Below are 144179 nucleotides of genomic sequence, written 5' to 3'. Positions count from 1 at the left end.
AGATTCCTAAACATTTTGTCAGCATGGATCATCGCCATTTTAGAAATATTGTAGCAATCAATTTTCTTGGCCTGGGGGGCAAACCCAAATCAGCGCTCATAGAGTGTTTGGATAGATAGGTCTAAGGAATATGGCACCTCTTCAAATTCTTCGTCGCATGTAAATTCAACAGACGAGGGAATCATTCATTCAATGATAGGAGAGGCACCATGGGAAGATTACCATCATCGCTCCCGTCTTCCAAATTACCACGAAGATTATTCCAGCAACCTTAATCATCCTTCAGTTTTTGATTCTCTATCGAATACTGTAAATACGGTGGATTCCGAAGACGGTTCTTATCTCGTGTCAACCTCATTAAAAAATGAAACAAGGAGTCATGAGGATAGTTATTTTACTGTGTCAACCTCATTAAAAAATGAAACAAATCCCTTTTCCAAATCTCACAGGTAAACCTTCATTCCAACCACCGAGTTGAATGCAATGAAGCTTGGGGGGCAGCACCTCGATTTGCGTTATTATGCTGGGGGCATGCAAACTTATCACGAGCAGTGTTACTGTAGGGTTGAAGCTCGTTAAAAAATAAACCCGCATCGAGCAGTTTTAGCACATAGTTCAAGCTCGTTAAAAAATAAACATAAGACATGAGCAAATGTTTCGACCCGCGTTTAAGCTCATTAAAAAATGAACTATCCCATGGTAAATAACCACCGTGAATGTATCACTTCAGCCATTAAAGCCTTCGTCGTGTTTGCACCGTCACCTCCACTTTTCCATTGGCCGATCATTCACCTCCATTTGATTGTTTACCCATTTTGAGGAACAACTGCGAAGAGTGATTTCACTAGCCATCCTTGTGACACTGCCGTGATTGGAAAATTCCAAACCTTACCTGGAATCGGCTGCTACCCATTTTATCACTCGTTCCTCAAAAGACGAGTCTTCTTTAAGCTCTTTTCAACTGAATCGTAGAATATGAAAAGATTGCCGAGTCCTTGGCCTTCCAGCTCGTTAAAGGGACAGGAAGTGCTATCCCTCCTCTAGATTTTAATATTTTTGGACCTGAGGGATTATTGCACAAAAATATCGAGCGCTTGTTTTGTTCGGCTCGTTAAAGCGATCGAAAATTCATCCCTTCTGTATTGTTTTATACTTTTTCGGACTTAAGGGATTAGATGACGAAAAAGGAATTTTGGAGTTACCTTTACGTACCTTTTCAGACTCTCTAAAAATGAAAAGGATCGAGTTATCTTTGTCGTTAGACTCGTTAAAAAGATTAATAGCGACAAACTTGTCTTTAGACGAGAACGAGTTTCACTATCGCTAGGCTCGTTAAAACATAGCGATGTGTTTGCCCGAAGGGAAAATTATAGAACAAGCATATGTTATTGTCCTCAAGCTCGAAAAAAATAAAGAGGTACTGGTCAGCAATGACTGGGGAAAATTGGGAATAAAACTCAAAGAATCTTTATTGGTAGCAAGTCGCTCTTGAACATGACACTTCCACTCCGTGCCCGAGTCGGGTTGGGTTGTTTCATTCACCGGGCACATCGCCATGGTCTCGCCATACCATCCACATTTGGGGTTAATGCTACCAATCCATCACATAAGTGTCGCCGACATGTTCAAGAGAAGTCATCCAGAAAGGCCACCTGTGTCCCACCCACTACCATACATTATACTCCATTCTTTCACGACCGCCACCCTGAACCATATATCATCAGATCGTTTTCACCTCCATCAAAATAATTTGCTCCGTTCCGTGTCATTGATGTGGGATTCATTAAGGCCCTCCTATGACGGATCACTTCTTGTCAACATCAGCTCATTATCCAAGAAGTTGATCTAGGAACACCCCATTCAGTACTTTGAAGCTTGCATGCCTCAATGGCAACTTTCTGACTTCCGCCGACAGGTTTACGTCAATGACCTTCGACCGAAAGATTTTGCGTGGTGTTCGACGCCAAGTCCTTTATTCACACCACGTGAATTGTACTGCAGTACCTTGAGGGTCATTATCATTATCAGTGATTCCTCTCGCGCTTGTTAACAGTTTACATCATTGACTGGTAATCAAGCGATGTCTTTCCATGTTCAACTTCAAAACATTTCTCACATGGATCGACGAGATTGAAGACCCCGGATCTAGTTTCATCCATCCGGGCTGCGATATATATTCAGGAAAATAAAGACGTTGAAATGTACAACATTGCAGCACAGATAATCATCCTACCAAAAGGATGATGGCTCTATCAGAATCATCAGTCTACCATCAGACGGTTGTCTGTCCTATGTACATGAAAATGAATTTATAAAGCTAAGCATGGGAATGCCCGCCTCAGCTAGATCATGAAAACAGTATGAAGATAATGTATTGTATTGTATCTTATTACAGATACCCTCCTAGCATTGAAAGAACTTCAGATCCTCCTGATAAAGCATTTCACCCGATAAACGGCCTCATACTTTAGGGGGCAACTGTTATAGACATTTTTGTGCCTTGTAGCTCTAAGCATGAAATGTCCATAAACCAAGGGCTCCTAAGTCCCTAAAAGTGTTGTTCCAACCCCTAAAGGAACAAGGTCAACAAATTACAGCTTCTCCCAGAAGTTCTCCACCAGAAACTGCTCAGAATAAGTCAAATCAGGATCATTTCAGCTGCTCCACTAGCCAAGTGTGTTTCATAGCACCTAAATCCACTAGCTAGGTGCGTTGCAACCCACCTAAATGCACTACCAGGGTGCATTGAGTGGGAAATGACAAATGGCAGTGTCATTCCGCGAGGTGGAGAGACAATGGAAGCTTCCAGAATCTTCTCCAATGACACTTGCCTCACTGAATTCGACCAAGGATGAGTAAGAGGCTTTCAGTCTCCAAGCGGAAGCAAGAACTGACAGAGAGAAGCCACTAATCAAATCATGAGCTGACTCATCCTCCTTGCATACATCTATATATGGATCCCTCATCCCAGAGATCTAGAGGCTGGAATTTTGCACATTGTAAGGAATTGCTGTTGGTTTTGAGATACATATCAGAGAATTGGGTGATCTATGCTTTGTTGGGGGTGAAGAAGGGACTTCTTTGCTGGGAGGTTGATGCTGGGTCAGGAATCATCGGTTGTAACGCCTCCTGGATCTTCTTGTATATCAATAAAACTGTTTGAGTTTCTTCTCCATGCTTTTGTATCATTGATGCTTGTTACGTTTGTATGGTTAACTTAAATCTGATCCTAAGTTATTTATGAATATAAATCCATGTATTTGTATATTTTCCTTCTTCTGTGATCTTACAGGTACTTGGTGAAGCTGGGAAAGTAAAGGAGCAGGTAGCTGGAAGATGTCAAAGAGAAGAGAGATTGGATCAAAGGAGTAGCGCAAGACACAGGTTTGTTCATCCTATTCCTCTTTGTTTATAGTTCATAAAGAAGAATACAAAAGTAGTTTTCTCTGTTTGTTTCTAAGGTAGCTGTCACACCTTAGTGGGATAGAGTAGTTCTAAATAGACACTTTTCCCGATAACACTCAGGGAGGGTGTTGAATCTATATTTCATGACCTTTGACAAACTCTCACTTATTTCATCAAGAAACCGAATTCACATCATGTAATCAATCATCCACAATGTATGAACATAGAGATTAAAGTTCAAATCAAAATTTGAAGAATAAATACTTGAAAAAAGTCTTTGATTTATTACAGTCTCTTATGAGGACACCAATACTCTATAACCACCAACTTACAAAAATTGCAGGCTCCGACCTATCAAGAAGATGAGAAAACCAATCCTCAAAAATCACCAACTTATAATAATTGCAGGTTGTTGGGCAGCGGATCCCCCCATAGCAGGTTTTTGGGGCTTGAAGCCTAGATTTTGGTCAAGTGTAATGTAAAGACCCCGCGAAATGCGGGCACGAAGCGTGAGAGTCTAGGGTTGTTTGCCCTAAGAAAATATAAATTAATGTATGGTATGTCGGCTTACCCATGGTCTGCAGACCATGGGATTGTATAAATAGAGCGAGGTTCTAAGTGTAAAGTTAGTCTTAAGTCATATGGTGTTCTTGGATGATGAATTAGCTCTGAGTCTGTAAGTCCGAGTCTTGGGTTTTAGTAGTAGGAAGAGGCTCTACAGCTGTGTGCGCAAAGTCCTGATAGAGTCCACAGTTGTGTGCACGGACCCCTGCAACTGAGTGCACAGGGTGGTTTTGGGATTGTACTTGGACGGAGAATTAATAAAGATAAGTTTGATTTTGAATATTGTGCTTCTATTCGTAGATTGGATTGTCTATGCTTATGTTATATTTATGCATCTCTTTATAGTTTTATGATTGCGTGCACTTGTTATGAATGTTGAATGATTAATGAGAATGTTGGGTACACACAATTAAGTTAAGATCTATAATAATAGCACAGTAAGGATAAAGTTGCGCTCTTTACAGAGCTGCGCGGAAGTAGTCACACAAGTTGCGAAGGACTGACAGCTGCGCGGAGGAGAGCAAGCATGTAGGTTCGGTTCGCGAACTTCCTAGACTTCATCAAAACATCCCTATGGTGCGGAAACCTGGTTCCAACACCCTCCCTACTACCTCGGGTGAGACCTCAGTCTGAGTACCATGGACTATTGCCGAAAGGGCTGGTAGTTTCATGATTTGTTTGGATAAATCACTTCTGAGCTTGGGTCAGGCCCCATCAAGCCAACAAATCGTTTCGTTGCCAGGACCGGGATCTACCTAAGGGATGTCTGATGTCGTGCCATTGGAACCCAACAAAGAAGGAAATAAAAGAGTGGTTGGACAAGAAGCTTCACGAGTTCGTGACACAGGAAAACAGAACTTTGCAGATATCTAAGAAAAGGTGGTTGGATCACTACGTATATACAAAAATCCACGAGATCTTCTTTGCATCCTTTCCTTCTGAACTTTATGAGTCGATCGCGAGGTTAGTCGATAGCCAGGGAAGGTATAAACTCAACCAACCGATCGTGTGGACTCCGGAATCAGTGCACAGGCTAGAGGCATTAGAAGATAAGGTCGTGCAAGCTATGGACCATTGGCTCGACTGGATAATCGGGGTATTTATCACTGAGTTCACAATAGACATGACCGTAAGCTACAACAAATCATAAAGATGTTTCCTCAAGGGACCGCGAGGTAAGTACATTAAATCTTTGAATACCTAGATTAAGATGTTGTTATGTGAAAAACGGGTGATGCAAATACATTAATGTTTGGAACGACGTGGAGCGGAAAGATCTATAGAGGTAGTGAGGAATTAGGGAACACTCCCTTAATTTCACCTTCGCGAAAGAGCGACGAAGAGCTTTCTTGGGTCTCTCCGAGAACTGTGGTTAGTTTGATAAGGCATCGCATTGTACAATTACCACCTCCACTTATGCCACCACCCACTTCACCTCCTTCACCTCCATCTTCACCCACCCCACCTCCACCAAACCCGCAGTTCAGCATGGCAAGCATGATCAAGCTACCCATATTTGGAGGAGTAAGGAATGAGGATCCAGATCAGTTCTGGTTCGTGGTAAGAGTAGTGTGGGAAGCACAAGGGGTCACGGAGGACAAAATTAAGAAGGTTACATTGGTGAGCGCATAGGATCGCACATTGACATGGTATATCAAGCACTCTAATGATCACCCAAATGCAGGGATAACGAAGATCCAAAATGCACTGAACTGAGAGTTTAGCCGACTAAAATTAGAGACAGAGTCAATCATTGGGTTCAAAGAGATCGCGATGGTTCCAGGTGAGACCCCCTGGGATCTGGATGGGTAGCTGAAGAGTACGATCCGCAAGGCTAATATGATGCTAACAGATGCGCAACACCGCGCATGGTTTGTGGTGTCTTTGACACCACACCTGAGGATGACGTTGTCACAACAGAACCTTTCAACCCAGGCCGAAGCATTGGAAATGGCGATGAGGTTTCATGAGACACCAATACAGGATTTCGGGGCTGGGAGTTCAGCAAATCCACGCGCAACTAAAAAATCTCTGCTTGGAAATGCGGAGCTTGAAGCAGGATAGGGCACCGCGGCCAGAGGCGCGCAAGGAAGTGTTGTGCCTAAAATGCAAAGGTCAAGGCCATGACAAGGATCATTGTCCAGTATTCATGAATTACTTGGTAGGAGGGAGGCCAATGCCATTGAGACTAGAGGCACAGGAAGGGTCGAGTGCAACACCCGCGTTATGGTGCGCGAACTCTCAGATAGGAGGAAAGCAGATGATGGATAGCTGTCATTTGTTGTAGAAGTATACATAAACTCCTCAATAGTTGTTTTGTAATTTTTGTAGGTCAGTAGGCCACGAAGAGCATACTTGTCACAGCTACGAGTTAACGATGGATCAGACCCCAGCCTATAGAATGAAGACAGAAACGTGAGGCCTCGACCCAGCTGCGGGGATGGCGCACGCTGGATTTCAGGGGTGAGGTTGAGGACGAGGAGGAATGCGGCCAGGAAGGGGTCGGGGACAATTAGTTTGCTACAATTGCAGAGGACCGGGGCACTACGCTTGCGATTGTACCAACTTGATGAGAGTATCTTGTTCATACTATGCCTAGTTTGATCATGAAATGGTAGATTTTCCTACGTTGATAGCACAAATGTGCGAGAAAGGGGTACTCCAGCCTACTCTAACTCAGAATATCCAAATGATGAGGTCTGAACTGCACGAAGAAGACCCAAATGTGAATATGGTGCTCAGAAGTGGTGCGGCCATAGGGGAGGATAAGGGGAAGCAGCCCGAGGAAGATACATGGGTTCGCAAGGCTCCTACAAAGGATCCTGAGTTTGACCTAGAACGCGCAAAGGAGACATTTATGGAAGCTAAGAAGAGCTTCGCGAAAGCATCTACTTCAGGTAGTAAGGATCAACCAGAGCCAGGGGTGGATCCTTCTATGCTTACTACCCTTTTAGAAACCAACATGAAACTACTACGTGACAATAAGGCAGTTAAGGGACGATAGGAGTTGATCACCAGGTGCGCGGGATCAGGGGAGTTGTGCGTAGTCCAGAAACTGGGAAAGCATGCATTGTGCATCGGGAGGGAAATTAAACTAACGGCATAGATTGGCGAATATGAAATGGATCAGGTAATCCTAGACTTGGGTTCAGTCGCGAATGTATTACCGAAACAGGCATGGGAACGTATGGGCAGGCCCGCTCTACAGTGGTCCCCTATTCAATTACGAATAGCGAACCTGTTATGCCCCTATACCAATAGGTGTTATATATCATGATTGACTTAGTTTAGCTTTGTAATATGTTCATACCTTTACTTGTTGCAAAGGTTTTCCATATTTGTAAAACGTCAAAAAATTAAAAAAATGTAAAGAGGGTATACCCTAAAAGAAAAATCAATGGGTGAAAAAAAATAAAAAGAGGTCAAAAAATGAAATAAAATTAACCCCAGGAAAAAGAAAAGACCAAGAAAGTGTGCAAGTCTAAATGCCATTGCTTTTTACTTTTGTATAATAAAATTGTGTGCAGCTTGTCACTTATGCCACAATACATGAATAGTCAAACAATTTAAGCTTGGTTAGTTCATATTTTCAATTTCATGTTATAGAAATAGAGAATAAGATCTAACCAAACCGTATAATCTTGGCATATAAGTAGATAGGTAGAGTGATAAAAGGAGCTCAACAATTTAATCTGAGCCCTTGGATGTAATAAGTGTAGACTTGGATAGGCATCACCACGTAAAAGAAAACAAAATTTGAAAAGGGTTTGCCAGTCTATGTGTACCCTAATAAAGAAGTGAAAATGCTAGGTTAAAGTAGGTAGGGTAAGTAGATGATGGTTGCAGAATAATATGTGGTGAATGATAAATTTAAATGTGTAAATATTTTACTTTCATCACAAGGAAAAGGCATGTATCACATGGAAGGCACATCAAGGAAGCAAAGTAAAAGATAATTAACTTCCCTACTCATTTCCCCTAAATTTTCACCAATTTCCCCTAAGTGCCAAGGTATTTGTCAAATTAGAGGGATAAAGAAGTGAAAATGCTAGGTTAAAGTAGGTAGGGTAAGTAGATGATGGTTGCAGAATAATATGTGGTGAATGATAAATTTAAATGTGTCAATCTTTTACTTTCATCACAAGGCAAAGGCATGTATCACATGGAAGGCACATCAAGGAAGCAAAGTAAAAGATAATTAACTTCCCTACTCATTTCCCCTAAATTTTCACTAATTTCCCCTAAGTGCCAAGGTATTTGTCAAATTAGAGGGGCTCAGAGCATTTCTCTGACTTTTGGAGGGACCGGACCCTCGGCCCAATAATTTATAATGCCTAAGCACTTAAGCCCCTTCATCAATAATTTCACCCCTTCATAACTTATTCATTTCCCTAACAAACCTTTTCCTAAGTAAAATCATATTTTACTTAGGGAAAATGAAACACTTTCCATAAAAAACCTCATATTCGATTAGCCTAAGTAATGTTATATGATGAAATGCTTTTGGAAACATGTACTTAACACACTTCGCATTCCATAGTCATATTAAATACTAATGTTATTATTATATAATTCCCAAATATAAAAGTTACCCACTCCCGTATTATTATAAATACAACAAAATCCCTAAATTTCTATATATCCCGCCCCTTGGTTAAATATAATCATAATACAGTCAATAAATGGGATTAATTAACTAATCCATAGTTAATTAAGGGCTCGACCCTCGCCATACTAAATAAAGGATTAATTAACCCCCTCGGTTAATTAATGACTTCTTTGACCAATCACATCGCCCCCGATGTAATTAAAAACCTTTAATTATGTTGGGCCCACCCTCCATTAACCTTCCGCCACCTCACCTCCCCAATAGTCGTTCGATTGGATCCCGCAGATCTGACAGTTGTCACGCATATCGCACGGCCCTCCGTGGTCGACCTTTAGCGCGCGATGGCGAGCGGTTTTCTGAACAGTGCCATCACTATGTGTCACTCATCATGTGGAATTGTGTGGTTGTGCCCAAATACCACCTCCCCTCCACTAGCAATGCGATGAAAACCGCTTATCGCCTCCCACTACCGACAAAACGTCAAATCATTTTCCCACTGACGCCATTTGTCCAAATCCCGAACCCGCCAAAAGTTGACTTTGCATAAAAAACAAAGATAATCAGTTTTTCGTCCTTATTTCCGAAAAGCGCATGCATGTAGCAACCTAAATGTTGAAGTCGACCAGCTCGTACACCCAACCATCAACCACCCTCAAACTTGCAGTTCGACGTTGTTCCAAGTCCGCCATTCGCACCCAGTGAACCTGCATTCCATTGCCCGTCACTAAAAACAGGTATTTACCAGTTTCCATCCAGAAACCCTGTAAATACTTGCTTTCCTCTGTAATTAATTGGAAAAACCCAAATTTCATCATAATTCAATTGCTGCATTTAGAATTCAAGTTCCCAAGACCCTCTGTTGTCACCAATTTCACATAAAAACCCCAGTTTCCTATATGAATGTACAAGAACCAGAATGGAAACCCCCGTGGCTCTCAGTGTAGCACCTATCAGTACCCCTCATCGTGATTTGGATTATCTTCCGCTAGCAGATAAAGATTTTCAAATAAAATGCCGGGATACTGATAAAGACCACTTGAAAGTATATTCCCAATTCCGGGACAATTACTTAAATGGCTATGATACCATAGGACTTTGGTAATCAAACCTCCCAATGTACTTTCTCCCCTCTGTGCGCATTTTCCTTGACATTATCCATCAGTGTCACACCAATTATGATCCCAAACTCAGAGCAGTAATGTCCCCCAATCAAACTATTCTCTTTACAATTACTGCAGACTCAATCAATGAGATGCTTCAGTTTCAGCCTAGTCAAGACCTCGCACCCATTCCCTTGGAGATTTTCTAGAAAAATCATCTAAATTGTCCCAGTCTGAACTCAATCGCCTTTGCCAAACTTTTGTGGATAAGCGACATCAACCCAAAAATCGCCCTCCCTATTTGTCGGTTTTATTCACAGATATAGGCAAAACTATAATTGATATGATAGATGTAGTCATGGGTTTCAATACTAGTGAGTATGTGGATGAATTGACCCTAGTTTTAATGTCCATTTTTACCCCTGGTTAGTCTCCTGTTGTCGAGTATAACTATGCTGCATTCATTGCTAATAAAATCCATGACCAGTTATGAGGTTGGAAAATGAAAAAGTATTCAAGTATTCCACATTCATATATCACCTTATCCTTTACTATCAGTCTGACAAGTTCCCATTCTCTGTAAATAAAATTGATACAAAGGGTAATCCTAGATCAGTCATTTTTTGGACTTCTATCTTCCACCATTCATTTTCTTGTCCTTATTCATACAATGAATTCATTGACCAGTTTGTCCACCTAGTGACCACCATGCTGACAGGAAATCCTCCTCCTAGGATTAGTGATGAAATCAAAAGAATCCTTCAGCTATCCAAGCAGTACAAAATAAGTGACTGGTACTTGTACCTGAATCACACAGAGATCAGAATATATGGTTGTGAACTTCCTCCATTCAAACTACCAAAATATGTTCCTATGAGATTGGTTACATTGGAGTATTATAGGCAAATGATAAACTCTGAACATATTCACTTTAACAAGGCCAAGAAGAAAGCACAGTTGAGAATTAAAGATCACTTAGGCGCATTTGTCTGCAACAATAGAGAAGCAGGCAAAGAAGTAGAAGAAATCCTAGAACACTTGAAATTAAATAAAAGTTTTGGTTGGAGATATGACCGACACAATTTCATTTGTGACAGGAGAATGAAACATAGGTTGTCACCATATTTTCATCACAGAATCCCTGAAATAGAGCAATATGCAAATATGGATGAATGGAAGGAAGGAACTCTAGTTGAGAGGGATAGTGATCAGGTCAATGTAGAGAATGTAATGAGAGACCTATAAAAGAGACTTGACCTGAACTCTTGTGAACATTTACCAGTGGAAACTTCTTAGAAGCCAACACTAGGAACTAGTGCCTCTATAGTAGTGACCTCTCAAAGGCACTCCTAGGAAACTAGTGCACCCCTTGCCGAAGCACCACAGGGAAAAGAACAGGGGACCAGTACTCCATCGTCAGGACAATCAAACATGTCAAAGCAGCCTGAAATCTCTAGTGAATAGGCTCCACCACAGTCCCGTCCAACTCAGGTTGAAATGGGAGATCCCTCCAGTTTTGTAGACTCCTTTGAATGAGGAAAAGAGCCTAAAATGAGACAGGGAAGTAGCTAACCCTGCCAGTGGTCCTTCAGACCAGCCTAGTGCTAAGAGGCACAGGCTAAATCCACATTTAGAAGAAGAATTTTTTGGAGAAACAACAGTGAGTTTGAGAAAAGAAGGTGGAGACAGTCTGCATACTTTCCCAGTAGGTGGGACACTTTCTATTTCACAAAGACAACGAAGTACTAAAGTTTCATCTTTCAGGGCTTCATCTGACAAGACCTTAGACATTAAAGAAAAATTCAAGGAAATAAAAGCCAAAAATGAACAGCTAAAGGCCCAAGATTACACTCAATACTTGAAGATGGCTCCTACCAATCAAGCCAGGTTGATGTCAACTTATGACATCAAAGAAGGCAAAATGAAGATGAGTTTTCTAAAGCTTACAGTTTAGCAACCCAAATCAATTGCAGACTACCTCAAAACTAATTTTGAAGTCTTGGCCAAAGATATTCACCCCATAGATCAAATAGAATTGCATAAGCAAACATGGGAAATGGTTTATTCCACATTGACAAGCAAGGCCATGATGGCACACAGATTAGAGAATTCACTGAACAATACCACTGCTCAATTGCAGTTAGAAAGAGCCTCCTCATAAGCGAAGGACAATAAAATCAAATCATTTGAGGATTTGATTATTGGATTGGGCCATAACCCAAAGGATGTCAAAGCTGTAGAGGCCCTAATAAAGAAGAAAAATGAAGATATAGCTGCCCTGAGAAAATAGTTGAAATTTACACCCCTTATGCATCCACAGACTGCTGAAGTAATTGAAAAGAAGACTGAAGAAGAGCTTATGGACTTGGTCCTCAAGCTAAATGAACAATTAAAGGAGACAGAGCAGGAATTAGAAAAAAAACTACAAAGCAAGCAGAGTGAGTCAACCTCTTAGCCTCAAAATGTAGTACTAGTGGTTTCTACAACAATCCCTTCCACGTTGGCAACTGCTCTAGCACCAAATGTCCCTTTGGTAACAATTGAAACTATTGGAGTTACAAGTATAGGTACAGGTACAACACAGGTAGGAACTTCAAGCCAGAGCACTGAAGAATTAATCAAGTCCATGGAGGAAATGAAACTCCAAGTTTCTAAATTGAAAAAGGTAAAGGAGAAATTCGTTACTTTAGAGCAGAAGTATGATGTGTCAAAAATCAATTTTGCTGAAGAAGTGAGGAAAAACAAAGGCTTGGCTCAACAAGTAAAAACACTAGAAAAGGATCTCACATTTGAAAAGCCTTTAATAGATATCAAGAAAATATTATGGACCAACATCACTCAATCAATCAATGATGTTTGGTCATCAATTCAAATCATTTTTTAACAGATTGACTTAGTCAAAGTTGCTCTTCAAGAGATTGAAAAAACCAAGGAAGAGCTAGGAGGGAAGCCTGAAGAAGCTATCAGGTTAATAAACTTTCTAAATAGCAGAAACAGGCATTAATTGGAACAACTGAATATTGAAGACAGGACTGGAACCATCCTAGAAATCAAGAAAGTCTTAACCAAAAGGATTGTGATGTAGAACTTGGAAAGAAAATGTCAGAATATACATTAAGACAGATGAATTTATGGAAAAATTTGGCATTTTATAGAGTAAACGACTTCCAAGTCCTTTAGTCATCAATGATAAGTTGATGAGGTAGGATGACTATATCGACAAATTGGATCAGTATGCAAACATCCTAGTCGGTTCATCTGCACCCAAAGAATTACCTACAGGGAGAGTTCTCTATGATAGTTTGGAGAACCCTTTTTATGTTGAGCATGAATTGAAACATTCGTTTCCAGTACAACCAAATTTTGTAAAATACACAGAAGTTGATGAAATCTTCATGAAGTTAACAAGGACCAGGATACCAAGAGATGATTGGTGGACCGATATGACAGACATCTTATGATTTACCTTGGTAAAAAGTAAATTGAAATAGTTACCATAGTCAATGGTAAAAGAAGGTGAATGACGATAAAGCAGGTAAAGAGTATTAGTCACAGGTAAAAGAGTATCAGCGAAAGTATGAAAACAATTAGCTAGCACAGAATTATGAGCAAGACAGCAAGATGCACAATCATAGGGCCTACCTCCAACTCCTTCAACAAAAATAGGGACATCAAGCCAACAACTCACTTTCAGTTTCTATCTTTGAGACCATCTATCTCTGTATTCATGTAAAATATAGTTAGTTTTCCTAGAATATATCTCTCTCAGTTAGGAGATATTTTATTGTAAATTTTGTATAAGTACTTCCTCATTTGAAGTACTGTGGGTGGATTCTTAGACATTTCTGTAGACTCTTTATTTTGGAATAGAAGTGATGTTGAACAACTATTGTATGGCTGGCTGGAAAAGTAATAAAGCAAAGGAATTTTACGGGATTGATGAGTCAAATAAGAGACAAATAAGTATTCTATATCTTATTTTTTACTATTTTCCTATTTAAATATTTCACATGTGTTCCATATCTGAATGATAAACGAAAAAGTATATTTCAAAAAGAGCTTTACTGCATTCTGTCTTTAAAATCGTTTACATTCTTAATGTTTTCTTCTAAGCTATCATAGGTAGGGAATTCTTAATTGCTCCTTGCTTCTTAGTTTATCATTGTGGCCATTTAACAAGAAATTCTTAATTTCTTTTTGTTAATGATCACCCACTTTCCCTCATCTTGAACTTTGTTGAAGGATTCTTAATTGCCCTTCCTCCCTTTCAAGACCATTTCACCCTTTTAAGCTATCATTTGTCTATTGTTTAACTATCTTGCCCTGTGAAACCCTCCTTTGTGAAATCAACCTGATCCAGTTAAGCCATCCTCAATTGACTCCATAGCCCAATGGCCTGAAATACCTTGTTCTATCCATCCACTCCTGAATTCCACCACCAAGCAAAATCAAAACCCCCCAAGCTTTCATAACTAGCCTAATATCCTATAAATAAAGCTAGATCATAAAGAGAGAGCCCTCTTTGAGTATATATTGGCTAGATTTTGTACTTAAAAGTTGGTTTGTGGTTACCTCGGACCCCTTTCCTTCTTCTGACAACTTCAAGGAAAATCTGAGTGATAACATAGTGGCGACCATACTGGGGAGACCAAATCCTCAGTCAAAACAAATCTTTAAGAAAGTTTAAACCCTAAATGTAAAGCATCTTAAAGAAATCATAGAAGTTGTTTTGATATCAGTTAAGAAAATAAAAAAACAAAACCCAAAAATCTGGCTTTAGAAAGGACTCGTTACACTAGAGCTAATCCTGATCCCAATCCGCCACAAGTATTTGAGAACCCTAATCTGATCCCCAGAATTCTTAGGAGACAAGAAAGTTCTGTTAGTCCTCGACCCACCTTTAGATCCTCATCTTGTCCTGTTAGGTGGATTTACCTTGAAGACCAACCCTTTGACGAATACTTTGAAACCTCTTTGTTTAGGACTTCAACTAAATCTAAATTAGTTGACCTAGTCCAAGACCTAGAGTTCATTCGATAATTAGAGCTCCAAGCAGCCAATTTGTCAATTGATAGATATTTTCAGAACTCCCCACAATTTGATCTTACCACTGAAGGAACACCTAATCCCTCTGTAATCACTACTATTTCTGCAAACTCGTCATCATTTCCATCTCAACCTCAAACTACTCCACATTAGACCATCACCTCTAGCTCTCCATCCGCAACTCAAACATCCACTGTTATTCCAACCAAAGCTTTTGTTTCACCATTACCTACAACAATGGCAAACAGATATGCCCCCCTGGTACTACCAAAAAACTTAGGTGCCATGCCCCAGGATTACCAAAGTATGATCACTACTTTTGATGGCACTGGTACCTATACAGCCCAACAACACACCAAGAAGATGACTGATTATTTTGAAATTTATGAAATAGATATTGATGATGTGCAAATGAGAATATTCGTTCAGAGTTTATCTGGGGAAGTTAGAACCTGGTTCAAAGGTTTAGCAGCAAAAAATATAGATAGTGTAGCAACTCTCTATTGACAACTCCTGAACAGATGGGAGAAAAAGAAAGACCTTCTTCAGATTCTATCTGAATACGAAAACCTAAAGAGAGGAACACAAGAAACTATGTAGGATTATTGCACTAGATTCAACAGTGTCTATAATGCCATTCCTCAAAATATTAGACCCCCACCAGGTTTAGCCTTAATCAAATTCCCAGATGGATTTGATTCTGATATGGCTTTCCAGTTGAGAGAACGAGCTCCCCCTACTTTGGAAGATATGCAAAGTATAACAGTCAGTGTTGAAGCCAACCTGATATCTAAAAGAGCCAAGGCTAGGAGTGAAAGGAGGATACCATTAAAAGAAGAAATCTCACTCTTTGAACAAAAGCTACATGCCATAATTAAATGGATGGATAGACTAGGTGACAGAGTAGAAACAACTGAAAGGAAAGCTCCTCGGGATGGTCAGCAAACCAACATAGGGAGAAATCCTAATTTCAGGAAAAATCAAAACCCGAACACTGGGAAGAGTGGTCCTGACCAAAACATTAGACCCCCTTTCCAAGAGAATAATGCAAAAGCTTCCAACTAAGAAGAACCAGAAGAAGATACTCAAATTAATCTGATGGGACTTAGTAATGAAAGAGAAGTTTTCTTGACCCAAGAGGATCAAGAGGCTCATATACTTAAACAATTTCAAACACAATCAAGGGAACCATTCGACTTTAGGGAAGGATATGACACAGCGATCTTTGAAGTGCAAAAGCAATACAACCTAAGAATTAGGAGAATTGATGTCCCTGGAGCAAACAAGCAAAAGATTCCAAATCAGCCCAAAAAAGGTAAAACAGTCACCACACCTGTACATATTCTTTTTAGATCAAACACTAATCCTTCTAACCCCATAATTGAATGTCTCTGATAATCAAACAAACAATAAACAACCCTCCACTTCCCTTCCTTCCAAGGGAACTGTGGAAGAACCTCCAAAAGTTGATCTAGGAGAATTAGCAAATCATGATTCCACTCCTCAAAAAGGAAAAAAACATAGAAACACAGAAAACATAGAAAATACTGTTGCTCGAAATCCAAAAGCCCAAATAGAAAAACCCTTTAATCTGGAAGCTGAAGTAGGTAAGCTCAAAATTGTTGTCCCACTATCTTAATTAGCTAAACATAATGCCTATCGAACTCAAATCTATAGATCACCGAAAATTACTGGAACTGAAGATTCAATTAATCCTTTTGATGACCAGCCCGAATTAATCTTTGGCCCAGAAGTGAATGGAAAACCATTGGAAGGAGGAATTCCTCCCTTCTATGTGAGCTTAAACATACATGATAAGATTCTTCACAATGCCATGTTTGACTTTGGGGCATCTCATAATCTCATGCCCAAGTCTGTAATGGAAAAGCTAGACCTAGACATCACTAGACCATACAAAGATTTGTTTTCTTTTGATTCTAGTCAGGTGAGATGTTTAGGATTGATAAAAGACTTGTGTGTCTCATTGGTTCAATACCCTGCAAAAACAATTTTAATGGATATAGTGGTAGCAGATATACCACCCAAATATGGCATGTTATTATCTAGATCCTGGGGTGCTAAACTTCAGGGGTCTCTTCAATTAGATATGTCATATGCTACTATATCAATTTTTGGACAACCAAAGAAACTATACAGAGAAACATTGATGAAATACGTAGTCAGTAGTCAAGAAAGACCCCAAAATTTCCCCATCTACTCAGTACACTCTGATATGGACTCGTTCATTCTTTACAATGTAGAAACCAATCCTTCCAATACTTTAGAATTTTTAGCAGCAGAACCAAAAGAAATTAAAAAAGAAAAATCAAGTGTTCATATTTAGGAAATATCAGATAACAAAGAAAAATCAGATGAGAATGAAAAACCAGATCCCACTGTTAAACAAGTTCCTACTACCCCAGACACCAATTATGAGCATGAAATCCTTTGGCATTTAGAATTTGATGGCTCAGTCAATAAACTAGGGGTAGGAGCAGGAGTTTGGGTGTACAATTTAGAAAATGATCATGCTGAAGGCCATGCCTACAGATTAAATTTTAAGTGCACCAATAACATAGTAGAATATGAGGCTCTCTTGTTGGGTCTTAAACTTGTCAAAAGATTAGGAGCAATCAGAGTGTCTGTCATAGGGGATTCAAAATTAATAATCAAACAAATTAAAGGAACTTACTCAACTAGGGATCCTAGACTAGGATATTATAGAGGAACAATCATAGAAATTCTCAATACTTTTTTGGAAACTCAGCTTGCAACTATTCCTAGAAAACACAACATGTAAGCCCACAGCCTGGACATGTTTACCAGCACCTGCAAAATAGATTTTCAACTTAATCATTAGTATACTGTTGAAATTAGGCACAGACCAACCATCCCTGATAATCTGAAGAACTGACAGGTTTTTTATAGTGATGAGCAGATCAATAAATTTTTAACTTTAGATGAAGAGTTTTCTAATAGTAACGTAGATGTTGATACATTTTTTAATTCTAATCTAATAGATGAGGTAGAAACAAACATTTTCAAAGAAAGTTCAATAAATATGCTTCATCCCACAAAATTCACCCAAAAAGAAGTTCAAGATCTGAAACAAATGGACCTAGATGAGATAATTGAAGAAGAAACAGAGGTTATCAACCTAAAAGACAATCATCTGCCCAAAGGATTGACTCCTCTAGAAGATTTGTTTGATTCCAATGACATTCCCAAGAAACCTAAAATGGAACCATTAAAAGCAGATATTGAAGAATACAATTTAGGAACTGAGGACAATCCAAAAATGATAAAATTGTCAAAATATTTACCTCCTGACCAGAAGCTAAAGTATGTTGAACTTATGAGGGAATTCCAGGATGTCTTTTCCTGGAGTTACGAGGATTTAAAGTCCTATGACACCTCTATTATTCAGCATACTATACCTCTGAAAGAAAACCAAAAACCCTTTAAGCAAAAACTCAGAAGAATTAACCTTGTGCTATTACCATTGATTGAGAAATAAATTAAACGCATGTATGAAGCAGGGATTATTGCCCCTATTAGATTTTCAGAGTGGGTGTCTAACTTGGTACCTACTAGGAAGAAGACTGGGGAAATAAGGTTATGTGTTGATCTGAGAAATGTAAATAAGGTCTCTCTTAAAGATAACAATCCTTTACCCAAAATGGATCATATTTTGCAAAGGATAGTGGGTTCTTCTAGAATTTCGCTTTTAGATGGGTTTTCAGGATATAACCAAATCTTGGTTCATTCTGATGACGAAGAGAAAACTACTTTTACAACACTATGGGGCACTTTTATGTACATCAAAATGTTATTTTGACTAAAAAATTCAGGAGCAACCTTCCAAAGGGAAACGAACATTTCCTTTGCCAAAGAAATTCATGATTTTCTTGTTATATATCTGGATGATCTAATTGTTTTTTCTAAATCAGATCAACAACACTTGGACCATCTCAGGAAAGTCTTTTTAAAATGCAGAAAATATGGTATTTATTTGAATCCAAAGAAGTCCTTATTCGGTTTGGAGGAGGGTAAACTTTTAGGTCACATCATTTCCAAAGATGGCATTCGAATTGACCCTTCTAGGATCGAAGCTATTCTACAGATACCTCATCCAAGAAGTATTAAAGAACTTCAAGCTTTCCTAGGGAAGATAATTTTTTTAAGAAGATTCATTTCTAACTTAGCAGAACTCATTAGATTACTAAATAACATGCTAAAAAAGGATTCAAGTATCAAATGGACAATAGAGGCCAAGCAATCATTTGAAGAAATTAAAATGGCCTTAACCAGAACACCAGTCCTCACCAGTCCACAATTTGATAGAGACTTCATCATTTTTTCTTTTGCATCAAAACACACCATAGCTGCAGTTTTATTACAAAAGGATGATCAAGGATGTGAAAAACCTATAGCCTTTTTTAGTAAAGCACTCAGAGATGCATCATTAAAATACAAAATAATGGAGAAACAAGCTTTTGCATTGGTAAAAGCCATTAAAGACTTCAAAGTCTACATATTATACTCTCATGTGATAGCTTATGTTCTTAATGCAATTGTCAAAAACATCCTAACTCAGGATGGAATTGATGGAAAAAGGGGTAAATGGATAGCCACCATCTTAGAGTATGATATAGAGATAAAAGCTAAAAAACTAATAAAAGGTTAGGGATTGGCCAAACTCATGGCAGAAACTAATTGTCAAGCCCTAGACATAAATGAACTGGATAATGAGCAGGAGATGGTGACTCCACAAATCAGCCAGGCCTTTTCAGACTCACCTTGGTATGCTGATGTAATTTATGTTTTACAAAACCTGCAGGCTCCTCCAGGGTTATCCAGAACCAAGAATAGGTTTTTAAAAATGAAAGCTTCAAAGTTTTGTATCTTAGATAATACTCTTTTTTGGAAAAATCATGAAGGAATATTGTTAAATTGTTTATTAAAAGATGAAGTTGACAAGGCTCTCCAAGAATTTCATGTAGGAGACTGTGGTGGACATCTCTATTGGAAGTCAACTGCAGATAAGATCCTAAGGGCTGGATTCTATTGGCCAACCTTGTTTGCAGATGTGAAAAGATTTGTAACTTCTTGCCATAAATGTCAAATCTTTGAAGGAAAGAGAAAATTATTACCTTTACCCCTAAAACCTATTTCCACCGAGAAACCTTTTCAACAATGGGGTCTTGACTTCATTGGAGAAATCCATCCACCCTCTTCAGGCCAACACAAATGGATACTCACTGCCACTGACTATTTTACTAAATGGATAGAGGCCATTCCTTCTAGACAGGCCAATGACACTGTGATCATAGGTTTCCTAGAGACCAATATATTGTCCAGGTTTGGTTGCCCCACTAAAATCATTACTGATAATGCTACAACTTTCAAGTCAAAGAAAATGATTAGTTTCTGTAACAAGTATCATATTACACTGGGCCATTCCACAGCCTACTACCCTCAAGGGAATGGATTGGCCAAATCTTCCAACAAGAGTCTAATTAATATCATCAAAAAACTGTTGGAAGAAAACAAGAAAACTTGGAACAAAAAACTGATCAATTCTTTGTGGGCAGACAGGCTTACAACCAAAAAATCCATTGGAACCAGTCCTTATGAGTTAGTATATGGCATGGAGGTCATCTTTCCTTCATCATTAGGAGTTCCTGTCATGAAAATACTCCAAGAAGCTCTAGTGGAACCTAATGATATTGAAAGAAGGATAAACCAGACTATCAATTTGCAGCAGACCATGGAGGAGGTGTACCAAAGATCCCAAGTGTTACAAGAGAAGCTTAAGAAGATATTTGACAGAAGAACCAAGGCAGAATATTTCTACCTTGGAGATAAAGTGTTAAGATGGGATTCCAGAATAGAGGACAAGGGGAAACATGGGAAGTTTGACTTCTTATGGAAAGGACCATACATCATCTATGCTTTCAAAGGAAATAATGCATATTTTATTAAAGAGTTAGATGGTAAGAAGGACCAATCAATGGTCAGATGTTAAAGCATTACTTTGATCCTACTTACTAATGTTACCATGTCCTTCACAGTACATATTATATTCTTTGTAATGCCATAGTGTTGATTGGACAGTAAGGTTTTGGAGTTGAAGCCTGAAGAGAAGGCCCTAAGCTTCAGAAGTATCACTGTCATACATACAATAAAGCAGCAAGCAAAAGAAGATTGCAGAGCACAGTCAAAGTCATTAAGAGGCCACTGATCTACTGTTCTTGACTTTCCACCAGGAAAAGCCATCCCCAAGTGGAGCCATTGTTATGCCCCTATACCAATAGGTGTCATATATCATGATTGACTTAGTTTAGCTTTGTAATATGTTCATACCTTTACTTGTTGCAAAGGTTTTCCATATTTGTAAAAAATAAAAAAATTTAAAAAATGTAAAGAGGGTATACCCTAAAAGAAAAATCAAAGGGTGAAAAGAATAAAAAGAGGTCAAAAAAATGAAAGAAAATGAACCCCAACAAAAAGAAAAGACCAAGAAAGTGTGCAAGTCTAAATGCCACTACTTTTTACTTTTGTATAATAAAATTGTGTGCAGCTTGTCACTTATGCCACAATGCATGAATAGTCAAACAGTTTAAGCTTGGCTAGTTCATATTTTCAATTTCATGTTGTAGAAATAGAGAATAAGATCTGACCAAATAGTGTAATCTTGGTAGATAAGTAGATAGGTAGAGTGAAAAAAGGAGCTCAACAATTTAATCTAAGCCCTTGGATGTAATAAGTGTAGACTTGGATAGGCATCACCATGTAAAAGAAAAGAAAATTTGAAAAGGGTTTGCCAGTCTAAGTGCACCCTAATAAAGAAGTGAAAATGCTAGGTTAAAGTAGGTAGGGTAAGTAGATGATGGTTGCAGAATAATATGTAGTGAATGATAAATTTAAATGTGTAAATATTTTACTTTCATCACAAGGCAAAGACATGTATCACATGGAAGGCACATCAAGCAAGAAAAGTAAAAAATAATTAACTTCCCTACTCATTTCCCCTAGATTTTCACTAATTTCCCCTAAGTGCCAAGGTATCTGTCAAGTTAGAGGGGCTCAGAGCATTTCTCTAATTTTTGGAGAGACTGGACCCTCAGCCCAATAATTTATAATGCCTAAGCACTTAAGCACCTTCATTAATAATTTCACCCCTTCATAACTTATTCATTTCCCTAACAAACCTTTTCCTAAGTAAAATCCTATTTTACTTAGGGAAAATAAAACACTTTCCATAAAAACCCTCATATTCGATTAGCCTAAGTAATGTTATATGATGAAATGCTTTTGGAAACATGTACTTAGCGCACTTCGCATTCCATAGTCATATTAACTACTAATGTTATTATTATATAATTCCCCTATATAAAAGTTACCCACTCCCGTATTATTATAAATACAACAAAATCCCTAAATTTCTATATATCCCACCCCTCAGTTAAATATAACCATAATACAGTCAATAAACGGGATTAATTAACTAATCTGTAGTTAATTAAGAGCCCGACCCCCGCCATACTAATAAAAGGATTAATTAACCCCCACGGTTAATTAATAACTTCTTCGACCAATCACATCGCCCCCGATGTAATTAAAAACCTTTAATTATGTTGGGCCCGCCCTCCATTAACCTTCTGCCACCTCACCTCCCTGATAGCCGTCCGATCAGATCCCGCAGATCCGACGGTTGTCATGCATATCGCACGACCCTCCACGATCAACCTTTAACACGTGATGGCGAGTGGTTTTTTGAATAGTGCCATTGCTATGTGTCACTCATCGTGTGGAATCGCGCGGTCGCACCCAAATACCACCTCCCCTCCACTAGCGGTGCGATGAAAACCACTTACCGCCTCCCGCTACCAAAAAAACGTCAAATCATTTTCCTGTTGACGCCATCTATCCAAATCCTGAACTCGCCAAAAGTTGAATTTGCATAAAAAACAAAGATAATCAATTTTTCATCCTTATTTCCGAAAAACGCATGCATGGAGCAACCTGAACATTGAAGTCGACTAGCTTGTACACCCAACTGTCAACCACCCACAAACTTGCAATTTGACGTCATTCCAAGTTTGCCATTTTCACCTAGTGAACCTACATTCCATTGCCCATCACTAAAAAGAGGTATTTACTAGTTTCTGTATAGAAACCCTGTAAATGCTCGCTTTCCTCTGTAATTAATTGGAAAACCCCAAATTTCATCATAATTTAGTTGCCGCATTTAGAATTGAAGTTCCCAAGACCTTCTGTTTTCACCAATTTCACATAAAAACCCCAGTTTCCTATCTGAATCCACAAGAACTAGAATGGAAACCCCCGTGGCCCTCAATGTAGCACCTATCACTACCCCTCACCGTGATTTGGATTATCTACCCCTAGCAGATAAAGATTTTCAAATAAAAGACCTGGATACTGATAAAGACCACTTGAAAGTATTTTTCCAATGCTGGGACAATTACATAAATGGCTATGATACCATAGGACTTTGGGAATCAAATCTCCCAATGTACATTCTCCCTCTGTACGCATTTTCCCTGACATTATCCATCTGTGTCACGCCAATTGTGATCCCAACCTCAGAGCATTAATGTTCCCTAATCAAACTATTCTCTTTACAATTACTACAGACTCAATTAATGAGATGCTTCAGTTTCAGCCCAGTCAAGACCTCACACCCATTTCCCTTGGAGATTTGCTAGAAAAATCATCTAAATTGTCCCAATCTGAACTCAGTCACCTTTGCCAGACTTTTGTGGATAAGCAACATCAACCCAAAAATCCCCCTCCCTATTTGTCAGTTTTCTTCACAGAGACAGGTAAAACTATAATTGATATGATAGCTGCAGTCATGGGTTTCAATACTAGTGAGTATGTGGATGAATTGACCCTAGTTTTAATGTCCATTTTTACCCTTGGTCAGCCTCCTGCTGTCAAGTACAACTATGCTGCATTCATTGCTGAGAAAATCCATGACCAGTTCATGAGGCTGGAAAATGAAAAAGTATTCAAGTATTCCACATTCATATATCACCTTATCCTTTACTATCAGTCTGACAAGTTCCCATTCTCTGTAAATAAACTTGATACAAAGGGTAATCCCAAATCAGTCATTTTTTGGACTTCTATCTTCCACCATTCATTTTCTTGTCCTTATTCATACAATGAATTCATTAACTAGTTTGTCCACCCAGTGACCACCATGCTAACAGGAAATCCTCATCCTAGGATTAGTGATGAAATCAAAATAATCCTTTAGCTATCCAAGTAGTACAAAATAGGTGACTGGTACTTGTACCTGAATCACACAGAGATCAGAATATATGGTTGTGAACTTCCTCCATTCAAACTACCAAAATATGTTCCTATGAGGTTGTTTGCATTGGAGTATTATAGAAAAATGATAAACTCTGATCAGATTGACTTTACCAGGGCCAAGAAGAAAGCACAATTGAGAATTAAAAATCACTTAGGCATATTTGTCTGCAACAATAGAGAAGCAGGCAAAGAAGCAGAAGAAATCCTAGAACACTTGAAATTAAATAAAAGTTTTGGTTGGAGATATGACCCACACAGTTTCATTTGTGACAGGAGAATGAAACATAGGTTGTCTACCATATTTTCATCACAGAATCCATGAAATAGAGCAATATGAAAATATGGATGAATGGAGGGAAAGAACTCTAGTTGAGAGGGACAATGATCAGGTTAATGTAGAGAATGTAATGAGAGACCTAGAAAAGAGACCTGACCTAGACTCTTGTGAACAGGTACCAGTGGGAACTGCTCAGAAGCCAACACCAGGAACTAGTGCCTCTACAGCAAAGAACTCTCAAAGGCACTCCCAGGAAACTAGTGCACCCCTTGCAGAACCACCACAGGGAAAAGAACAGGGGACCAGTACTCCAACATCAGGACAATCGGACATGTCAAAGCAGCCTGAAATATTTGGTGAACATGCTCCACCATAGTCCCATCCAACTCAGGTTAAAATGGGAGACCCCCCAGTTTTACAGACTCCTCTGAATGAGGAAAAGAGCTTAAAAAGAGACAGGGAAGTAGCTACCCCTACCAGTGGTCCTTCAGACCAGCCTGGTGCTAAGAGGCACAGGCTAAATCCACATTCAGAAGAAGAATTTTTTGAAGAAACAATAGGGAGTTTGAGAAAAGAAGGTGGAGACAGTCTACATACTTTCCCAGTAGGTGGGACACCTTCTAGTTCACAAAGACAGGAGCTTGAAAGACAACAAAGTACTGAAGTTTCATCTTTCAGGTCTTCATCTGACAAGACCTTAGACATCAAAGAAAAATTCAAGGAAATAAAGGCCAAAAATGAACAGCTAAAGGCCCAAGCTTACACTCAATACTTGAAGATGGCTCCTACCAATCAAACCAGGTTGATGTCAGCTTATGACATCAAAGAAGGAAAAATGAAGATGAGTTTTCTAAAGCCTACAATACAGCAGCCCAAATCAATTGCAGACTACCTCAAAACTAATTTTGAGGTCTTGGCCAAAGATATTCACCCCATAGATCAAATAGAATTGCATAAGAAAACAGGGGAAATGGTTTATTCCACATTGACAAGAAAGGCCATGATGGCACACAGATTGGAGAATTCACTGAACAATACCACTACTCAATTGCAGTTAGAAAGAGCCTCCTCACAGGCAAAGGACAACATAATCAAATCATTGGAGGATTTGATTATTGGATTGGGCCATAACCCAAAGGATGTCAAAGCTGCAGAGGCCCTAATAAAGAAGAAAAATGAAGATATAGCTTCCCTAAGAAAACAATTGAAATTGCCACCCCTTATGCATCCACAGACTGCTGAAGTAATTGAAAAGAAGATTGAAGAAGAGCTTATGGAATTGGTCCTCAAGCTAAATAAAAAATTAAAGGAGATAAAGCATGAATTAGAAAAACACTACAAAGCAGGCAGAGTGAGTCGACCTCTCAGCCTCAAAATGTAGTACCAGTGGTTTCTACAATAGTCCCTTCCACGTTGGCAACTGCTCTAGCACCAAATGTCCCTTTGGAAACAACTGAAACTATTGGAGTTACAGGTATAGGTACAAGTACAACATAGGTAGGAACTTCAAGCCAGAGCATTGAAGAATTAATCAAGTCCATGGAGGAAATGAAACTCCAAGCTTCTGAATTGCAAAAGGTAAAGTTGAAATTCGTTACTTTAGAGCAGAAGTATGATGTGTCAAAAATCAATTTTTTCTGAAGAAGTGAGGAAAAACAAAGGCTTGGCTCAACAGGTAAAAACACTAGAAAAGGATCTCACATTTGAAAAGCCTTTAACATATATCAAGAAAATATTATGGACCAACATCACTCAATCAATCAATGATGTGGTCATCAATTCAAATTTTTTGAATAGATTGACTTAGTCAAATTTTCTCTTCAAGAGATTGAAAAAACCAAGGAAGAGCTAGGAGGGAAGCCTGAAGAAGCTATTAGTTTAATAAACTTTCTAAACAGCAGAAACATGCATCAATTGGAATAGCTGAATATTGAAGACCGGACTAGAACCATCTTAGAAATCAAGAAAGTCTTAACCAAGAGGACTCTGATGCAGAACCTGGAAAGAAAATGTCAAAATATGCAGGAAGACATAAATGAATTTATGGAAAAATTTGGCATCTTACAGTCTAAAGGACTTCCAAGTCCTTTAGTAATCAATGATAAATTGATGATTCAGGATGATTATATCGACAAATTGGATCAGTATGCAAAAAACCAAGCCCTTTCATCTGCCAGTTCATCTGCACCCAAAACATTACCTACAGGGATAGTTCTCTATGATTTTTATGTTGAGCATGAATTGAAACATTTGTTTCCAGTACAACCAAATTTTGTAAAATACACAGAATTTGATGAAATATTCAGGAAGCTAACAAGGACCAGGATACCAAGAGATGATTGGTGGACCGACATGACAGAAATATTATGATTTACCTTGGTAAAAAGTAAATTGAAATAGTTACCATAGTCAATTTTGGTAAAAGACGGTGAATGATGATAAAGCAGGTAAAGAGTATATGTCACAGGTAAAAGAGTATCAGTGAAATTATGAAAACAATCAGCCAACATAGAACTATGAGCAAGATAGCAAGATGAACAATCATAGGGCCTGCCTCCAACTCCTTCAACAAAAACAGGGACAACAAGCTAACAGCTTACTTTCAGTTTCTATCTTCGATACCATCTATCTCTATATTCATGTAAAATATAGTTAGTTTTCCTAGAATATATCTCTCTCAGTTAGGAGATATTTTATTGTAAATTTTGTATAAGTACTTCCTCATTTGAAGTACTGTGGGTGGATTCTTAGACATTTCTGTAGACTCTTTATTTTGGAATAGAAGTGCTGTTGAACAATTATTGTATGGTTGGCTGGACAAAGTAATAAAGCAAAGGACTTTTACAAGATTCATGAGTCAAACGAGAGACAAATAAGTATTCTATATCTTATGTTTTACTGTTTGAATATTTCACATGTGTTCCATTTCTGAATGATAAACTAAAAAGTATATTTCAGAAAGAGCTTTACTGCATTTTGTCTTTAAAATCGTTTACATTCTTAATGCTTTCTTCTAAGCTATCATAGGTAGGGAATTCTTAATTGCTCCCTACTTCTTAGTTTATCATTGTGGCCATTTAACAAGAAATTCTTAATTGCTTTTTGTTAATGATCGCCCATTTTCCCTCATCTTGAACTTTGTTGAAGGATTCTTAATTTCCCTTCCTCCCTTTCAAAACCATTTCACCCTTTTAATCTATCATTTGTCTATTGTTTAACTATCTTGCCCCGTGAAACCCTTCTTTGTGAAATCAACCTGATCCAGTTAAGCCATCCTCAGTTGACTCCATAGCCTAATGGCCTGAAATACCTTGTTCTATCCATTTGCTCCTGAATTCCACCACCAAGCAAAATCAAAAGCCCCCAAGCTTTCATAACTAGCCTAATATCCTATAAACAAAGCTAAATCATAAAGAGAGAGCCCTCTCTGAGTACAGATTGGCTAGATTTTGTACTTAAAATTTGGTTTGTGGTTACCTCGGACCCCTTTTCTTATTTTGACAACTTCAAGGAAAATCTAAGTGATAACAGAACCAATAGAAGATTTTTCCCATGGGGAGGTTTCCAAGGGTAACTATTGATATCGAAGGCGCGAGCACGCAAACGGACTTTGAAGTAATAGAGATTGTTGATGACAACAATTCTTATCCCGCGTTTCTAGGAATAGACTGGGCCACTAATATGAATGGAGTCATCAACCTAAAGAAGTGGAACATCATATTCGAGAAAAATTCCCTACGCGTAGTAGTTCCGCTAGAACCAGCCGAAGGAGCACGCTACATTGAACTTGTGTGCAACGATGGAAGTGACGATGAATTGGACTATATCCACAAGATAACTGCGCAATATCAGGATTGGGTGAATCCGACTATAGATGGAAGGATCTCGTGGGAGCGCGCAAGTTCCTGCACTGCGGATTCAGACAAAGAAGACAAGCGCTGGCACAATCAGTTGAACGAAGCGACAACGCTGAATCGCAACATGATGATTAGATCATTGCGTTGTGTAACAACCTAGGTTTGAGATTTTCCAACATATGATGGACTGACAACAACGGTGGATGAATTCTTGAGCAAGTTCGAAATCGTAGTACCAAAGTAACAACGGTTCAATGCATTGAAGTGGGCGCTGCGTGCGACACTTGCACGCTGGTGGGGAACACATCAAGGAAATTTTGAAAACTGGCACAGATGTAGAAGGATGATGTGCCTACGATTTGGGAAACCGTAACTACGGATAGAGGATAAATACAATGGGTGAGATGACCCATGCATGTACCTCGCTAAATGGACCAAAGCCTATGGAGAAGAACCTCAGCCTGAATGGGTACACTTATTCTACCATACCCTAGATGTCATACCCATGAACTGGTATACTGAGACGGAACTCTGACATGGTACGGGCGAATGGGATGTCTTGCGCGAGGGATTTTTGTTAACATTCACATTTGAAGACCGATGGTCGGATACTGTTGATGACGCGCTACAAGCCGTAAAAGCTGCCATCTTCAAAATACCACAGGAACCATGGCAAGTAGTTCAACCAGCATGGGCAACCCAGTTAAGCAGTGCCCTAGAATGTTATAATGTGCAAGTAGAGGAGGATGATGACGACCCCCGAAATATTAATATTCCAGAAACTGAAGGGTGTCACGAAGTTCAAGGACCATCAATTGAGGATCTCGACATCACTGCGCCGCTAAAAACAAAGTAGGTAAACATTGGTACAGATGTAGAGCTGAAGTACATGACACTTGGGGAATATTGGGACGATGCTATGGTGGATAAGGTCGCCAAGTTACTTCGTGAATATTAAGATTTGTTCTCGACCAAAATCACGGACTTAAAGGGGATCATTGGCGACTTAGGGATGATGAAGATCACTCTGAAACCAGACATGAAGCCCGTTAAGCAACGAACTTACCATTTGAATCCGAAGTATAAAGAAAATGTCCGCAAAGAACTAGACAAACTGCTTAGAGCCGGAATTATTGAAACAGTGGAAGAATCCGACTGGGTGAGTCCTATGGTAGTACAGGAGAAAAAAAAAAGGGTGAAATTAGAATATGTGTGGACCTTCGGAAGCTTAACGACGTCTGTGTTCACGACCCATTCCCAACACCATTTGCAGATGAAGTATTGGATAATGTTGGCGGTCAGGAAGCTTACTCATTCACGAATGGCTTCTCATGGTACCATCAGATCAAGATCGCTCCGGAAGATAGGAGCAAGACAACCTTCACAACCGAATGGCGTTGTTTTCAATACACCATTGTGCCGTTTGGACTGAAGAATGCGCCAACAATATTTTCAAGCGTAGTGGTGGCCTTGTTCAAGGAATACATCCACAAGTTCTTGGAGGTCTATCTAGATGATTGGACTGTATTTGGGTTAATCAAACACCACATTGCAAGCTTACGGTTGATGCTGGATACTTTCCGACGACACTAGATTGCGTTGAATCTTAAAAAGTGCACCTTCCTTGTCCCCTTTGGAAACTTGCTCTGCCATGTGGTATGAAAACAAGATCTGATGGTGGATCCTGTGAATATTCCTATTATTCTCAATCTGGAAGTGTCGTGAAGTGTCAAACAAGTACGCACTATGTTGGGCCACACTGGGTACTTTAGAAAGTTTATCAATAGCTATGCACAAATCACAGCGCCAATGCAAAAAATATTGAAAAAGGACGCTAGATATTGTTGGAATGATGATTGTAGGAAAAGATTGGATGTTCTCAAGGAGAAAATGGCATCCGCTCCCATCCTGGTCTTCCCAAAATGGGACATAGAATTTCATGTACATGTTGATGCGTCGTGTATTACGCTAGGAGTTGTAGTTATGTAGGAAGGCGTGGAAGGAGTGGATCACCCAATCGTATTTGTGAGTCGACAACTATCCAAAGCTGAAAAGAACTACTCTACTATTGAGCGTGAGGGGTTGGCAATGGTATACGCACTCTAGAAATACTGACACTATTTACTTGGCAGGTACTTCAAGATGTATACCGATCATTCCGCGTTGAAATACCCGGTGAACAAGATTGTGTTGGGGGGCGCATATGTAGATGGTTGTTACTGTTTCAAGAATATGACTTTGAGGTTATCGTAACGCTGGGATGCTTAAATGCAGGACCAGATCACTTACCATGAATTGAGACAGGCAAGGAGCCAACAAATTTGGAAGAAGGACTACCTGATGCACAACTCTTTGCAGTACGTGTCATGGATGGCCAATTCGAAGATATAATCCATTTTTTAACCATAGGGATTGCACCAAAGAAATATTCATTTCTACAGAAGAAGGAATTGGTGGTGCGTGTGGCGAAATTTTCTGTCATCGTAGGAAACCTCTACAAAATGGGAAACGATGAGTTATTGCGAAGATATGTACTTGAATTTGAACGAGGACAGATCCTCATGGAAGCACATGGGGGGGCTGCAGGAGGACACTATGCAGGACGTGCGACAACACAGAAGATTCTTCACTCTAGGCTATGGTGGCCAACCCTACATCAAGATTCGAAAGCACACTGTCGGGCCTGTGACGTATGTCAAAGGACTAGGAAACCATCACGAAGGGATGAGATGCCACTCAATCCACAAATGATGTTGTAGCCATTCAAAATATGGGCAATCGACTTTATGGGACCAATCAAACCATAGGGAAAGACGGGTGCGCGCTACATCATCACCGCGACAGAGTACCTGACTTGATGGGCGAAAGCACAGCTGTTAAGGACTGCACGACTGCTACAATTGTGAAATATTTGTTCGACAACATGTTGACATAGTTTGGTTGCCTAAAAAATTTAATGAGTGATCGCAGGACGCACTTCCTGAATGAGACCATCAACGCACTCATCGAGGAATTCCTAGTGTATAATCAACAAAGTACACCATACCATCCGCAAGCTAATGGGACAGTAGAAGAATTCAAAAAAAATTTGGAGACTGCACTGACCAAAGTATGTAACACATAGCAAAACGACTGGGACATGCGCATACCTGCTTTATTATGGGCATACAGAACCACATGTAAGAAGTTGATGGGCCAAACACCTTTCTGGTTAGTCTATGGCACGGAAGCAGTCATGCAAATGGAATACATCGTACCCAGTTTGCGAATAGCAACAATTACAGGCATGTCAGACCACGAAGCCTTGGAAGAGAGACTTGCGCAATTAGAAGAACTCGAGGAAGAACGGTTTCTAGTGGGATTCCATCAGCAGGTACAAAAATAGTGCGAGAAAGCCTGACACGATCGCCATATCAAGTCACGCACATTCAAGGTAAACGATTTAGTGTTGCTATATGACAGCAAGTTCAAAAAATTTCCGGGGAAACTCAGAATGCATTGGTTAGGACCATATGTGGTAAAAGAAGTCACAGACGGGGGCGCAGTCCAACTAGTCAAACTTAATGGAGAATCCTTCCCAGGAAAAGTAAACAACAGTCGCCTGAAGCCCTACACGGGTGGGTCGGCTATCTAACTATCGATCGAAGCACAGTCTTTGGACCTGAGAAGCTGGACAGGGGTGCGGGACTATAAACAAAAGCAGGAGAAGCCGGTACCAAAGAAGAGAATCGAGTCAAACACAGATGATTCGGAAGCAGAAATGGAGAAGATCGAGACGACGACAACATGGTGAGTTGCAGACCTTAGCGCAGCACATGCAAAGTTGGATGGACTTTGTACAAAGATCGCCACACCAAGTGACTCGAGGACGAGTCACGATGATTGTGTTGGCGACCCATTGGGAAGTGGATTCCCCCCATAGCAGGTTTTTGGGGCTTGAAGCCCAAATTTTAGTCAAGTGTAATGTAAATACCTCGCGAAATGTGCGCACAGAGCGCGAGAGTCTAGGGTTGTCCGCCCTAAGAAAATATAAATTAATGTATGATATGTCGGCCTACCCATGGTACGCAAACCATGGGATTGTATAAATAGAGCAAGGCTCTAAGTGTAAAGTTAGTCTTAAGTCATATGATGTTCTTGGATGATGAATTAGCTTTGAGTCTATAAGTCCGAGTCTTGGGTTGTAGTAGTAGGAAGAGGCTTTGCAGCTGTGTTTGCAGAGTCCTGATAGAGTCCACAGCTGTGTGCACAGACCCCTGCAGCTGAGTGCGCAGGTGGAGTTGGGATTGTACTTGGATAGAGAATTAATAAAGATAAGTTTGATTTTGAATATTGTGCTTCTGTTCGTAGATCAGAGTGTCTATGCTTCTATTATATTTATGCATCTCTTTATAGTTTTATGATTGCATGCACTTGTTATGAATGTTGAATGATTAATGATAATGCTGGGTACACACAATGAAGTTAAGATCTATAATAATAACATAGTAAGGATAAATTCGCGCTCTTTACAGAGCTGCGTAGAAGCAATCGCACAAGTTACGAAGCACAAACAGCTACGCAGAGCAGAGCAAGCGTGCGGGTTCAGGTTGCGAACATCCTAGACTTCATCAAGACATCCCTAGGGTGTGGAAACCTGGTTCCAGCACCCTCCCATACTACCTTAGGTGAGACCTCACTCCATGCACCATGGACTATTGCCGAAAGGGCCGATAGTTTTGGGATTTGTTTGGCTAAATCACTTCTAAACCTGGGTCAGGCCCCATCAAGCCAACACAGGCTCTAACTTGAACTCAACCTTTAATGCACCAAAATTTGGACTTCAAATGAAGATTTAACATGGCCTTCAAGACACTAGGATTTGGCATTCAAACCAAGCCTAAACTAGATCTTCAAATGTTAAAACTTGGCCTTCAAACAATGGAACCAAGCCTTGAAACTTGGCCTTCAAACAACAAAACTCATCTCCTGAAACTTGGCCTTAAAATAACAGAACTACAACTTGGCCCTAAAGCAAGCCTAAACATTGGTATTCTCATCACCATAACTTGGTCTCCAAATACACCTGTACTCGACCCTCAAAAACGGACCTCAAACAAACTAGAAACCCTTCCCAAGAACAATGCAAAAAACCCTTCAAAATATTTGCCAAAACCCTTCCATAGAAAGTTGCTTCATCTTGGCTTCACTTTACTTCTTCTTGGTTCATGAGGTATGAACTTTTGTTAAATTTAGATAAAAATGGTATGTTCTATGCTTAACACAATTTACTTCAGTGTTCCTTTAGCAACCCAATTCCAAATATTTCTAGTAGCAATCAATTTAACTTAATCACATTGATAGTAAATGCATATAGAACATAAAAACATATGTAGAAAACAAGCCAAGGCAAGAGGACACCAGATTTGGCGGATGCCAGGGACAAACCCCAATGTGGGGAAACACTTTGATCGAATCTTCTTATTATTATTCAATAGTTCAGACAGAGAGAGAGATTACAAATATCAAATTTACTTTCCCTAAACAACGCTGACAAAAATCAGCAGTCAACAACAGTCAACTGCAACCCTAACCAGAAAGTCAACGTTGGTCAAATCATCATCAAAATGTCCTCCAAGAAGGTCGGCCAACAATTGTCTGATTCGGCCTTCCAGGAGAGTCAAAATCAGCCAAAAGAAGTTTGGTCAAACCTAGTCAAAGGATAGAGAAAATATGCTATAATTTGTGCGGTCAAATATAAAGTCAACTTGCCCAAAACACCTCGAAATTTGTGCCAATAAATGCGGCCTCAAAATATTTAAATTATTCCCTAAAAATTGAAGTCAAACTTGGTCAAATAATCTCTGTTCAACGTTGTTCTGTCCCAGAAAAATTCGGCCTGTTCTGTCCTAGAAACATTCGACCTCCTTCCACACGTGCGAAGAAGAGAGAGGTTGTCTCCAAGCTATACAGACCAATCAAGAGAGGAGAGAGAGATGTGTGATGTGATGAGTGATATCTAAATGAGGAGAGAGGTCACTCCTATTTATACAATTCCTTGAGGGTGTTGACACACATCTATTGGGCTTCTTGAACCTACATTTGACTAAGGCCGACCTTGATAATTTGTGCATGAGAGAGAATAAATTCAAAATTCCACTTATGCTTGTCAGAATGAGATGATATTTATATCAAAATTGGACCTCTCGAAGAGAGGAATCCAATGCAATAATCATCTCCATAATATGAGTTGTCCTAAGGTGGAATTTGGCCCTAGTTTCCAATTTTAACACTCCCTCTCAACTAGGGATAATTCCACCTGCCAATCTATCTACCATCCTATCATCACTGCTCTGATCTACTCTGCTCTACTGAAACATGAATTTATAATGAAGAAGTGATTAAGTGTGAGTCATAAGATCATACCACTCTCTACTGACAAAATTCAGTCCTTGATCCCAAATCAAGTTGTTGAACACCATGCATCTTAGTCATAGGGAGTACTAAAGTACAAGATGCATCCATCAATAGTGCTATGGTCCCTAACCATATTTTCCCAACTCATTGGCTAGATGAGAGGTACTTCCCGTGAGTCCCAGACTCCATGGGTAGGATTTGTGTTGGTGCATTGGCGGGAGAAGGTGAACCACTCATCCTATGAATATGACAATCATAGGGGAAAGTGAACCACTCACCCTACATACATGTTTCCATAATCATAGGGGAAGGTGAACCACTCACCCTACACACATGTCAACCATCATGGGGTATCACAGGGGAAGGTGAACCACTCACCCTGTATCTAGTGCACCACTAGGGGAAGGTGAACTACTCACCCTATGGTCGCTCATAGCTCCAAGAAGTACCCCAAACCCCAGGATCTCCCAGATCTCAGTGTCCAAATCATACGGGAACCTCATAGGAGGGTCATTCCATGACTCCAAGTATCTCTCGGAAGGTTAAGAATTTGAACTTCCCCAAAGGCTTCGTGAGAATGTTTGCGACTTGCTCATTTGTTCCAATGTCTTGGAGCCTTATTTCTCCCTATTGTACCATATCCCAGATAAAGTGATAACTGATATCAATGTGCTTGGAGTGGTCATGGAACACGTGATTCTCTGATAGGCGAATCCCACTCTGATGGTCACAGAAGATCACTGTGGTATCCAACACATGCTCAAATAGCTCACTGAAGAGCTTCCTCAACCAAACGGATTCACAATAGGCTGTACTCACAACAATCCATTTGTCCTCGACTATACTTAAAGAAACCAATTTCTACTTCCTGCTCATCCAAGATATTGAAGCAGACCCCAAAGAGAAGCAACACCCAAATGTACTCTTATGACCCACCACGCTACTAGCCCAATTAGAGATATCTCAAGAGATTGTTAGCAACAATCCAATGAATTTGATGAGGCACAACCATAAATTGACTCAATGTGTTCACATCGAAGCATATGTCAGGATGGGAGTTGACCAAGAACATCAAGGCCCCCATAATTTGAAGAGATATCTCAAGAGATTGTTAGCAACAATCCAATGAATTTGATGAGGCTCAACCATAAATTGACTCAACGTGTTCACAACGAAGCATATGTCAGGATGGGAGTTGACCAAGAACAGGCCCCCATAAGTTGACGATACTTGGAAGGGTTTTTTAATTTGATCCCAACAACATGTCCACATATCTTTTTGAAGTTGATCTCCATCTGAGTAGATACAGACTTGCAGTCCACCATCCCACATCTCTCAAGTAGCTTCACAATGTATTTTCCTTGAGAAAGGAAAATCTCACCTGCCTTTTGCCAGACCTCTTGTTCTAGGAAGTAGTGCATCAGTCCTAAGTCCTTCATCTCAAATTTGGAAGTCAAATCCCTCTTGCATTGATGAATGATAGGGTCATCACCTGTCAGAAATAAATCATCCACATAAAGGACTAGAATGAGAGGCATGTCATTTTCAACCTTGAAGTATAGGTTCGTGTCAGCATCACTTGTAAATCCCAGCTTCATAAGATAGCTATAAATTCTCTCATACCAAGCCTTAGGGGCTTACTTCAACCCATAGAGGGCTTTCTTCAACCTGCATACATGTGTCTTACGATCTTGAACTTCGAACCCCTCAGGTTGTTCTACATAGACTTCCTCCTTAAGAGAACCATGCAAGAAGGCAGTTTTAACATCCATTTGGTGAAGGCTCCATCCTTGCGAGGTGGCAAGGGCTATGACTGAATGGATGGTGGTATATCGAGAAACTGGTGCAAATATTTCATAATAATCTACTCCTTCCTTTTGAGAGAAACCTCGAGCAACAAATATGACCTTGAACTTTTCATCACTCCCATCAGCGCCTTGTTTGATCTTGTAGAGCCATTTTGAAGTGACCACTGACTTGTCCTTGGGTCTAGGAACTACATCCCAGAAATCATTCTTCATAATCGACTCATACTCTTCGTTCATCGCATCGTTCCAAACTTGGTGTTTCAAGACTTCTTCGAATGTGCAAGGCTCAAATTGTATAATGGTACTCATAGTAGCTAAGTACCCTTGGTACCTATTCTGCTTCTTGCTTTCACGAAATGTCCCCCTCATAGAAATATGTCTCTCGACATATTCAAGAGTATCTTTGAGCCACAAAGGTATTTATCTTGATGTTGAGGGCTCACCAGGAGGTCGATCAATGGGATCCATTGGACCTTCCACATCAGGCATCAGGTCATCAGACAGAGGCTCGTCCTTCTTTCATTCATCATCATCATCATTGTCCTTCCTAGGGATAGGAAGATCTCGAACTTTACTAAGGGAAAAATCTTCATTGAAAGTGACATCATGACTTATTTCCACTTCCCTTTGACCAGGCACATAGATTCTATATGCCTTCAAATTTTCACTTTGGCCCACAAACATTCCTTTCTTCCCAGATGCATCAAGTTTGTTTCTTTTCTCTTTCGACACATGAAAATATACAGGACAACCAAAAATTCTAAAATGAGAAACATCAGGTTTCTTACAAGTGAATACTTCTTTGGGTGTCTTGAAGTCCAATGCTTGATGTGGGCATCTATTTTGAACATACACAACAGTGTTGGTCGATTCTCCCCATAAGAACTTCGGTAGACCTTGGTCATGAAGCATGGCACAGGTGGCTTTTATGATAGTTCGATTATTTCTTTCGGAAACATCATTTTTTTTAGGAGTATATGCATTATTGGTCTCCCTCTTAATGCCAACTTTTGTACAATAGTCATTGAATTCATTTGAATCATATTCGGTCCTCAATATTTTGATCTTCTTCCATGTTTGATTCTCGACCAAGGCTTTAAAAGAGTAGAACCATTTGAACACTTCATCCTTCTTCTTTAAGAAATAGATCCATGTTTTGCGAGAGAATTCATCCACAAAAATTGCATAGTACAAATATCCACCCAAAGATGCCATGGGAAACATACTTGATAGATCATAATGGACCAATTGAAGAATATCGTTAATTTGAGTTTCACTTGAGGGGAATGGTCCCCTTGTATCTTTTCCAGCTTCACAACCCTGACAAACACCTTCATAATCTAAGTTAAATTTGGGCATACTTGTGACCATATTCCTTACATCAGGTAAGGCTTTGAAATGAAGGTAAGCAAATCTTCGGTGCCATAATTCGGATTGAAGAGAAGTATCGCAAGTAATTTATCCCAACAGAATTCCTCCAACCTAATAGAGACCTTCAACCCTGAATCCAAGAGTGAATGCATCTCTTGGGTTCCTTTTCCAAACATGAACCTTACATCAATGAAAGTCACCTTGAAACCTTTATCTTCCATTGCAGAAATAGAGACCAGGTTCTTTTTCAGATCAGGCACATACAACACTTCTTGTAAATGAAGGGTTTGACCTAGATTTAAGTGAAAAGTAACAGTCCCAATTCCTTTCACGGGATAAGTGGCATTATCCCCAAGTATAATATCCATATTTTTTTTCTTTTCAATCAAATTTGAGAGAGCCTCTTTGTACCCATTGAAGTGCCTTGAGGCACCACTATCAATCAACCAATTATCTAATGTATCCAGAGGAGAGGTGGTGGTGAGGGCAGAAATAAGATAAAATTATTTTTTCTTTTCACTAACATTAACTTCTTTATACCTAGAGTTTCTCGACTTCTTGGGAGGACGACCATTCCCATTTAGAACAGCGGGAGCATTCCTCTTTCCTTTGTTGCTGAACCTGTTGTTCCTTTGATTATCATTGCCCTTGTAGTTGTTGTTATGGTTGTGTTGTAGTGGCTACAACACCCTCCAAAATTTTGGCTTGCACTCAAATTTCAGAGCCCTCCTTGGTCTTTTCCTTGATTGTTGCAAACATTTAAGCTCATTTCACGAGATTTCTACAAGTTCTATGGACCATTTTTCTTGTTGGATTAATTGTCATCATTTTTCATGTTTGACTGATATGTCATGTTTGCAAACCTTTTCTGGTGGTTTCAAATGCTGGTATTTGTGTATACAAGTTACCCCACTCATGTAAACACCTGTCGCAATCATACACAAAGTCTTGAGCATTGTCACACAAGTGTCTCCATGGTCGTCCAAAGGTTTATCTCAAGTGTTGCACTTGTCGCTTCTTGTCACGAGACAGTCACACAGAGGGTAATTCTTTTTCTTATTGTTCTGGTGGTCTATGTTGTCGTGTCATCGAAGTATGCTAAGTTCGTGATCACAGTTCAAGTTTATCATGATTCTATCTCCCTGCTGCACTTAGCCATTTTCAGAAGATCTTCTCATCCAAGCAACTCAGCTTCACCAGGCCCCAACTGAGCTGCGCACTGCACAGTCTCAACCCTCATTTATGTGACCTTGCTACCTGGAACTGCATAGTGCGTAGTCACTATCTTCTAGGGTTGTTGTATTTCATAACCCCAGAGCCCAACATCCCTCCTTGACCCCCAGAATCACACAGATGTGCCTCTCAGTCCTATTATATTGGTTGCAACAACCCTCCAAAAATTTTCCTTAGCCTTGTTTTGGAGCCTCCCTTCCAACCTTCACAGTAGCTTGCCTTGCTTCGTCAAGTTCACAAGCTTCAGTGTCTTTCTTGCACAAAGGCAGCATGTCAGTCACCGCTTGATCCATTCCCCTCATAGATTGTTCACCCGGATTTGGTCCAGCTGCAGGTTGAGCAACTTCTCCTTGAAAATTGCGCATTTCTGGAGGGCAACCATCCTTCCCTCCAGAAATTGCGCAATCCTCTCTGGAATCCTATTGGGCTCCAGGATTGCGCAATACTGCCTGCCAACACTCCCGACAGGATTTGCACAAATTTCCCCAGTAAGGCTACTCAACCCAGAATTTGTGCAAATCTGGGCAGCGGTCAACTGCTCTACAAAAATTTTGTGCAAATCTCCTCAGCAGTCAGCCCAGCTCCCAGCCAGAAATGTGCATTTCCTTCAAGTAGTCGAATAACCTCTTGCATGTGCAACTGAGTTGACCGGTTCCCTCAAGAACTGAGCAAAGCATACGTGCATGCATAGGTTGCTTCTCGTAAGGCAACATTCAAAGGAATCCCTTGTCTCAGGGATCTATGTTTAGTAGTTGGAGGTTACATGCAAGGAGAAACTCAGAAACCTCCCACCAACTGTCGCTTCCCCTAGATTTGTGGCATGCGCGTCACAACCTTGATCTTATCAAAACTCTTCAACCACACACTGCAGAGCTCATTCTTCACATCAACCTTGCATCTCTGGCATCCCACATCACATCTAGGAGCAGTGGGCACATTCAACTCAGTTGTTTTGGGGTAAAACCGCTTCCCATGCCTTGTGCTGCATTTCTGTCGCTTTTTGTGTTTTTTCTTGTGAGAGTACTGTTTGTTTGATTTCTTTGAACGCTTGTTGTCATTTACATGTATACTAGCTTGTCCTAGCTCTGTTTCAGTTTTTGTTGCTATCTCACTACTGTTGAATGCATGAAACTGTTTTGCACGGATGTTAGCCCAACTGACGAACTACCTCACCCACATGCATGTTGATCTGTTTGATGAATCTTTCATTCATGTTTTGCATGCACTATCAATCACTTCTGATATCACTTAGTGTCGCCATGCATTTACTGTCTTAGTTTCTTTCAGTTTCCCGTCGGCGAGTCGGGCCAACCTTGGCTTGGACTCTGCCTTCACCAAGGCTGCATTACGCAATCTGGGGAAGGAAGGCTCACCTTCCTCTCTATATTTGTGCATTCCTACCCAACATTGGCCTCCAGGACTATTTTGTGCATTTCTGGAGGACAACGGTTGCTTGGCCCAAGAAATTGCTTAAATATGTCCCTAGGCTATTAGTCCTTCCCAACTGGAAATGCGCATTATGCAATCCAAGCAATCACTAGCCAGACTAGATTGTGCATTGCAAAGTTCCAGTAGTCAGGAACCAGACTGGACTGTGCATTGCGAAGTTCTAGTAGTCAGTTAGTCTCCCAAGAGCCCAGATTATGCCTTGTGCAGTCTTGACAATCGGTCTCCCGACCTCCCGACTGAAATTGCACAACCTTCATGATCAGTCACACAGGTATGTTGCAAGTCAGCACTCAAAGTTCATTTTGGTTTTTGATTGACAAATTGCTTGCCATGAGTGTTTCCATGTCCCCAGGTATTGCAGGTGCTCATATGCCTCTCAACAGTTCCGGTACAATGGTTTCCAAGAGAGCAGAGTCAAAGACACCGTTCAGAGCATACCTGGAGATGTAGTCGATCAAGTGTCTATGAGCTTGCCTACTCATGAAGAAATCAAGTGTCTATGAGCTTGCCTACTCACGAAGAAATCAAGTGTCTATGAGCTTGCCTACTCACGAAGATACTTGGCTACACAAGAACAGGCCATCTCCCATTTTGAGAACATTTTAAGATTGATGTGGAGTGAAAGCCAACAAGCATGCCAAAGGAGATGGAGAAACCTGCCACACTATCTATGGATCAGAGAGTACCACACCCCTGAGAGATTGAGAAATGAATTGGAAAGGACCCACCTGTATAAGAGTGCCATACAAAGACTAAAGATCAATTAGATTGGACTAAAACTTAGTTCACCCTTGTTTTTGGGTTTGTTAGAAGGTAGGGAGGAAGAAGAGGAAAGAAAGGAGTGGGAAGAGATAGAGAAAACTGCAGGGTTTTATCCTCAAGAGGAAACTCCATCAACAGGGGCTTGGGATGTCAGAGAGGCCACAAGATCTATGAAAGATATGGATATAGACTAAGTTTCTCATAGGATGAGAAACACTTTTAGTAGGGGGCGATGATGAGGCTCATCAATAGGTAAAATATATGGGTCACAATGCCACTCTCCAGCTTATTAAAATGGAATTTTCTCACATTTATTTACATATTTTTTATATTTTTCTTAGTGAGAAGGGTGAAGGTGAGTTATTATATCATGTGGCCTAATATGTATTAAAAGTGGGAATTGGAGCAGTTTTGGGTTGACTTAAGTGCAGGACCTCGAAGTGGGCAAGAAAGAGAGATTTTAGGAGATTGGTCTCCTCCTTAACTCCTCAAATCATTCGAATATTCCACCACCATATCTCATCAGCCTGGAGTTACTAGCAGCCAAGTAAGCCAAGTCCATTGGTAGCCAAGCTAGTGACAGTTAAGAAAGAGTCATTCTCGAGTTAGGGTGACAAGTCTCCCTATTTTCTAGGGAACTATTGGGAGCTCCAGTTTTGTATAAATAAGAGAGCTAAGGGACTCATTAGGATTCAATTTTTTGATGTAGCCAAGAGGCAATTTGAATTGAAGCATTGTGACTGTTATTGTATTGTTGTATTTGACATTTTGATGATAATGAGAAATTTTACCTTGATCCAGCACTAAGTTGACTTATAGGGCTGAAGCACTTGGGTTAGGGCCCAACCTTAGCAACAAAAGTTCCTCTTTTTGTATCTGTGTTATTAGATTAAATTGATAGTTAGTTGTTGAAGTTATTTATGTTTTGTTTAACTTAACAAGTATTTGAATGATTTCTTAATCTTGTTTCCATTAAAATGAAGAAGTAGATTAGAGGTGAAGTAGCGAAGGAAGGTACTCCAGAAAAACTTGTGACAATGGCCTCTTCCTCGTATCCCTCATGGGATCATGATTAGAGGGTCCCATTCTCACAACCCAAAAACAGAGTTGTCGTTTGGCCATTGCATAACTTAGGGTTCATTTTTAGATAGATCACTGTTTATGATTTCTTCGAAGGAACTAAAGTTGTTTTTTTGTTTCTTGAGTTTGCTATAGCTTAAAAAGGCATTCCATTTCATAGATCTAGTCATTAGAAATAGATAGATCAACTTTCTCAAATTCAATTTATCTTTTCCATGTTGATAGGTAGTGATGCATAAATGAAGAGAAAAACAAGTTTTGTTGCAGGGATTTTTTATTTGCAGGGAGGAACTCATCCAACCATATTCACCTAAGTCTTCTCCACCTTCTACTAAGGCATACTAGCCCATAGTCCAAATCTCTGTTTTGGAGCCACCGTGAGTAGGCACCTTAGGAAAATCCAACCTCCCTGAAGTGTTGGGCTTAACCTCGGGCAATGTGCACCTTCCCTACACCTTTTGTCATTTTCATACATCTCTCCAGTACCTCACTACACCATTCTTGACCTCCTAAAGCTTTCAACTAACTTCATGTAGAAAACCAAGACATCCTGTAGCAAACTAGGGCATCCTGTAGCAACTACAGGATCTCCTGTAGCAACCTATTTGACCCTGTTCTGACTAGAAATGCTAGTATGAGAGTAGGTTATGCCCTCATCTTGGATTCCATGCCTATCATTGCCACATGAGATCAACTCTCCCATACCTTTACCCCCTTCAAGATCAAACAGAATAAGCATAACATTTACATTTCTAAATTTAGATTAAAAGACTCTTTTCTGCAAATACAAAATGAAATAGTTAGTGCATGCATATATATATATATATATATATATATATATATATATATATATATATATATATATATATATATATATATATATATATATATATCATAGAATGATAGAACAACTTCCCATGTCCAAATAGTCCAAATAGCTAGATGATCAATTGCACATTTAGCCTAGTTCTTTTCTGCAAGTAATTTGTGTTATTTCCTAGCTAGATGATTTATGGCATTTGATAGCATTTATAATTCAACAACTTTCATTTCCTAAATAGGAAAGCATTTACTTTCCTGCACTAGAACTAACTTTACATTCACTGTCAATGGTCAGACTCCTTCTAGTCAATAGAAGACTGGTCTGGGACCCTATTGGTATAGCTCCCCACTCAGGAAGTGACATGAGTAGAATGTTTCATTTGTTGTGTATACAACACTGTCACCTCCTAGTTTGTACGAAACCCCGTGTTGATAAAGTAAAGTTGGTAGCCCTAGGAGTTGCAGCATCCTTGCTGCAATACTGAGGCTCATCAGGTTTCACGGCTCGTCACCCATCTCCTTCCTAGGCTACATTTTAAGGTAATTCTCCATGTTTTGCCACTCCATCTCAGTGATAGTGCATCGGTTAATTGTAAGGAAATTTTAGGTTCTCTACTTTTCTCTTGTATCAAGTCTCTGGTGGGCCTCATTGACAAGTTCATTGACATTCAATTCCCTTGGGGTTTAGCCCAAGTTATTTGTTGGTATAGTGCCTATGTTTTCCTTCTAGTCTCAAACTTTCTTATGGCAAGGGATTTGTTCTATTGGTTGGGTGTGATCCCCCCTCACCACCGGTGTTTAGGAGGTGGTATTTATTCTTGGGCTCAATGGAAAGGGAGGGCCATTCCCAAATGGGGTTGGCCCTTTTGTATAGCCTCAACAAATATTGTGGGGTTGTAGTCAAGGAGTCGATACCCTAGGTTCCCTTTTGGGAATCACATTGTTTGGATTGTTGCTTGGGCGACAATGTTGGGACAATAGGGTCATTATTTTCACGGGGAGAACGTGGCTAGTCTGGTCAATACTGTACTGACACTCAAGCCCAAGCAGTGGTCCCTTCCTACCAAGCTGCAAACCCTCTAGATACCCAAGCTAATATTCGTTGGTTGGAACGAATTTTCCATAAGGAAAGAAAATCATTCTCATATTTTGAACTCATTGGTGATTTTTCACAATGGATCCTATATTCAGGACATACCAAGGGAAGGAGAAATTAATACATTCACTCGATCACTCTACACTAGCAATTGAAGACCTTATTAGGGCAATTTCTCAAGTAAAAATACAATGATAGAAATGAAATAATTTTCTTTCTCAATGACCTCCAAAGAAGCCAATGGAGGATGTAAGACAACCTGGCCCATTTAGACGCTCACATAGAGAAGGGCATATAGTGCAAATTCAAGTTGTCGATACCCCCTCGTTCCAAACCGGAGAATCCTGCTCCGATAACTTCTTCTGACTCCTAGATGGATATTGGTTGTGTTCTAATTTTGATGGTTTTATTGCTTCTCATGCATATTTTATTTTGTATATCACAATTATTTTTGTCTACTATAAAAATTTTCATTAATCATCTACATGCCAACAAATCTAGAAAGAGTGGCTGGATTGGAAGTGCACGCCCCTGCTAGGTCAAGCCTGCTTCCGACTGGATCGCGCCTCGCCTTCGGCTCTCTGCCATGGCCCCTCTGAAAGCTTCGCTAGAGGCGGCTACTGCTCAACAAGCAAACTCAGATCTGGTTAAGTCCTTACCTCCCCAGAGGCCTCGCCCAACAATCTCCAAGTTCATGAAGAAGCTCTATTTTTTGCAGGAAGTCAATCTCCATCGAGCTCTGCCTCATATGGCTGATATTGCTCTAGCAGATCAAGGACTCATTAGAAAATTTACTGGGCTCTGGCCATTGCCGAAAACAATTCAAAGATGGTTCGAAAGGAATTGGTCTGATAAAACTCAAGGAAAAATCTCCATTCGATTTTGTGGAAAAGGGTACTTCACCTTTCATTTTGAAACTAGAGAAGGCAAAGACTTGATATTCAAGAATGGGCCCTATTTCATGGATTCAAGAGGGCTATATCTCAATAAATGGACTCCAGATTTTGATCTTGAGTTGGATATTCCATGTGTTGTCCCTGTGTGGGTTCGTCTCCCACATCTCCCTCTCCACTGTTGGGGAGATGAATCAATCCAAGTTATTGGGACTATTGTGGGTAGATACATCGTCCACAGTGAACCAAAAGACAATATGTAGGCATGTGCCCACATATGCATAGAAGTAGATCTCAACAAAGGACTTCCAGAGGCCATCAAGCTCAAGGTGGACGATTGGACGACAATTGGACTACGAACAGATTCCCTTCAAGTGCAAGGTATGCCATGAATATGGACACTTTTCTAGCTGATGTACTAAATTAGTTGATGTAGAGAATACGCCGCAAGATGAACATTGGGAAACAGTTAAGAAAAAGAAAGCAGCCCCAACCTCCAAGTCAAACCCTGAAGCTGGCTCTGCCCGTATTCCTCCCATTCCATCCTCCTCGTCCCTCTCTAATCCCTCCCTTCCCCACTGTACTAGCCCCTTTCCCAACCTCCTCCTTCGTCTTCCAACCCTTTCCATATCCTCACTCCCCTAGAGGACAATCCCCCCCCCCCCCCCCCCCGTGGATCAAATTGATGCCCTTGAATCTCCTCTCCCTCTGATTATCTCCTCCACCCTTCCTCCTGATCCACCCTCATCTAGAATTACCAGAAGTAACTCAAAGGAGCATGGTGCAACCTTAGACACTCAAAAGAGAAATGGGCCAGGAAGGAAATCCGCCAAAAAGCAGAGAGATGAAAATACCCAGAAGGATATAGCCATGGGCACCCAGAATCCCATAGAGTCCTACATCTTGGGACAAATCGACAAAGATACAGCAAGCAAGGAGCAGGGAGGGTGAGAAACTCTCTGTAACCCCCACATGAAATGATGAAAGTCCTCTCCTGGAACAATAGGGGACTAGGGCACCCCTCCAAAATATCTGCCTTAAAAGATCTAATAAACCAAGAGAAACCAGGAGTTGTATTAGTTCAAGAAACAAAGCAAGGGTAGCAAGAAATGAAAAAAATCATAGCATACCATAGACAGTACAAAGGCAGCGTTTGTGAATCAAGAGGAGCTTCTGGGGGAATTGCAACGCTTTGGGACCAAAACACTTGGAGTCTCACAGCAGAAACAATCAATCAACACTGGATAAAGACTGCTCTGGAGAACACTTCAAATAATCAAAGGATAGTCATTTATAATGTATACACTCCAAATCATTATAGAGACAAGGAGCAATGTTGGGGCACTCTCAAAGAAAATATAGATGAAGAAGAAAATAATAACATTATTCTGGGGGGAGATCTAAATCTCATTTTGCACTCCAATGAGAAGCGAGGAGGTTGCTTCTCTTCAGATCCCTACAGAAACCAGGTGGAGACTATCATGTAGGACCGTGACCTTATTGATGTAGTCCCAAAAAACTACAGATTCACTTGGAACAATCGTAGGCTAGGGAAAAACAATATTATGGAAAGATTGGACAGAATTCTAGTGAATGTTTCACTTCTCTCAAATTTCTGTGCAGCCTACGCCTTCATCCATCCCTTCACAGCTTCAGATCACTACCCCACATCTCTAATTCTTGAAACCTACTACTCATTGGGACCTATTCCCTTTAAGTACAATCCTCTGTGGAATGATAACTCAACAATCAAAATTATTATTCAAAGTAGTTGGTAGTAGCACATAGAAGGATCGCCAGGATATATTTGCGAAAGAAAAATTAAAAGAGTCAAATATGCTCTTAAAGGATGGGGCAAAAACTGCTACATGGAGTCGGAAAAAGAGAAAAGAGAGACCAAAGCCAAACTGGAGGATCTTCATAGCACAATTGAAGGGCGCGGATTTCAACAGGAAGACAAAGATCGTGAAGATAAACTCTATTGCCAGTTGTATCGTATCAATAGAGAAGAAGAGCAGAAATGGAGAATTAAGTCTAGGTAGTTATGGCTGAAAGGAGGAGACAAAAATTCAACTTTTTTCCATAAGCAAACTACAGCCCGGAAAATTAGGAATAGCATAACATCTATTGTTGACAGAGAAGGCAACCTACAAACCAGCCAAGGTGCTATCAAGCAGGCAGCTTCAGATCATTATAGAGAACTGCTAACAGAAACCAAGGAAGAGGAAGACTATTCAGACCTGTTGCAATACCTTCCAAGTGGGATCAACAAAGAAATCAATGACAACTTGAGTAAGGAGATAGAAGAAGAAGAAATAAGAGGAGCCATCTGGGCTCTCCAACCAGACAAAGCTCCTGGACCGGACGACTTTCCAATCTGCTTCTACAGAGCTCACTGGGGTATTATTAAAAAGGATCTTATCAAAATGATGAAATGGATTCAGCGCAAAGGGAAAATTGGAGGCTATACCAACTCCACCTACCTAGCCCTCATCCCCAAAGAGAACCACCCTACGACCTTCTCCCACTTCCGGCCCATTTCTCTTTGCAACTCCTCTTACAAAATCCTCACGAAAATCTTAGCCACTCGTCTCAAACCTCTTCTTCCTTCGCTCATATCTGAAAACCAAGGTGGTTTTCTGGCCAACAGGCAAATCTCTGATTCAATCCTCCTTGTTCAAGAAGCAATCCATTCTAGTCATTCTAGAAAAGAAAAAGGGTTCATCTTGAAGCTGGATTTGGCCAACGCATTTGTCAGGGTAAGGCACTCCTTTCTTATTATTGTCCTTAAGAAAATGGGCTTCACTAAGCCCCTCCTTGATCTCATCAAAGCCTGTATCATGGGACCTTGGATCTCCCCCCTTATCAATGGTAGACTTGGACCTCCCTTTCAATCTTCGAGAGGGCTGAGACAAGGTTGCCCCCTCTCCCCTTACCTATTTATCTTGATGGCGGAATCCTTCAGCAAAGCTTTAGATTACAAGAGACAAACTGGTCTCATCACTGGCATAAAATTAGAGAACAAAGTCAAAAACATAAACCATTCCCAATTTGCGGATGACACTCTGTTAATAGGAGGGGCATCTGTCACAATAGCTCGTCGATTCAAAACTCTTCTGGACAAATATATGAGTTATTCTAGAGGCATGATCAACCACTTAAAAAGTTGCATCTATGGTTGGCATGCAATAACCCAAACCCTTCATAATATAGCCAACACTTTTGGGGTCCCTTGCAAATTGAATTGGGAATGTTTCACCTATCTGGGAATGCCTGTGAGCATTGGGTCGTTAAAAGCCGAAATCTGGGACACAATTATAAACAAGATGGAGAGGAAACTGCAGCAGTGGGGTTCTACATGGCTTAACCCGGTAGGCCACCTTATTCTCCTAAAATCAAGGCTCTCATCTCTTCCACTCTATCAATTCACTCTAATGCAGGCCCCAACCATATTCCATAATAAAATGGAAAGTATTCTCTGCCATTTTCTCTGGCAAGGGGGAAAAACGAAAAAAAGAAGTACAATCTTGTTAACTGGAAGCAAGTAATTCAAGGCTAGGATTGTGGAGGACTTGGAATCAAATCTCCCAAGCTCTCAAATTTGGCTTTTGGAGGAAAGATCGTGTGGAGATTAATCAACGAGCAACCGGCATGGTGGAAAAGAGTTCTAGAAGTTAAATATCTAAGCTGCCCAAGACAACAACTTTTGGACTGCGAAATACCTACTAGAAACAATTCAAAAATTTGGAAACTATGCAAAAAATTAATCCCTTTTTTGGCCCAAAACACCTCCCAAGTCCTCGAGGGAGGCAACAATATTAAAATTGGTGCAAACAAAATTATGGGGAATCAATCTATTAGCAGTCAACTAGGTACAGATAAAATCCTTTTCTTTCTTTACAATAAAGGAATTCATTATCTAGACCAAATATCGCAATGGGATACCCACTTGCAAATATGGATGGGATGGACTTTTCCACCCATACCCTCAGATCTTAAGGAGAGCTTTGACATCCTTCAAGCTCATCTCCACAGCATCGCCCCCATAATTAAAAATGACATCGACAATTTTCGATGGGATCCTACAGGCTCCAACTATACAATTCAAGCTGGCCACCAATACTTATGCAACAAAGAATATCCTGCTCCTGCTTGGACTCATTGGAAAACTATCTGGAAATCTGAGGCCATCCCCAAAATCAAATTCTTCATCTGGACCCTCTTGAAAGGGAAAATTCTCACTACTTATAATCTGCAAAAGAGAGGTATAACAGGACCTTCGCGATGCCCAAATTGTAAAGAAGCATAAGAAACCATCCAACATCTCTTTATCACCTGTCCTTTTGCAATCTCTTGCTGGAAAGGAATTTTTCCCAACGATCATCTTCCATGGAATTCCAAAAACTCCATTGGCGAGGTTTTGAATCTATGGAAGAAGAGTTACCCTTGGCAGCATAAGAAGAACAATATAGCCAAACGGGTTTGGGATGCCCTCCCCTATGCCCTTCTGTGGAAAATCTGGTTGGCAAGGAACCGTATGATCTTCCAAAACAAGGAAACCATCATAAGGAATCTCTGCAGCAAGGCAAAAGGTTTATCGTTAGAAACCATTTCTGCCAAAAATCTGAAGAAAATTGATGTCGCTGGCCTCTGTGTTGAGGAAAGGGATTTTATTGGCTATTTGTTAGATAAAAGCAATAGCAATCAGATTGAAAGTAATTCCAACATCCAGTCCAACATCCCCAATCATAGTTGGAAAATAAGAAACAAAGAAGAAGAATTTTCAAGTTGGCTCCGAGGCAACAATCTCCACCATCTCTTCTTCGATGGAGCTTCTAAATCCAACCCAGGAACAACAGGTGCAGGCGGAGTCATCTACAATCCCAGTGGTAGCATTATAGCCACTTATGAATGGGGACTGGGCTCCTTATCCAACAACAAGGTAGAAGCTCTTGCCCTCTATCAAGGTCTAAATCAACTCCAAAAATTTGGAATTAAAAAAGCGCTGATTTTTGGAGACTCTGCCACAATCATCAGCCTCATGGTTAGCAATCAAAAGGCATCCAATATCTTCCTTCAGCAAACGATTAACAGGTGTCAAGCTCTAACCCGCCAAAACATGGAACTTAGATTTTTCCATGTGCTCCGCTCTCTCAACAAAGAAGCTGACATTTGTGCCAACAGAGCTTGTGGCAAACCCAAAGGCAATCTTCTTTGCAATAATACTGAATCCCATCATCATCTCCCGTAATCCTCTCCCTCTTCATGATTTGTGGTAATACATCTGATCCTGCCCTCCGCAGTATCTTCATGGGATTCTCTAACAGACATCTGCATCTCCCTTCCACCGTCAAATCTCTGTTTAAGATCTTCTCTCCTCCCAACAGTCCCGTCGCCCCTTCTGCTCTGCCTCGATTGTCTCGATTCCTTCAATCTCGTGACTCCCTCCTTCCCTCTCTCGTGATCCCATGCCTCCTCTTCCGTGGTCTTCATCCTTTAAATTCGAGCATTCCCCTTCATTCCTGTGCTTAGTTTTATTCTCCTGGTTTTTTCGCGATCCTTTGCTTTTGTTCCTCGATTCCCAGCTTGGCTGGGACCTCGGTCTCTGCTGCCTCCCCAGCTCGCTGTCACTCTCTGCTTCTCCCTCGCCTGCAATTCCCCCTATTCGCGCACTTTGTCCCCATCCCTTGTCCATGACGCCTTCCCTTTTTTACCCTTCTTCGCCTCAGAAGGGTTATCCCCTCAGTTCTTCTACTCACCAGAATGTTCTCTTTCTTAGTCCATCCTCTTCTTTATCTTCATCGGCTAGACAGAACTCCTTAATCGTTCCAGGTCTTTCTCATACCACGCAGAGCACTAAGACAGCTCCCAGCATCCACAATATGGCACTTAGATTGATAAATTGATTTATTAAAAATAAAAATAAAAATAAAGAAAAAGATATTTGTGGTGAAGAAATTTTAAATCAATTCCAAATTTAATCTATTAAAAAATAATAAGGTAATTTATTTGAATTTTCCCTTTGATAAAAATATTAATGTACTAAAAATATTTTAAATCATAACATAGCAATGATCATAATATTTTTCTAAAAAAATTGAAAAATATATATTAATTATAAATTATCAAATAAAGCTCACAAATAAATTACATCAAAATAGGAAAGTAATAAGATGCCAAAATTTTAGTTTATAATAGTCCAGATCTAATACTAAATATAATATTAACATAATGCTCATAAGGATTAGAGGGGCTTCCTTAATGTAGTATATAGCTTATGAGAGACTTTATATTCTACACACTTTACAAAACATGCTTGAATGAATGTTTATAGTAACTTGGGTGAATTTTACATTTTAGCTAGAGTTTGGCACATTTAAATTAGGAATGTCATTCCAAAAGGGGAAGAATGATCTTTCTATATATTTGTATCTAAATTTCCTAATGACTATCAAACATTGGCACACGAATGTGTCTACTTGGTGACATGTAGTGTTCCTCTAAACTTCACCTTTATGTAGAAGATGTTGTTGTCGAATAAGAATGTTGAGCATGGACACAAGTTAAGAAAGGCATCGTTAATACAAATCTGAAAGTAGGATAATAATTTGGTCGTCAAATCTATCCACCAGAAAATTATGTGTGTCCCCCATTGCTAATGATTTGATAAAGAATGGAGATAAGAAACGTGAACCACTAGAGTCCCTCAAATAACATATATAGGCTAGAAGAAAGGCACACCATTCTTAGATACATAGCCAAATGTGAGACATTCCAAATCTAGTTGTATGTCGACTAACCAACAAAGTTTCTTCCATAAGTACAAATTCATCTATGTCTTCCTCAACACACAATGATTCCCTTGCAACTTATACCCAATACCTTAGTTTAGGCCATATCCCACCATCATAGTAGAGATTTAATCCAGATGGGATATGTGTGGGGTTACTGCATGTCATATGGTGGAAGTGATATTTCTTTGTGCCACCCACTTGGAGCATGATAGGCTTCACATGTGTTGGCATTATGGTATCATAGGATTATGAAGAGTGGAGTTAACTAATAGCTCCCTCTCCCTAGCTAGAGAGTTGTTATATGGAATGACTTAGTAAATTTCCACTAAAGGAATGACACTCAACTTATTTCTAATTCACTTGAAGATGGCACTCAACCTATTTCTAATTCACTTGAAGATGGCACTGAGATTGGAGTCTTGAACAAAGAGCTATTAATATATGTGGAATTGTGTTTTTGGAGTGGCCAATGATAATGAGTTTCATAATTGGAAAAATGGTGACTAAACTAAACCCTTAAGTAAAGAATATGTTTTTGCTTAGTTATGAAATGCTAAGCCCAAATTCTAAAAATAATTTTTCCTTTAAAATTGAAAACCTAATACACTTACCACTCAAAATAATAATAATAATAATATAAATACGAAAATAATAATAATAATAATATTAATTATTATTATTTAATTTTAAGGTCATGGCTAACCCATACACTAAATTGGTGTATGAACCCCATTTTTTGTGGGACAAGGGACCTATCTTTACACAAGGATTTGACTATTAAGTCTACAAAGGCATACATACTCTACTTTAAAAAAAAAAACACATATACTTAATCATTAGACCTACTCAAGCTGTATCACCTACCACCAAAAATAATAATAATATTAATATTACAAAAATAAAAATAATATGAAGTATCAATTATATCACTAATTCATAATTCATATATATAATATATAGTATGTATATGTATAGTGAAATACATAATTCACATATATAGTATGTATATATATATAGTGAAATACATTGTCTTCCATATCTCTATACAGCTCTAGAATATTTATAGAGTTGAATGTGAAATGCTGGGCAGCTATATATGACATAATACAAATTCAAAAAAACTGTACGAGTGTAAGGTGAATAATCACTATCTTATCATGTTTGATGATGTAGGTTGCGATGCCTCTCCCATTAACGTAATAATGATAGGTGAAAGCCTTTTTTTTCGTCTAGATGCAATGCATTCTATACAGTTGAATGTGAAATGCTCCATCGCTAATGATATATGTTGCACTCATTATTGAAAAATGGTGAATAACTACCATTGGTTAGGTGCCATTCCAACAAACGTCATTATGACAGGTGAAGGATTTTTTTGAGTTTGCAATTCAGGGTGGGTTTTGATCTGTACTCGGTCTAGAAATGATCTAGGTGTTTCTCCCAGACCTTGAATCTACTGGAGTCCCGCAACGCAGCTTTCTTGTGCTCACCTTCGCCACGATACTCTGGAAGTTCGGTTAACGATTTAATTTAAAAAAGAAGAGTGTTGCAGGCAGAAAGAAGATATGAGTGAACTCCAGAAGGCGTGGTTCTACAACGAATATGGATCCGTGGATGTGTTGCAATTCGGTGAAGTCCCTGTGCCAAAGCCGGGGCCGAGCCAGGTTTTAATTAAAATCCGAGCGGCTGCTCTCAATCCCGTCGACTTTAAGAGGCGGCAGGGCTTATTCAGAAGGGCAGATTCTGACTTTCCGGTATTGACATGGTTCCATTCCTCCTGTGTTTTTTGCAGTAGTAAGATTTATCTTCATCGGGATCTAATAATTTCCCCAATTTGCAATTCATGTTAGAATTTCTGAATTTAACATTTTAAATCTGGAAATCCTACTGTTTATGTATTTTTTATCATGGTTTTTTGAATAATTGGTCTGTGTTACGTAGACTGTGCCGGGATGTGATGCGGCAGGAGTGGTGGTCGAAGTTGGCGATGGTGTTACCAAGTTCAAGAATGGCGATGAGGTCTACAGCGACATCCAGGATTTCGGAGCGGGCAGGCCCAAACAGTGGGGAACCCTCGCCCAGTACACCGTGGTGGAGGAGTACCTGGTGGCACCGAAGCCCAAAAATTTATCGTTCGAGGAAGCGGCGAGCCTGCCGCTTGCGCTCCTGACTGCGCAGCAGGCGTTCGATATAGCCAAATTTGAGGAGGGGAAGAGCGTGTTCATTGTGGGAGGAGCGGGCGGAGTGGGCAGTCTGGCCATTCAGCTGGCGAGGCATGTCTATGGAGCTTCCAGGATCGTTTCCACGTCTAGCACTGTGAAGCTCGAGTTCGTGAAAAGCCTGGGGGCGGATGTGGTCATCGATTATACGAAGCAGAGCTACGATCAGATCTCCGAGAAATTCGATTTCGTTTTTGACACCATAGGTCAGTCACTCACTCCCCTTGCTTTGCTTGACTTCACCTGTCAGGTGACCTAATCTATGTTTTTATCTAATTTGCAGGGGATTCAGCAAAGTCTCAGGTGGTGGCCAAAGAGGAAGCCAAAGTTCTGGACATAGCTTCGTTTCAGCCTCATGGCAGGGTTGAATTTTTTGGGGTTTCACCCCACGCCAAAAACCTGGAGAAGCTGCAGCCGTACATAGAGAGTGAGAAGCTGAAGCCCGTGATCGATCCCAACAGCCCGTACTCTTTCAGTGACGTGAAAGAGGCTTTCAAGCATCAGGAAAGTGGACGAGCAAGAGGAAAGATCGTCATTTCGCCCATCGAATAAGACGAGTTATGCAGGCGACGCTGTGCATTTGTGTTCGTGATATGAATGTTTGGATGTTCAGGAGTAGTATGAGGATGTGTCGTTTCCAGATAATTGTGCCTCTCTATAAAATAAAATAATGTATGTTTAAGAAATACAGGGGTGATAGAGTTTATGGTAATATTAAGACACTATATGTTTGATAAATACATAGGTGAGGTGATGGCGTTTATGGTAGTATTATCACATTCCTTGTGATGGAGTTTATGGCAGTGTTATTACATTCCTTGTGATAAGTAAGGACTTTAAATTTTCTGGATATCTTAAAAAAATCGATAAATTCTAAAAATATGTTCTTTCCTTTTATTTATTTTTATTATAAAAAAATATAATAGGTTTCATTTTCAATTTCAATTCACATGTGGTGGGTGGTCTATTTTGATGTATTCCATTTATTATATTGTTTTATTCATCAAATAATGTTTAGCTTTATCTTTTTTTCTCACAATTTATTGAGATGAGAGGTTTATTTTACAACTTATAATGAGGCGATGTCTAAGTTTCTCTGTTCCTTTTTGAAATAAAAATAAAAAATAAAAAATATGTTTTAAATAGAAAAATAATGTCGACTATAATAAAGAAAAAATGAATATGTTGTAAAGTAATTAGAAGTAAAAAAATTGTGTGAGTAACATGTTTAAATCTTATAGTTTTCAAAAATATTTCAACAATAAATTTAAATAAACTATTTGAAGATCTATGTTAACTAATTTATGTCAATATCAACTTCATCTATATTTATAGATAGAAAAAAAATGTTAAGATAAAATATTTTAATGTTGTATATAAAAATATATTCAATGTGGGTTATGGATAAAATATTTTAATACGAATTAATATTCACATATGCTTAAAAATATTTTAATAATAAAAAACTATTTTAGTTTACATGATAAAATGTCTCGATGTTATATAAAATATTTTAATGTCAATTACATATTATTTTAAAAGAATTATGTATATATCATAAAAAATTAGGGTTTTATGGTTAAAATGTTTATTTGGTCCCATATTTACAATATTTACCATTCACAAATACAATTTAAACAATGGAAAATAACACATTGTATTTTGCACTCTAAAGAAGTTTTCACCTGAAGAAATTTGATCCCTCTCGGTTGTCTTTGCTTAAGATGGATCTATGCTGGTTATAGTGCACCATCTAATAAGGTTAAACATTGTGGTCATAATTCGAGTGATACTCATCTATACTCAAGTTGTACAGAGAATTGAATAATGTAAAATGATCTTTACATTTTTATTAATTTATGAAAGTCTTGAGGGTGAGTTCAATTGGTCGAGTTCTTCTCGCTAAAGCACTTTGTTAATGCGAGGTCATCCAGTCAATTCTCCTCGACACCCTTGGGGGTTAGGCTATGCTAATAAGCCATCTAGATGTAATCCCTTCAGGTGGATCTACCTTGATATTTCCTCAATAAAACAAGTATTCTATAAAGTTAAGTATACTTTTTTTTGAAATTACTTAATTATTGGGCATATCTAATTTTTAAGACATGATATTCCCAAGTTGTAATGATATGATTCATTATCTCCCGTTCATAATTCTATTGTTGCTTGTTTAATTAGAATACTTCACACATTGGTGAATTATTTTTATTTATTTATAGTATTGTAGTGATATTATAAAGTTTTGTTAAGGGAACCTTTCACTTTTAGGTGTTATACATGTATTATTAGGAGTTTTTTCACACCACATAAGGGTCTTGGGTCTTTCACCATGATTGAGTAAGGACAATAAGTTCCTTAAACCCTATATGAATTATGAACGTATCATCAAACGACCACACGTGACTTTGGTAGGTGACCCTTAACCTCTCATTATGGTCATGGGTGTCATTAGCAGGCTTTCAACACTTGGAATGGGTCTCAGGACCTTTACCATGGTCATATGGGGAATTGATGGACATAGGACTCAAAAAAATATTCTTGGGTTTAGATACTATGAGCAATGATTGGAACCAACATATAGATTTGTCTCATCAAATATTTTTGTTATAGGTGGGATAAAGGTACTATTAGGATGTTTTGTGCACCAGAAATTGGTCTTAAGGATTTAACCATCTTCAAGGAAAGTATATAATTTCCTTATGCTATATGTGAACTTATTGGGATTAAGAATTATGGAGGAGTCCTCAAATTAGTGCAGAAGACATTAATAGGTAATCCTTGACATTTAATTATGAATATGGACCTCATTAATTGACTTTTCACATTTGTGCTTGGGTCTATATCTTGTTTTCAAGACGAAAAAAAGGCCTTAAGCCCCTAGCACAGCTTTATTAGCTCAATCATCATGCACACAATGTCAAACCACTGAAAAAATAATCTTTAAGGGATCATTGACCCTTTGGTGGATATGATCATCATTTACGACAATTTTCATACCATAAGTTTTTCATGAGCCTTAACTAGGGTTAGAGAAAGGTAAATAAAGTTTTGTGGTCCTTATATGAATCTTCCTTAGCTCAAACATTGTGAAGGAGATATTGAACCTCCACACATGATATTTGTAAGCAAACCTTTCATCTTGATTATGAACATGGGTACCATTGGTAGTTTTTGCACACTTAGAATAGGGTCTCAATATATGAACCTTGGTCAAGGAAAGAATATAAGGCTCTTAGGCTCTAAACATAATTTCTTAGGTTCAAGTGTCATGAGTAAGGCCTCAACTCACTATAAATTTCTCTTCAATGAATATTTTGCTTTAGGTAAGATATGGGTGTCATTAATGTGGGGATTGTAGCAATAAAATGATTCATTTGACTTGTGCCTTGGTTAAATGGAGAAATTTGTTTTGTCACATCAACGAGATTACTTGGATTGCAGTTAGTTGGAGTGACATGGATTTGTCTCCTAGTTGAATTAGTAAATTCAAGTTTGTAGGTTATAAGTAGAATTGTGCATGAGTTGATTGCTAAAATTTAGCAATCTAGTGGAGCTATTGTTAGTTAACTCAGTTATTCGAGCTCTAGTCATGAGTAGAGTTAGTAGGAGTTCAGTTGAATAGTTATAACAATTGCTAACTCATTGATCTCTTAGTTAATTGATAAATTTACTAAAAATAGACCCAATCATGCATGGAATTCAAATTGACTAATTGAGTGGAGGAAAAAGGAATCAATATATTTAAGCAAGCAAAGTGGGCTTGATTGTGGAGAAAACTCCATGAGCCAGAGGCAATTTGGGATGAGTGACCTCCTGGGAAGTCCTAGTTACCGAGTGCTGCCTCGGAAGTGATGATTGACGCTATGTGATTCATTTCACTAGTTTCAATCCCACTTCTTCACCCCTATGAGCATCACCCGATGCAATGAGTGCTAAGTGAACTATTCAAAAATCGTGAGAAATTAGTTAGTTACAACTACCTCTCATGGAAATGGTCGTACGTGAATGACTTACTCAATGCAGTTGAATCCCAAAAATTTAATATAATGCACTCCGTAAACCCCCTAATACTTAAATTGAAAAAGGGTGAAGGGATCTCTACTTGAATGGTTCATGAGGCACAATATTTGCTAAGGTTTTGCAAATGGGGTAGCAAGCTAAGTGGGCTTGATTGTGAGGACACAAGCATGGGATTGGATTCATGCATCTTTTGTGGCTTTGGATGCAACATGGAACTAGGAAATATGTTTATAAGAAAATTCGTTGGTGTTAGTAAAAAACGTCATAATTAAATTTGGGAGGGCACTGCACGTAAGCAATTTGAAACAAGTACGAGGAAGGAGTTGATGCGCTTGAGTGCATTGTTTTAGGCCTACGATATAACCGAGTATATGTGACCCTAATGTCTCAACATAAGGAAAACTTATAATGATTTAACTTCGATATGTAATATATGAGTATCCATCAATATTTTCCAGAAAATGTTATTAGGTTTCTTTTTATAATGCATTGATTTTAGTGCATTGTTGCGTCGGATATTGGATACATTCAAAGTAGAATATTGAAATCAGTTAACGTGTTTTTAATGAGACTATTTCTAATGTTGGAATTGAAAAACAAAGAAGGGTAGTGTGACAATAGGTTATCAAAATTGCATAAATAAATGAAATAACATAGAAGACAATAACATAAAGTGCAGGGAGAGGATCAATCATGACGTATGATTCGAATAGAGGGGAGGAGGAAGAAGAAAACAAAGTAAAAGAAAAAGAGTTAACAACAAAAAGAATGATATCGAATTATGAAGGATTTAATGGAAAAGAAAAAGATTGATCTCATTGCTATATTATCTATATTTATAAAAAAATGGTGCTAGGTGAAGAGGAATTTCAAAAAATAGTACTTTATGAAGAATAAGTTGTTATTGTATCAAAATTTTGTGTAAGGATTGATTAGCTAGATCATATTCAAATGTATCACTCACATGAAAAGTCTTATTTTGGCATTCATATAGTGAATGTTGATAAAGGTCATTGATAAAAAGGAGAATATATTATCATGATTTTCAAGTCCTTTACTATGCATTCAATGATGTTGATTTTTGTAGCTTAGGAGGTACTCCCACACCCTAGGGTACATGGTTGGGAGAAGGTTGAACCACATGGGCTTTGTGAGCAAGTGTACTCGAGCAACGAGTTTTGTACCCAAAGTTGTAGGTGCGAAACCAAGTGGTGTTTTGGATGGTTTGAGCATTGAGAGGTGTGGGGCACCCTTGAGGGGCTATGAGGCACCAAAGGCATCAATGAAGTGGCATTGAGTTGATGAAAATAATTTTATGTCTCATGATTATTGAGTTTTAACAATTACTTAAGGTTCAATTGGAGTGATGTAATGACCCTTGGTGGCTAAGGGAAGGTCAACATGAAATCTATAAAAAGGAGTTAAGGAAAGCTCATTCATTCACCATCCAAGTGTATCTCATCGAAGGAGAAAGAAATTCGAGGCAGTTGCAGACCTATAGGAGAAAATCCAAGTTTAAGAAAGGGATGTGTTTTCACATCATTTTTGTTTTGGATTGGGCAAACTTATGGTAGTATTGACTGAGTTGGAGAGGCAAACTTTGATCATGTGTTGAGGAGTAATTTCTCTATGAATAGGTCGAGTTTTATATTTATCTATTGCGAGAAAGCAGAGATATAATTGGGAATAGAACTGAGGTCGGTTCACCTAGGAGCAATTGTGATAATAGGGTCGAGTTACAATGCAAGTGATCATGTCTTGTAGGGGAGGATTTGTGCAGATTTTTGAGGTCTATTAGGCCGACTTGGAGCAGCCATGTAGCTAATATAGGAAGCCCTAGATAGGGTCGAAAACCTTAAAATATATTTTGCATAGGGCTGAGTATTTGAGGGCAAATGATTACATACTAGAGTTATATTGTAAGTCTTTTGACGTTGACAAGTTGATAGGGATTGGTAGCTCTGTTTTGGACATTATTAAAGCAACCTTTGTATAGTGACTTGGACTGTTATTATTGGATGTCTGGAAAGCCCTAAGTACAATTTGCAAGAGGTCTATTTGTCAATGTGTGTGGATAGTCTTGTGGATCCCTAAGGTTTGACATTTGGAGGAGCCAAAGAGAAATCAACTGGGTTGGTTATTGAACCCTAGTTCTATGATTTATAGTGGGTTGAAGCCTCCAAGCCCTAGTTCTAGCCTTCTTTGGAGCAATAGAGACACTGGGGCTTGACTCAATGAACCTATGACATAGCACGTGAATTCATGACATACTAAGAAATACCCTTAATTTGACTACATATTGGAAAATACCTTTAAAAATCACTTTATTTAACCCTCTACTAATACAAACACACTACATCTTCCCAATTAAATGAATTCCCCACTTTCACTAGATATTGTAGACCTATCCATTTTTCATTAACATTTTTTATACCCCTTTATATTTTTCATTAACTTTGAGCTCCATTTTTTATACATAGCATATAAAAACCCTTTACCCCCTATTATATGCTCAATATATTATATCATTTTTTCCTCAATATATATCCCCTAATATGGATGCATGTTTTATGGTATTTCTCCCCCAGTGAAGCCCCCATGACGAGAGAGGTAGAAGTGGGCATTGGTGAATAACCTAAGAGTTGGCACTCTTGGTGGAGCAGGAAAGTAGCTAGTGAGCAGACTTGTGTGGGTAAAATTTTAGTCACTCTTGGAGTAACAAGACGGTTGATAGTGGTAGATAGTTGAGTTGGAGATGCAATTAGTAGGAATTTTGTGATCAGTAGAAGGGAAGGGGAAGGCAAAGTACCCGTAAGAAATGTTCAAGGTACTTGGATTGAAAGGATTGTGGATGTGCACCATCAACAAGTAGGTAAAGTGTACTAATCATAGTCGTTGATATGAAGCCCTAGTTTGTTTTGTATCAATGCTAATTGTAAGGGACATGATCCCTGGTATGGGAGCCCTAAGATTCTTGTATTAAATTGTGTAATATAACAAGTGTTGGGTTAAAATTTGTCCTGTGTACTATGTTGTAACACATATTGTTTTGATAAGTTAGATGTTTATATATATATATATATATATATATATATATATATATATATATATAGATATATATATATATATATATATATATATATATATATATAGAAATGAAGAGAAAAGAAAAAATAGAAAATATAAGAAAATCCCAAAATACAGCGCGCTAGTTAAAATGCCACTTTTTCAATAATAAATCATGTTTGATTAAAGCTTAAACGTGATTAAACAAAACAAAAAAGTTTATTTTGTGAATAAGACAAATGATAAGATTCTTTGTCGTTTTTGTTAAATATAATAAAGTTTTACGTATGCGATTTGCGACACGAAGGAGATCAACGACTCTCATGCCACTCCACACCCCAAATACCATCCAAAATTTAATCAACTAGGGGGGGTGTGAAAAGTGGCCAGACCTCATACTCCCTCCGCCATGTGCCCCTCTTGCATTCACTCTGCACCCCTCTCTCCAATACTACAAACTGCCTCCTATCCCCTCCGAAATCCATTTTCTCCCATCCATAAAACCATTACACCGTTTCTGCCAGATTTTAATAAAAATCTCATTTCTGCCAACTATCAGCTCCCCATTCACCAACCATATTCTTGTTACACATTAATTCTCCTACATCCATTTAAACGGATAAACCATTTAACCTACATAATTTTTTTTTATGTTTCGTTGAAGTTATTTGTTGCTTGTATTTTCTCTTCTCGACCAAGTCATAGACTGAACCATTTGATACCAGTTACCAGGCTGAACAACTGCCAAAGTGACCAGTGGAATTCAAGAGACCATTCCAGCTATCAGTCAACAAGGGAATCGTTTTTCTCCGGGTAATTATAGTTGTTTCTCAGTCCTTTTTCTTTTAGTCATGGCTTCGAAGAAGAAATCAAAAACTTCAGAAAACCCCATGCTTCCTCCCACTATCGACTTAGACCATCAACCATTAGTTGACCAGCTCTATAAAGTTTCTGAAACCAATTGTGAGTTCAATCTTTATGAACTCCACAATTGGTTAAAATAGAAATTTTTAGACCTAAGTGATGAATTAAACCTCTGGCACTCATCTTTACCTCAATTCATCATTCCACAAACCCATCATTTCCCTGATTTTATTTCATGGTGTCATGTTAGGTATGTTCCCAGTCAAAGAGCAGTGGTTTCCCAAAACAATGAAGCTCTTTTTACAATTACTGTTGAATCAATTAATCAAATGTTACAGATTCAAAACCCTGAACCCTTGCATCCATTTTCTCTAGAATCCCTCATGGATATCTATAAAAATATTGACTTTCCCCAAAGAGCCAAGATTTTTGAAACCTTTCTACCAAAAAATGTTCAATTGCCTAAAACCAACCCACCATATCAATCATCTATGTTTCCAGAAATGACCAAGCAGATAATATCCATTGTCTCATGTCTGTTAGGTTATTATTACGATTAGTCGTTTGATGACGTCCTTATAGGTTTCTTGCCAGTATTCTCAGTTAATGAAAGGCCATATTTTATCTTTAATTACAGTGAATTATTAGAAAAATCAATTGATGATCAGTTCTTGAAATTCTCTATAAAAAGAGTGTTCAAATATGCTTCTGTATTAGTATATTTGTTCCTATTTGATCAGTCAGAGAGGTTTTATTTTCCCTTACAGAAGATGGACAACTAAGGAAATCCATAATCAATAATCCATTAGACTTCCTTGGTAAGGAAGAACACCATTGAATTCACATTCAATGACTTTGTGGATCAATTTTTATATGTTGTTTCTTGCTTATTAAACAATGATGTAGAACCAAGGATTGGGCCAGAGATCAGAAAAATCCTACATCTCAGTGAACAAACTAAAACAAGAGATTGGTATTTATACCAAAATTATACAGAGATTAGGATCTATGGATGTGAACTACCTCCATATAGATTACCTAAGTTTTTCCCTATCCGAAATTTTGAATTGGAATATATCAGACAGATGATCAACATGGATCAGCTTCATTTTGTAGCAGCAAAGAAGAAGGCTTAATTTAAAATCAAAACTCAATAACAACCTTTTATTTGTAATGCTAGATCAGTAGGGAAGGAAGGATAAACTCTTTTGAAACATATGAATTTCAAAGTTAGTTTCATCTGATCCTATGATCCTCTAGGAGTGATTTCAAAATGAAGGGTAGAGGAAAAAACAACCCCATATGATCACACTCCTAGGCATGAGATAGAACACCATATCAATCAGGATGAATGGTAGAAGAATACACTTCAGGAGGCAGAATAGCAGGTTATATCATCTACAACATCACATACTCTTGTACCATCAGAAAAGAAGGACAAAAGGCCAAGGGACAATGCCTCCCCTATGGTGACAGAAATTTCAGCCAAAGAATTCAAAATATACACTAAGAGGCAGAAGACAAATGATACAAGTGAAACACAGCAAGAAGATACTACACAGCAGCACCCAATTCTCATTACAGGCCCATTTGTGCCATCATCTCCTAGGATAGAAGGAATGACTATAGGATCTCCTATGCCTTTAGCCAATCCAGATGTATCATCATCTCAGATAGGAGAATTGTAGCAGACTCAGAAAGAACATAGCATATTTACAGTTTACAAGGAAATTAAGTAGAGGAATGAAGCTTTGAAAGCTTCCACTTATTTACAGTTCTGGAAGAAAACATAAACTTCACAACACAAGCTACTTTTTGTGTTCAACATTGAGAAGGGAAATATGAAAAACCCTTCCCTTCTCAGTGCAGATGATTACACTAAATCATTGTTTTGATTTGATGAAAAATTAATTCATCTTATTAACTAGATTGATTTACATAAACAATCTCGTAAGATGATATATTATTCTCTCACAAGTTCAACTATGACAGTATCTAAGCTTCAAGCATCATTAGAAAATATTCAGTCTCAGTTGAAGATAGAAAAAATATCTTCCTTAGCTAAAGATACATGGATCAAATCTTTAGAGGATTTAGTGGTAAAGCTGGGATATGATCCCACCAATGTCAATGCAGCAGAAGAGGTAATCATGAGCAAGAATGCAAACGTAGCTGCTTTGAGAAACAACTTAAGCTTCCTTCTACAAAATATCCATAGCCTAAAGAAACAGGACAACTAGAAAAGGAGAAGGAGAACATGTTCAAAATCATAATGGAATGGAATGCACAGATAGAAAAAATGGAAAATAAGATTGAAAAGTTTTTAAGGAAAAAGAAAAATAGGGAACCTAAGAGAAAATGTTGCTCTTTTAGCGGCTCCAGTGACAACAATGCCAATTAGAGTTACAAGAACAATAACATCTACATCAACAACCATTTCAGCAGTGGAAACTCAATCAACTGATTCAACAACAGACCTTGCAAAAGAAATGGAAGATTTATCAATTAAGGGGCAGGAAATTGAGAAGTTAAGAACTCAGCTTAATAATTTACAAGAGAAAAAACTGAAGATTGATAATGTATATTTAGTTGAGTTAAAGAACATACATAAGCTTACATAGAGAATTGAATTCTTAGAAAACCAATTTGTCATAGTTGACACCATTACACAGGCTAAGGAGAGTATCTGGATGGAAATAAATGAGGCCATCACTGATATATGGCCTTCAATTGAGATCATCTTTGAGCAAGATGAACTAGTGCAGAGAGCCAAAGAAGTAATAGGAGATGTGAAGAAGGAATTGGGTTTAAAACCAGGAAAAGAAAATACATTGATAAGGGTTTTGAATTCCAAAACCAAAGATGAACTGGAAGAATATAACATAGAGGATAGAACAAAGACTATTTTGGAAGTGAGAAGGATTCTCACTATGTTGTAGGGAAAAGTATCCAATACGGAATGACCCTATCCCACTCTAAGGGTGATAGTACCTCAGCAAAGCTATCTAAGATTTCTTCTTTATGAAAGTAAAGTATGGGAGAAAGAGATCCACTAACCGATGTCTTTCGCTAATGATTGATCCAATCTTCTCTCCTTGCTGCTTGCTCCCAGCTCCTTGCTCTTTTACTGGCCTAGCTACACAAAGATCCTGCAAAAGGGAAAGAGAAGGAAACTACAAGAAGCATACATTCATAATTGATTTAAGGATTAGAATAAATCAAATACACAAGTATAACAATACACCATTGAGACACATGCATATAGAAGAACCTCAAATGATTTATTAATGGAAGAAGTAAAGTTCAGGAAGTGTTACAACCATAAGAGGCCCAATCCAGCAACACCTCCCAGCAGAAAGAAATCTCCTCTTCACCTCCTTCAAAGCAATCACCCAATAGCTCTAAACTCAAACCAACAACACTTCCTTGCATTCACAAAATTCTAGCCTCCCTAGACCTCATGAGAGAGCTCTATATATAGGAGTTTTGGAGAAAGGATGAGTCAGCTTGAGGCTGGCATGAAGCTGACTAGTGTCCTCTCTCACTTCAGTTATTCTTCAGTTCTTGAGTCCACTTGGAGGTTCTTGCTTCCACTTGGAGATCTAGACCCTCTTACTCATCACTAGGCGAATTCCTTGATCCAAGTGTCATTTTGGAAGCTTCCTAGGCACTGACACCTTGAGGAATGAGACTTCCACATGTCAAATCTCGCTCAGTGCAGGTAGCATTTGTTGGAGTTGACATTCAACGTAGGTAGACCATGGAGCAGTTGACATTCAGCGCAGATGCTCAGTGGAGCAGTTGACATGATCCAAAATTGACTTGTTTTTGGGTAATTTTCAGTGGAGAACTGATATTCAGTGCTGTGGTTTGCTGACCTTATTCCTCTAGGGGTAGGAACAACATGTTTAGGGACTTTGGATCCCTTAGATTATGGACATTTCATGCTTCATGTTGTAAGGCACAAAAATGTCTATAACAGTTGCCCCCTAAAGTATGAGGTCGTTTATCGGGTGAAATGCTTTATCAGGAGGATCCGAAGTTCATTCAATCGCTGAGAGGTGACCTGTAATAAAATACAATACAATACATTGTTTTTCATTCTGCTTTCATGATCTAGCTGAGGCGGGCATTCCCATGATCAACTTTATAAATTCATTTTGGTACATAGAACAGACGATCGTCTGATGGTAGACTGATAATTCTCTGCTGAAATTATCATCCTTTGAGTAGGATGATCATCTGCTGCAATGATGTACATGTCAAATGTCTTTATATTTCCTGAATATATATCGCAGCCCGGATGGATGAAACTAGATCCGGGGTCTTCAAACTCGTTCGATCTTCACTCTAAGTACAAGTCGATCCATGTGAGAATTGCGCTGAAGTCGAACATGGAAAGACATCGCTTGATTACCGGTCAATGATGTAAACCGTTAACAAGCGCGAGAGGAATCACCGATAATGATGATGACCCTCAAGGTACTGCAGTACAATTCACGTGGTGTGAATAAAGGACTTGGCGTCGAACACCACGCAAAGTCTTCTGGTTGAAGGTCATTGATGTATACCTGTCGCCGAAAGTGAGAAACTTGCCATTGAGGCATGCAAACTTCAAAGTACTGAGGGGGGTGTTCCTAGATCAACTTCTTGGATAATGAGCTGAAGTCGACAAGAAGCGATCTGTCAAAGGAGGGCCTTAATGAATCCCACATCAGTGACGCGGAACAGAGCTAATGATTTTAGTGGAGGTGAAAACAATCTGTGACATATGATTCAGGGTGGCGGTCATGAATGGATGAAGGATAATGTATGGCAGTGGATGGGACACGGTTGACTCATTTTGAACGACATCTCTTGAACATATAACGACACTGATGCGATGGATCGGTAGCATTACCCCAAATGTGGATGGTTTGGCGAGACCATGGTGACGAGACCGGCGAATGAAACAACCCAACCCGATGTGGTACGGAGGAAAAGTGTCATGTTCAAGAGCGACTTGCTACCATTAAAGCTTTGAGGTTCTCCCAATTTTTCCCCAGTCATTTCTGACCAGTACCTCTTTATTTTTGTCAAGCTTGAGGAGGATAACATATGCTTGTTCTATAACCTGCCCTTCGGGCAAGCCCATTGCTATGTTTTAACGAGCCTAGCAATAGGGAAACTCGTTCTCGTCTAAAGACAAGTTTGTCGCTATTTAATCATTTTAACGAGTCTAACGACAAGGAAAACTCGGTCCTTTTCATTTTTAGAGAGTCTGAAAAGGTACAGAAAGTTAACTCCAAAATTCCTTTTTCGTCATCTAATCCCTTAAGTCCGAAAAAGTGTAAAACAATACAGAAGGGATGAGTTTTCGGTACTTTTAACGAGCCGAACAAAACAAGCGCTCGATCTTTTTGTGCAATAATCCCTCAGGTCTAAAAAGATTAAAATCTAGAGGAGGGATAGCTCTTCCGGTCACTTTAACGAGCTGGAAGGCCAAAACTCGGCAAACGTTTCATATTTTACGAGTCAGATGAAAAGATCTCAAAGAAGACTCGTCTTTTGAGGAATGAGTGATAAACAGGGATAGCAACTGATTCTAGGTACAGGTTGGAATTTTCCAATCACGGCAGTGTCACAAGGATGGCTAGGTGAAATCACTCTTCGCAGCTGTTCCTCAAAATGGGTAAACAATCATATGGAGGTAAACGATCGACCAAATGAACGGTGGAGGTGACGGTGCACAAAACACGACCAAGGCCTTTTTACGGTTGATCAGGTTACATACTCAATAGTTATTTACCGGCATGGGTTCATTTTTTAACGAGCTTGAATGCGCCAAAACACTGCTCAATCTTATGTTTATTTTTTAACGAGCATGAACTATGTGCTAAAACTGCTCGGATCTTGCGTTTATTTTTTAACGAGCATGAACTATGTGCTAAAACTGCTCGATAAATTTTGCATGCCCCCAGCATAATAATGCAAACGAGGCGCATGCCCCCTAGACTTTGGGGGGATCGTTTCATTTTTTAATGAGGTTGACACAGAAAAGAACTATCCTCTAGACTCCTTATTTCATTTTTTAACGAGGTTGACATGAGATAGGAACTATCCTCGAAGCCCACTATATTTACAGTATTTCTATTAGGGCGATGATCCACGCTGACAAAATGTTTAGGAATCTTCCGGATCCATTAGATATAGAAGATTTCATATTGTAGGTTTCCACTGTGGCCACTTCCGTCAGATTACTTGCAGGCGGTAGGGCAAAAGTACCCATTAAGGCAGGGTCTTTTAGGAGACCTACTCCAATATTTTGAAGGGAATGATTACTTCCATGGATCATTGGAATGCTTCCCGTAACTTGTGAACTATCGGGGAGGAAAGTTTGTTGGTCGATGACTGTAATTCCTCCTTGAAAGGGAAATGCAATCTTCCTGAAGTAGGTCGACACAACTGCGGCCATGGCATATATCCAGGGCCTTCCCAGTAGGATGTTGTAATCAAGGTTTCCATCGATTACTTCAACATCAACTTCTACTGTTTTGCCCCCCAGTTCAACTTGCAAGTTACTTAAAATCCCGTATGGAGTGTATGATCGTCCATCAAATGCTTTTAACGTCGTCGACGATTTCGTCAAGGGTGGTGAGCCTAAATTTTTCCAGCAACTCATTGACATTAGACATGTAGATGCCCCCTCATCAATAATTGTTCGATGAACAGTTTTGTTGAGGGCTTTCACTTGAATAAGGAAAGCTAGTTGAGCTGGTAACTGAGGGTCATATCCTTTATGATCAAACGCCACAAGATTGGAATCCCTTGGGCCAATCCCACTTATTGCTGATAATAAAGCTTGCTCTTGGGAGGGGTAATTCTGCGGTACCTCAAGTGTCGACATAGTGGACGGCGATTGGGCCAGGTGCTCTACTATATTATAATTCTGTGCTATTTTTGCACGAGGATTAAATGTCGACTTGTACACTACTCCCTTTGGCGACTTTATCATTTGTTCAGGAATGGTGGGTGGCACAACTTTGGTCAAAGTTGTTGTCGAACTACTAGGTTGTTCACTAGCCTTGTTGTTCGATAGCGTTGGATTCCTGTAATATTTATTCCTCGTCGAAGCATCATTTTGCTGCTTTGATACAGACAACATAAGCACTTGGGATCGGGAAGCATTTTGATTAGCAACCAGTTTGGTTCCCGGGCTTGGAAACGGATTAGTCAACACAGCTGAGGTTTTCGAACTCTTAAAGAATCTTTTAAGCTCAGCTTTGTATGGACAGTCTGTTGTCCAATGATCCTCATCGCATATATGACACCCCGAAGGGGGTTTCCTTTTTCTCCCTTTCTTTTTCTTCTTGCCCCCTGGTTGCTTCAGTTGTTTGCCCTTGTCGTCCGACACAACACTTACTTCCGAGGCAAGAAGTTCCTCATTTGCATTTTGAACGGAAATCTTACGGGCCTTTTCAGATATAGCCTTTGTCGATTTCATGTCTGTTGCGCCAATCATGCCATCGCGGGCATGAGAGTCACTATTTGATTTAGGAGGAGGAGGAATTGAAAATTCCGGTCTAGGGGCGTCAGGTATCTTGTCGTAGAGTGTGCCAGACTGAGTATACACTAAGTCTAGATACTGTGCACGAGCAATAACCTGCTCCTCTATTACGACTCCCCCCTTGGCCACATCTTCCGTTATAACAGGAAGTAGCGACTTTATAAACCACTCAGCTAATAGCTGATCTGGAACATAAGTCTTTACCATTCTGCGACGATGACGCCACTCATGTATATGATCGGATATATGTGTGGCCGTCGTCTGCTTGAAATTGGTTAAGATCTTTGTTCCAGTTTCATACCTTATCGGTAACTGAAAATGGGTTAAGAAAGTCGTGGCTAGGGAACTAAAATTGTCGAAAGAGGCTCTAGGTAATTCAATATACCATTTAGCCGCCGGACCTGTCAATGTCCTCTGAAAAAGGCGAAGCCTTATCAAATCATCATTCAAGGTGTTCGACGAACACCATAGATGAAAAGTCATCACATGATTCGACGGGTCTTCGCCAGGATTTCCATTGAATTTAGGAATGTCCGATAGAAGTTTATGCGGAATCGCTGGCCACCAAGGGGCATAAGCAATTGGATCATTCGTCAGCCAGTTTAGATCTGGTAATTCTAGAGTTGCCACAAAGGGCAACTGTTGATTCAGGTTAGGCGGCGCATACCCAGGATAAGATGGAATCGCCTGAGCAGTGGGTCTTTGCATACCAGCATAATGTATTTGATGCTGGCAACTTTGACAAGTTTGATGGGCATAACCGTTATTATACGGTTGCCCATTATTTACAAAGACTTGTTGCTCGGGTCCTTCATATGATTGCTGGAATTGCGGTTGTTGAGTTTGAACCAGCTCCGGTTGTTGGACCATTTGCTGTTGTCCAATACTGGATGATTGACCAAGATGAGGAGTCATAGTACTTGTTTGAGCCTGAGTCGCTCCAGATAAGGAGGCACTAACCGGAGGTTGTGATTGAGTTGTCGAGACAAGAGGCTGTTGTATGGCAACCTGACAAAACTTGGGGTTGACATACAACAGGTAGCGCTTGTACTTGCGACGCAATCAACATACCAGGTATAGTGGCAATATTCGACACAGGGTGGACTGGTTGCATTGAATATGCAACCCTTGGTTGCTGAGGCAGTATTGGTACCCATCCGCTGGATGTAATTCTAGTTTGACCTGAACTTTGTTGTAAACTCCCACATGGTTGTTCTCCGGGGGGGGGAACAATGAAAAGGCATACTGCCCTCCATATGGTGGCAATCCAGTGCTTAAAGGGTAGATTGGCCTTTGAAGACACATTGGATCAAGTTGTTGAGTTTCAACATAAGAAATACCAGATGATAATCCGGATGAAGAAATAGGAACTAACCATGTCGTTGAAACAGTCTCTGATTGGACTCCAGCTTGCTGTTGACAATTTGCCGGGATAGATGGTATGCCAGCGAACATCGTTGGAGTAGCAGCAGGAGGCTCTGCCGCTGCTGTGTCGGATGACACAGTCCTGGATGTCGATGGTTTCTCAGACATATTTAGTCTATCCAAAAGATTTCCTAGCGATTCTACAAGAACTTTGTGATGAAGGTAGACTAACTTCGAAGATCAACGCAGGAATAAAGGGTGATTGTTCCATTTAAAATAAATTGTTAACGACGCTTTAGACACAACTTTCTTTTTCAGTTTTAAAGAGTCGAGAAAAAGCTAAAGATGACTCTAGTCTCCTTCGATGTTTTAACGAGCCCGAAGTGACAAATGCTCGGTTGGACTTTTTCTGTTATAGAGTCTGAAAAAGGCCAAAAGAAACTGCTCTGGAGATCTAGGCAGAGGGTGTGCCAAACCTTTCGCAAAACCACAGAATACGTTTTACGGTACGGGTGGTCGATCTTCGTGAATGTTGTGTTCACTGCATCGCGATCAGTAGGGCGGCCGACACGGCTTCCTAAGGATAAAGGATAAATGCCTATAGGGGTCTCCCAATATATACGCGACGATACGTGGGAGCACAAGTCCGTATTAGTGCTATCGTCCCTCAGGAGGAATCACCCACCTTCGTAGAGATCGACAGTCACTACGTTTAACGACGCCGGAACACGTCTCTACCTAGACCTCTACTGTGAGCGTTATGTTGCAAAGCGTTGTTAGGTTCATTCAATATATTTTAAGTTGATCTTTTTAAAGTTTGTCTTTCAGGATCACCACGAGATGTATTGGTACAAATTCCTAAATGCAGTCTAAGATGATAAGCAAGCTTTATAATCTTTTAACTTTGAAAATCCTAACTACTGAGGGAAAAGAAAGACATCATCTTTTCACACAGATCATAGAGCACACACTGATGCACTTTTCCCTAAATCAACATGCAAGCAGTCAAATGTAGAATGCACAATGCAGGTATTTCTTTTCTCTTTCTTAATGTTGGTGTATTACAAAAAGAAAGCTGTTGTATAATTTTGAATTCAATTTCAAGTGAAAGCAAACAAGCTTGTCCAAAATCAAAAGACACCTTAATATTTACTTGTTTCGACACTAGAAATACATAAATTCAAACCATATGACGAAAGCAAAAGCTCAATCAGCTATGAACAGCAAACAAACTAACTCTTAAGATCAATACGACACTTATCACAGGTCTAGATCTAAGAGGCCACAGCAAGACTAGTTCACTTTTCGTTATGGGAAACTGCAAATGATGTAAGAAATACACAAAGAACAATCACAGTTTCTTTATACAACCGAGGCGGAATAGTGGCAAGGAAAGTTGGTTTCAGATAGGTACATTGACTGGTAACAGGCTGCAAAAACAAAGGTGAAAACAGGGCAAGAAACAGCAGGGAACCCCAGTAGCACAAGGTAAGACTGGTTCAGCGCAGGTAGTACACTGTCAGTTTGACATTCAGCGCAGGTAGCCCCTTCGGGAACTGCGCTGAAATGCAGACTGTCTTCACAGCGCCTGCACTGAAGAACGAAACTTTCGTTTCTCTTGGTTTCCGTTTCACAGATTGCTCAAAAATTCACTATTTTTGGCCAAATCAGAAGCTATTAGTCAAGTACACACTAGAGGGTAAGTAGGAGGATGAAAAACTATCACTAAGAGCTGTTCAGAGTCCTTTTGGATCAGCTCTTCAAATCATAAACATGCCCAGAAACTGAGCTAGAGTAGCTGCCCTCTACTTTGCATTTGAAAGATCCAAATGTAGTTCAATTTGGTACTCCCTGTGTTTATGAAATGAATAGAAAAAAACACAAGCAACCAACAAGATACAATCCCCAGCGGAGTCACCAATTTGTTGTAGGGAAAAGTATCCAATACGGAATGACCCTATCTCACTCTAAGGGTGATAGTACCTCAACAACAACCGAAGCAAAGCTATCTAAGATTTCTTCTTTATGAAAGTAAAGTAGGGGAGAAAGAGATCCACCAACCGATGTCTTTCGCTAATGATTGATCCAATCTTCTCTCCTTGCTGCTTGCTCCCAGCTCCTTGCTCTTTCACTGGCCCAGCTACACAAAGATCCTGCAAAAGGGCAAGAGAAGGAAACTACAAGAAGCATACATTCATAATTGATTTAAGGATTAGAATAAATCAAATACACAAGTATAACAATACACCATTGAGACACATGCATATAGAAGAACCTCAAATGCTTTATTAATGGAAGAAGTAAAGTTCAGGAAGTGTTACAACCATAAGAGGCCCAATCCAGCAACACCTCCCAGCAGAAAGAAATCTCCTCTTCACCTCCTTCAAAGCAATCACCCAATAGCTCTAAACTCAAACCAATAGCACTTCCTTGCATTCACAAAATTCCAGCCTCCCTAGACCTCATGAGAGAGCTCTATATATAGGAGTTTTGGAGAAAGGATGAGTTAGCTTGAGGCTGGCATGAAGCTGACTAGTGTCCTCTCTCACTTCAGTTATTCTTCAGTTCTTGAGTCCACTTGGAGGTTCTTGCTCAGTGGAGCAGTTGACATGATCCAGAATTGACTTGTTTTTGGGTAATTTTCAGTGGAGAACTGATATTCAGTGCTGTGGTTTGCTGACCTTGTTCCTCTAGGGGTAGGAACAACATGTTTAGGGACTTTGGATCCCTTAGATTATGGACATTTCATGCTTCATGTTGTAAGGCACAAAAATGTCTATAACACACTAAGAAAAATTTGACGCTGCAACTGGAAAACAAGTTCCATAACCCTGAATCAAGTACCCAGAGGTTTCATAAAAAAAAACTCTGCATTGCATCAAAAAGGATTGCCTGGATTAAAGGGAATTGGAGATACATTGATTGATCTAGAACAATATCAAAGGAAATTATATTCAATTACCATGATAAATCTAGATTTTCAAAGATTAAAGGTACAATCACAGGTAAATCTTTTATGGAAGGCCTCAATTATGATTTATTCATCAAGCATGAGATAAATCATTTATTTTTGGTTAAACCAACTTTCCAAAAATACATTGAGGTAGATGAAACATTCAGAAAATTGGTCAAATATACAATTCCAAATGAAGAAAGGTGGGAAGAACTATGTAAGTTACTGGGGTAAATGAGTCAGCAGTCATAAGCAGTTATCAGCAGCAGAGTAGCAGATTAATCAACACACATCAGCGCCATAAATCTTTGAAAGTAGTGACAACAACTTCAACAGTTTTATTTCCCTATGTTTTTGCACTATTTTTGTAAAAAATAGTTTTAGATATTTAAGTCTAGATATTTTGGGAAAAATTTCTATAAATATTCCCAAAATCAAATTGTAAAGGGTTGAACCCTTGGGATAAGTTTTCTTGAGCATAATTACATGTATCTGAAGTTGTTTGATATCAATGAAAGGATTCTGGATTTTCTTCAAACAACTTGTCATCTTTGTGAGTTATTCTTAAGTTATTCATTTCATTTTTTTGTTTCTGCATGTATTTATTTTTATTAAAGAAATATGGGTAAGATATAACTGAATATCAGTCTATCTTAAATCCCCTCTGAAGTTATAATATATTAGAGAGATTAGTTTGTTAGACTATTTTTCTAAGTTAACTTCTCTACATTAATTAATTATCACTTCTTCATAAACTTAAATGCATTTTGTTGGGGAGTGAACATAGTTTACTAGCATCTTTTTCTTATGATAATTTTAAATATTATGTTTGAATACTTAAAACTCATAGCTTCTTAGAATTCTTCCTTCCAAATATTTTTAAATCTAAATCACTGTTTAGACGTAAAGAATCAACCCTTTCATTGTATTAAGGTAATTTAGGATGCAGTACTTGTTTATATAAGATTAAAACATTGGTCATTCGTAAATTAAAAGCAACAAAATATTTTAGATTCTCTCGCATAATTACCTAACGTAGAATTATCTCAGAGGACCACATACTAGTTGATTCACTATTGTGTATTTTCCATTGTGAAAAGTAGTAGTGTTGTGGCATTCAAGTGTGTTTTTTACACAAGGGCTTCACTAGAGGAGCAATACGATACCTCGTGGGTTCATATTGGGGGATATATAATGAGGAAAAAATGGCATAATATATTGGGGGATATATAGGGGGCAAAGGGTTTTTTATATTGGCAGGTGTTAGCTACCTATACCAATAGGTTTCATATTTCATGATTGGCTATGAGAGGTCCAAATATGCTCTGCTTTGATCATGCAAAGATCACATATTTCCAAGGAAGTACAAGGTGTGTAAATAGATTAATGCATCCCAATTTTGATGGATGGTCCAACAGCCTAATCTGGACCATGTCATGTTTTAAATTGCAGTTGTAGATTAGAGAAAGAAGTCTGTCCAAACTGTTTAATCTTGGTAGACAAGTAGTTTAGGTAGAGAAGAAAAGGCTCCCAACAGCTTAATCTGGGACCTTGGAAGAGATAAGGGTAGAAGTAGATAGAAAAAACAAAAGAAAAAGCCAAACAAAAGAAAAGGCAAGTAAGGGTCTGCAAGTCCAAGTGCACCCTCCAAGAAGAAATAAAAAATGCTAGGCAAGTAGTTGGGGTTGCAGAAAGGTTATCTTTACCATTGCAAAGGTGTTAACTATGTTTACCAAAGCAAAGTCAATCAATTGACAAGGTGTTCTTCTTCATCAAACTCCAGCAGGAAAGCATGACTAACCTCCCTCCTTCCCCTTCCCCTCTTATTACTAACATCCCTTCATCCATGGAGATTCATGAGAAATTTCTAAAGTTTTATGATGGTTCTCGTTCATTCAAAAGCCACATTTCTTGTCTAAAATCTTTTCATTTTGATCTACTCCCTAAACCAAGTGAGTTTCAAATAAACCTAGTGTTTTCTCCCTTCATTTCCCCCCCATCCATATTAACTCTAACTTTACTATCTAAAATCCCCTATCTCCCCCTTTCCCTACTATAAATAACACTAAGGTGTATAAATCCCAGCACTATGTACATATTCTCCTCTTGGCACTATAGCCAAATAAATGGTCAAGGGAGACTCTAGTCCATCTGGGACTGTGGTCAACCCTATCTTGGAGCTGCTCTAACCCCTGGTTATGAGCAGTAACCTCTTCCCTCAGCCCTCACCGTCCCTTTGCTAAAAAAACACGAAAAACCCTTTTTCCCCTTGCTAAAAACACCCCTATAATCCCCTTTTCATCAAAACCTTGAAAAACCTTGAAAAACCTTGAAAACCCGAAAAATCCCAAAATACATGAAAAAACCCACTTTTCTATAGTCCTCCGCCCGAAATATTAAAATGAATATTATAATGGGCCGGCGGGTCCCCCCCAACCTGCACGATCCGTCGGAGGACCCGCCAGCCGTCAGATCTCCGCCGCCCAGATCTAACGGTGGGCGGTCATTTTCGCCCCCGGACCTGCCGATCTTTAGCGTCCGGGGAAAGCGGTTTTTGCCGCTCCGTACCTTGGACGCGTGTCAACCGCCGGGGTTGTTCGGAGCCCCCCTCCCCGATACCGCCTTTGCCCAAAGGTGGTGCGGGGAACCCGCTTACCGCCATCCCTATTACCACCCTCTCTCCTACGTCATGGGCACGTCATCCTGACGTCATCTCACCAATGCCCGCCCCCGCGTCCCGTGGCCCTCCACGCAGACCTGCCACCGCATCTACCCGCCACCATGTCCTGCCACCCTGGCGGACACCTCAGCAGCCACGTCACCTCCGTACCCGGGCCCCGCCATGACGTCATGCTGACGTCATCGGCGGAAAAGCGCCAAATATGTATTTTTTCCAAATTAAACGTTATAAACGACCAAATGAGCCGTTTTCGGTCATTTTCACGCGCAAAAACAAAAGGAGCCGTTGACAAGCAGCTGCCGCGAAATTCCTCCGCCAGCCATCAAATTCAATATTTCAACCAGTACAAGTTCAGAATTCGACGGCATTAAGCCTCCACAGCCCGGCCCGCGAGCTTTCAAGCCAGTTTCCAGGTATTTCACCAGTTTTCCCACTTTTGCCCATGCATTCCAATTCTCTGTAAAATTCACCATTAAAATACTGGTAAAACTCCTGAATTCAGCTCTGCCTGTTACCCAAAGTGAGCCCAAGCAACCTGCACCATCCCTGAACCATAATTTGACACTGGAGCGGTCATTCCACGGGCTGAAACCGTAAAATTGCCCCCGAGGTGCTCGGCATTGTTCCCTTTTGCCAAGTACAGGCCACCTGCATTCTTACCAAAGAAACATCACTATCTCTGCAACTTGCCATTTAGCAATTCACATCCCTGTGAATTTGCAGCAAACTACAAAAGCCAGCTTACATTTTCCACTAAAAGGAGGACACCAAACTGTGTTTACAGTTGACCTGTTGCTTAAATCTTTAAGGACTTGTCAAAACATTACCTCCACCTGTACAGATTCAGATTATATCATGGCAGCCTCTGCATCCTCTTCCCTCAGTGTTGCTCCACTAAATCAAACAAATAAGGAGCTGGAGGCCTTGCCATTTATTGACAAGGATTGTCTCATTGAAGACTTTGAAGGAAACAGGGACTTCTTGCAGATCTTCACTCAACTGAGGGAAGACTATAAGGATGGGCATGGTACACATGGGATATGGGAGTCAAACCTGCCCTATTACTGTCTCCCAGCTGTGAATGTTTTCCCTGAAATCATTCATCTATGTGCTGAACACTATGATGTGCAGCACAGAGCTGTCACTACTCCATCAGGGAGGATCCTCTTCTATATAAATGCTGAGTCCATCAACAAGATGTTGCAGTTTGATCAGACAGAGTTGCTGATCCCATTTTCCATGAGTTATTTGCTGGAAGCTGGTGACAAGATGACCAGTGAGGAGCTGCAAAAGGTCACCAGGACCTTTATGAAACATGAGTGCCAGCCTACAGGGCCACCTCCTTATCTGAGTGTACATTTCAATGATACAGGCAGGCTGTTACTAGACATGATAGCCTATGTGTTGGGATACCAAAACAGTGAGCATGTGGATAAAGCCATGCTAGTGTTGCTGTCTGATTACAGCCCACGCTAACCCCCTGCCCGGAAGTATAACTTTTCTAAGTTCATAGCCAATAAGATTCATGATCAGTTGAGCAAAGTGGACAGACAGGGGGTCTTCAGATACTCAGCTTACATCTACCACCTGTTCATGTTTCATCATTCTGAAGCCTTCCCATGCTACATCAGAAGGCTGGATCAAAGTGGGGAGAGAAGATCTGTCATCTTCTGGACCTCAGTTTATCACAAGGTCACAATTTCACCCTATACCTACTGTGAATTTGTTGACCAATTTGTGTACCCAATCTCTTGTATGCTGATGAAGTCCCCTCCTCCCAGAATATCTAATGAAATCAAGAAAGCTCTGCAGCTCTCTAAAAAATATAAAATAGGTGACTGGTACCTATATGAACACCATACTGTATTCAGAGTTTATGGTTGTGAGCTCTGTCCTTACAGGCTCCCCAAGTATGTACCTATGAGGTTGTTTGCCTTGGAGTATTATAGGCAATTAATTCAGTCAGACCTCACCCATTTCCACAGCTCCAAGAAAAAGGCCCACCTTAGTTTCAAAAATGAGTTGGGCCCCTTCATTATGAACAAGAAAGAAGGATGGGAAGCGGCAGACTTGATCCTCAAGGATAAATATAAGTTGTCCTATAGTTTTCGATGGGTCCATTATGAACCTCAAGGTTTCATTACTGCTAGGAGAAATAAGTATAGGCTCCTAGGTATTAAGCACTGCCACTACCCACACATAGAAAAATATGCCAACTTACAAGAATGGCAGCTGGACACTCTAGTTGAGAGCTTAACTGAAGAAGAAAGAATGCTTAAAAATAGGAAAGAGCTTGAAAAGACTATTGACCTGGATTATGTGCAGCAGGTACCTTTCAGACCGCCTCACTCAGTGGGAGAAGGGACCTCAGTTACAAGGACTGCACCACAGGCACCTTCTACATCAGCAGTAGCAATAGATAAAGGCAAAGGAATAATGGATGCAAAAGATGAAGCAGGAAAGGAACAGTCAGAGCAGCTAAAAGAGCAGCAAACAAGTCAGCAAACAAAGCAGCAACAAGGACAAATTGTTCTGCCACAGACTGGGCTGCCAGAGACCCCCATAATGCAAACACCGCCACCTCAAACTGAGCCATCGACTGCCCCCATTTTGCAGACCCCAGCACATGAAGAGAGGGGAATCAAAAGAGAAAGAGAAGAGTCCACTCCTCTCAGTGGATCCTCCCACCAGCCAGAAGCCAAAAGGCAAAGGGCAGACTCCCCAGAGGTGGAAGACATTACTGATGATGTCTTGAACAGCACAGTAAGAGACAAGGAGGGCAGCCAGCACACAGGGACAAGCTCCTTTCTGCAGGAGCAAACTTTACAGCTTGGCTTGGAGGTATCCTCTCCTTCACAACAAAACAAGAAGCCCAAGAGCACCAAGGCTTCTTTCAAGAAAATAAAGGCTCAGAATGAGCTATTAAGGGCTGAGGTATACAAACAGTTCATAGATGCTACACCAGCCCAGCAAGAGAGACTGATGTTTGTTTATGACATCCAAGAAGAAAAGATAATATTTAGTCATTTTAAGCCCGAAGGGCCGCAGCCTAAGACAGCTGCATATTTCATAAAAACAAGGGTGGAGGTCCTAGCTAAAGATATACATCCCATGGACCAGATTGAACTTCACAAGCAGACTGGGGAGATGGTCTATGCCACCTTGGTAGAGAAGGCCACATTGGCCCATGAGCTGAAAGAGTCCTTAAAGAACACCAACACTCAGCTAGATTTTGAGAGGATGTCCTCTAAGGCCAAGGACAATAGAATAAAGTCCCTTGAGGAGATCATTATTGATCTAGGGCATGATCCTAGTGATCCAACAGGTGTAAAGGCCCTCATGAAGAAGAAGGATGACGATCTCAATGCACTAAAGAAGAGGTTGAAGCTGCAGCCCACAGAGCACCCTTAAACAGCTGAGCTTCAAAACAAAAAACAGGCCGAAGACCAACTAGACCTCTTATTGCAGCAGGACCAGAGGATCCGGGAACTGGAGAAAGAGCTGGAAGGAATATTACAGGAAAAACAAGCAGATTCCACTTCCCAAGCTCCTCCAACTACATCAACAACAGCAGCAACCTCAGGGGCAGCAGTACCCCCTGCAGCAGGAACAGCAGCAGCCCCAGATACTAGTCCGAGTGTAGAAGAACTGACCAAGGCTGTCAAAGCGATGGAGCTACAAGCAGATGAGATAAAGAAGGCCAAGGAGAAATTGGCAGAGCTGGATTCCAAATATGACAAGTCTAAGGTAACTGTGGCAGAGCAGGGCAGAGAAATAAAGGCCCTCAAGGACAAGATAAAGGCCTTAGAAAAAGAATTAAACCTAGAAACAGCTATGGCTGAAATAAAAATGATCTTATGGGCCAAAATAGGCCAATCTATTACCCAACAGTGGAAATCAATAAAAACAATACATCAGCAGATGGAATTGTTGGGCCAAGCACACACTGAAATCAATAAGGCTAAAACAATGCTGGGAAACAGACCAGAACAGGCCAACAGAATGATATACTTCCTAAACAGGCAGGAACAGGAAGAACTGGCAGCCATAGGTATCCCTAACAGAACAGAAGCCGTTCTCACTGCCAAGAAAGTGCTCACTCTCAGGAACTATGTGCAAACTGTGGAGAGGAAATGCAATGAGATCAGTGCAGATGTGGAGGAATTCAGGATCAAGTTGGCAGAACTGCAAGCAAAAGGCCTGCCCAGCCTCCTAACCGGTACAGGAAAATTAGTCTCCCAGGATCAATTTGCCAATAGAATGGCAACATACATTGAGAACCAGATTACTGCATCTAGCAGTACATCTGAACAGACAGGGCCTCCCTCAGGATAGAGTTTATATGATAAACTGGGAGGCCTATTCTTTATTGAGAATGAAGTGAACCACCTTTTTGAGACTCCTCCTAATTTTTACAAGTATACAGAGGCCGATGAGACCTTAATAAAGATTAGGAGGCATCAGATGCCAAAGGAAGATTGGTGGCAAGCAATGCTTCAAATTCTACCACGGTAGCTCCAGCTGTTTTGTCACTGCCACCTCCAGGTCACTACAAGACAAATGACAAGACAAATATCAGCAGTCAAAACAACTTAAAAAGGTGACTTATCTCACATACATGACAGCTGTGCCAAAATCAAACAGCGCATTTTCGGCCGACTTTAGCAGCCATAAAGACCAAATATCTTCTGACTTCTGACAGCTGAAGTATTAAGGAGTCACTGCTGCATTCACTCCTTCAGCTACTAAATTTTTGAGATTAGCATATCATAAATGAGGCAATAACTCATTTTCGTTGATATTTTGATGTAAATTTTTGTATATATACTCCCCTTAGTAATGCATAAGGGGTTGGTAATTTTACTCTGAGGCATGTATACTCTGTACTTTCAAAAAAGTTTAATACAAAGAGCAAATTTCAGCTCAGTGATTTCCTGGAACTATGGTGTCTTGTTGATAATCTAAGTGCTGTTGCAGAATCCCTGTGTTGTCTGGTGGAATGATATGTTTTCTTTAAACTCTGTTCTGTTTCCCTATGTTATTTAAGTTTCACGTTTTCATCATATCTAGCAATAAAGAAAAAGAATAGTTCAGGACATGTTTCTTCACACCCTGTGCTCAATCTTATATTGCTGTAAATGTTTTCCTCAGGATTAAAACAAACATGAATTCTTAAATGCTCATGCTATATTTAATTCCATGTTGTGACTATTATCTAGAAATTCTTCAATGTTTCCAGGTAACAATTGCTTTCTCTCATATCAGTTTATAGAAAGATCCTTAAGTGCCTTTCTTATCCTGAACATATCACACCCAAGCTCAATTTCAAAGCGTCGTTCCCCAGACAATTGTCCTGCTCTGCAGTTTTCATTACAGTATCAACACAGCACACCAAACCAAAGGACCACTGACTCCATTGCCCAATGTTATATAAGATTTTGGTAAGAGCATACAAGTTTTGACTGAAACTTTTCCAACCAAACAAATAAACCAAATTTGAACTTAACAGCTAGCCTAAAACACCAACAGAACAGAGACAAATCATTAAGAGAGAGCCCTCTCTGATTACAGCTTGGCTAGAAGCTGCAATCCAAAGATTGGTTAGTGGTTACCCCGGCCGTATTCCCTTGGGAGTCAAAGGGAACAACCTGGGTGTTAACAGCAGGTATAAAAAATGGAGCTGAAAGTTAATGAAAAAAATGAAGGGTTATGAAAAATGTTAATAAAAAATTGGATACCTACAATATCTAGTGGAAGTAGGTGTTTTTTAAATTTGGAAGGTGTATTTGGTTCGTATTGGTAGGGGGTTAAATAATGTGATTTTTAGTGGTATTTTCCAGTATGTAGTCAAATTAAGGGTATTTTTCAATATGCCATGAACACATGTGATAGGTTAGAGGTTCACTAGTGAATCCCCTGTTGTTTTTTTATCATGATCTTAGACTCAAACCTGATTCTTGAGTATCATGGATAAATCAATATGGTATCAGAGCTACTTTGAAGGGACAATGAATCAGACTATGCACAACGTAAAACCCAAGAGGGAGTTGGTTCCATTGTTATTGAATCCCTAATAACATTGGAAATTATGTTGGTTGGTATGCTATATGAGGGCACACTGGATGGGTTTTTTAACAATATTCCTTGGATGGAAAGGATCAGATTAGTCTTGATGGTGAACAAGATCTATGAATTGTTTCAAAAGGGGATCAAGAAACTGAATGACCCTAAGGAGTTGGAAGTGTATGAGGAGTTGCATATGATGACGAAGTTGATCATGGTAGATGATTTTAAATATCATTTGATACCTCATATGTTTGGGAATAACACTTCCAGTGAGAAGTGGAAAGCTCTTCGGGATCTATTCCATAATAAGAACAAGAACTAATTGTTGGTATTGAAGGATAAGTTGAAGAGCACCAAGATGTTGGATGGTGAAGGAGTGGCCCGATATTTGATGAGACTTTCTTAGGTTTGTGATGAGATTTATACCACCGATGAGGCTGTTTCAGATTCTAAGATGGTGAGGGTTACTTTGAGAGGGTGTACAGAGGAATGAAATCCCTTCATTAAGGTGATTGTCGCTTGAGAGAAGCTTATAGACTGGAACAGGGTGTGGGATGACTTAATTTAGGAGGAACTGGGAGATGAATACCTTTATAAGAAGAAGAAGACTTCTGATGATAATTTGGGTCTTGCAGGGAGAATGAATGGAAAGGAAAAGAAAGAATTAGATAAGCTAAAGTGTTATAAATGTGGAAAATATGGTCATTATTTGACCAAGTTTCTGAGGAAGAAGAAGGGAGACAATGAGAGGAAAAGGGGCAAGGATATTGTTAGCACTAATAGATGCTTTGAGCTGGATGACCTCTTGAGAAGGTTGGAGGACAATGATTTTTCTCTACTTTCTCATTTTTCTGAGGGCACCATTGGTAAGACTACATGGTACATGGATAGTGGCATGTCGAAGCATATGATAGGCTCGCATGATATTTTCAATAATCTTACTGAATGGGACTCAAAGTTGCACATGATGGTTGACGACAAGAATTAGAAGGGCATCAAAGAATTAGGTTTTGTCCCATTAAGGATTGAGTTAGGTCAATTTGTGCGAGTTTAAGATGTATTTTTTACACTAAATCTCACATACAATGTGTTTTTTGTCTCAGTGATCAAGGTGAAGGGGTTTGAGATTATTTTCTAGGATGTGAAAGTGAGGCTCAAGACTAAAGGCTCTAACTCTGCTAGAGTTGTCATTGGATTTAGGGAGCATGGTCTATATCAGTCAACTAGAAAGCTTATAGATCATTAGAAGTAGAAGAATATTCTAGAGACTGAGAGTGAGTCGAGTTTGAGTGGGAGTATGTAGGTTCAAAGGGAGAAATTCCAACCCAATAATTGCGTGTGGTCAATAGGGAGTAAGTGGACTTCTATAGCTAGAAAGAAGGAACTCTGGAATGGCATGAAGGCTTATTAGGAAAGGAATGCGAACCATGAATCTTCTGGTGGCCTATATGTTATCGAGATGAGTGTGGTTCATTCTACATAGTATGTTGTAGTTGTGAACACCAAGAGTTGGGCTTGTCACTGGTGATGATGATGACGTGACACTTCTAAGCAGTGGAAGTACCTCCCTTGATAAGAGGGAGTGTTGATTTGTGTGGGTTGGGATATATTCCTACACCCTAGGGTATATGGATTGGGAGAAGGTTGACCTGTATGGGCTTTTTCGCCAACTATCCCCAAGCAACGGGTTTTTCACCCAAATTTTTTGGCATGAAACCATGTGAGGTTTTGGGAATTTTGAACATTGAGAGCATGTGGGCCACCCTTGAGGGGAAAAGGGGCACCAAAGGCATCAATGAGGTGGCATTGGGTGGATGAAAATAATTTTATTTCTCATGATTTATGGATTTTTAACAATCATTTAAGGTCTTCTTGGTTTGATGTAATGACTCTTGGTGTCTAAGGGAAACCCACCATGAACTCTATAAAAGGATGCAAGCAGAGTTAATTCACTCACCATCCAAGTGAATCTCATTATAAGGAGTGATGTAATGACCATTGGTGGCTAAGGGAAGCCCGCCATGAACTCTATAAAAGGAGGCTAGGAGATTTCATTCACTCACCATCCAAATGCATATCATCAAAGGAGAAAGACACGTGATGCAACCACAAACATTTAGGAGAAAATCCAAGTTGAATAAAGGGATGAGTTTTGGCATATATTTTGTGTTTGGGTTGGGCTGAGTTAGGGAAGTGTTGGCCGAGTTGGAAAGGAAAAATTTGTACATGTGTTGAGATGTAATTTCTTTGTGAATAAGCAGAGTTTTATGTATGTGTATCGCAGGATGGTCAAGTCATAATTGGGAGTAGAACTAAGGTTGATTAACCTTGGAACAATTGTGATAATAAGGTTGAGTTACACCACAGGAGATTAGGTCTTGTATAGGAGGATTTGTATAGATGTTTGAGGTTTGTTAGGTCAAGTTGGAGAAGTCCTGTAACTAATACAAGAATCCCTAGATATGATTGAAAACCTTAGAAGATATTATGTATATCGTCGAGTATTTGAGGGACTATGATGACATCCTAGAGGTATGTTGTATGAGTATTTTGATGTTGATGAGCTACTAGGGATTGGTATGTCTGTTTTGGACAATATCAATGTAGCCTTTGTATAGTTCGGTCACCCTTGGAACAATATGAGGGTTGATAGTGGTAGATTGTTGAGCTAGATATGCAAGTAGAAGAAGTTGTGTGATCAACATAAGGGAAGGAAAAGAACCCTCTGTAAGTGTTCAAGGTACACAAACTGAAAGGACCATGGATGTGCACCATCAATAAGTAGGTTAAGTTTACTTTGTTCAAGGAAATATTGATAATCATAGTTGTTGATACCAAGCCCTGGTTGGTCTTGTATCAGGACTAATTGTAAGGGCCATGATCTCTAGCACATGAGCCCTAAGATTTTTGTATCAAAGTTTGTAATACAACAAGTGTTGGGTTAAAATTTGTTTTGTGTACTAATTGATTCACTATTGTGTATTTTCCGATGTGAAAAGTAGTAGTGTTGTGGAATTTGAGTGTGTTTGTGATCGTGATCTTAGACTCAAACTTGATCCTTGATTGGGGTGGAAAACTCAACAAATGAGTTATGTGAATCAATATAATTCATGATTCGCAAATGATTAATAATGTTAGTTTACTAAATATAGAAATAATACAAAGTTGAAATCTTAGAAGGAATTACAAGGCTTAGATGATATTTTAAATGGTTTCCATACAATTATTTTAATTTTTGGCCTCCAAATACTCCAATAGAAATAAAACTTATCGAACATAGGAAAAAAATTCTAATAGAAAAAGAAACTAGAAATATTCATAATCAAGAGAAGTACAACCTTGTTGTTGATGTGCTTTTTCATATGATGGATAAGAAAATATGGAAAGAGGAATAAGTGTGGATAAGAGAAAAGATGAAAAAAAGAAATTTAGATGGATCATTGTGAAACTTTTATATATTTCTTTATCTTCATACTCTTTTCCTCTTAGTATTCCCATTCATTTGAAATACAACAAACCTACTTGATTCATTAAGGAAATGAAACCTTAATGGTTTCTTTATCTTGAAGTATCAAAAAACTTGATCCCTCTGTAACTCAGAAAACATACACAATACCTACAATTAAACTCCTACTCTATCCACTAGATTCGTTTGTGTCAACTCTTTGGTTGCAATTTCACCCACGGTGAAAGTGGAGTCATCAATTTTTCCCATACAAGAGTGGAGTCATTTTTTTCCTCCCCATATGAGAAGCATGACATGAAAATTAAAATCCAAACTACAAACTAAAATGACTGTTGTGCATACTTGGATTGAAAAAGAAAGACATTATTTTTATAATTTAAAAAGAGCGTTAATAATTTTTTTTTTGCTCTCGGTTTTGAACTTAGATCGAATGTCTAGTAGCGATAGATCAGGTCACATTTTCCTCAGTATGCTTGACACAAGCTATGGATAAACCCCTTTGCTATAGAGCATAGAGGGGATGAGAGATGGCATAGTAGAAAAGGCTTAGGGAATAGTTCAGACCGTTGATAGGTTAGGTAATAATCCACATTTCCGGTGGGGTAAGTGTTGGGTCGTTAATATACCATTATTATTGTCACTTTTGAACACTTATTCCACGCATTTCTACCATTCTTCATCACGTCATTTATCATAATTTATCATATAATTCTATTTTACAATGATTTATGCTCTTATGTAAAAATATTATTTATTCTCCTTTATTTCTAATAAATTAATGATTATGCATGATTTTATCAATGAAAGTTTAATAAATTGGTTATAACATTATTCACCATTTTTAGCCTTCAAGATAATTTCCAGATTGAAGATTTGATCATTAAAAGTGCCAACTCAGAAATGCGCTGGAATAAGAAGTGACAGTTTTGTGGTTGCGATTCTGAGCACATGAAGCAGAATATGGAAAATCAGGAACATGGGTTTTGTCCAGAACGGACCCAGTTAACTTTGGCAAAGAACTGCTTGCCCAAATTCAGCTTGTACTGAGAGAAACACAGGGTTCTTTGAGCACGATTTTCTCAGATTTGTTGTTGCGGTCGTCCTCCAAATCTCAGCTGCAAAGCCAAATTCGTCTTGCTCTTGTTGAAAGATGGATAGAAATATATCTTCTTGTTGATCAATTGGTTGGGAACAATCTAATTTTGTAATAGAAATTATGTTGTACTTATCTTTATTGTAACTTCTCTCTGATCTCTCTCTATTTAAATGAAAACAGAGATCAGAGATGGGGATGATTTGCGGATGGAAAAATGATGGAATTGAGGATTTAGAATTAGAGATTTAGAATTAAGAATTCATGATAGGATAGGAGGAAGAAAGGATTGTTTCAGGCTGTAAGTCTCAAGGATGCTGCTGTTGTAATGATTTTACCATTTAATGATTAATACTTGATTTGGGAGGAGTTGTTCATTCTTTTCATCTGAAGTAGCCCAGCATCATCCGCTGGCGGATAAGGGCCCAGCCTCTAGTGGAATACGCTGCTGCTGTATTATATCTTTACGATTCATGTGTGGTTTGATTTCTTTCATTTAATCTGTTTAGTAATCTGACGCCCTTTACTGTTTTACATATTAGCGCTGTTATATGCACTTGATTGGATACTATCGTTATCTGCAACAGGAATGCTATGTTATCATTTTAACTTTGTATCACATTGTTGTTCCTTTTCATAGTTGATATAACATCGTTGTTCCTTACAGATTGTCATTCGATTACAGATTAACTGCGTTGTATGTTCCTACATCGGTACAACTGTATGATGTATTCTTAAATTGTGATTGTTGTTTATTCGGGATTGTTGTTCCGTTACAATTGATGTTACTTTATAGCTGTGATTCATGCATATTGTATCAAAGCTCAGATTACTATTCCTTTTAATGAGAAGTGTGTTGCGTGCTTGATTTGGGTTGTTGTACATTCAGGTTTAATCTGCTATTCTATTTTTGTGTGCTCTCCGGTTTATTCTTAGAGTAAAGATTGCTATTAATTTGGCTGTGCTGTTGATTTCCATTAATTAGAGTTTGCTATTTAGATTCCTTTAATTATAGTTTGCCGCCCATTTAATTTGTTGTTCATTTCTGTAGATTAACTGCAATAGTTTGCTTTTAAAGAGTTTTCCTAGTTTACTTTCAATGACAGCTTTAGTTCAATTTGTATTTCCTTTTAATTGCTTTAAAGCAGGACTGTCAACTGTAGAGAACATTGGTTATTGCTTCCTCGTTCCCAGATTGATTTTCTTGTTCTAGTTTGATCTCAATTGCATCAATCTCTAGAGGAATGAGTTATTGCTACTGTATCCTCAATCGATGTTTGCCAAGTGAATAGTTGGATTTCAGAGCATTTGAGTTTATGTTGTTGTAGTTAGATTTCCTTTTCAAGCATTCATTTACTTTTGGATTTTAAGCACTATACTGCAAAACATTACTCTTGAGTAAATAGCCGCCTCAGACTGAGTACACTCTTGAAATAAAAAGTTATCCCTGGGTTGATAATTAATGTGAAGGTAATTAGGAGTTAAAAAGATACCTTTTAATTGCTCCACATTTTGGCGTCGTTGCCGGGGAGAGTGTAGCCATTTTTAAAAGAGTAGTGTGCATCCGATGAGTGTCTGTTAGGAAAGAATTGGGTATTAAAAATGGAAGGTAAGAACCTACGTACGGAGCATGTAAAAGCCCTGCTCCCATGCCCGCTTTTCAACAGAACTGTTAAAGAACTTAGAGTAGAAATAGATGTTTGAATTTTTGTGTGAATGACTAGAAAAAAGAGAGAAATTTTTAAAAACGAATCACATTATTTCACTCAAGTGGTGATGTAAGCACCACCCATTTCACTAACTAATTGACAGGAACATTTGAAGAAGGAGCCGCGAAGAAACACATGAAGAACATCTTCTATTATGGTAAGAAATGGCTCACATTTTTACTTTTGAATTTCCTATCAAAGATCCAGGAGGAGTCAAAAAATGCACATAATTCCCCTATCTTTACCAAATTTTCACGGTTTAGAAAATGAAGATCTAGATACATTTAAGTATGGGGGATTTACGCAATGCATTATATTAGATATCATTTTTGGGATTCAACTGCGTTAAGTAAGTCATTCAAACGTATGACCATTTCCATGAGAGGTAGTCGTAACTGACTAATTTCTCATGATTTTTGAGTAGTTCACTTAGCACTCATTGCATCGGGTGATGCTCACAGGGGTGAAGAAGTGGGATTGAAACTAGTGAAATGTGGAGAACGAATCGCATAGCATCAATCATCACTTCCGGGGCTTGCACCCGGTAACCAGGACTTCCCAGTACTTTGTACATTCTTATTTGAGTTCGAAGTACTTTGTAGAGGATATGATTATTGTACTAATGATCAAAGATTGAAAGTGTTTCCTCTTACTCTAAAAGAAGCAACTCTCCGATGGTTCATGAGCTTAGGTGGGAATTGCATCCAATCATGGGAGGACATGAAGAACATATTCTTGAAGAAGTACCAAGACTATTGCAAATCCAATGAAGATATTTTTGGTATGATACAAGGGGAAGATGAAAGTTTGGAGGACTATGTAGATCGATTTCAATACAACCTTCAAAAATCAAAATATAAGCATTTGGAAAAAGATATCTTAAAAACACTCCTTAAAGGAATCAAAGATAAATTTTTAGGACTCTTAAATCTGATAGGAAAAGGTGATGTTTTTTAGTTGTCATATGATGATGTTTGTGAATTGTGCATAAGGTATTCAAGAGGAATCTCCAAGGCTGGTAAGAATTCTAGAGATGTTTGTTCTTTCTTTTCTAAATCTGCTACAAGAATAGGAGACATAAGAGCTGAAATCAATGATTTAATTGAACATTTTAAAGTTGATTTTATTACCTCTCTAAGTTCAAAATTGGATGCTTTGCAGGTTCATAAAAATCAAGAATTTGATGAAGTGTTTTTCACTCATGACCGAAATGAGCATACCATAGATGGTTACTCTTCCTTATCTTGGATGGAAGTATCATATCAAAGAGGTGAGGAAGCTGCAACAAGGTCAAAGCCATGGAAATCATGGCCTACAGGTATGGTTCAAAACACTTCTTCTCCATTCTCTTACTTGCAGAATCCATTATGGAATACTCATGTTCTAGGGCAGCCATGTCAATTTCAATATAACCACCAATCTTATCTACAAGTTTGGCATGGTTCACCTTATGATTGCATGACTACTCTCCCTCATCTTGTAGCACAAACACATTCTCCATATTCTCTACCAGCTCTTCCACAACATCCTGCTTGCATATCAAATTTATCCACTCAACCCAACCAACCACATCATCACAATACTCCATTCCTTACACATTTTCCTGCTCAACTAATTCCACACCACAATAAACCAGTACAACATGCTTACAATGTTGAACTGCCAAATTTACCCACCCTTCCCACGCATTCTATCTCACATGCGCCGTTAGAGAAAACTTACAATGAAATTCAGAATGTTTCAACTTCAAAAATTGTAGAAGCTATAGAAGAAAATGAGGTTTCTTATAGTATGTATCAACAAGCTATTTTAAAAGCTCAAGAACTTCATGATCTGATGGATATGAGAAATCAAAAAAGTAATGGATACATTGAAGATTGGTTTCACTCCATCATTTGTTTGCAACATCACTCTATGCTTCAACAATTTTTGATATCATTTTTTCAAGGAAAGTTGGCTTCTCATACCCTAATTTTCATTAATATGCATTTTTCAAATTTGGGTATGTGTATACATGAAGCCTTATTTCGAAAATGGCTCCACTAGAAGTACTCATATACGTAGTCATATTCATTTTTCAAATCAAAATAGGTTGGTGTAGAAAATAAAATAAATAAGGGAATAAATAAAAGCATTTTGTTTTTTTTTTATGTAAAACTAGTGTTTTTTGTTGCAACATGCTATGCAAATCAACATTGGTGATAATTTTTTAATTCATTTGTATATGTAGATGACTTATAATGGAAATAATAGCTCTACAAACACTCATATTCACTTTTATCACCAATTTGAAAAAATGCTTGAATATCATATTTTTTTTGGCTTGTGGGCTTGATGGAATTTCTGCAAAAACAGTCGGGACAGTCATGTTTTGAGGGACCAAAAGAGAATATTTTTAAAAATTGTTTCTATCCTAAGTATCCCTTAATGTCTATTTTCCAACCCAATTCAAATCACTCAATTTGGATTTGAAACGAGAAAGTTAGAACCAAAACATTGATCGGATGTCTAGCGGGAAGCTCAGAAACATAGTTGGGACAGTCAGTTTTTGGAGGCCTAAATGAATGAATTTTTAAAACCCGTTTCTATGGTAGATTCCCCTATGAATCTAGTTTACAATGCAATTGGAATCAATCATTTTCAATATCATATGGGGAAGTTATGATCAAAATACTAACTGTCTATCGTAAATCAGCACCCTTAAAACTATGTCTTTCCGGCTGTTCCTTACAGTATTTTACCTATCAATTCTTATTTTCTTCACAACCTGTTTCTATTGGAGATAAATAAATGAATCTATTTTCATTTCCAATTTGAATCATTCGAATCTGACATCAAATGAAAAATTTACGCTTGAAATATCAACTGTTGGTCTAAGCCGGGTAATCGACAATGACTCTATTATGCAGGTTGCTCTAACTAAAATTGACATATCATATCATTGAATCTTTAAAACCTGTTTCTACTGGAGATAAAACTTTGAATTAGCTCTTATTTGGCTTTGGAATCACTCAATTTTGACGGAAAACAAAGAAGTTGTGATTAAAACACTGCAGGTTAGCATGATTGGCCACTGCTCTCCCGCAGGTAACAAATAAATTTTACTTTGTTATTTTCTTCGTGGATTTGTTCTATAGAGTAGCTACTTGTTAGGTTTTTTGCATAATTCTTGGATTAGGGGATCCCGCACACCTCTCTTTCTCCATGATTTAATGTTTTATTGCAGGTAGATACTCGTTTTTTGTAGGTCTTGGGAAAATAAAGAAGGTCAATTTATTGACGAGTGATTTTTGAAAGAAATTTTAAATGAAACAAAGGAATTTCATCCAATTCATTACCCAATGGATTCATAATAGAATAAATGAAGAATTGATTTCCATTTAAAGATTCATGTCTTGTCACTATTGCCAAAACATTTTTCAAAGAGATCATTTTTTTTTACATAACATCATAGCTGTTGTAACTTAATTTATTTATTTACATACTGTATTTTAAATAAAATGTTGTTTCTCTCCTGATTTCTCTTATATTTTGTGTTTCAGGTGTTTCTTCATTCAAACTGTAACTCATCCTCAGCATCAATACAGTGAACAGCTAATTCATTCTTTGCGTGCTTGCATTTTATGCTTGGTGTTCCTTTTCTGAAGGGACAACATTTGTGTGCACTTTTGTTGTTTCTCTGTTCCTTTTTCAAAGGGACAACATTTTCGTTTTGCTGTTCCTTTTCCAAAAGAACAACACCTTTTGGGTCAGCAGTTCATTTTGTTGTTCCTTTTCCACGGTTCATTTTGTCGTTCCTTTTCCACGGTTCATTTTGCTGTTCCTTTTCCACTGTTCATTTTGTCGTTTCTTTTCCACGGTTCATTTTGTTGTTCCTTTTTCGCGGTTCATTTTGTTGTTCCTTTTCTAAAGGAACGACACTTGCATTTTTAAGGTTCCTTTTCCAAAGGAACATCACTTGCGTTTTTGCTGTTCCTTTTCCAAAGGAACAACACTTGCGTTTTTGCTGTTCATTTTCCAAAGGAACGACACTTTTAATTTTTGTTGTTCCTTTTTCAAAGGAACGACACTTGCGTTTTTGCTGTTCCTTTTCCAAAGGAATGACACTTTTTATTTTTGTTGTTCCTTTTCCAAAGGAACAACGCTTGCGTTTTTGTTGTTCCTTTCTTAAAGGAATGACACTTTTCATTTTTGCTGTTCCTTTTCCAAAGGAACGACACTTGCGTTTTTGTTGTTCCTTTTCTAAAGGAACGACACTTTTAGTTTTTGCTATTCTTTTTTCCAAAGGAACGACATTTGCATTTTCACATTTTTTTATGTGTATTTTTGCTTTTTGGTGTGCATTTCCTTTGCTGTTCCCTACACGGAACACCACTTTTTGAGTGTTTTTGTTGTTCCTTCAAAATAACAACCCTTTGGGAGTATTTTTGAGAGAAACCTTTTATTCCTCTTGTGGGATTATTCCTAGTTCATCTCAACCACATTTTACTGATTCCCCTTCATGGCATGAAGTACACTATTTTTATGAGGGCAAGAATTATGGATTCTATTGAAGTAAGTTAATATCATTCACGTTATGATCTTTAACAAGATAGCTCCTTGATGATAGATTATTTTCAAAAGGGACACAATTATTTATATACTACTTTACTACATTGTTTTCTGTTGAACATGATATTGATTGATCATCTTCATACCATGCTGGTTCCACCCTTCTGGATTATAATCTTCTTTGTCTGTAATAAATGATATTATCGGTATATTTTTCTATTGACATGTTCAACTTCTTCCACCATCCCTGCTCTTAAGGAGTACTGATCCTCCCTCTTTTTATCATAAAAATGTGTAATAATAAAAAAAATTTGTTCGCAGATGGAGGATAGGGGGTCTCATTACGAGCCAACCTACCATGTTCATAAGGTTGTAACAAAGTGACATTCCCATTATGGCCACCACAACAGGGTTATGATCCATTGGATAGCCAAATATCCTTGTAACACGAGGTCTCATCACGAGCCAGCCTGATCAATTTTGCTACATCCCAGTGAATGGCAGTGTGGTTATCTGGTTACCACGCCAGCACATTGATCTCTTCTGTAGAACAACACTGTGACTCTCCATTTATAAATTGAGGATCCTAGCTCATATGGGTTAAAAAGCAACCATGCCAAGGCTATGGACGCCTGCTGGCAACAGAGGCTCTACTTATGGTATTGAAGTTATATCTTATCGTCAATTATTACTATAATACCCTTTTCTTATTTTTTCTTTTTACCAGAGAAGTTATTTCCTTAATTTTCCCTGTTTTGAACCTTTATGCATGAGAAATTGTTTTCAGATCAATCGCATCATTTTCAGCTAGAATGCTGTCAGTCAAGCATCTTTTTGGCATATTGCTGTCCTTTTTCTCTTTTTCATAACTTATCATCAATCCAAAGTGTCTTATCTCTTATTCATAACTATATTTACCCACTCTTCTCTCACTATAACCATAACTCCTGCTGTCCTATCATTGATATGCGTACTCTGCTTCATTTACTGTTGTATTGTTCATTCCTTTGCCTTGTCATCAACACAACACCTTTCATATGCTTTATGGTCATGGAATCCATTTTCCAATTGGAGTGGGAAATGTATGCATTATGGGATTGCATGCGATATGATTACTGCATTTCCATAACTTGTTGATTTGATAAAATATCTGATTGAAAATTTTGCATGCATCTTATCTGTTGCTATTCAAAACTAACACTATGGATTCAAGAACATTGTATGCACAAGTGTGATTTGTTTACAGGAGAACAACAAGTATGGGCAGAATTCTATTCATAGAATGACCAAACTATTGCACTTAACAGAAGAGGCTTGCGAATGTGAACAATTCTTCAAACATGATGTGCTTACCTGGATTTCACCTTTTGCATCACTTTCAACACCAACTCTGCCTACATCAGCTTCAACAAATGCCAGTCCATATATGTCATTCCACATTTTTGGAGGTAAAACTTGAGTTAAAATCGCATAATTTTATGATTTATTATGAATTTAGGATAATTTCATAAAAATCCATTTTGAGCATTATTTATCATCCTTCAGTCCACATCTGCACCACTTCCCATTTTTCAGCGACATATCATCTTTCAGTTTGGGGGAGTGTTGCTTTCATTCATTTCTTCCCTATAACCATGTTATTCATATTTTTTATCATCCATTGCTATTCTTATTCCTTCTCAACACCTCCCTTATTCCATGTTGTTTTACACCAAGCATAGAATTCAACAGCTGGTAGAAACCACCTCTATTTGTCTTCTAGCATTGCATGAGGACATGCTAATTCTTTAGAGAGGGGGAGGAATTGCTACGCATGATGGATGTTTTCTACTTTCTTCCTCATTTACGGCATACAATTTCATTTTTACACAGTGCAGAAATTGATTTCCATAATATGAACTCAATTCTTGTGATTTTTGGAAAACACAGACGTATCATTAATACAAATCCAGACAATTTCAAGATAAATTAGTTCATAAAATTTTGGAAATCATGCACTCTCACCTACAAAAATTTTGTTTATATCTCATGATCCGTGCATCAAAACGATCTGATTTTTGGATCATAGAGGCATTCATATATTGTAAATTTACTTGCAACATTTCAACAAAATCTGGTTTGTAGTTTTTGAGAAAATGGTTAATGAAGTTTGCTGTTATCTATATCATATTTTGTTGCAACTTCATACATATAGTTGAATGTCAATGTAAAAATTGTTATGCCTTCATCAAGATTGCTAAAATTGAATATTCATTAATTAAGGAAGCATTCATTTGTTCTCAAATTTTTATTGCTTGGTTAACACATGGGTTTTGCCTTTGGGTTGCATGAGGACATGCAACATATTGAGTGTGGGGGTATGTTGGGTCGTTAACATACCATTATTATTGTCATTTTTGAAAACTTATTCCACCCATTTCTACCATTCTTCATCACGTCATTTATCATAATTTATCATATAATTCTATTTTACAATTATTTATGCTCTTATGTAAAAATATTATTTATTCTCCTTTATTTCTAATAAATTGATGATTATGCATGATTTTATCAATGAAAGTTTAATAAATTGGTTATAACATTATTCACCATTTTTAGCCTTCAAGATAATTTCCAGATTGAAGATTTGATCATTAAAAGTGCCAACTCAGAAATGCGCTGGAATAAGAAGTGACAGTTTTGAGGTTGCGATTCTGAGCAAATGAAGTAGAATATGGAAAATCCGGAACATGGGTTTTGTCCAGAACGGACCCAATTAAATTTAGTAATGAATGGCTTTCCCAAATTCGACTTGTACTGAGAGAAACACATGGTTCTTTGAGCACGCTTTTCTCAGATTTGTTGTTGCGGCCGTCCTCCAAATCTCAGCTGCAAAGCCAAATTCGTCTTGCTCTTGTTGAAAGATGGATGGAAATATATCTTCTTGTTGATCAATTGGTTGGGAACAATCTAAGTTTGTAATAGATATTATGTTGTACTTATCTTTATTGTAACTTTTCTCTGATCTCTCTCTATTTAAATGAAAACAAAGATCAGAGATGGGGATGATTTGGGGATGGAAAAATGATGGAATTGAGGATTTAGAATTAGAGATTTAGAATTAAGAATTCATGATAGGACAGGAGGAAGAAAGGATTGTTTCAGGTTGTAAGTCTCAAAGCTGCTGCTGCGGTAATGATTTTACCAATTAATGATTAATACCTGATTTGGGATTAGTTGTTCATTCTTTTCATCTGAAGTAGCCCAGCAGCATCCGCTAGCAGCTAAAGGCCCAGCCTCTGGTGGAGTACGCTACTGCAGTATTATATCTTTACGATTCATGTGTGGTTTAATTTCTTTCATTTAATCTATTTAGTAATCTGACGCCCTTTACTGTTTTACATACCAGCGCTGTTATATGTACTTGATTGGATACTATCGTTATCTGCAACAGGAATGCTATGTTATCATTTTAACTTTATATCACATTGTTGTTCCTTTTGATAGTTGATATAACATTGTTTTTCCTTACAGATTGTCATTCGATTACAGATTAACCAAGCTGTATGTTCCTACATTGGTACAACTGTATGATGTATTCTTAAATTGTGACTGTTGTTTATTTGGGATTGTTGTTCTGTTACAATTGATGTTACTTTATAGCTGTGATTCATGCATATTGTATCAAAGCTTAGATTACTATTCCTTTTAATGATAAGTGTGTTGCGTGCTTGATTTGGGTTGTTGTACATTCAGGTTTAATCTGCTATTCCATTTCCTTGTGTTCTCCGGTTTATTCTTAGAGTAAAGATTGCTATTAATTTGGCTGTGCTGTTGATTTCCATTAATTAGAGTTTGCTGTTCAGATTCCTTTAATTACAGTTTGTCGCCCATTTACTTTGTTGTTCATTTCTGTAGATTAATTGCAATAGTTTGCTTTTAAAGAGTTTTCCTAGTTTACTTTCAATGGCAGTTTTAGTTCAATTTATATTTCCTTTTAATTGCTTTAAAGCAGGACTGTCTACTATAGAGAACATTGGTTATTGCTTCCTCGTTCCTAGATTGATTGTCTTGTTCTAGTTTGATTTCAATTGCATCAATCTCTAGAGGAATGAGTTATTGCTACTGTATCCTTAATCGATGTTTGCCAAGTGAATAGTTGGATGTCAGAGCATTTGAGTTTATGTTGTTGTAGTTAGATTTATTTTTCAAGCATTCATTTACTTTTGGATTTTAAGCACTATACTGCAAAACATTACTCTTGAGTAAATAGTCGCCTCAGACTGAGTACACTCTTGAAATAAAAAGTTGTCCCTGGGTTGATAATTAATGTAAAGGTAATTAGGAGTTAAAAAGACACCTTTTTATCGCTCCACAGTAAGGAAATCAACTAAATCATTGATGAGACTAGAATTGGGTCATGTGTTGATGATGAAAATTTGGTGCAAAACCGATGAGCGAAATTGCTAAGCATCGAAAGCATCGAGGGAAAAACACTTATCTGATTATTGATTGCAGATGATTCATATCAGTCACCGATAGGAAGGAAGTGGGCTAATTTCTTATAGGAGAGAATTTTTAGAATAATTAGGTCGCCCAATCCCTGTTCCCACGACGACTAGTTGGCTGCAAGTGGCAGAGTCAACATGAGTAGTTGAAAAATAATAACAGTGGTTGTAGTTTCTACGGCTAGTATAATGTATAAATTTTCATGTGTTGAATGAAATGTTCAAGCTCACTTTAGTGAATCTTCCCACTTCCATCAACTGGTATCAGAGCCATGTGAGCTACAATGGGTTGAGTTGATCCCTATGAGGAAGAAGGTTGAGTATTCATTTCTGATTTGATCGTAGAGTGTTGAGTGGCAGTGCATGGTAGTATGGTTGCAGAGTGTGTTGTGTTGAAGGAGTTTAATTTGCATGCTGAAGGTTGGGAACCATGTTATGTAGAAGAAATTTCAGGGTGATGATGTTGGTGTGCGCATCCACTCCAAGAGAAAGTTTTGGTTGTGGACAGTTGAGATAATAATTTATTTTCAATTGTAATTCCAAGATTGAGTCTCGTGGCATTGGCTCTTCGTAGCTCTATCAATGGTGACCAGGATATCTGAGCGGTGTTTGAAGCAGAAGCCTCCTTTAGCTATGGTGACTACTCATGAAGGTTGTATCGATTATGACACCTATGTGGCACAAATATTATCCATTGGAGTGTCAGTAGATAGGAGTGTCTACAACCGAGCGTCTGCTGATGAAGGTTGTGTGGACCGTAATGCCTGTGTGGCACAGATAGAGTCTAGTGGAGTGTTGACAGATAGGAGTGTCTGCAACCAAGTATCCATTGATGAATATTGTGGTGATTGTGACACCTATGTGGCATAGATAGTATCCAGTGGAGTGTTGGAAGATAAGAGTGCTTGTAACTAAGTATCTATTGAAGAATGTGTTGGGAATAATACTGATGGGGGGGGGGGGGGGGGGTGAATTAGTATTATCAGGTCAATTATTTTTCATTTCACAATCAGATTTGTATATGCTACTTCAGTTAGTAAATACCGCGTATGTACACAACTTCAGTTAAGGAAACAAGCGTATATAAGAAAACTTGTAATTTAAATTATTCTTCAGATGTTGATCATTAATCTGTGCATCAAACCATATGAACAGTAACCAGGAATAGTAAAATAGAGTAGGCAGTCACACATAAGAACACAAGATATAAGGTGGAAACCCAATGTGGGTGAAAACCACTTGCTGCAATTCGTCTCTATCTTCTTTCAATTAGAAACTTCTTTTTATAATGTTTCTGTACTGGTGCAGTCTTATACCAGTACGTAGGCTGCTACTTGTAGAAGGCTACAACCTTCTCTCATTCTCCAGCTTCTCCTGGAAGGGAGCTACAACCCCCTTAGCTCTTGTACTAGCTGAGGTACTAGTACGTAGGTGTTGACCTACAGAAGGCTACAACCTTCTCTTTTCTTCCAGGGACCACGTTTCATGAATTTTCAGACTGGATCCATGAATATCAATCAAACATCAAGTATATCTGCATTAACCAACCTCCTTTGTACACACAAATACTAAATCAACCAATAAATTCTCAGAATGATGTAACCAGAAAATAGTACCAGTAACCAAACACCAATTTTGAACCCAGAACACTGCAACAATAAACAGAAGCAGTTAAAACATATTTCATGAGATATACGCTACTTAAATATGTGGAACCTGCATACATACACTTCTGTATCAAGGGAATCCTGCGTATACGTTGTTTCAAGTTAGTGAACTAGCGTGTATATGCACCTCTGCTGTGTTGAACCTGCGTACATATCTATAAAAGATAATTTACCTGTTTTACTTATTCAGACATTAGTTATACCTAGATTATCATATTTATAGATCACGTCATGCGCCAAATATAACATATCAAAAATCACACAAAGATACTTCTCTTCAAAATGCCTTAAGATCTTGACCCATCAATAGAACTTATCCTTCTCCTTGCGCTCAGGTTCCTCCTTGATTCAGATCTAGTTATGCACCATAACCCAATGACATTATTCTAGATCTTTCTCTTCATAAGATATTCAATGCTACAGTTGATCCTTGCCAAATGATCTCCTTCCCTTTTTATAGACTTAGGCCTTACTCAAACCATGGTCCAAAACCATAGAGATCCAATACTAGGGACTCAATACCTGGGTTCAACACTTTGGATGCAATACCAACGATCAAAACCATAGGTTGAAATATGTCGAACTAAATACCATGAACCCATCATAAGCTTTCCCACATGTACGCGCTTTTATTTGCATGAAAGTGCGTGCATACGTATACGTGCCTTTTGATCGGTACACCTGTGTGTATAAGCTATGTTTTTCAGAGGAACTTGCGTATACCTCATTTTCTTTCATTCTGAGAGCCTGAACTGTGATCTGCCCTTTGAGTGAGTTGCCATCAAGTACAACACCTGTGCCATAGTTCCAAACTTGAGTCATAATGCCAACAATCTCCCCCTTTTGACTTGATGGCAACCTCAAGTCACTCAAAATCATTCTCCCCCTTTGACATCAAGGGCAAAGGGTTATGCTCCCCCTGAATACATGCTGAAATCTATGTTCTGCTGTGCTGTCCAAGCTCCCCCTGACTGTAGGCAAGGTCTGCAAGAAGATGTTTTACAAAAGAAAACATGACTTTATACATTATAAATGACCTTCCTATCACCAAAGACTCATACATACATCCATCTCCCAACCAAGTGGGGACTGACTCATCTACCCAACCAAGTGGGGATACACCAAGAATTTACACATGATAACAACAAGAACATTACTTCATCCATCCTAGGCATAGTGGGGAAACCAAGATAGGCTGTTACATGGCCTTGATAAGAAAAGAAATACATGACATAGAGACGAAATATCTACAACAAGACTAGCATCTGTCAATCATCAATCATCATAACCATCAATCATCATTTAGACCAGAAACCATGCTCTTCCTCATGCACCTGTTCCACCTAAAATTAAAACAACTATGAATGTAAACCAAGATCTTCTAAGATAATGCCAGCAATGCATTATTAGAAGAGTATATGCTCCCCCTAAGCCTGTGCCAGATGGTCTCTGCCAGACCTATATTAGACTCTTTTCATCTTGAAGCTGGCCCACTATTTTTCTTTAAACCAACGTATACACGACTGTATCTTCATAAAACTACGTATGTACGCGGATCCTCCTCATGAAACTCGCGTACAACCACTTTTCTCTGAAATAGACAAGATTCAACAGCAAGATGATGCATCAACTACCCCCAACTTTTGTCTAAGGTATTCAAATGTCTCCCTGGGTAGTAGTTTGGTGAGTATGTTAGCAACTTGTTCCTTAGAGGGAACATACTCCAATTTAACCCTTTGTTCAAGCACTTGTTCACGGAGAAAATGATACTTTATAGATATGTGCTTAGTCTTTGAATGCATGACAGGATTCTTTGAAATACTGATTGCACTTGTATTATCACAAAAAATGGAGATAGGTGGAGTACAAGTGATTTGTAGGTCTTGCAATGTTTGCATCATCCAAAGGAGTTGTGTGCAGTAATATGCAGCAGCTACATATTCTGCTTCAGCTGTAGATAATGCAATTGAACTCTGTTTCTTGTTGAACCAAGATACTAATCTAGGACCCATAAAGAATGCACCACCGCTAGTGCTTTTTCTATCATCCACGCTTCCTGCTCAATCTGCATCTGTATATGCATGAAGTGTGAGATCTGTATCTCTAGGATACCATAAGCCATAGTTTTGAGTTCCTTGAAGATACCTGAAAATTATCTTAAATGCATGAAGATGAGTTTCCTTTGGATTTTCCTGAAACCTTCCAACTATTCCCACTACATGCATAATGTCTGGTTGGGTAACTGTTAGATAGAGCAGACTACCAATCATGGATTTATAGGTTGGTTGATGTACTGCTACTGATTCATCATTTGCACTAAGGCTGCATCTTGTTACCATAGGGGTACACATTGGTTTCAAATCCTCCATCCCATATTTCTTCAAGATCTGCTTGAGATAATTGGTTTGTGATAGAAAAATGTCGTCTTTGTTTTGTTGGACTTGTAAACCAAGAAATATGTGAGCTCACCAAGCATGGATATTTCAAACTCTTTCTGCATCACCAAGGCAAGATTTTGACTCATGTCTTCTTCATTGCTACCAAAGATGATATCATCAACATACACAACAAGTATTATCAACTTATCATTGTCAATTTTTATATATAGATTGCTATCTATTGATCCTTTTATAAATCCTTGTTGATGGAGGTACTTATCCAACTGATAATACCAAGCCCTTGGAGCCTGTTTAAGGCCATAGAGAGCCTTTTTGAGTTTGCATACAAGTTTTGGATCATTTCCAAGAATAAACCCATCTGGTTTTTCAATATATACTTCTTCATCCAAGTCTCCATTCAGGAAGGCAAACTTCACATCCATTTGAAATACTTTGAACTTCTGAAAGCTAGAAAGAGCAAGGAACATTCTTATGGCCTCAAGTCTAGCAACTGGTGCAAAATTTTCTTCAAAGTCTATACCTTCTTGTTGAGCATACCCTTTACAAACAAGTCTGGCCTTGTTTCTAATCACATCTCCATTTTCATTCAGCTTATTTTTGAATATCCATTTTGTTCCTATGACATTCTTATCTTTTGGTCTAGGAACCAACTCCCAAGTGTTATTCTTTTCAATCTGCTCAAGTTCTTCCTCCATGGCCTTTACCCAACATTCATCCTTGCATGCCTCTCTTACATTTTGTGGTTTAGTGGAGGAGAGTAATGCTAGATAACTTGAAGCTTCTGAAATGGTTCTTCTTGTTTGTACACCTGCCTCCTTTTGCCCCAAAATTTGGGTTTCTGGATGATTCTTCTAAACGTACCTGGATGGAGTCTTTTCTTCTATTCTTATCTATTCTTCTGGTGCCTCATGGGTTTCTTCTTCATCATGAATCTGATTTGATGTTGAAGGATAGTCTTCATCATCTTCGAAATCTTCAGATTTTACTTGCCTAGGAGTGTTCCCTTCTTCATCAACCACTACATCAATACTTTCAACAATTTTTCCAAGTCTTTTATTGTAACACTTATATGCTTTGCTATGAGGAGAGTAACCAACGAGAATTCCTTCATCTGATTTAGGTTGAAACTTGCCAAGGTTTTCATTAGTGTTTTTGATGTAGCATTTGCTTCCAAATTTTTTGAAGTATTTAACTATGGGAGTCTTACCATACCAAATTTCATGAGGAGTCTGAGTGCTTTTTACTCGGACGTTTGTCTTGTTGAGAATAGTAACTGTAGTAAATGCAGCTTCACCCCAGAAGGTTGTTGGAGTTCCAGACTCATCAAGCATAGCACGAGCCATTTGTTGAACCGTCCTGTTCATCCTTTCCACTACTCCATTTTGCTGAGGGTCCTTGCAGTAGATAATTCCCTTCTTATTCCACGTTCGTCATGAAAATCGAACAATTCATTTGAGGTAAATTCCCCTCCTCGATCAAACCTGATGCATTTCATTCTGCGATTTGATTCGTTTTGAACCAAGGCTTTGAATGCTTTGAACTTTTTGAAGGCTTCATCTTTATGCTTCATAAGTCCTAACCAACACATACTGGAAAATTCATCAATGAAAAATATAAAGTATTCTTCTCCTCTAGGAGACCTTTTCCTAGATGGACCACATACATCTGTATGGACAAGTTCAAGTGGTATGCTAGCTGATCCTTCTTAGGGAAATTAGTTCTGGTTTGCTTACCAAACTGACATGATTTGCATATTGTATTATCTGAAATTCTAATGTCAAGGAGATCATGAACTGCCTGATATTTGCATGCTTTCCTTATCTAAGAGAAGCTTAGATGCCCCAATCTTCTGTTCCATAGCCAATGTTCATCATTCTTGCTTAGATAGCATTTTTGTTGTCCTCCCTTGAGTATGTATAAATTATTTCGAGTTCTTATGCCTTTGATCACTGTTTCTCCTGTATCAAGCTCACGAACAATGCATCCATTTGATCGAAATATTACTTCATTTCCTTGATCACACATTTGACTGACACTCAATAGATTATGCTTTAAGCCATCAACATACATAACATTTCCAGCCTTGACCTTTTCTTTCAAAAACACAAAACCTTTACCTTTTATGAGTGCAGGGGTGTCATTTCCAAATGAGACCTTCTTTTCCTTTTCTAAGGCACTATATGACTGAAGTTTTTCTTTATCACCTGTCATATGTTTCAAGCATCCACTATCGATGTACCACTGATTTTCATGTCCTTCCACATATAAGGCTATCCCACATCTTTTTGGTTGCGATTCTTTCTTTCTCCATGTTTTAGAATTCAATGAAACTTTCTCCTTCTGAGTTGTTTTTCGAAACCTACTCCTGCATTTAGAATCTTCATGACCGAACTTATTACAAATAGAACATTCTACTTCATTCTCAAGAGAAGAAAAGTTATTGTAGGTCCTTTTCATGATCCGCGTCATACTCCTTTGTTTTTGAGCTTTTCTAGTCATGATGGTCTTGTAGGCAACACATTGAGCAACTTTGTGACCAAAGTTATGACAAGAGAAACATTGGCCATTGAAGAAATTTCTGCGATTATCAAACCTACCAACCAAATGATTGTAGTTTCTATTGACATCCATTCTTGAGGCAAATTGAGAATGATTTACCTGTGGTTGGTTGAAGTTTTTGTTCATCCTTGAAGTAGATTGCCCTCGATTTACTTGGTAATCTTTGTTCATTCTTGAAGCAAATCATCCCTGATTTACTTGGGGATCTGCATTATGCTTTTGCTGTCGATTGTCAACCTGTTCACTTTTTCTTGCTGCATCAAGATAACTTTTGGAGGTGGATGGATTTTGTGCTTGCTTCTGTGCTTGAGACGCTTCTTCAGTATATCCAAGACCTATCTTGATTAGAGGAGAATGCTGCACTTTGATAATCTCATCTAAAGTTTCAGATCCCTTAGAAAATCTAAGATTAAGAGCTTTTGATTTCTCAATATCTTTTCTAAGTCCCACAATTTCACATTCTAACTTTTCATTGTGTTTTTCTCTTTCAGTAAGTTGGAATGCCAGAGTATCTATAATCATATTCTTTTCGTCTAAACAAATTCTGAGTTTAGAAATTTCTTCATCTATAGCATCCAAGAAATCATCATCTTCAAAAGCCATCAAAAGTCTATAATCATTATGTTGTTCATCTTCATCACTATTTGAATATCCATCACTGTCTTCATGTGTATAATAGCTCTTCTTACTTACATTCTGTTTTCTATTCCATCTAACTGGTTCCTTACCTTTTTCAAGTTTATCTTTATGAGGACACTTGGTAGCATAATGACCAACTCTTCCACAAGCAAATCATTTGAAAGGTAGCTTACCTCTGAATCTTCCAGTTCCCCGTTGAAGGTTCTTGACAAAATTTGATTCTTCCTCTTCTTCTGACATATGTCCTGACTCATTGTAATCTCCTTTTCCTGAGGCTTTGAATGCAGCTTCTCTCCTGTCTGATGGTCCCCCTTTTCTCATTTCGTAAGCAGTTAGAATTCCATGCAGCTGTGACATGGTAATGCTCTGTAGATTCTGTTTTTCTTCTATGGCAGAAAATTTTGAATCAAACTTGGGAGATAGAGATCTTAGAACCTTTTCAACCAACACAACTTATTTTATTTCTTCACCCAAGTTTTTCATGCAATTAACAATCTCATATATACATAGGAAGTAGTTAGCCACGCTTTCATCATTGTGCATTCTGAGATTTTCATATTGAATTCTGAGAGTTTGTAGTTTTGATCATTTTACCTATTCATCTCCTTCATAGCTCAGAATGATCTTGTACCATATTTCTTTTGCGGTTTTTAGCTGCATAACCTTGATGAATTATGATTGAGATAGGATCCTTAATAGAGTATTGACAGCCTTTTCATTTGTTTCATACTACTTCTTACCAGTTGTATCTGTAGGTGTTGCTGATGGAAAAGTGTATCCCGTTTCCACAATATCCCAAACTTATGTACCAAGAGATTGAATATAGGCAGTGATTCTTACCTTCTAATAGACGAAGTTGCTCCCATCAAAAATTGGTGGCCTGATTGATGCTTCTTTTTCGTAGTTGCTCATGATGATAGATCTTACTTCAAGTGATCAAGCTTCTTCTGAAAAACCTGCTTTGAAACCAATTGTTGGGAATAATACTGGGGGGGGGGGGGTGAATCAGTATTATAAAGTCAATTATTTTTCATTTCACAATCAGATTTGTACACGCTACTTTAGTTAGTAAATACCACATATGTACACAACTTCAGTTAATGAAACAAGCGTATATAAGCAAACTTGTAATTTAAATTATTCTTCAGATGTTGATCATTAATCTGTGCATAAAACCATATGAACAGTAACCAGGAACAGTAAAACAGAGCAGGTAGTCACACATAAGTACACAAGATATAAGGTGGAAATCCAATGTGGGTGAAAACCACCTATTGCAATTCATCTCTATCTTCTTTCAATTAGAAACTTCTTTTTATAATGTTTCTGTATTGGTGCAGTCTTATACCAGTACGCAGGCTACTACCTGTAGAAGGCTACAACCTTCTCTCGTTCTCCAGCTTCTCCTGGAAGGGAGCTACAACCCCCTTAGCTCTTGTATTAGCTGAGGTACTAGTATGTAGGTGCTGACCTACAGAAGGCTACAACCTTCTCTTTTCTTCCAGGGACCACATTTCATGAATTTTTAGACTGGATGCATGAATATCAATCAAATATCAAGTATATCTACATTAATCAACCTCCTTTGTACAAACAAATACTGAATCAACCAATAACTTCTCAGAATGCTGTAACCAGAAAACAGTACCAGTAACCAAACACCAATTCTGAACCCAGAACACTGCAACAATAAACAGAAGTAGCTAAAACATATTTCATGAGATATACGCTACTTCAATATGTGGAACTTGCGTGCATACGCTTCTGTATCAAGAGAATCCTGTGTATACGTTGTTTCAAGTTAGTGAACCAGCGTGTATACGCACCTCTGCTACGCTGAACTTGCGTACATATCTATAAAATATAATTTATTCGTTTTACTTATTCAGACATTAGTTATACCCAGATTATCATATTTATAGATCACGTCATGCGCCAAATATAACAGATCAAAAATTACACAAAGATACTTCTCTTCAAAATGCCTTAAGATCTTGACCCATCAATAGAACTTATCCTTCTCCTTGCGCTCAGGTTCCTCCTTGATTCAGATCTAGTTATGCACCATAACCCAATGACAGTATTCTAGATCTTTCTCTTCATAAGATATTCAATGCTACAGTTGATCCTTGCCAAATGATCTCCTTCCCTTTTTATAGACTTAGGCCTTACTCAAACCATGGTCCAAAACCATAGAGATCCAATACCAAGGACTTAATACCCGGGTTCAAAACTTTGGATGCAATACCAAGGATCAAAACCATAGGTTCAAATATGTCGAACTAAATACCATGGATCCATCATAAGTTTTCTCACATGTATGTGCTTTTCTTTGCATGAAAGTGTGTGCATATGTATACGCGCCTTTTGATCGGTACACCAGCGTGTATACATGATTTTGTTCAAATGAACTTGCGTATACCTCATTTTCTTTCATTTTGAGAGCTTGAACTGTGATCTGCCCTTTGAGTGAGTTGCCATCAAGGACAACACCTGTGCCATAGTGCCAAACCTGAGTCATAATGCCAACATAATTGTGTGTCAAACATGATGCCTCTATGGCACAAAGAGTATGTTGGGTCCCTATAATACTAGTGATTACCCCATTACTATTGTAGTTATACCCCTTATTTATATTGATGTACCCATGTAGTGCCCATATTGTTACTATTGTGCCACATAGAAGCCCACTATTGTTATTGTTGTGCCCTACAATATTATTGTTATGTAGGCTTTGATTGTATTGGGACCACTTAGACTCCTATATATAGAAAGGAGGTTTTATCATTTGTATCATCCAAGAATTGTTCATTTATGTAATGTAAAGGAGGTTTCCCCCTCGAAGAGGCTGAATTCTAAGGCGTGGATCTCTCTTTTCTATCTTTTTGTGAGCTGGTTTCATAACATTTGGTATCAGAGCTTTGGATTCTAGGGTTTCGCTGCTCCAAACAGGTCATCGTGGCATTTTCGCTATAACGTTTTTTCTGTGACGTTTCAGAAGTCGCAAAAAAAACCCATTTGAGAATAAATCACACTGAACCTCGGGTCCAAATCTCAGATATTTTCGGGTGATATTTTCGGAGATATGATCTCAGAAAGTTGGTCTTTTTGCAGACTCTTGAATTACACTCAAAACAGGTGACCTGGGGAAAATCGTCATAACTTTCTTTCTGAGCATCGGATTGAAATTTCGTAAGAAGTCACAGAAAGAGGACGAACTATAGTTTTCTTTTATATTTTTTTCAGAGTCAAAGGTTGAAACAGTGACACGTGGCACTTCATACAAGTTCGCTCTACTGAACTAGTCTATAATTAGGTCACTGCGAGAGATTGTGTACAACTCTTTCTTGGAGAATCCAATTTGGTTCAGACTAGTGGCATTGGAAAGAGGACACAGAAAGCTACTATAGATCACAATTTTAGAATTGGATGATTTGAAATTACAGAGGTACATCAGATTCAATATCAGGCTTCTACAAAGTAAAAAAAGGTGTGTAGTTTTTATTTTTTATTTTTGCATAAGCTTGGTTTGAAGGAATTCAAAGGGCATAGTAAAGCATTATTATCAGTAACTGATGCCCCAAGGAAAGAAAATGTAAACACCTAGTAAGGAACCTGAAAGATCTAGCATGACTCATGAAGAAGAGGAAGAAATGCTACATGATATATCAAAATTACAAGAACAAGTGCAACAAATGTCACGCTCACAAAAGCTAACAGATGCTAAGATAAAGGGCATGGAAGCTAAGATGGACGATTTGAAGACTGATTTGAAGACAGATTTGAAGAAAGACATGGCAAGTTTGAAGACATATTTGAAGACAGACATGGCAGATTTGAAGATAGATTTGACAAATTTTCTACAAGAGATACTTACTAATGGTGAAAAGGTTGTAAAGGAAACTCATGATGAACAAAAGAAATGTTAATCATGATTCCATAGACTCTAATGTTGGATCGAAGACCCACCATATTCCAAAAATCGATATGAGGAAGTTTGATGGCAAGGATCCCGCCACATGGATATTACAGATGGAGCAATTCTTCGATCTCAATAATGTGCAAAACACACAAAAGGTACGTATGGCAACTTTATATTTGGAACCAAATCAGTTTGTATGGTATCAATGGCTTTGCTCTCGTAAACAATTTATCACTTGGGCAATTTTTACGGAAGAATTGATAGCACATTATGAGGATACAAAAAGCAACACTTTTTTTAGCCAATTGATAAGTCTCAAACAAAAGGGTTCAATAATGGAGCACATTGAGGAGTTCCAAAAATTGAACATAAGGGTAAAAGATATTCCAGAGGAGCATAGGATTGATGTGTTCATAGGGTCTTTAAAGGATAATATCCAACATGATGTTCGCCTTTGGGAACCTGATTCATTAGAGAAGGCATTCAGGTTAGCAAGAAAAATGGAAAGCAAAATTATGGCAACTAGGAAGCATACCATTCACAACTATAAAGATGGAAGTGTTGTTGCCCATAGTCTTCCACAACCTACAAGGTTGACACCACAACAATTGGAAGAAAAAAGAGCAAAAGGGCTTTGTTACAATTGTGATAGCAAATACACAAAGGTCATAAGTGTGCTGAGAAGAAATTATTCTACATAGATTGTGAAGAGGAAGAAGAAAAGGAGCAAGAAAGGTCAAAAGAAGAAGATATACTCCAGGAACAAAGCCTAGATGAAGAACAAATAAATCCGACCATATCTTGTAATGCATTGGCGGGAATTACCACTCCTCAAACCATCAAGATAGAAGGACAAATCAAGAAGAAAAAGGTAATAGTGTTGATTGATTCAGGAAGCACCCACAATTTTATTCATTGTAGGGTAGCAAAAGAATTGAATTGCTTCCTATATCCAGCACCAGAGTGTCAAGTGATGATTGCAAATGGAGGAACAATAAATTGCTCTGGAAAGTGCCATAATATCAAGCTATCCATGGGAGAATATGTATTGACTAGCCCAATGCTTTCCATTCCAATGGGAGGTGCTGATGTTGTACTAGGAGTCCAATGGCTACAATCCTTGGGTACAATAGCTTTTAATTTTCAAGAACTTTTCATGAAATTTTCTGTGGAAGGAAAGGAAGTTGAATTAAGGGGTATTGCAGGGAAACCAGGAAAGATAATCAGCTCTAATGGTATGACAAAGCTTCTAAAAAAGGAGCAAAGAGGTGTAATTGCACAATTATGTTCGCTAGATGTTTCCACATTGGAATCATCTATTTCTCCAGATCTCCAAAAAGTCCTGGACAATCATTCCAAGGTATTTGAGACTCCCAAAGGTCTCCCACCTATGCGTGATCATGATCATGCTATTCATCTGATTCCAGGAAGTGTTCCTCCAAACATCAGGCCGTACAGATATCCCTATGTCCAAAAAAGTGAAATTGAACGTATGGTTGCAGAAATGCTAGAGGCTGGTATAATTCAACCGAGTCAAAGTTCTTTCTCTGCTCCAGTAGTATTGGTGCACAAGAAGGATGGATCATGGCGCATGTGTCCGGATTATAGGGAGCTCAACAAGCTCACTATTAAAGATAAGTTCCCCATTCCTGTCATTGATGAATTACTGGATGAATTGCATGGATCAATTTACTTCACCAAGTTGGATCTTCGTTCAGGATATCATCAAATCAGAATGAAGATTGAAGACATTCCGAAAACGACATTTAGAACTCATGAGGGTCATTATGAATTTTTGGTCATGCCTTTTGGCCTTACCAATGCACCTTCAACATTTCAAGGTTTGATGAATTCAATTTTCAAACCATTCCTTAGAAAATTTGTGTTAGTATTTTTTGATGATATACTAATCTACAGCAAGTCTTGGAAGGATCATGTTGAACATGTTGACAGGGTGCTACAACTATTGGAGGAGAAACAATTATATGCAAAAGATCCAAATGTTTCTTTGGAGTCCAGGAGGTGGAATATTTGGGTCATATTGTATCTCATGAAGGAGTTAAGGTAGACCCTAGCAAAATTAAAGCCATTAAGGAATGGAAAATCCCCACATCCATAAAGCATCTGCGAGGATTTCTTGGGTTGACAGGGTATTATCGCAAGTTTGTTAAGAATTATGGGAGAATAGCAGCACCTCTAACAACATTATTGAAGAAAGATGCATTTTCATGGACTCCGGAAGCAACAAAGGCCTTTGAACATCTTAAAGAGGCAATGTGCCAAGCACCGGTCTTAGCTACACCGGACTTCACAAAAACCTTTATTGTGGAATGTGATGCTTCAGGAAATGGAATTGGTGCTGTTCTAATGCAAGATGAAAGACCCATTGCTTTTGAAAGTCGTCCAATCAAGGGAAAGTTTTTAAGAAAAGCTATTTATGAGAAGGAAATGTTGGCAATACTCCATGCACTTAAGAAATGGCGACCCTACCTAATGGGAAGACACTTCAAGGTAAAAACGGATCATGATAGCCTTAAATACTTTTTAGAACAAAGATTATCCTCTGAAGAGCAACAAAAGTGGGTCACAAAGATGTTGGGTTATGACTTTGAAATCATCTACAAAAAAGGGAAGCAAAATGTGGTGGCAGATGCACTCTCAAGAAAGGATGAGGATGTGGAAGCATTGTTGTGTGCCATTTCTATTATCCAACCAGATTGGATAAATGAAGCAAGGGAGGAATGGAAGAATGACGAAGAAGTGTGGGCACTTATTCGAAAGCTACAACAAGATTCCAGTACGTCTGATACATTTAGCTGGAAAAATGATTCGTTATGGTACAAAGATCGCTTATACCTCTGTAAGAATTCCCAGCTAAAACAAAAGATTCTTATGGAATTGCACACTTCTCCCTTAGGAGGGCACTCAGGATTTTTAAAAACTTACCACAGGGTTAAGAAGGAATTTTTTTGGGATGGCCTTAAATCAGATATTCAAAAGTTTGTGGCGGAATGTTTGGTTTGCCAACAAAATAAAGTTGAAACAATTAAGACACCGGGTCTATTACAACCTTTATCCATTCCAAGCCAACGTTGGGAGGAGGTTTCAATGGATTTTATCACAGGTTTACCCAAGTCTGAGGGAAAGAGTGTCATCATGGTGGTAGTTGACAGACTTACCAAGTATGCACACTTTTGTGCATTATCACATCCATTTAAAGCCAGTACAGTTTCTACTGCATTTATGGAAACAATTCAAAAGCTACATGGAAACCCAAAGATTATTGTAAGTGACAGAGATCCCATTTTCACTGGAAATTTTTGGACAGAATTATTTTCTTGTCTTGGTACTCAGTTAGCTCATAGCTCATCTTATCATCCTCAATCTGATGGGCAAACTGAGATAGTAAACAAATGTTTGGAAGGATATCTTCGTTGCTTTGTATCTGATAAACAGACACAATGGGTCAAATGGTTGCCTCTGGCTGAATGGTGGTATAACACTTCCTTTCATACAGCAACAAAAATGACCCCATTTATGGCACTTTATGGGTATCAACCACCATCCATCACATCATATTTAAGAGAAAATTCTAAGGTTCAGGCAGTGGAACATCACATCGAACATCAACAACAAGTCCTCCAACTCTTAAAGGATAACCTTGTGTTGGCACATAATAGAATGAAACAACAGGCAGATCAACATCGCAGTGAAAGAAGTTTTGATGTAGGTGATTGGGTATTCCTACGGCTACAACCATATAAGCAAATGTCCCTCAAGCAAGCTAAGAAGGATAATAAATTATCACCAAAGTATTATGGTCCGTACAAGGTGTTGCAAAAGATTGGTACTATGGCATACAAATTGGAGCTTCCTGCAGCTTCTCGATTGCACCCAGTTTTCCATGTTTCATGCTTAAAGAAGGTTATAGGCGACAAGCTCCCAGTTCAAACAATATTGCCAGAACTTGACGAGGAAGGAAAAATTATATTGGAACCGGAAGCAGTTATAGAAACAAGAACTCGACAGCTACGAAATCGATCAATTTCAGAGTATCTTATCAAGTGGAAGAACTTATCCGCTGAAGATTCCACATGGGAGGATGAGAATTTTATGCAGAAGTATCCTGAACTACTCAAGCGTTGAGGACAACACTTTTTTGAAGGAGAGGGGCATGTTGGGTCCCTATAATACTAGTGATTACCCCATTACTATTGTAGTTATACCCCTTATTTATATTGATGTACCCATGTAGTGCCCATATTGTTACTATTGTGCCACATAGAAGCCCACTATTGTTATTGTTGTGCCCTACAATATTATTGTTATGTAGGCTTTGATTATATTGGGACCACTTAGACTCCTATATATAGAAAGGAGGTATTTTCATTTGTATCATCCAAGAATTGTTCATTTATGTAATGTAAAGGAGGTTGCCCCCTCGAAGAGGCTGAATTCTAAGGCGTGGATCTCTCTTTTCTATCTTTTTGTGAGCTGGTTTCATAACAGAGTATCTAGTCGAGTGTTTGCAGATAGGAGTGTTTGTAATTGAGTTTCCGTTGATGGAGACCATGATTCCTGTGTGGCATAGATCATAGAGAGTATCTAGTGGAGTGTTGGAAGATGGGAATGTTTTCAACGCCATTTCCACTGAAGAGAGTTTTGCTATGTGAAATCAACAACAAAATATGAAATCCCCCTTATCATTTTTTTTTATGTATTGTTGTAAGCCTTAGCTGAGATTGAGATCAACAATAAATTTAAAATTTAGGTCATTGTGATTAAGGGGAGGTTTGTTAGAATAATCACGTTGCCTGATGCTAGTTCCCATGACGGATAGTTGGCAGCAAGTGGTAGAGTTGAGAGTAGTAGTTGAAAAGTAATAACATTCATTATAGTTTCTATGGCTAGTATGGTGTATAAATTTTCATGTGTTGAATGAAATGTTCAATCTCACTTTAGTGAATCTTCCCAGTTCCATCAAGAATTTGGCCAATCCCTCGATTAGTGACAAATCGACCAAGTTGCAAATCAGTTAGCAGTTGACTAATTTGTTGATGACGTCAAAAAATTATAGGCACCAGAGGTGATGGCTATTCAAATTTCCATTAGGGAAAAATAAACCCAAGCATTGATGCGAGGAAATATTCCCAAGTGCTAATGCACATGAAAGTATGGGTTCTTAATTTCAAGCACATATTCTATTTGGGTAATGTAAAAATTCCTTGTTGATACATTCCCTGACTCGGTTGACTTGATGGTGTATAAATCCCAACTTCCAAAGATCAATTTATAAGCAATGAATGGTGAATACAAGACCTAAGATCCTAAAAATCAACCAAAAATAGGCATGGAATAAGGCTTGAATCCAAGATGAGTTAAAAAAATGGGGTGCAGGTAACAAGGCTTGCATCTAACTTATTAAAAGGTAATATTCACAATGATTTTATATTCAATGTTAACAATTCCTTTCCATTTCCAAAACACTCAAGCTTGAAGTACATTTGTTGTTAGTGTAATTTCCAACACCTAAGCAGTGAGGCTTCATTAATAATGATGTCAGAGCATGAGGCTTCATTAATAACGAGGTAATAGCATGGTAGAGCTCATAATAACCATGCTAATCACATTTCTCTATGCATCAGTTTATACAAGTGTGAATCTGATCAATGAACACGATTAGCACCTAACCTTCAAGATGTTTGCAAATATCCATCAAGAAACAATTTACTAAACATACAAACTATTAACATTCATCAAGTAATTTTCAAGCAAGGAAAATCTAATCCTCACTAAAAAAATCATTGGTGACAAAAATAAAATCCATACCTCTTTAAGGAAATGGTCTTAAAGATCAAGTGAATAGATTTAATATATACAATTCTCCAATTCATCTGTAGTGAATACACTCTATTAACTAAATTACCCACAATGGTTTTCATCTATCAAATGAAGCTTGATTATAAATTAAAGGGTTGGTAGTCAAGTATACCAATCATCCCAACCATTTTAGAGGGATCTATGTTCCCTAGGTGGACATTCTTAAATTTTATTTCAAAATTTCTCTAGAGACTAAGACACCTTAGTCACTCTTATAAAACCTAAGGATCCCTCCTTAATTTTTACTTTGAATGAGGAGATATGAACTTGTCCAACTTATATGCACAATTACACAATTGAGGTAGAGGAAACACTAAGGATCTAGACATCCAACTTTAGAGATCATATTGAGGGCTATCAATTCAAGAATTTATAGTTGAGATATAACCAATAAAGAGGTTCCTAAGGGATCTACCCTACACATATCACATGCACAATGTGAAAATCCCTTTAACAAATTAGATTTGAATAAGATTCAAGTCACAATGCTAGAATACATGTGTATGTGAAATGCCCAATAATTACTAGCAGTAATACATTCCTCACAATATCACATTTCAGAGCCATGAGCACAACACGAGATACCAATTCTACTCAATTGTAATACATTTAAATTTCATTTTAACAATAATCTAAATACAAGTATAAAATTTTATTTGATAATATGGGCTACCAGCTAAGTTGGTAATTAGCCCTTTCCATCCAACCATAGGCTTAGTTGCACATAAAACCCTCTACAACTGGCCACCCACTAACTAAGCCATGATACCACAAGGGGAACTCTTCAAACTCTTAGGAAATGGCTAGATGAAGGAAAATATCCCTTACAAACATAACATAGCCATAGAACTCATATTCCCCATTAAGACCATGGTCTCCAAAATCTCCATATGCCTCTTAATTTTCCTGCAAAGTAAGGGAGGAAACCCATTCACTACTCCACAATCCCTCAATGATTTCCTAGGCTCTTAGTTATCCCACTCACCCAACACAAATTGAAACACGTTATCCTCATCTTAGTCGGGTTCCAAAGCTTCCTTTCAGGTTTAGCAAGAAACAATTAGGTGATGTAATCCTAAGACACATAAACACTAATCTAACTTATGGGTTTCATGTTTCTACACAGAATCAAGAAACCAATTCAATTTCTACTCATCTCAAATGATAGAGCTTTGATTCCAATCAAGAGTAACAATTCCCTTCTCATGAATTCATTTTTCTAGACACTCATGCATCCTTCCACTATCTATGTATAGTTGCATGAATGATTGAGTGGTTTTCCCCGTGATTTTTACCATTCCCTCACACCACTCATGGTCCAATTTCCAAATTTTGAGATATTTATTTTCCTATGTTTCTCATTGAAGCATAAAATAACTCTTCAACCACCATCCCACCTCCATAGTTGTGGCAGGAAGTTACTTCAACCACAAGGTTCCTTACTCAGTGATTCTTGGGCAAGTGGGAAAAATGTAAGGTAACATGTTCAATTCAAATTTTGGGACAAGGATTTGGTGGAGTTTCTTGGAAACCACAAGCAAGGTTAATCACCTCAACATCTTTACTAGTTGCCATTCATGGTATCATATTCCACATCCATGCTCATATTCCCAGTCAATTATGCAACATAATCATTCACAAGAAAAATAATTCCATACACATTGTTTCTAAGTTATCTAGTTAAAGTAAAATGACATGGCTCCTGTTGAATCTGATGTATTTGAGTTGATGGAGCTACGGGAAGGAGGATATGGTTAGGCCCTACGTGGCTACCACTCGTCGACAAAGCTGGTTGTACAGTTGGCATACACCTCTACCTTGGAACAGGTGCAACCATTATAATATACCCCTTCTCCGTAACAAGGTATTTTTTACTCAATTTTTTATAGTGGTCGTCTTACCTACACCACGGTTTGGAGCATTGAACCAGGGCTTCCAACATTTTTTCACCTTGCTCCTCCATCCCTTGACGGTTACTTCAGGCAGTTTGCGATACCTTGCCCCTGACAGCGATGGATCTTGATTTGGAGGATTACTCAGAAGAATCACTAATGGAGGGTTCTATTTGGACCACCCCGTGTTCAGCTAATTTTCGGTCGCATCTATTTTGTGATGAACTGCATGAGGCTATCTCTGGGCTCCCTTCTCTTTTAGGCCCATCTGACGACCGGGTGATCATGCCAGACGACCCCCCAACTTGGCTGTCCCTCTCGTCCCCCTCACCATCCCCGTCTACCCTAGGGTTTGCGTCAGGATGCCTAAACCCTAACCCTCCATCCCCTACCCCTGGTTACACCTCTCACCCCCCTCTATTCATTTTACCCTCCGCTCCCCCTACTCCATCATCCACTTTGACTGCTCTAATCCTACCGTGCTCATCCTCGCCTCCATCTGGCAGCTATACTACCATCCCCCCCTTAACAGGTGCACTCTTTGCTGACACATCCCCTCCCCTGAGATTTTCCCTGAAGCGGAGCAAAACCCTAATTGTGGAGGAGTCACTGAGGCTAAAGTTAGGGCCTGCAAGAAGACCAAGTGCTTTTGGACTAAGGCGGTCGACACCTTCCTCAGACTTGAGGAGGATATCTGACTCGGGGATACTATGGATTTTGTTGATAGGGTGCTAGTTGGAAGAGTCCGAGGATGAAATTACACAGTGGCCTACATAGAAGCCTGGACAATGGAGGTCTGGGGGCATCATCTTGCTGACCTGCCCACAGTCTAGACTTTTGTGAAACGTTGGTTTGCCCTATGCTTCTCCAAACCAGACCACATGAACTGGGTCCTATCATCCTATTGGAATTTTGACACAACCCAGTCCTCCTAAAGTGTTGGTCTTCGTTGTTCGATCTAGACATAAAGTAGATTGGTGTTGGACCAATATGGGTCAGATTACCAGGACTCCCATTACACTTTTGGTCCGAAGATATTTTTACACGCATCGGGAATTCAATTGGTACATGCATGGAATCCAAAAAATCCTATTTTTCCATAGGCAAGATGGCTTTCATCCGATTTCTGGTTCATATGGACACCAGGGGAGGACTTCAGGAATACATTACCATACAGTTGAGATCATTCACTCAGAAGCAGCCACTAGACTATGAGCGCATACCATACAGATGCCGCAGATGCCACAAAGTTGGGCACGTTTACAAGGATTTCCCCCTGATCACTAAGAACGGAAATCAAACGAAGTTCAAGGAATAGGAAGACCATCCCCCTCGGGACACTCCACCACCCACTATGAAAGTGGAAGAGCAGCCTCTACAAGCCCTGACAGAAGCAGACAATGCACATGAGGAGGAAACAAGAAAGAAGTGGGAGAAAGATCCTCTCTGGCCTCCCTCACCACCTTTAATAAGAGCACGGGCAGCCATAGGGGACGCACACTCCACAGGTATGTCTAATCCACCTTTCTCTTCTACTATTTCATCTTTTGTTTTTCCTGTATTGCCATCCCTATCTCAACAATCCTGGTCTTTGGCTTCTTCGGGTTTTCCTATAATCTCCCCCTCCTTGTACCCCCCATAGCTCCTTTATCAGCTGCCCTTGGTTCAACATTTCCCTATTACTCCCCACCCTGCATACTCCTTCCCTCAGCCTTCCCTCTCGGATGATTCCACCCCCCCATTACCCACCCAACCTCCCCTAGAATCTCGTTACCCCCTTCACTCCCAAATGCCCTCACAGGGCCTTGACATCATTGGTTTCGAGGTGGTATCCCTTCCCCCCCTCCTAAAGCCCTAGGGCACCCTTCCTATCTTTCTAAAGCCAAGCATTAGGCTGGGGAGGAGATTGCAGGCAAATAGAAAACTATCGATTGGGCCCTTAGAGCAGAGCAAGCCCCTCTGCCCCCCCCCCCCCCCCACCCCCCTATGAAGTTGCTTTCCTTTAACTGTCGCAAGATGGCTAGCCCAGATAAGAAACTAGCCCTCAAGTGTCTATTTGCCTCTGAGCTAGTAGACATCATATTTCTTCAAGAAACCCTTGGTCCTGCTAGCACTATTTCTCATTTACTTGAATCCAGGCTACCTGGCTGGACTTTCCATTCCCTTGATGCCTCTGGAAAATCTAGAGGATTAACCTTGGGCACCTGCAATCATTCTATAAAGGCCCTAAGGTTCTGGGGAGGTTGGGGATACTTGGCTACAGATATCTACTTCCCCACCCTTGAATCAGAATACAGGATCTATAATGTATATGGACCCTATCAGGATAGAGCCGCTTATTGGAGATCCTCGTTTAATTCTTCCTTCTTGCAACAAGATAACATTATCTTAGGTGGAGACCTAAATTTCTCCCTGGGATATGCGGAACCTTGGAGGAATCAAGCTCAGGTGGATGCTCTATCTTTTTTCTTTGAAAACCTCCTGGAGACCCATAGATTCATAGACATCCCCTCAGCCAAAGTGCAACCCACCTGGAGAAATAATAGAACTAGGGATGTGTTGTGGTCACCAACAACCCCCCCCTCTTTGTTTGATATTAGCAATAACACCAAGCAAAGGGGGGACCCTGAACATAAAATCCAAAAAATATTTTTGTTAAAGTTTTTGTATTTTTCTCCCTAAAGCTTGATCGCATCGCGAAGAGAGAGTGAAGCGCTTCCTAAACGCGAAAAGCAAAGCTGCGAAGAAGCGACGCGAAGTTCATCGCGTCGCATGCATTCAAAACGCTCTTAAAGAGAAAACCTTAAGGAACCACCGACCACCGATATGCGACATCGCACATCGCAAGCGTCGCATGAAGCAGCATAAGCAATTGAATGAAATATGCGATATCCGCGATCTGCGATATCCGCGATCTGCGATATCTGCGATCTGCGATAACACTTAATGACATCGCAACCCTCGATACTACGATACCAATCGCAGAAAAGACTCATCGCAAGAATTCTCTGACATACACGGTAGACCCAAAATTGAACGCACGCCTTAAGGGAAGTTAATGACCGCATGCTTGAGTATCCAGAGATGATTGCACCGCATTTATTGAAGAGTCAAGTCATGATGAATGTCAAAATTACGTGTTCATTAAAATTTAATGCTTTCATGTCAATCTTTTCATCATTTCCCTTCTTCTTTGCGTAAACTGCAAGACATGCGACTGATATAAATCTATATGCAGGAAACATCTAAGGAAAAGGGAAGAGTGCCAATAAGACAACAGAGAGAAGATGCCTCCACAAATGGATGCTGCATGCAGTAGAACCGCAGATTCCAGAGTATCACCCAACAGGCACTGATGAAAATAGACTATCCAAGACTCAGAGTCAAGGGCGCACAAAAGCAGCGTGTTTACAAAAGATCCTGAAGCTCAGACTTGGTAAAGCAGAGAAAGAAGCGTAAGAGAAGGAAGACGCTCCAGAGAAGCCTGGAACAAAGAACGGAAACAATTCCCGAAATAGGGGATTGTCCATACAGCGCGACTCCTAACTCATTGAGTCATTCACACGACTGGAAACCAAAATAGCAACAACAAAATCAGTTCGAAAAGAAATTAGGTTGTACTAAGTGTGCGCACAGCTAATACACCTAGCCAGAGAAAGGTCTTCGAAAATATCTTCTAGTCTGTTAGAAAGAGGTGCCAGCTCTTGTCATTTCTAATTATCAAGCTCGAACAAAAGGAAAGGACAACCAGCCGACTCTTTCAGGGCGAACAACGCATTGCTTACAACACTAAAGAACAGATACAAAAACGGTTAGAAATTAGATTTGATTTTTAGAAATAAATTTGCTTTTAGTAAAAGGGCGGTCATTTGAAGCCGTTCCCTAAATTTGTGTAATTAATATTAATTAGTTAGTAGTATTTAACCCTTCTCATGGCATTTGGAGAAGGGTCCGAAAATCCGTCAAAAAACTTATCCTCGGAACATGCACTTCTGCACCCTCGGAGGAGGTTTTTGATGAATGGATGGATCGAGATTTATTTATGTTTGCACTTTAATGTCTGTTACTGATGTTGCACTTCTGTACTCTTAGCAGATATTAGAACAAGTAGAAATAAATCGTTATTGCTTGAAGTTTATTAGTGAAATCAGTCATAAATGGTACTTTTATCTCTTGGCTAATTTCTGCTTATATTCCTAAAGTGATATGCAGCTGAGTTCTTTATATGTTAATGTATGAATGTGTGTATTACCATTTGGCACTTCTGTACGGTGGAGTCATTTGTTTATGCTTGACATATGAATAACTAATTATGCGATATGCTATTAACAACCGTTTTGCCTAACTTCTTATGCAGAATGGTTTATCTTCATTGATTTATATTCTTATAATAGCTGAATGATCTTTATTACCAGCTATTGTTCGAAATCTTTTTAGATCGCATAATAAGAGAAAATACCCCGGGTTAGCATAGACTAGATGTATTGTTTTTCCATTAGATTATAATAGCATAGAGTTAGATTAGAAGTTAGAATTAAATTAGCTTAAAAATACCCTTAGATCAATACCATCAAACTCTACACACACACACACCCCTCACATTGGGAAACTGGTCCCATTACCCCCAGTCGGACCCGCTACTCCAAACGGGCAAGGAGCCGCCAACCAGGTTCTGGACCGGGTGGGTATCCCCCTTGTTGTCGACCCGATTTCGGGGCCCTCAACATTTCTGGCGCTAGAAGGAGGGCACGAGCTATGAATGGCACATAAATCAAAATCTAAACACCATTCTAAGAGAAAATCACCCTCACCAACTCCCCCGACTTCCCCGGCACGGTTAAATCCGGAACCAGAAGTCGCTCGGGTATCCACCGCTGCTATACACCCTAATACATCAGACCATCTTATCATTGATCCCCCTGAGATTCAAACTTTGATTCATAAACTCCAGGGATTCTCTATTTTTACTCAGAAGTCTGATAAATCTAAAGGCAACGCGACTTCGCAGTACAATCCTGCTTATCCCCTGACCAGATTGAAGAGTGAAAAGTTTGCCGTCCAGCCAACTGAAATTCCTCTCCCCACTAGGAAAAGAGCAAGGAAAGCACTCCCAGAGTTTGACGGAGAGACTCTCTCATCTACCTCGTCCATTTCAACTCCCTCACCGCGAAGTCAACCACCCACATCCTCACCTCAAATGACTCATCCATCTTCCAAAACCCTTCCTCCGCAATCATCGAAGATCGTAAGGTCTCCATCTTCTCAGCATCAGAGATCATCTTCTGCACTTGTATCAACTCGCAGCTCAACGATGGCCCAGTCTCCATGGAACAATCCGGGGGTGATCTTAATGCCTCCACCCCTGAGTCCTATACCGGCCCATCCTGAGAAATGGCTGCCTAAGTTCAATCCAGAAGCAGGCATGTTAGCCGAAGAACATATCAATAATTTCATGCTTTCTGTTAATCTTAACGGAGTTACTAACGAAGACGCTGTTGTTCGGCTTTTCCCTTATACAATGCAAGGAACAACCGGGTCATGGTACTTTTCGTTACCTTCCGGATCCATCACACGCTGGGACATTTTTCAAAGTCAGTTCCTCACCAAGTTTGGTGACGACAGGTCCACGGCGACATTGATCAATGACTTATCTAATCTGAAAGCTGAGGCTAGAGAACCCATTAAAGACTTTAACTTACGGTTCAATAAGATCCTCAATAAAATCCCCGCTGCTTCACAACCCAGCGAGGAAGTAAGATGTGAATGGTATATCACGGCCCTACCATCTAACTTGGCTATCTTCGTAGATAGGGCAAGCAAGACAACCTTAGTTGAAAACTTAACTGAGGCGTTAGCAGTGGAAAAACGCGTAGTAGCCCTTGAAAAGAGATCCGCAATTGAAGAACGTAAATCTAAGAAGATCTCTTTCAAAGAAGACACTAAGAAGAAGCAAACGAAATATCCTTTCGATATGGAAGGATTACAAAAGGTATTAAAGGCCATGTCAAATGAGATGATTGACATAAGAAAACAAGTAGCAGAAACGTCTTCAAGAAAGCCTTTCATGACTTTTAAAAGAAGCCCTCCCATGGAGACGAAGCCACCCAACATTGTCTCAAACGTTGAATCTGAAGAAGAAGAAGAAGAAGAAGAGAATACCGTCGAGACACAGACCGACGATAAAGAAGTGGTGGAACTGCAAGGAATGTGGGATTTCATCCTCCCACAAGAAGAGGATCAAGAAGCATTTCCGGTTAGCACACGAAGCAAAAATCAACTTGATCCTCCCCAAACTACCCCAAAAACAAAGGGCACAAGCCCTGCAAAAAAAGATAAGGTCGCAACAAAGAAAACAACTGCTAAAGCGACCCAATTTAGCCCAGTCCAATTGGACAAATCACCTCCATCAAGAACACTGATAGTGTCGGATGAAATGGAGTACAACATCATCGATGACATGAAAAAGACCAGGGCTAATATCACTTTGTACGAGTTGAGCAAATTGAAGCATCAACAGAAAATAATGATGAAAGAACTGCATGCCGTGCCTATTACACCTTTACCTACAGCTGTAGCTTCCCACAATCTGGGAAGGCCTCCAACCAATGCGATCAATAAGATTGATCCAAATGACATTGCCTTGATTGGAGGAAGATCAAGATCTCATACTCCTCCTTTTCTTCTCACATATGAAATCTTCAATAAAAATGTGCACAATTGCTTGATCGATTCTGGTGCTTCAACGAATATTTTACCTAGGTCAATATGTGCCAAATTGAATGTGCAACCTCAAAAATCCGCAGTACGTATAGTTCAACTTGATCGATCCCAAGTCAAAGTGATTGGTGAACTTAATCAGGTGACCATAAGATTGTCGTCTAACCCAAAAGTGTGTCAGGTTATCGACATTCTAGTAGCTGATATCCCTGAGTTCTATGGATTGATTCTTAGCAGGGATTGGTCGGAGAAGCTCCACGGATATTTCTCAACCGACTGGTCACACATGTGGTTACCATACAATGGTAAACCAAATCAGATAAAGGTTGAACGAGAGTTGCACCAAAAATACATAGTGACGGATTTGGAAGGAGAGAATGAAGCAATAGCAAACAACAGCAGCATCATAGGCAACTACTCGGTAGATTCTTTCCTCGGAAACTTCAATGCTCACATATCACCTTACTTGGAGAATTCAGTTTTGTCCCAAGTAGAAAATTTTTCCCAAACTGATGACTCAAAATGTTTTAGTTTTTTAGATAATTCTGTAAATACCTCTTTATTTTGGAAATTATATTTTGATGGCTCTAAATCCAATGAGGGGGCAGGAGTAGGATGCGTTCTGATTAGCCCGGACGGGAACAAGATTATGCTCACATGCAGACTTGAGTTCGATTGCACAAACAACACAGTGGAGTACGAAGCCTTGGTTCAAGGCCTATACAAAGCAATCGGATTGAACGTTAAGTATCTTCAGGTCTTTGGAGATTCTGAGATCGTCGTAAAACAGGTACGTAACACCATACATTGCCTGTCTAGTCATTTAAAGCACTATCAATCGTTAGTTCAAGATCTCACTGCACATTTCATAGCATTCAACATCTCGTCAACTCCAAGGATTCAAAACGCGAGCGCAGACCTGTTAGCTAACGTAGCCTCTAGACTGATTCCCTCCGAAGATTTTAGCCCAGATAGATTCTCGATAGAATTAATTTTTAAACCGTCCATCCCTGACAACATCACCAACTGGAGAGTGTTCAACGACGATCTAGACATCGTAAGTTTCCTCACTTCTGAAGGATCCTACTCAAACCAGATAATTGACGAAGACTGTCATGATCACCAAATACAACAAAGTAGCACTGATAATACTATACCCAAATTGGTGGTCAAATTAGAAGACTTATATGATCTGAAAAGTCGGTTCAAAAGGTCGGCTAATGCCAAGCTTTACAATTCAACTCTGAACTACGAATCAGTCAACCTAGGAACCGACGAGAAGCCGCAAAACGTTAATCTAGGCCAGGGCCTAGCCCCTGAAGAAAAATCAGCATATATCCGCCTTTTGAGACAGTACAAAAACGTTTTTGCCTGGAATTACGATGAGATGAAGACTTACAACACTTCTATCATTCAACACACTATCCCTATGATTGACAACGAGAAACCTGTCCAGCAGAAGCTTAGAAAAATCCACCCCAACTTGGAAAATCAGATAAAGACTGAGCTGAATAAGTTGTTGAGAGCCAGAATAATCTTCCCGGTCAGACATTCCAAATGGGTATCCAATATGGTACCTGTTAGGAAGAAAAACGGAGATATTAGAATCTGTATCGACTTCCAGAATCTCAACAAAGCCTGCCAGAAAGACAATTTTCCCCTCCCACCTATGGAGCAGATATTACAGGCAGTAGCAGGCTCAGAGTTAATGTCTTTTCTAGATGGATTTTCAGGATATAATCAAGTGCTGGTACACCCCGATGATCATCTGAAAACCACCTTCCAAACTAAATGGGGTACCTACGCGTATCGGAAGATGCCATTCGGTCTGATCAATGCCGGCGCTACCTTTCAGAGAGCCATGGACATTGCATTTAAAGGTTTAGTCAACAAATCGGTAGTGATTTACCTGGACGATATAACGGTGTACTCCAAGAACTGAAACGACCATCTCAAAGATTTGAAACAAATCTTTCAAAGATGTTTAAGGTATGGGATCTCGCTTAACCCGAAAAAATCTTTTTTCGCATTAAGTGAAGGGAAATTGCTAGGATTCATAGTGTCAAAGTCTGGTATCCACATTGAACCTGACAGAATCAAAGAAATTTCTGAGATATCCATGCCCCATAACAAAAATACCATGCAATCTTTCCTGGGATAGATCAATTTTGTAAAAAGGTTTGTCCCGGATTTTTCACGTATTATTTCTCCTTTACAAAAAATGATAAAAAAGAATTCAAACTTTAAATGGGGTCTAGACGAGCATGAAGCATTCAACTTAATTAAACAAGCCATCATCAACGCTCTATCTTTGGCAACCCCAAAATTTTCAGAACCTTTTATCTTATACACGTTTGCCTCAGAAAAATCCTATGCTGCGATTTTAACTCAAGCCAATCAAGAAAAGGTAGAAGCTCCAATCACATTCTTTAGCTCGAACTTACAAGGTGCTGAACTCAATTATTCTGACGTAGAGAAACAGGCATATGCCGTTTTCAAAGCAATCAAATATTTCAGACCTTTCTTGATAAAGGCCCATACCAAATTCATAGTACCGTTTCTAGCGGTAAGAAACCTCCTGATACAGAAGGATGTGGGCGAGAAGAGAGCAAATTGGATCTCCGCCTTACAAGAATACGACCTTGAGATCAAGCCGGCACACAACGTAAGAGGTCAAGGCTTCTGCAAGATGTTAGCTGGAGCATCACAAATTCCTGAGAACTCGTCTGAAGAGGTACACACGTATGAGGTAAGCCTAAACGACGCAGAATCATTATATGCTGACACCATTTATTTTCTTAAGAACGGGTATGCTCTGTTTCACCTGGATCACACCAAGAAGAGAGCCCTGAGATTGAAAGCTAAACAATACCAGCTCATAAATGATGTCCTGTTTAAAAGAAATTATGATGCTGTGCTTCTTAGATGTCTTGAGAAAACTGAAGCCGAAAAGGTTTTGCCGGAACTCCACGATGGACCAGCAGGTGGACACTATGCTGGAGAAGCCACCGCACATAAAATCTTACGTGCAGGATATTACTGGCCCACGCTGTTCAAAGACTCATACAATCACGTAAGGAAATTCCAAGTCTGCCAAACTGCTGCAGGGAAACAAAAGAAGTCATCCATGCCACTGCAGCCGGTCAACATCGAACAGCCGCTTAGTCAATGGGGTCTGGACATAATAGGTGAGATCGTTCCTCACTCTTCTAAACAACATAGGTATATCCTCACAGCAATTGACTATTTTACCAAATGGGTAGAGGCAGTTCCTCTCAAGACAGCTAATTCTGAAAACATTATTGAATTCATAGATCAGTTTATCATCACTAGGTTTGGATTGCCAACGGCCTTAATTTTTGATAATGCATCGTATTTTTCTGGAAATACCATGACTGAGTTTGCACTCAAAAGAGGGTTAAAACTGAAGCATTCTGCCAACTACTATCCGCAAGGTAATGGGTTGGCTGAATCGACAAACAAAAACCTAATCAGGATTATTAAAAAGACAGTCAACCAAAACCAAAAGAATTGGCACAAAGCACTGGTAAACGCCTTATGGGCAAATAGAATTACAAAGAAAGCTTCTATCGGCACTTCTCCCTTTAATTTAGTTTACGGGAGAGAAGCAGTTCTACTTCCTAATTATTACAATACATTGATGAAGTACCTACTTCCTCCTTACAATTAAGACAAATGGAAATAATCGAACTGGAAGAACGACGAGAACATGCTAAGAAAACCCATGCTCACCACCAGGCGCTAATAAAATCCTCTTTCGACTCAAACATCATGACCAGAAAAAACTTTCAGATGGGAGATTTAGTTTTAAAATGGGATAAGGGACATGAAGAAAAGGGCAAACATACTAAATTCCAGAAGTTGTGGCTTGGTCCTTTTCAGATTGTAGAAGTCATAGGCCCGTCGACTTTTGTGTTGCAGGACTTAACAGGTAGAAGAGATTCTCTGCCTGTGAATGGACAAATTCTTAAAATTTATTTTCCTTAGAAGAGAATTCTTCTAATTTTTGTAGGATAGATTTATTTTTTAGTTTTATTTTCATTTTGTTTTTCTCTTTTTTATGAATAAAACCGGTTGTAAATGATCATTTAAAAAGGATTCATGAAAAGAGCACGCCAATTCTCTATCAGATCTTGATTTCGCTTGTACAAATAGCAAAATTTTTGAAAAATCTGAATTTTATTATTAACAAATAGAGTTAACTTCACCTTGATTACGATATTAGTTTCAACCTCAAAAAACTTTGACGAAAGCAACCTTTGGTAAAGAATTGTTTTGTATCAGCACAATGAAAGGTATCATCAATAATAAAATGGGTATTCTCTGCAAAACTGTTGTTTTCAAAAACTCTATTATTGTCGTCCAGAGCTTTCTTAAGGAAAAACATTGACTTCCTCCCTGCTAAAAGGGAATTGCAGCATTCAGAGAAATAATCCAAGCAAAACACTATATCTCAAAGAATAAGAGGTCTCATCATGAGCCGGCTTATCACAATCACAGATATTATAACTTGCTGACTTTTCCAATACTGTCTACCAAAACAGGGCAACGACTTAAGATTGTTGAAATCAAAAGACAAGAGGTCTCATCACGAGCCGGCTTGTTCAGCAAAAGTGTAAATCAAGTGAGTGACTGTGTCATAATTTGGCCACCAAACCAAGACATTGTTCTTTAGAGAATTAAAAAAGGAAAAGTGTGTCAAAAAGGATTTTTCTCTAGACTGTTGCGAGTAACCTCAAGCAGGAAAAAGGATCATTGTTGGATAAAATGGTAACCCTATCGAGGCTATGGACGCTTGCGGGTAGCAGAGGCTCTACCTACGACAAATGAGCATACTTTTAATCCAGTACGCAGAGAAGACCTTATTTTATCTTTAATCAAGACCAAGTAATGTCTGGTGCGAATGCAAGAAAAAGCCTGAGGAAGCAAGCAATTGGGATGAAAAAGGTTGAGACAAAGTATCGTTGACGAGGTGAGGGGTAATCTACTCTATCTGTTCATAACAAAATTTAGACATATAAGAATTTTGTTGTTTCGGAAGTGAACGGTCAATAGAAAAGCAGAGATAACTGGTTCTTCACAGTGAATCGCCATTGTTGTGGTCACCAACAACCCCCCCCTCTTTGTTTGATATTAGCAATAACACCAAGCAAAGGGGGGACCCTGAACATAAAATCCAAAAAATATTTTTGTTAAAGTTTTTGTATTTTTCTCCCTAAAGCTTGATCGCATCGCGAAGAGAGAGTGAAGCGCTTCCTAAACGCGAAAAGCAAAGCTGCGAAGAAGCGACGCGAAGTTCATTGCGTCGCATGCATTCAAAACGCTCTTAAAGAGAAAACCTTAAGGAACCACCGACCGCCGATATGCGACATCGCACATCGCAAGCGTCGCATGAAGCAGCATAAGCAATTGAATGAAATATACGATATCCGCGATCTGCGATCTGCGATAACACGTAATGACGTCGCAACCCTCGATACTATGATACCAATCGCAGAAAAGACTCATCGCAAGAATTCTCCGACATACACGGTAGACCCAAAATTGAACGCACGCCTTAAGGGAAGTTGATGACCGCATGCTTGAGTGTCCAGAGATGATTGCACCGCATTTATCGAAGAGTCAAGTCATGATGAATGTCAGAATTACGCGTTCATTAAAATTTAATGCTTTCATGTCAATATTTTCATCATTTCCCTTCTTCTTTGCGTAAACTGCAAGACATGCGACTGATATAAATCTATATGCAGGAAACATCTAAGGAAAAGGGAAGAGCGCGAATAAGACAACAGAGAGAAGATGCCTCCGCAAATGGATGCCGCATGCAGCAGAACCGCGGATTCCAGAGTATCACCCAACAGGCACTGATGAAAATAGACTATCCAAGGCTCAGAGTCAAGGGCGCACAAAAGCAGTGTGTTTACAAAAGATCCTGAAGCTCAGACTTGGTAAAGTAGAGAAAGAAGCGCAAGAGAAGGAAGACGCTCCAGAGAAGCCTGGAACAAAGAACGGAAACAATTCCCGAAACAGGGGATTGTCCATACAGTGCGACTCCTAACTCATTGAGTCATTCGCACGACTGGAAACCAAAATAGCAACAGCAAAATCAGTTCGAAAAGAAATTGGGTTGTACTAAGTGTGCACACAGCGAATACACCCAGCCAGAGAAAGGTCTTCGAAAATATCTTCTAGTCTGTCAGAAAGAGGTGCCAGCTCTTGTCATTTCTAATTATCAAGCTCGAACAAAAGGAAAGGACAACCAGCCGACTCTTTCAGGGCGAACAGCGCATTGCTTACAACACTAAAGAACAGATACAAAAATGGTTAGAAATTAGATTTGATTTTTAGAAATAAATTTGCTTTTAGTAAAAGGGCGGTCATTTGAAGCCGTTCCCTAAATTTGTGTAATTAAGATTAATTAGTTAGTAGTATTTAACCCTTCTCATGGAATTTGGAGAAGGGTTCAGAAATCTGTCAAAAAACTTATCCTCAGAACATGCACTTCTGCACCCTCGGAGGAGGTTTTTGATGAATGGATGGATCGAGATTTATTTATGTTTGCATTTTAATGTCTGTTACTGATGTTGCACTTCTGTACTCTTAGTAGATATTAGAACAAGTAGAAATAAATCGTTAAGTTTATTAGTGAAATCAGTGATAAATGGTACTTTTATCTCTTGGCTAATTTCTGCTTATATTCCTAAAGTGATATGCAGTTGAGTTCTTTATATGTTAATGTATGAATGTGTGTATTACCATTTGGCACTTCTGTACGGTGGAGTCATTTGCTTATGCTTGACATATGAATAACTAATTATGCGATATGCTGTTCACAACCGTTTTGCCTAACTTCTTATGCAGAATGGTTTGTCTTCATTGATTTATATTCTTATAATAGCTGAATGATCTTTATTACCAGCTATTGTTCGAAATCTTTTTAGATCGCATAATAAGAGAAAATGCCCCGGGTTAGCATAGACTAGATGTATTGTTTTTCCATTAGATTATAATAGCATAGAGTTAGATTAGAAGTTAGAATTAAATTAGCTTAAAAATACCCTTAGATCAATACCATCAAACTCTACACACACGCACACCCCTCACATTGGGAAACTGGTCCCGTTAACCCCAGTCGAACCCGCTACTCCAAACGGGAAAGGAGTCGCCAACCAGGTTCCGGATCGGGTGGGTATCCCCCTTGTTGTCGACCCGATTTCGGGGCCCTCAACAGGATGCAAGCCTGGCTAAACGACTTGATAGATTTCTTACTAAGGAAGGCCTGGTCAGTAGGGGAGCCCGCATAAGACAATGGGTGGGTTATGGAAGTCTATCGGATCATCGACCCATCTACATTGAGTTACAGGATATAACAGTCAAACCAAAGGCCACGTAAAAATTCAATTCTACCTGGCTACAGGATATGGAATACATAAAATTGGTGACTGCGTTTTGGAAGGAAAACCCCCTAGGCTCATCTGGGAATCTTAGTCAGGACTTTGCTCGTAACATGAAGGAGTTAAAGGTCATTTCTAAGGCATGGGCTATGAAGAAGAAGGAAGCGGACGACCTAATCCTTAGATCAGTAGAGGATGATATCATATCTATTGAGTAGGATTCTGGGGGTGGGATGATAACATAAGAGAAAAGGGATAAGCACTTTGCAGCACTGTTGAAGAGAACCCATATCCTAAGAGACAGAGAAGAGAGCTGGAGACTCCAAAGTTGGGCCATCTGGCTGAAGGAGGGGGACGATAACACTAAATTCTATCACAAACATGCTAACAGGAGAAAGGCCATTAATACCATTTGGGATCTCCAAGACTCTCAAGGATGAATAGTGCAATCATTTATAGAACTGGCTACTTTGGCATGCGCAAACTTTCAAAATATATATAAGGTTCCTCCAATGCCACCCTAGCGGAAGTAATGCATGTGATGCAGCTCTTCCCAGGCTTTGTAGATCAAGAGATGGAACAGGAACTCTTGCGGGAGGTATCACTACAAGAGCTCGAGGACACATTGAAGTGGCTAAAGAAAGATAAGAGTCCGGGGCCAAATGGTTCGACAATAGAATTTTATTTAGCCTTCTTTGAGGTATTGGGACTAGACCTCCTATGGCTCATTGAGGATAGCAGAAGAAGTTGAAGGATTCCGAGAGGCCTCAAAGCCACCTTCATATCTCTTATACCCAAAGCTGACAAGCCCACCTCCTTTGACAACTTCAGACCTATCTCCTTATGCAACTGTATATACAAGATTATAGCCAAGATTATTGCAAATCACATTAAGCCTATACTATCCCTCCATATATCCCGCAAACAATTTGCCTTCCTCCACAATAGGCAGATACATGAGGTGATTGGCATGACACAGGAACTCCTCCACTCAGTGCAGCACAGGAATTTGAAAGGAATGATACTGAAGATAGATTTATCAAAAGCCTTTGATAGGGTCAACTAGCTTTACCTCCGCATCCATTTAACCCACCTGAGATTTCTTTTCTCTTTCATTAAGTGGATAATGAGATGTATAACCGATGTACCTTACATTGTTCTCATCAATTGGTCGACATCCCCCTTTTTTCATGCTGAGAGGGGTCTCAGGCAGGGATGCCCTTTATACCCTCTATTGTTTCTTCTTACCATGGAGGGTCTCAGTCACATTATAGAAGTAGCACATAGTCAGGGGAGGATAAAAGGCATCAAAATATCTGATTCAGTTACATTGACTCATTTACTCTTTGTGGACGATGTCCTCATTTTTCTCAATGGTAGCCTTGGTGATCACAACGCCGTCCACCTTGTCATGGGAACTTTTTAGAAGGCCACGGGGATGGTGATGAACAAATCTAAATCCACCATGATAGCTACAGGTTGCTCCCAGAATGAAATACATTTTTCTTTAAGAAGATCCCCCTTTATAACTCATCCTATAGAGGAAGGTTTAAGATATCTGGGTTACCGACTGAAGTCGTTTGGCTATAAAATTGCAGACTGGATTTGGCTCATCTCTAAAGTTGAAAAAATGTTTGAACATCTAGTACCATAAGTATCTTTCCAGAGCAGGCAGCTTAGTACTAATAAAATCCGTTCTAGAAGTAACATCTGTTTACTGGATGACCTTAGCCTGGATCCCCACAAGAATTCTGAATAGGCTACAAAGCATATGCTGCTGCTTTCTATGGAAGGGGAAACATATAGGAAGAATATGTTCCTGGACCAAATGGGAATCTCTGGCTATGCCTAAGCGATGGGGCAGTTGGGGAATCAAGAGACTAGATACTTTCTCCAAAGCACTTGCAGCAAAGTTGGGGTGGCAACTTCTTAATAATTGCAACCTTTGGATGAAGGTTGTCACCTACAAATACATTACCACCACAACCCCACTTGACTGGATCAGGCAAGGCCACAGACACAGTGGGAACATCTCCATTATCTAGAAGGTGGTAACAAAGGCTACATATTTGATAAGAAATGGATTGACACAGAGAATTTGATCTGGTTCCTTGGTTTGCATAGGAGAAGACGTCTGGATAGGATGCGGAAACATGCACAGACTTATAGATGACCTGGGATCCCATTTAGCAGAACATGGCATTAGTCATATATGTCATATTGCAGATAATGGCTGATCCTTATTGACACAACAGGCCTGGAGATCTTGAGCAACACTTAATATTCCCTTGGCCTGGCAACAAGAATGGAGACACTACATTTCTGCATTAACAGAGGCCCATGTCAGGATATCTGAAGGAGAGGATGAACTCATCTGGGCTTTTGCAAAAAATGGATACTACTCCCCCAAAATTGGATATTTGGTACTTTTGGATTCCCTTAAGCCGGAAGATCTTGGGCCATGGTGGAACATTTTATGGAAATTAAGAGCAGCCCCTAGATTGAAGCTTCTTATGTGGTCTATACTCAACAACAAAGTCCCGACAAGTGAAAATCTCATGAAAATATCATTCTCTGGGCCATTCTAGTGCCACCTCTGCAAAAAAAGTAATGAATATACTGAACACCTCTTTCTGAACCGCCCTGCCACACAAGAACTATGGAATGGCTTCCTTGCATCGCTCTCCATATCTTGCAGATGGCACGGGAACAACATAAAGGACGCTTGGAGCAATTGGTGGAAGGAAACCAATGACAAGGAAAGGAACATACCATTGGTTATATGTCGGGCACTTTGGATAGACATGAACAAATAATCTTTCAGCAGAAATCCCCTCACTGGCCTTCCATTCTGAATAGAGTATCCACGGAGTACCAGATGATACCCGAAGAAGCCACTCAAAATCATCACAGGAGAATTGAGGCAGAAGTTATCGATCACTCCCTTCTATGGGCCTACTTTGATGGCTTAGCTTAGGAACTGGGATGTGGAGGAGGAGCTATACTACATATATCAGACACCCACTCCTTTAAAATTCAAATGGGGTTGGGCACAGGAACAAAAAACTATGTGGAGCTTCTGACTGACAAATTCCTTATCCAATATGCATTACATAAAACATTGCATGCATTTTCAACTATTTGGTGATTCAAAAATGCTTGTTCATTGGATCAACAAAAACACATCTGCAATGCATATACATTGAAGCATATTCTGGATGAGATTCATAGACTTATCATGTATTTTGACTCTTTTACTTTTCATCATATTTACAGGGAGCAGAACACCGTTGCTAACCATTTATCCCAAGAAGCAGTGATCAGGGATGACGACACTTGGTTGATTTGCGAGGAAATGGATGGTGTTGTTTATCAACACTATCACAGACCTTTTATAGATCCTGAATCCATATGAGCAGCATTGCAAGAACATATTTCAATTTTGATGATTATCTTTTTGTTTAACTGTAAATATTTATTAGAACTTATCACTCCCTCTGTGTGAAGAGGCTAACAATTTACTTATTTTTGTTCATTTCCAAATACTCCTTGTGCGGAGGAATGCTCAATTTTTTTCCATTTTTGAACAAGCAATGCCTCACTCAAGTAATGCTTATGCGTATGCAAAATGAAATTTTCTCCTATAATGAAAATTACGACTTTTTCCACGAGAAAAAAAAAGTTATCTAGTTAAATTCATGAGAATGATGACACATAATAATTAGAGAATTTTTGAGGTAAAAAATGGTCCTAAAAAAAAAATATACAACAAAAATCAACTTTATAAGAACCAATAGGATTCAATATGATGATGTCAACCATGGGGGATGATTCACCATTTTTGGAGTAAAAAAGGAAAAAGATTTAAAAAATAAACAAAAAACTACTTTTTCAAATTATATCTCTACGATTTTACTGAGGTTTCGAGTGGGAGCACTCGTTGGATGTGGAATTTAATTTTGAATCTAAGTAGTTTCCATATTACATACTTTCGAAGGACCCTACTACACAAAAATTGCAAAATACATTAACAAACATGATTGCAATCACACTTTTTTCATGTATTTCACATTTTTTGTTTAGTAGGGTCCATTGAAAGTACATGCAACATGGGTATTCCTTGAATGAAAAATTAAATTCCACGCCCAACAAGTACTCCATCTCGAAATTTGAGTAAAATGATAGGCCGATAAGTTAAAAATACGAGTTGAAAAAGTAGTTTTTTTCCTTTTTTCCCTCCAAAATTTGATGAAGTGATCTAATCTTATTTTATTATTTCCACTATTGTATTATCGTATTCCTTAAGAGGCCTATTTTAGACCTCAAAATTTCTCTAATTTTAATGTTGATATAAATACTAGCAACATTATTAATTACAATAATCCTAGGGATCAAAATGGAGTGTTACAATCCCCACTCCCATGAAGGAACACCATCATTAGTGTTCTACTTCACCATGACCTACACAATGGGTTACTTTCAAAGTAATGGCTTCTTCCTATATAGTATGTATTTAGAACTCTAGCTAGAATTCTCCTCTGAGATTCACCTGGAGCATAGTCTAGTTAGTCATATGATTAAAATCATGCAGCAAGTCCATTCCTATAACATATCTAGTCACATCTATCTCCACTTCAAAAGGAATTTGTAAGTCAGGCAATTCAAGGAATAATGATTGGAAAATCTTCCATTTTAGCTCATCAAAAGCATTCTAATGTTTCTTTCCCCATTGGAAACTCTTACCATATGCTATTATGGTATGGAGTGGCACAACTATCACTAAAAATGATGATATGAACTTTTAGAATCTTTGCGCTACCCCACCAAAGATTTAATCTATAATGACATTACTAGGAACTAGCCAATTGATGTTCACCTCCATATTTGTAAGATATATCTTAAGTTCCTCTCCACCAGTCACATACACCAATTAATACTAAGAAAACTCACTTTCTTAAGTTTACCTAGTATTTGGTGCTTTTTCAAATTTTCTCACCCCTGCATAATATTTGAGATGTGATCTTCCCAATTAGAGTGATAAATCAATATGTCATGCAAATATATTATTACAAATAAATCTAAATAGTGATGAAATGCATCATTTATCAATCATGTAAATATAGTTAGTGAATCACATAAATCGAATGAATTACCAACCATCCTTACAAACCTTGCATTGTCTTGAATATGGTCTTCCATGTGTCTTCTTCCTTAATGTGAACTTAGTGGCATCTTGATTCTAGATCCAACATGGTAGAGTACATGTCACGTTTCAAATTATTTAAGAAATCATCTATCTTGGGTACCGATATTTATTCTTGAGTATGATCTTGTTCAAAGCTTTATAGTCCATATACATTTGACAAGTCCCATAATTCTTGGGTACTATGATAATAGGTGATTCACATAATGAAGTGTTTTCTCAAATCAATCCATGCTCTAGTAGCTGCTTCCATTATTTCTTCACTTCATCTATTACTAGAATATATTGTATATATAACCTAATATTTCATATTGGGGATTTTGGCAACAACTAAATCTCATGTTCCACTTCCCATTTAGGTGTTAGCCCTTTAGTATCTTGGAACAATTCTCTACACACTGCAACTCCTCCAATTGACATTTCTACAATTTAGTACAACCAATTAAGGATGCCTCTATTCGTACTCATATGGCTACTTTTCTCTTAAGAAGAACATTACTTATCTCTTAACAAAAAAAATCAACATTTTCACTTTGTTAACACTTACAAGAGAGATATTTGATTTCCCTTTTAGCATTGATGATGTAAGACTTCCCATCCTTGATTAAGTGGTACCATTTTTATATTGGCATGAAGATTGCAGATCTGTAAACTTCCATGGATATTCCACTAGACAATTTGTCACAAGTCTACCAAAATATATTAGAAAATGTGAAATATACACTATGAAGTTTCATTTTTCCTCAAAAATTTTGGATATATTAATTATTCTTTATTTCTTATGCATGAAAATTATAATTATGCAGAAATAGAGAAAAATGAAATAAAATTCAAAAACTACAAATTCACACAATTTATAACTTAGGAAACCCTTTTGAGAGAAAACCCAACTAGAAGGTGAAGATGTTATGCTCTCTTTCCTTGAATGGAAAATGGATGCAAGTACAAAGAGTGAGACATGTGGCCCATGGGATGTTATAGTGCAAAAGCCATCTATGTTTACTCTCTCCCTATCCACTCTTGGCTACTCTGCTCATTTTTGAAACAAAATACACTAAAGTAGAATGAAACTCCTTTTTCTCCTAGTGGGCTAGTTATAACAAAAGTTATGATTATCAAATCCAAGAAGGACACTTACGCTAATTTTATGTATAACAATAGTAACTTGGAGGAAGTGTCTTCCTACAAGTACCTAGGAATTGATATTCATCACAAGCTAAAATGGAACTATAGCATTGAGAAAAGGTTTAATGGCGGGTGGAAAGCTTATTTTGGTCTTGAAAATAATTGTAAAATGACAAACCTCGTAATGTGGGATAGAAAGAAGTTTCTCTTTGAAACTTTAGTCACTTCGGTTATATTATATGGATGTGAGGTTTGGGGTTGTAGCATCTCTAAAGAATCCTGGAGAAAGATTGAGCAGATCTATAAGTGTTTTATAACGTATAACCTCAAAATTAAAAGCAACACACCCTAAACTATTCTCCTTATAGAAGTGGGTCTTTCCCCTATCGAGATCCTAGCTATGACTAGGCTTCTGTTGTACAAGCACAAACTTAATAACATAGGAGACCATAGACTTCCTAAACTAGCTTTAAATTCTAGCCAAAACCACTTAAGGCTCAAGCGAGGCTGGTATAAAGACACCAGGGCTTGGTTAAACCATTGGGAGATCGACAATAATGTTGCATTGCAAAACATTAATAACATTAAAAATATTGTTACTTATAAGTTCAAAAATAAAATGTGGTGTGAGAAATATTTAGCAGCTAAAAGAAAATTAAGATATTATAAGGAGGTCATCAACCCCACCCTTAGAAGATAAAAAGTATCTCTATGTTTTAAATAGCCCAAAGAAGAAAATTAATATAGCCAAGATAAGAACGAACTCTCATGAGCTCCATAGTGAAACGGGTCGTTGGAAAGTTCCTAAAACACCATGGATGGAAAGGTTCTCCCATCTCTGTGAGAATATGAACATCGAGGATGAAAATCACTTCCTCTTAGAGTGCCCCACATACAACCAGATTAGATCTCAGTTTCAGAATATCTGTTGGAATATTGACCTTCCTAACCTTTTACAATGTCAAAATTACAGTGAGCTCGGAAGGCTTCTCTCCAAATTTTTTGAGCATAGGAATAAAATCTTAAATCAAACAAAATAATTCGTTTCTTTAGGTCTGATAGACCAAATTTTGGTCCCAGTGGACATTAACCATCATCATCATCATCAACACATCTTGATAACCTACTAGTAGTTAAGTTTGACTCCTTCAAATCTTAACTAGAGATATAATATTGAATATTATAGAGTCTTCTTGATAATTATCATGTGTCTAGATATCATTTTTCATGATTAATGGGGGTTGATGTGGCATCCTCTCAAATTATGGTGGTCCAAAAAGGAAGTTCAATTTCTCAGTTGCATAACTTTTGCATACAAAACTTGATTGAGCCGATTCTTGGACAATTGGAAAGGTTTTTTTGTGTAGAATAGTAAAACAATATGTCACATTTAAGAGGAAAATATTCACCCCCAAAAAAATTTGTTGATGCCTCAAATTACTTCAGAAAGGTTTTCAAACCCCGATTTTCCAAACTAAGTCCCATAGGGAAAAATGGTATTGTGAGTTGATTCCTCCACTTCTCCACTTTGATAGCTTCAAGATGGATGAAAAATAATATAATGATACAATACATATCACACCTACCTATTTTCAGAGGATTTTGGTTCCTCGAAGCTATCCTGTCAACATAATCTGCCAAAGGTCATTGTTATGTGGAATTTCACTTCTGCAACCAAAAATGAATTCCCTAGATCTAGTGGTTTGATCTAGAACAACAAAGGAAAAAAGAATCAATGCTTTCCTTACAGAAATTGGAGTATGGAAAATAAGACTACCTAGAATCCATAGCAAGCCCTTCTCTCTTCTTCACTTGTAAGTTCCTATCCTAGCTCCATGCATTATAAATGGAACCTACAACAATGAATAAAACAAGAAAAGAAACTACAACATACACATAGCATAATCCAATATCTTTATTCAATGAGTCAACATGGAATTGAAATACAAGAGCACAAGCATAACACAATTATATGAAAACAAGATCCCTTTTGTATTAATAACTAAAGGAGAGAGTTACAACCGTAAATATAATCCAACTTTGTAGATGTGTCTTGCCACTTGACTTGTCTTTCCTTGTCACAATGCACACCTTCACACTCAACCCTAACAAAAATGAATGATGACTCCTTAAGCTCACAAAAACAACACAAGGGCACTAGAAATCTCCAAAAGACAACCCAGACCTTATGGGAGGTAGTAAATTCATACGGTGAACATGGTAGTTTAGGATTTACCAACCTAGGCTTGAGATCCACTTATAAGGGAGGATAAGCTCATGGGATAAGCGATAAGGTCTCCAAGATAGGATTAGATAAGAATTTGAGATCTCTATCTGTGGTAAATCGTTAAAACCACATTGGAAGCTTATCAAAGAGTAAACTTCTGAAATATCTTTTAATTTTCGTGAATTTCTTGAATCAACACACTTGAAGAATGGAGCAACATACTCTAGTTAGTGGCAATTCCCAGATATGCAGCTTGCACCCAATGCTAGTGGATAAGAGGACAAGATGTGTTAGTCCTAAAAATATGGTTTTTGAGCATATAAACCTAGAAACTCATACTTTTTAGAGAATTGATGCTTAGGGATTGGCAAAGGGATTACAGAAAAGTGTTCAAGGATGTTGATTGATCTGGTTTACAGGCCTTTTAGGATGATGTGACAAAATGGCCTTTAACAGATTACCCCAAAAGTACAATGTCAAAAGTAATGGCTGAGGACTAAATTGATTCACCTTGTGACAAGTCTGGATCAAGAACAAATTGGTCGAGATCATCATCTATTACAATACATATTATCATCATGATATCATTATTGAGGGAGGCATACCCATGCTTAGAATATAAACAAATATTACATGTAAAATGATCAATAAGTCTCATCCATTGATGCAAAAGAGTAGACCCATGTTTAGATGACTGTATGAATGATCACAACCATCATACTTTTGTAATATTGTATTGATCTTGAAATCACAGTCCAGATGGATGGAACTAGATTTGGGGTCTTCTATCTCATTCACTCGATCACTTGATTTATGAGTCTAACCATGTGAATAAGTGAGCTAAATTCGAACATGATAGAAACCATCTAATTACCGGCCAATGATGTAAGCCATTAATAGACGCGAGGTAACCAATAATAATGAAAATGGATCCAAAGGTATAATAATACAATCTATGTGGTATGAATAAATGAGCTGAAGTCAAATACCACACAAAATATTTTGGTCGAAGGTAAATGATGAGGACCTATCGCCGAGAGCCAGGAAACTTGCAATTGATGTATGCACTATCCAAGGTACCAAAGGGAGTTTCTAAGTCATATTCTAGGATAATGAACTGGTGTCAAAAGGAGGTGACCCATTGCAGGAGGGCCTTGATGTATCCCCCATCAATGACATGAAATAGGTATCAAGATTTGAGACAGAATGATGTTGATGAAGAGATGGTTCAGGAATCGCAGACCTGAAAGAAGGCTCAAGATTATTGTAACAAATATTAATTGAAGAAATTCTATTCAACATATCGGTGACACTTTATGGATTTTGCAACATTGACCTAAAATCGAATACAGAGGCTTTGGTATCATGTGATTAACCAAAGAAGCAACCATATTTCCCAACATAACAATCATGAAGATGAAGTGAAAGAGTGTCATGTTCAAGAGTGACTCAGTGCCATTAATAGGGAAAGTACCCCGTTTCCCCAATTTCCTCAACCCTTTCTAGTCAATACCTCTTTATTTTTGACAAGATGGAGGAGGATAACATATTATTTATTTATAAGTTCATCCTTCAGATAAATTCCTTTGAGTATTTTAAACAAACAATGAGGAGTGGTTCAATCTCATCATGTTCAAAGAGTCCATAACTCTTTGATGCTTTTATGAGTTTAGCGAAGGTGTAACGTGACTTCTTTTTCATGTTTAGAGAGTTTTAAAAAGAAGAGATAAAGAAAACTCAAAAGGTTCCTTTTTGTAATTTTATCTCTTGAGTCTGAAAAGGAAGAAAATGATACTCAAGATAACCTCTTAGTCATGTTCGACTAAGGTAATTGTTTTTACTAGATAGTCTATCCTAGTACAGAAAAGGATTGCACTTATATTGGGCATACATATTTTCATTTAATTTAACGAGTTTAAAAATAAAAGTTCTCAAAAATATTTCCTGTCTAGGGAGTCAAAAGAGTTGAAAGAGGACTCTATGGTGTTCCTTTTTCATGAGTTTACAAAGCCTGAAAAAGCGATAAAAGAATGCTCTTTCAATAAAATGACTTGTAAAATTGTAAAATATACTTCAAATAGATGTAAGCCTCCTTAAAACATCATCAAATTATATAAAATACATGTAATATGGTAAAATTAGGTCAAAATAATAAAATATAAAAAAATAGTCATAAAATTGACCATAAATAGGAAAAAACTAAATTCATTTTTACCATTTTCATTTTTACCTCTTTTGAGTGAGCTCTGAGTTATTTTTACCCTTGATCTTTAGTAAGAAATTGCAGCCAAACCAATGGATCATTCAATATAGGTAGGAGGACTATCCTTTGTCTTTATTTTAGTGGTTCCCATTTTTTATTTCATGCAATGTTTTAGGAGTTTTGAGCGATGTAGGTTCTTAGATTTGTGCCCTAGGTCCAGTGCACCCCAACTACATTAAAAAATGTGTTGGTATTTCTCAGTGAACACTGGGAAGAGCACTTCAGTACACCCTCCCAAGAAGGGGAGGTACATTGGGTCACTTTCTTCTCTTAAAAACAAGTGCGGCGGGCGTATTTCAAAAAACGAAATTGTGATTATCACTTGAATTTCTCTCAAATTTTTACAGGAGATTCTTATTGAATGTATCTCTCATGATATTGCAAGTATCTACCAGAGTAAAACTTATTTTGATTTGGAGATAAATAGAACATGAGTCCCAAGATTTAGAGGTTTCCAACGACCTAGCAACCATACAAGTCTTAAGGAACTGTGGGCTCCTTAAGTTGTTTTGGCTTCCAAGGATGAGGGTTCAACTTGAGTTATTGGAGTATCTAGTCAGAGAATGGGACATTCAAGGAAAATGCTTCAAAATTGGATCACACACTCTCACAATAAAAGTTGAGGATATTTACTTTCTAATAGGCTTATCTCAGAGGGGATCTCATGTCTCATTGTTTGGGATGAGGAGAGGCAGTGAGATTGTCAAGTATTATATAGCTAGTAACTGTAGACCCGGTTCTTAGCCAATAAGAATAGGAAAATAGAGATTAAGGATGTGATTCAACTTCCTCTCTGGACGATCCTATTCATCATTCTTCAGTTGGTTGGCACTACCTCTGTTAATTTAACTAGCGAGTCCCACATGCAGTATAAAATAGAATGTTTCTAAACTACTCTTTTTAAATTAAGTGAGGGAGTATTGGCCAATTTGAAGGAGAAATAAATAGGCCAAAGGATGGGTGATTGAAGAACTTTGGATATGGCTCCATTCTAATATATTTTTCTCTAGAGAGAATTCTGCTACCTCGACCTCAACATATTGAACTTGGCATTCTAGATCATATAGTTCCATGGATGAGGCAATGGGTAGATCTCATGTCTTGTCATGCAGGTGTATCATCAATGAGGTTCACACCTACTTTATTTCATTGGTTGTGGGTATATAAAATCATGATCGTGGACTATCCCTATGCTGAAGCTTACTTTTGAGGAGATATGGAGCTTGTTTTACCTGAAGGCGAGCAATGGGTAACAATGCTTTTAATTTTTGAGATTTTATAACTTTTTTGGTGATTCCATTAGGGGAATTTTGAGGAATAAAATGGGTTTCCTAAGGAAATTATAAAATAATAGTGGAAATAATAAAATAAGATTAGGTTACATCATCAAATTTTAGAGGTGAAAAAAAAAATTCAACTTGTATTTTCAACCTATCTCCCTATGGATTTACTCAAATTTCGAGCGGTAACACTCGGATGAAAAATTTCATTCGTCATCCAAGGAGTACCCATGTTGCATACTTTTGATGGATTGTGCTACATGAAAAATAAGAAATACATGAAAAATGTGATTGCAATCACATTTTTCATGTATTTCTCATTTTTCATGTAGCAAGGTCCATTGAAAATATGCAACATGGGTACTCCCTGGATGAGGAGTTAAATTTTGCATCCAACGAGTACTCTCACTCAAAATTTGAGTAAAACCTTAGGGAGATAAGTTGAACATATGAGTTGAAAAAGTAGTTTTATTATTTTTTTATTTTTTTATCTTTTTACTTTCTACAAAAATGGTGAATCATCCGCCATGGTTGAAATATTCATCTTGAATCCTATTGGTTCTTATAAAGTTTATTTTGGTTGTAAATTTTTCTTAGGAGGCTCATTTTTAGACCTCAAAGTTCCCCTAATGTTTATGCATCAAAGACTAGCTATTAATTTCACATCCATATATTGGACTAGTTCAACCAGTAGGATATTCATATCTTCAATGATGAGGAGAGCCACAACCAACACTAGTAGGAGTTGTTGTTGTGACAGGGGTGGAGGAGGAGATGCGACATCTCAACATGGTCGAGACTCTTTCTGAGTTTTAGCGTTATGTCAAGGGATTGACCCATAGTATACCAGAGACCAAGTTCAATGAGATTCCTATCTGGTTGCAGTCGTACACTATCAGACTACCTGAGCGAATCAGGTAGCTACTGTGCAAGGCTTCCTAGAGAGTTGTTTGTTACTAAGATCATCACCAATACTAGTCTACTGGGAGGCCATAG

The 144179-nt window shown here is 38.7% G+C and overlaps 1 protein-coding gene across 1 annotated transcript; it reads left to right on the top strand.

The window, feature by feature from the left end:
• Positions 1-53222: 53222 nt before the first annotated feature.
• On the top strand, positions 53223-55074 carry LOC149148123 (2-methylene-furan-3-one reductase-like). Its single transcript, XM_089440804.1, has 3 exons — positions 53223-53664; positions 53852-54335; positions 54413-55074. The coding sequence occupies exons 1-3, from the start codon at positions 53476-53478 to the stop codon at positions 54679-54681; spliced, it is 942 nt and encodes a 313-aa protein (XP_089296930.1). The 5' UTR covers positions 53223-53475; the 3' UTR covers positions 54682-55074.
• The last annotated feature ends 89105 nt before the right edge of the window (positions 55075-144179 follow it).

Source organism: Pinus tabuliformis, chromosome 9, assembly GCF_031772625.1.
Source record: "Pinus tabuliformis cultivar Carrire ecotype Pingquan chromosome 9, CPIR1, whole genome shotgun sequence".
Classification (NCBI taxonomy): Eukaryota; Viridiplantae; Streptophyta; class Pinopsida; order Pinales; family Pinaceae; genus Pinus; species Pinus tabuliformis.
Note: the sequence above shows the minus strand (reverse complement) of the source record. Positions and strands in the feature narration are given on the sequence as shown.

Bases quoted from the DNA above. Each gene is read 5' to 3' on its own strand.
- LOC149148123 (XM_089440804.1), top strand. From the start codon at position 53,476: ATGAGTGAACTCCAGAAGGCGTGGTTCTACAACGAATATGGATCCGTG. The intron at 53,665-53,851 runs GTATTGACATGG...TGTGTTACGTAG, and splicing joins GGGCAGATTCTGACTTTCCG to ACTGTGCCGGGATGTGATGC. The intron at 54,336-54,412 runs GTCAGTCACTCA...TCTAATTTGCAG, and splicing joins TTTCGTTTTTGACACCATAG to GGGATTCAGCAAAGTCTCAG.